Source organism: Rattus norvegicus, chromosome 7 (genome assembly GCF_021556685.1).
Source record: "Rattus norvegicus strain SHRSP/BbbUtx chromosome 7, alternate assembly SHRSP_T2T, whole genome shotgun sequence".
Lineage (NCBI taxonomy): Eukaryota > Metazoa > Chordata > Mammalia > Rodentia > Muridae > Rattus > Rattus norvegicus.
This window is the reverse complement of record NC_141540.1, coordinates 63,818,493-63,962,671: the sequence shown is the minus strand read 5'-3', so window position 1 is coordinate 63,962,671 and position 144,179 is coordinate 63,818,493. Positions and strand designations below refer to the sequence as shown.

Below are 144,179 nucleotides of genomic sequence, written 5' to 3'. Positions count from 1 at the left end.
CTATGCTTAAGCTCTACCCAGAGTGGAACGCAGTGTCCTTCTGCTGCCTGTGAATCATGATGTAGAACTCTCCACTCCATCTTCAGCACCAAGTCTGCCTGGATGCTGCCATGTTTCCTGCCATGATGATAATGGGCTGAACCTCCGAATCTGTCAGCCAGCCCCAACTAAATGTTGTCCTTTATAAGAGTTGTCATGTTCATAGTGTCTCTTTACAGAGATGAAGCCCGGATTAAGGTTCCATCAGTTTATATAAACTATCATACCACTGGTTTAGTTACTGTTGTTTTATAATACAAATTGAAATCATGTATAGAGTTAAGGCCAGCATTGCCCTTTTTGCAAAGAATTATGTGGTGGGTAGTTTATGTCAATTTTAAACAAACTAGAGTCCATTTACAAGAAGGAGCCCTAATTGATCAAATACTACCATGAAATTGGCCCGTGGGAAAGCCTGTGGTACATTTTCTTGATGAGTGGTTGATGCGGAAGAGTCCAGCTGGTGCTGCCCCCAGGTTAGTGGTACAAGGTTCAATAAGAACTCAAGATGAGCAAGACGTAAGGGACAAATCACCAAGCATCACTCCTTGGTGGTCTCTGCATCAGCTCCTGCCTCCAGGTTCCTGTCTGGAATTCTTGCCCTGCTTTTCCTCAGGGATGAACTTATAAGACACAAGGTGAAATAAACCCTTTATTTCCAAAGTTCCTGTTGGTCTTGGTGTTTTATCACAGCAATAGAAACTCTAACTGCTCTGAGTAAAATTGTCTGGTATCCAGAATCTTTTGTGTTCCATAAGAGTTTTAATCTTTTCATGAGGATGGTATTGAATGTGTAGATTGTACTTGATAGTAAACTCATTTTCACAATATTATTTCCTGCAACCCCTGAGCATGGGATGCTTTTTCATTTTCTATTATAGCATCTAATTTATTTTTATGTTTACTGTAGCACTATTTACAGTGAAGCTCAGGTTTGAACCCATCTCAGTGTCCATCAGTAGAAGAATGGCTAAAAAATATGGGACTATACACACAGTAGAATCCGATCAACCATGAAAAAGAATGGTGTTACATTGTATGCAAGAAAATGGGTGTAACTAAAGATAACTTTATTAGGCAAATTGAGACATCCCAAAAAGATAAATATTGGATTCTTTCTCTCATTGGTGGATCCTAGACTTCATAGACCCATAAAATTGCACAAGTTCAACACGGGAGTTGAAATAAAACTATCTAGGGAAGTGGGGGAGGGTAGGAGGTGCCCAGGGTTTCTTAACTATGTGCTATGAACATTCTTTCTTCTGAGAGTGTCTGTGCATTGCAACACATTTAGCCATATTCCTACCCCCAGTTATTAGAAGTCAGCACCCCCATCCAAAGCTATGACAGCCCCAAAAGTCTCTAGACACCGCTGAGTGTTTGTGGGTGAAGATGGTTCAGGAGAGATACAAAGGAGTGAAGAAGAAAGGCTAATGAAGGAAGGATACCTCCAGATGAGGGCTTTCTGCGGGAGGAAGTGTCCACAGCGGGTCCTAAAGATCACTTTGGATTTAGAAATGCAGAAGAGAGAAGGGTTTTTCAAGCAAAGGGAAAAGCAAATACCAAGGAACTGAGTCATACATAGAACAGTTGGAGCTTTGGCAGAAACTCAGGTCAGGTAAGTCATCATGGGCAGATAGCTTTTTCATTTGAAAAAAAATTAAGTGTGTGTGTGTGTGTGTGTGTGTGTGTGTGTGTGTGTGTTCTTACTCATTCCATGGCTTATGTGTAGGAGTCAGAGAAAAGGTTGTTAGAGTCAGTTCTTTCCTTCCCCTTTGAGGTACCACGGCTTGAACCTAGGACATCAGGCTTTGTGGCAAGTGCCTTTGCCCTCTGTGCTATTTTGTTGGCCCTATTGAAACCTGATCCAGAAACCTTCTTCTGAGCCTAGAGGGATGATTTGGTGATTAAGAGAACTTTCTGGGGTTCAGGTCCCAGAACCTACATCAGGTAGCTACAGGGATCCCATAATTTCTTTCGACTTCTGTGGGCACACACACCTATGCATCTACACAGACACACACACACACATACACACCCCTATGCACCTACCCACACACCTATGCACCTACACACACACCTATGCACCTACACACACACACACCTATGCACCTACACAGACACACACACACACACACACCTATGCACCTACACAGACACACACACACACACCTATGCACCTACACACACACACACACACATACACACACACACACCTACCTATGCACCTACACAGACACACACACACACGAATAAAATTAAAATAGGTCTTTTTAAAATGAGTGCACTTCTATTGTGACAGACACATGTCATGATGCTTCTAATTGGGACAGTGCACTGTGGGTAAGTTTCAGGTAAGATGAATGCATGAGTAGGTGGAAATAGCATCGAGAGTCAGGTAGAAAAGATTGATATGAACTATGGGTAATCAGGAGAACTGAGGCAAGAGGGGTCAGAGAATGTGAACCTCAGGAGTGCCCCCACTGCACTCGGCAAGCCTGGGAGGGAGAAAGCAGGCGTAACTCAAGGCCAAGAGCTTAGAGGCACTAACACGTGCACAGTGGTGGGGAAATTCACTTTGGCACACTCAGTGAGATACCAGAAGAATACTATGGTGAGCATATTTGAGAGAGAAAGAGACAGAGACAGAGAGACAGTGACAGAGACACAGGAACAGAGACAGACACAGAGAGACAGAGGTACAGAGAGAGATACAGAGACACAGAGACAGAGACACAGAGTGATGAGAGACAGAGACACAGACAGACAGAGACATAGAGTGACAGAGACAGAGACACAGACAGACACAGAGTGACAGAGACAGAGACACAGACAGAGACATAGAGACAGAGAGTATTCAAAAATTCAAGCGACCAAGTCAGGAGCTTGGGAGATCAGAGGATAATGTTCTGGAATGGTGGGATTTTATAGCTTTTCTTCCTCTCTCCCCCATTACTTGTCCCTCTCCTTTCCTGGCCTCTTCTGTATTTTTGCTTCTGAATCTGTTGTGACATTTGTTCTCTTTCTCTATTCAGCTATTGTCTGAGTGACAACCATCAGAGTAGTGATAACAGACTAATCACTAAGCACCAGTTACGTTCCAAGCAGGCATCAGCTGTTGCCAGCTTTATTTTTTTTTTCATTCTTCTTACCAACATGTTCCTTTGGCACACACTTGTCTGCCAGGCTCTCTAGTCTTCCAGTCAAGCTTCCTTACTCTTGACAAGACAGAAGCTTGTCCCACAAGCTCATTTGGATTCAGAAGCATACAAGTACTTAGATGGTCACACAGTCTGAGAGTGCTTTTTCTTTATAGCAGTGATTCTCAACCTGTGGGCCTGTTGGTTGTGACCCCTTTGGGAATCAAATGACCGTTTGACGGGGGTTGTATATCAGATATCCTACATGTCAGATATTTACATCACAATTCATAACGGTAGCAAAATTGCAGTTATGAAGTAACAATGAAATAATTTTATGGTCACCACATCATGAGGAACTGTATCCAAGGGTAGCAGCACTAGGAAGGTTGAGAACCACTGTTCTATATCATACGAGCTAAGAGTGATTCCAGTGTACTTAGGAAAAGCATCAACAATCTACTATTTGCTGACATGGAAACATTATGCAAAATTTATATCACCTTATGTCTGTAAAACTGTGTATGCCTCAGGGAGAGTGAGGCAGAGCGGTCAAAAGTTTAAGGCTAGCCTAGCCTACAGCAAGATCTTACCTTAAAGAAACTCTCAAAGCCACAGAAAACAAACAAGAAAATTCACTACCACTACTAATAGAATTCACAGTTGTGTAGGAACGGAGTCATAGCAACATCTTTCCACTGCTTACGTCCTACGATAGTGAAGTTTACAAGCTACAACAGGGACTCTGTGACCCTGAACCCCAGAGCAAAAATAATTGCATTGCAGTCCTCACATGTGAAGATGTTTGAGTGTGACCAGCAGAGAACCTCGCTAAGAATTCAGTCCCTAGCATGGGAATTAAGAGGGGAGAAATTTAATCAGTTCTCGATGCCTAGAAGCAGCAGGAAGTGGTTAGGATTAGACAAGGTCATCAGGGCGGAGCACCCAGGATTAAATCCTAGTGACTCCATAAGAAGGGGGAGAGAAACCAGAGAGATAGTCTTATGTAAGAAGGGTGTCCATCTCTTGCTATGTAATGCTCTGTGCCTTGAGACACCATCGGCATCAGTAAGAAGGCCATTATCAGATCTAGCCCATAGCACTGGACTTCCAGGAGGGTGTGAGGTAAAATAACAGTTTTAAAGTAAGGTAGAGGCTGGGGAGGTGGCTCAGTTAACAACACTTGTTGCACAAACATAAAGGCCCACAAAAGAAAACATAACAGAGCAAACAAGTTCCAGGTGCAGAGGGAGAGAGCCAGAGAGGGGAAGGGGGAGGGGGAGAGGGAGGGAGGGAGGGAGGGAGGGAGGGAGGGAGGGAGGGAGGGAGGGAGAGAGAGATCTGACTCAGCAGAATAAGACAGGGAGTAATGGAGTACCTGACCTTCTCAGGCCATGAGCACACAAGTACATACAATGTGCATATATCATAATTCCAGCCTTCCTCCCTCAAACACACGATCTTGCCCTACAAGTTACATGTGTTACAGTTTCGTTACAGTAATAGAGAATGGGCGGATACGTATGATTCTTTCCAACTCTTTGCCTGTCAAAACTATCACTGGCAGATATAAAAGCCCTCAGACTGGGACAGAAAAGTATAAAGAAACAGCACTCCCTCCACTTTAAGTTACAAATAATAGTGTATGTAAGTATATAAATATAAATGTATAATTTATATGTAAATTTACATATAAATATAAATAAATATAAAAATGGATAGTTCCTAACTAACCAGATAGGAACACATTTCACCTGTCCAAAAAGTGACAGACTATGAAACATGTTAGTAAATAAAGTCACGTGCATTTACTGTGACACCCACTTCCCCAGTCTGATTTCTGTCCTCCCAGAGGCATTAAAACAGCCTTGATGGGGTTGGGGATTTAGCTCAGCGGTAGAGTGCTTGCCTAGCGAGCGCAAGGCCCTGGGTTCGGTCCCCAGCTCTGAAAAAAAGAAAAGGAAAAAAAAAAAAAAAACAGCCTTGATTTTCCAATATGTGAATGAAAAACTATAAAATTTATAATAAATAGGAAGAGAAAATAAATCTCATTCCAGTAGCTGTAGGGATGAACATATCTCTGAATGTCTCCGCCATGGAAGCCCAGGTGGGAGCTCAGTATATATCTGTGAGAGGGAGAATGCATGGGTGAATACAGAAGGGGAAGCGATGACGGTGCACAGAGCTATACAGGAGATGAGGGTATAGGATGAGACTGCCTCACACCATACACTTCTAAATGATGGAGGGGCCAGGGAGCTAGAGCTGCGGGACACGAGAGGAAGATGAAGGAGGAAGTTAGCCAGCTCCAGAGGAACAGAGAGGTCGGCGCTGCAGAGGCTGCCTCTGAGGTGCTGTGACTGCTTCTAACTTTTCTGTTTTCCTTCTTTCCTCCTCCTTCCCTGGAGACCGGTTGTTTACCATATCCTGCATCTTTACCCATTTATTCTATCATCTATCGTCTATTTATCGCCAATCTCTCTACTATCTGTTTATGTATCTCTTATCTATTTATCATCTACTATTTATCAGTCTATCATCTATCAATCCATCATCTACTGTGGGGCAGTTGATGGTGCCAGGAATCTTGGTAAGGTTCAGTGGGTTCAGAACCACCAGAGGATGGTAGGTGCTTCCCCTGCTCCTGTCCAGGCCACTGTCACGTGACCACAGCACCCCATGGAGAGCATCGTGACAATCTGTCACATAGGGGCAGTGCCCCAAAGCCCCTCTACGTTCCGACGAGGCATTCCCTAACATCTCAGAGCAAGCCAATAGGAAGCGTCTGATGTCAGACTCGGACCTGCTCCACAATGTGTACAAGACCCTGTGCAGAAGGAATAAAGGTGTGAGCGTTACTCCGTCAAGGATCGTCTGAGGGCTTCTGTCACGTAACAGCTGTAATACCTTTTGGGGAAGAGTTCTCTCCTGAAGCTTTCACTGCTGGAAGCTGCCTGGGCTCACCATGGTCACCACCTGGCCCTGCTGGAGCGGCTAGCCTGGCTCCCCCCCACCCCCACCCCCCTTCATGCTGACTCAGGAGCACCTGCCCGTGCCAGCCCAGCAGTGTCTTGCTGTCTAGAGTAACAGCAGCCAAGGAAGAGAGCAGCAGCTACAACCTGACTGCTCCAGCAGGGCCAGAGCTCACGCAGATCTCCAAGGATAGCGTCTGGTATACAGACCTGCAAACCTATCTATTTATCATTTATTTATAGATCTAATCTATCTATGTAGTTAACTATCAGACATTTATTTATCTATCTATCACCTACATATGTATCTATCATATCTATGTATCTATCAAACATTTTGTCTATCTAATCATCATTTATTCATCTATATCATCTATCTAATAACATCTGTATATCTAATCTATGTCATCTATACCTATCTATAAATCTATTTAATCTATGTATCTATTTATAATCTATCCATCCATTATCTATATATGACTCTATAAATTGATATACCTATGTATCTATCATCTATCTCTCATGCATGTATGTGCCCACGACATGTGTACGGTCACAAGACAACTTGAAAATATTGGTTTTCTATTCCGGTGTGTGTGTCCTGGGTATAGAACTCAGATTATCAAGCTTGGAAGCAAGCACTTTTACCCTCTGAACCATCGTGTGGGGTCCATTAAGCAGATTAAAAAAGAAAGACTTATTCTGTTTTTAATTACCTGTATGTGTATGTGTGTGCCTGTGTGTGAGTATGGGTACATGAGTCTGTGTACCCGTGGAGACCAGCAGGGGGCATCTGATCTCCTAGGACTGGAGTTACAGGCAGTTGTGAACTACTTAACAGGGTTCCTGGCAATCAAACTCTAGCCCTCCACAAGAGCAGCACGAGCCCTTAACCACCACGCCATTTCTCTAGTCCCTGCATTCTTAAAACTATTTGCAAGAACCTCGATGTCATATGTGCTTCAGAAATGCATCATGGGTGTTTTGTGATTGTTCCAAGAAAATCTACTGTAACACCTGGGAATTTCTAATACACTTACATACTATTCAGTCCTTTTCTCAAGCAGGAAGCTAATACTTTGACAGATTCGCTCTTTGTGAATTGGCGAAGGCATCATGATTTTGAAGACCAGACAGCTTCTGTGTGGCAGAGCAGTCTGGGATCTTTCCAACCTGCTCACCTTTACAAGGCTTTGCTCAGAAGTGTCTTCTCTCACCATGTCTAGCCCAGTGTCCTCCTTCCCCCCACTATCTCCCCATTTTGTTCTTTACGCTGCTTCCCTCCTTTCATGATGCCAGGACAGCCGTCTATCTCTGCAGCCCTCACTTCACCGTTTGCTGACTGATGATGTCATCAAAGATGGCTTTTTTCTCTCTTCTTCATCCATCTCCTTCCTTCACAGTTTTCCATTGTGGCTGAGAGGGGATGTATTCACCTCGATGTCACAGCCCTCGACACTTATTCTCCTGATTCTACACAGAAGAGCGTCACCCCCACAGCCTGCCTCCTCAGTGCACTTTTCTGCCACATTTACTTCCTGCCTTCTTAATGTTTTTAGCCTTCAGCCCTAATCTAACATTTCCCAGCACATATTCCATGGAACATAGGAATGGGATAGCAATTATCTGTAGAAAAAAAGGAATCTGCGGTCAAACAACTGGCTTCTGAAAGGCTATATTTAAACCAATTCTTTAGAGTGAGACTTTCTGAGGCTGCCAGTCTGCCATGAATAGCAGAATTTTCAAGAGCTGGAAAAATATTTGGCCAAAGAATTTGCCACTTATTTCCCTGAACATAGAAATAATTCTTCTTCTTCTTCTTCTTCTTCTTCTTCTTCTTCTTCTTCTTCTTCTTCTTCTTCTTCTTCTTCTTCTTCTTCTTCTTCTTCTTCCTCCTCCTCCTCCTCCTCCTCCTCCTCCTCCTCCTCCTCTCTCTCTCTCTCTCTCTCTCTCTCTCTCTCTCTCTCTGTGCGCACGTGCATGTGTGGTGCATGTGTGTGTGGTACACTTTGCAAAAGGGATCTGATGCCCATTAGAAAAACAATTATCAGAGAATGTTCTTCATATAGGAGACAGGTTCTGGACAGCAAGCTTCATTCATCCCCTGCAAGGAGCTGAAACAGAGAAATGACACATGAAAGGATCTCTCCCTCTGCAATGGACACTCAGTGGGATACTTCAGTAGTGTTAACAAGAATTAGAACTGCAAAATGACACGTTTACATTCTGCATCTCATCTGATACATGTACTCCCCTGAACACCAAGAGGATGGTGTTTTCTAGGTGCTAAACACTAGAAAGTTTGGAAGTTCACCTGCTGTAACAGCCAGATAGTTAATAGCAGACCCTGAATTCCTGCTCATGTCTGAAGCGAAAGTCAGACCAATCTCCTTCATATTAACAAGTGCATAACCATTAGCCAACCCACTGTACACACAGCAGAGAGAGTGGCTTTTTTCCTAACACAGAGTTAAGAAAAAAGGCTGAGACCAATTTGGGATGGGGGATGAGTGGATAGAACCAGACAAGAGCCTGAATGTGGCCATACAGATTGTTTATATTCCTATACCAGGGGACAGCATGTGAAGTGCACACCTAGAATAGCTCAGTGTCCAATATCAGCACCCTTATGAGCCCTGGTGGAGGCAAGATTGGGAAATGTTCTCACATACCAGCTCATTTGTTTTCTGTTACAAATGTAAAATTCTCAGAGTTTACAGCAGAATGTCAACCAATTTTAGGAAAAGAGAGACTCTGTAACCTCTTACCACATTGATGTGAGAGAGAGAGAGAGAGAGAGAGAGAGAGAGAGAGAGAGAGAGAGAGCAGATTCTCTCAAATAAAGCATGCTGTGGAGTCACTGGAGTCACGTTACCATCAATTCGATCACGTTCCCAGTAGCGCTGGATTCCCCTCCTCCTGGTTATTTATTTGACCATGTTCTGTTTTCCTAGCTGTTTGAGTTGAACTTTTGTGCTACTGGCTGATAACAGATCCAGGCCCGAGCAGGGTGAGAAGGGCTGTCGGTAGCCTCACATAACTTTAGCTGATAGAGTTTGAGAGTCACGCTTTGAGTCCATATCTAGAGTTCAATAGACCTGGGATTAGCCTCTGAATTACAGCCTTATACTACTGTCATGGTAACCTAGGCACACAAGGGGCTTTCCCCAGGCAGGCCACAAGTTCCTTGTTGTGACAGGCACTCTGTTTTGAAAGGCATTCTCCTCTGAATGCAGACTGTTTATTTTGTTATCCTTAAAGGGCCCTTGCCTTGATTCCGCTTGAGGCTGGAACATGACCTGTGGGCCCGTCCCGACTGGCTGAAATCTGCATTGTGTGTACTGGAAAACACAGACTCTCCCAGGTACAAATTTCAATCTTACCAAGTACTAGCTGTGTCAACTCAGGTGAGTTACTCAAGAGTCCCGGACTTTCTCCCTTTCACCCGTAGAAAGTCGCAGGAGGGAGATTATCTATTAGGAGTGGTCTATTCCCCCTCCCTGGTCTGAGGAGGACTCATAGGCTACACAGATATTGATTATGGTGCTTTTCAGGTGTCCGAGAATGGCTACCCAGCTTGTAGCTAGTTAAACAGCGATATTGATGGCTTCATATGAGATGAAGTCTCAAGTCAGGAGCTCTGTTGCTCCTACCATCGAACGAGGTCTTCAATGGTCCAGGTTCCGTTTTCTGTCTCTGCATAGCAGTGTACCCAGAGGGGTTCATCAACAGTCATACCTCTCCTTGGTAATGGAGTCATGACACCAATGTGCTGTTCACTTCTCTGTGGGTGCTTGGAGAAAGAGTCCTCTCTGATTCTGGGAACACAAGTTCTTTCTGTTCCTTTGTTCAGACCAACTACAATTAAGCCATCCTCTTGCCTGGTAATTTTAATGGAAAGCGCTGGCCATTTTGATGTTTCTGAACCACCACGGTGAACAAAATACCACGACTGCCCCAGACTCGTCAGGGCTATTTCTAACTTTACTGAAGGTATCTAGTAAGGAAGGATTGTCGTGAATGTTAAGAATTAGATTGTTTCATGTGGGCGCTGAGGAGATGGTTTTGTGAAATGTTTGCAATGCGTACACACAGTGAGATGAGCTTGTATCCCCAGCATTATATAAACTCCAGGTATGCCAGTGTGCATCTGGAATCCCAGGCATGCAGATCTGCCTAGCAGAATCAGCATGCCAATGCCAGTGTGGATGGGGGACCAGCAAGGATCCCTACCAGTAGATCAGTGTTTCTCAACCTTCCTAATACTGAAACCTTTTAACACAGTTCCTCATGTTGTAGTGACCCCCAACCATAAAATTGTTTTTGTTGCTACTTCATAATGATGATTTTGCTACTGTTATGAATCGTAACATAAATATCTGATATGCAAGATATGTGGTATTTGACCCCTGTGAAAAGGTTGTACAAAGCCCAAGGGACAGTCAAAGCTGTTAGGTTGAGGATCATTGCCCTAGATGAAGAGTTACAGGTAATTAAAAACTGTTAGAGAGAGAGAGAGAGAGAGAGAGAGAGAGAGAGAGAGAGAGAGAGAGAGAGAGAGAGAATGAGTATTCACCATGAATGAGCCCCCTAAATGGTTATCCAAACCCAAATGTTCAGCCTTAACACACATACACACACACACACACACACACACACACATCATATCAGCTATGTCATCTCTCTAATCTATGTCTATCCTTATATCTTATATCATCTAACTATCTTATTATCTATCATCTATCTATTATCTGTCTATCATATCTTATCTATTTATCAACTATTTATCTATATCCACCTATCATCTATCATTCATCTACCATATCTATCTACTATCTATCTATCCATCTATCACATATCTATCTATTTATCTATCTATCATCTATCTATCACTCATCTATCATATCTATCTTCTATCTCTCTATCATCTCTCTCCATCTATCACCTATCTATCTATCTATCTATCTATCTATCTATCTATCTATCTATCTATCATCTATCTATCATTCATCTATCTATCATTCATCTATCTATCATCTATCTATCTATCATCTATCTATCAATCATCTATCTATCTCTCTATCACCTATCTTCTATCACTCATCTATCATATCTGTCTTCTATCTCTCTATCATCTCCATCACCTATCTATCTATCTATCTATCATCTATCATCTATCTATCTATCTATCATCTATCTATCTCTCTATCTATCATCTCTATCACCTATCTATCACCTATGTATCTTCTATCACTCATCTATCATATCTGTCTTCTATCTCTCTATCATCTCTATCACCTATCTATCTATCTATCTATCATCTATCTATCTATCTATCTATCTATCATCTATCTATCTCTCTATCTATCATCTCTATCACCTATCTATCACCTATGTATCTTCTATCACTCATCTATCATATCTGTCTTCTATCTCTCTATCTATCATCTCTCTCTATCACCTATCTATCAACTATCTATCATCTATCTATCTCTCTATCTATCATCTCTCTCTCTCTATCACCTATCTATCACCTATCTATCTATCTACTATCTATCTCATATGTATCTTTATATCCAATACTAAATGGCTTCAGCAGGTCGCACCCACACCTTTACTTTCATGTGCACATGTACATGTGTAACAATAATAATTAAAAATGAGAGGCCATGACTTTGAAAAGGAGTGGGGGTCATGGAAGGGATTGGAAGGGGGACAGGAAGAAGGGGAAATAATGTGATAATATTTTAATTACATAAAACAAGAAAAAATAGTTACTTGTAGTGCATAGTTTTTGCCTCCCTCTTTGGCTCCTGGGCAGGCCGAGTTACCAGACACCACCCAGGGTCTCTCTGGATCTGCAGATGAAAGACGCATCCACATTAGCTTATCTTTAAGTCTTTCTGGCTCAGTGGCTGGGCACTTTCAATCCTCCCTGGGCTAGCATGCCCTTCCCTCCTGTACTCCTGGCTAAATACCTTCCAAATCTACCTTTAACTTTGTTGCCCTGTTACCTTCTGTGATGCCCATTGGTCTCTGCTGCCCATGATGCTTCTAGGCTGCCCTTCTGCGGGCCTCTTTCCTTTCCTCCTACATTTTGGATGATTTCCCCTGCAGCTCTGAGTCTGTTCCATCTCCCCCACTGCCCCTCCCCCGAAGTATCTCAGCTCCTCTCTCTCCCCGCATCTTAGTCTGCACAGCTCTAAGGGTCCTGCCCCATCTCCCTTTTCCTAGCCATTGGCCGCTGTCATCTTTATTGATAGATCAAAATGGGGACAAAGACCTTCAGCATCAGTCCATGCAGATTCCCGAGTAAATCAAAGCATCAGAACAGCTCCCCTACAGTTACTGACGTATAGAAAAATAAAACATTGTGGAAAGCCACTGACAAAGACACCTGGCATTGACCGCTGGCCTCCATACACATGTGCACACTTGTGCACACATGTGCACAGATACTGGCACACATGTGCACAAGCACCTGCAGGCACACGCACAAGACTGCAGAATGGTTGTTAAAAGTCTAAGCCTTAGTTCCTACTCCTGCTTGATGATTGACAGTGACCTTAGGATCTGTAAGGTTCCGTTTAGCCATCTGAGGATGAGAACCACAAATGTTGCCTGTCGTTTTGCCTGTTTCTCAGGAGCCAGGCAAGGAAAACCTGTGAAGTTCTTAGAGCTGTTTCGTTATATGATTAGAAACGTGGGCTTTCTTTCTCCACAACTTAGCTGTTACCAGATTCTTGGATCCCCACCACGGAACTCTGTGGTGTCTGGCTGGCTGAAACAGATAGGAGTAGTTCACACCCCTTTCATGTTGTACCTCTGTCTAGTGAGCCGTTCATGAGGGAAAAGTTGGATTAGCTCCAGAAACGGTCCCATCAAACTTTGCTGTTGCAGTCCCAGCCTGTTGTTCTGCCAGAGTACGATGTTAATTGGGGATGTCAACCTGACTAAAAAGAGAGACGCCCAGATTAAGCATTCATTGTTCTTGAGTCTCCACAGGTGTGCGGCCCACTCATTTATAGCCGATAGGGGCCCCAGTTGGCCTCTCGTTTGATTGGAACGGTTGGGATTTCTCAGGAGCCTTGCATGTCAGTCTATGGATAGAGTACGAAGATCTATTATCAGTGTGGACAGACGCCTTCTAATCAGCTAGTGGTCCTCCTTCAATACAAAGGCAGAGGAGTGGTGGCCTTTTGCTTTTTTCCTCTGGGGACAAGGTACCTATCTCTCCTGTCCTCAGCCATCTGGACTAGAGGTTCTCCTGGATTTGGACTCCAGGATTTGCATCGGTGGACTGCCCTGTATGGTTTCTAAGCTTCCAGGCCTTCATGTGGTGAAGGTTGGCAGTGTTAGTCAAAGACTAATGTGGTGGTTCTCAATCTTCCTAACACTGCCAACCTTCCAACACACCTCCTCATGTTGTGGTGACCCCCAACCGTACAATCATATCGCTGTTACTTCATAACTGTAATGTTGCTACGGTTAGGAATCACAATGTAAATTCATGATACTCAGGCGACTGAATATGTGGCCCCTGAAGGAGTCAGGGCCCACAGGTTGAGAACCGCTGCACTAGTATCCTGCGTGGCTGTGACGTCTCCAGATTAGTACTGAGCTCTACTGCCAGCTTCCCCAGCCTGCTAACTGTCAGACAGCCAGCCCGGGACTTCTCAGCCTCCAAGACCAAAGAAGCTAATTCCCTCCCTCTACTGACAGTCGTGTCTCTCTGGAGAACACTGGCTAAAGCAAAAGCTAATCTACAGCTTGCTAATTTTCCTGGTACTCAAGAAACAGCAAATAACAAATAAAGGACAACTGGAGGGGGCCACCAGAAGCCTATATCACTAATGATTCTATCAGCTGAGACGCCTACTAGTAAAATGGAATATTTGTGTTAGGTTTCAAAAAGCTAGGCCTGCTTTGCTGCCTCTCCCAAATATTATTATTACCACATTGTTCAGCATCTCGCTCCTTCTCAGAGACCGCGGGTTGGTTTCTATACATCCTCGGATGTGTTTAGTTCCTATGGGCTTCAACGTTTCTTACACAGAGATTGCCTTCTGTCTGCTATAACTGACCTCCAGAAATTATTAAGCAGAAACACTTATACCGCTTCCATCAGGAACATGAAGTTTTCTCTTCCAATCTATCCAGTCATTCTGAAATGTATGATGAATCCTGTGGATTTGTTAAATGCCGATATCTAATTTTCTGATATCCCTCTCCCCCTCTCAATCCCTCTTCCTCTCCCCTACCCTCATCTAGCCTAGGCTAGCCTCAGACTCCCTATGTAGCCGAGGATGACCCTTAACATCTGGTCTTCCAGCACCATTTTATGAGTGTTGAAATTGCAGGTTCACACAAGCATGGCAGGCACATTAGTGCTGGGGACTGGTCCCCGGCACTCAGGAACGTTATCAGGCAAGGGCTCTTCCAATCGAGCTCCATCCACAGCCCCTGGACTTTCTGTTTTATAGTCCTGCCGGCAGAACTCTGCAAGAGACAACAGTAGTGCTTTGAAACTGTGGACTATGCTAATGGCTATGCACAGGCTGGGATCATGGTCGTTGGTAATTCAAACCATTCAAAGAGGAAGCCGGTGTCCTATCTGCCATAAAGGCCAGGGAGACCTGGGGCTATCGTGGCAGTTTCAAACTGGCATATGGATGGTAGTTAAACTTGTGGGCAGATGGCAAAAGCAATTAGATGCAAATATTTTTTATTTCCAAACAGCAACCACAGTACCAGGCCCTGGATGCCTGCAAATCACATTTCAGTGATTCGGTGGCAGACATTTGTCCCCCACACGCAGGAGCAGTGGCCTCCATAAAAGCTGCATTTGGGGGGAGGCCCCTCCTCCTTTTGCTAAGCCATAAGCACAGATGTGTTCTGCTGGCGGTGACCCTGCTGGCCGGGACACAGGTCTGGGGAAGGAAACAGCATTCAAAGGCGAGGCCCTGCGTTTGGCAGGGATGACAGTCAGAGATGAAGCCAGATGAATGTTAAAAAGCCTGCGTCTTTCCAGAATTATTCTTGGAGGGTGACATATATAAATGAAGGAAAACCCCAAAGTCTGGTGATAGATCTTGTTCAGGATCGTCTAACACTAATTTTAATGGATTTGTGTCACTTCCTTGTGCACTCTGCACAGCTATTCTTACGAAGGGAGACAGACAGGGCCTGCAGCCCAGCCCTTGCCAGGATACTCACAGCTGGACACCTGGATAAAGAGGACACAAAGGACCTGAAGGACAGGAGAGATAGGTAGGCCTGTGCACACTCATGAGGCAAATGTGTCCAAAGGAGACGCTGTGGAGAATTCAGTGTTCTTAGGAGGAAAACTTTGTGGCTTTTCTCTTCAGCTTTCTTTGAGGCTGTGCCTAGAGTTGCTTCTCCAAGCTGATTGGAACACTTAAACCTTTGAATAACCCCCGGTCTTTGGTGGCTTTGCCTGGGGGGGGGGGTGGTCATTGCTTAAAGGATTTTGCTTTTTTTTTCCTTACTGGATTCCCACTGCACACAGCCATCCATTCTTCTCCCTCGTGTGCACCAGGGCTGAGCTGCTGTGACTCCTGCCCTCCGGCAACTGCAGAGGTTCTAAGCCCAGGGGAAGGGGCAGAAAGATCAAAGTGCTGAGCCTCTGAAGTTATTTGAATCTGTGCCTTTGGGAGCTAAACTGGATTTACATTAGCGCTTTGCAGACTCATCTATCTCTCACTGACACATTCGGAATGCTCTTGGTGACTTCCACTGCCCTCTTCATTCTCGATGGAGCTATTTCAGAAAGTTAATTAGCCTCTCTATGATATTTCTCTCCTTTGGAGCTTGAGGCCAACCTGGAGCTTGCCATTTAAAAATGACTCTTATCCTGGGGGTTAGGGAAGACAAATTCTGTTCTTTTTCTTTTTATTATTATTTTAGTTAAGTTCACATTTTACCACCATCAATGTAATAGTTAGTAACCAGAATTCCTCTCCTTTATGCTTCTTATAGATTTATTTTTTATTTTCATTTATTTGTGCATGGTGGTAGGGTTGGACACAGGAGTGCAGGTGTCTGCCAAGGTCAGAAGAGGGCATCAGATTCCCTGAAGCCAGAGACTAACTAAGGTGGTTGTGATCTGCCTGACTTGGTTGCCAGCACTAAACCCTGGTCCTCTATGGGAGCAGCAAATGCTCTTAACCACTGAGCTATCTGTCCAGCTCCCTAGATTTCTTCTAAAATGTAAAGAAGGTAGTCTTTGATCTCAGGGGAATTTATAGTCTTAGTGAGATTATGAAAGTTGCAAGGATGACGAGCACAGTTTAGACTACGCAGACTCAGCTGACTGTGTGGGTGGATGCATGGTGAGAATCTCAGTACACGTATCTTTCTGCCACCTTGCTCTTTACAGGTTGGCACTGTGGATTTGCATCCTGTATCCCCGATGCTGGTTGTGTCACCTAGGATACGCCGTTTGCTCTTGGTGAGCATCAGCTTCTTCACCTGCACGAGACAGAGGCAAGTGGACTGGGAGATGGCTCAGAAAGAAAAGTGAACGCTGTGCACGCATGGGGGCCTGAGCTTGAGGCCCAGAAGCTATGTGAAGATGGGGTATGACAGCGTGTGTGTTTATAATCCTAGAGTTGGGGAGGTGGGGACTAGCAGATCCCAGGGCTAACTGGCTAGCCAATCCTGCTGAGTCCATGAGGTGGAACTGAGAGGCCCAGTCTCAAAAACCAAAGTGGATAGTACTTTGAGGAATAATGTCTGAAGTTGACTTCTGGCACACACACACACACACACACTCACTCACACACACACACTGATGCATACACTCACATGCAAACATAGCAAACATAGGCATACACATGCAATGCACACATGCACACACAACACACACACATGCACATACACTCCCCACACATGTATAAATGCACACATATGCACAGGAAGATAGGCTTTTTAGAAATTGTGTGGATGAAATGCATTTATATATGCATATATGTATAATATATATTTATATATGTTTAATAACATTCATGATGCATGCTGAATGTTATAAAAAAAACATTGTCATTATTAAATACCTGTCGGTTTAGCTTTTTCCGCAGTGCTATATGAAGTCAAATGAGTAGCAGCTCGTGGGCACAGGATGTGCAGCTGATGCAGTGGGAATTTTCAGGTTATTTGATAGGTGTTTAAATCTGAATGTCCTTTACTTTCCAGTTCCTCTACTCACTAACCACTGAGAATATACGAGATTAAGGGTAAATGCAGCTTACCCAAGCTTTCCCTAACGAAGTGACCCAGATAGCAAGAATGCTGGCAGAGTGGGAATGAAGATACATCTTCTTTATGTGTGTGTGTTTGTGTGAGTGCAGAGGTCAGAGGTCAACCTCAGGTGTCCTCCTCAAATGCTATCCACTTGCTTTTGTCTCAGGGTCTTCCCTGGCCTATAGTTTGCTAAATAGTCTAGACTGGCTAGTCAGGGAGGTCCCTGGATCTACCTGCCTCTACTTCCTAATAACTGGGTTATAAGTGTGCACGGACATACTCTGCCTTTAGATGTGGTTCCTAGGGATTGAACTCAAGTCCTCATGCTTGTGAGCTATAGTGAGTTGGTTTAATGCTGCTTGGAGTCCCCCAAGGCTGTTTGCCCCAAAGAGAGAAGTTAAGACCCTCCCCCCAATTGATTGTGATTGGTGACTACAGATGCCAGCAGCCAATGGTTGGTTAGAAGAGAAATAGGTGGGGTTGAGTATTGGTGGGTTTAGAGAAAGGGGCAGAGGTGAAGCCGCCATGGGATATATGAAGAATGTGCGGGAGTGGGGGGCAGGGGAGAGAGAGGGGGCTGCCATGGGTTAAGGGCCAAGAGAACATGGTCCAGAGGGCTGCCTGGTTGGAACTGAGAGCAGCCCAGATGGGACGTAGAAATTAGTAAGTGGTAACTAGGAGTTATCGATAGGAAGGTAGATGACAGCAGCATGGAGGGTAGGGAGTTGCCCAGCTATTGTGCTGTAAGGTGTATTTAGGAATATAAGGTTGTGTCTTTCATCCAGGAACATAAATGGTCTAAGGCGGGTGGAAACCCTGCTCTGGGATTTTTTTTTTTAAATAATTTCTCATTACAGTGAGGCAAGCACTTCACCAGCACCGTGGTCTCCCCAGCCAAAGACAAAGATGTCCTGAGAGAGTCCTCTGCTGAGGGAAGAAAAACAGCTCATAGGAATTTTTCAATCCCATTTCTAACCGGTTGCCGTATTCTATTTCCCTCTCGTAGTTTAGTAGAAAACCCTTAAACCGGGGTTGGGGATTTAGCTCAGTGGTAGAGTGCTTGCCTGGGAAGCGCAAGGCCCTGGGTTCGGTCCCCAGCTCCGAAAAAAAGAACCAAAAAAAACCTTAAACCAGGGTTAAATCAATGGTTAAACCCTTAAATCCTTAAATCAGGGTTAAACCCTTAAATCAATGTCCCAGGAACAGGATCTGGGTGGTATCAGTAGCAAATGAAGTATGACGTCAACATTCTGTGTCTGTGCTTGTAAACTAACTGTAAGTATAACCGCTAGCATCTTGTTCCGAGCTGGGCTACCACGGAGGTTTGCAACCTTCCTAATGCTGCGACCCTGAAGGACAATTCCTCACATTGTGGTGAACCCCCCCACCCTAAAATTACTTTTGTTTCTACTTTATAACTGTAGTTTTGCTATGGCTATGAATTATAACGTAAACATCTGACATGCAGGTTATCTGATGTGTGAGCCCCAACAGGGGTCGCGACCCACAGGTTGAGAATCACGGCGCTACATTTTCCTCTCTATTGCTCTCTATTGAGTATTCTTCGAAGGCATTAAGAATTCTTAGGGGCTGGGGATTTAGCTCAGTGGTAGAGCGCTTACCTAGGGAGCGCAAGGCCCTGGGTTCGGTCCCCAGCTCCGAAAAAAAGAACCAAAAAAAAAAAAAAAAAAAAAAAAAAGAATTCTTTCGGTTCCTGTCACATGGGCCAGCCTGCCCTCTGGGTGCCATATGGAAGGCCCGTCAGAAGCAGATGGGGTCACAGAGCTATGGTTGAGGTTCTTCATTCTGCTCCTGTAAAAACTATTGGTAAGGCAGAACTGTTGGAAGCTCCAGCAACCCTGGATCTAGTTAAAAGAAAGTTTTAAGGAGAAAAATTCATAGAAAAAGGTCAACGGGGAAAAATTTTTTCTGGGTCTTCTTAGACTCTGAACCCAAAACCAAGGCCCTAAAACTTGACAGAGTTCTGGCCATTCTGTCTGACTTCTGTGAAGATATCTTCTCGTCTAGACAAGACAGTTGACACTTGGCAGTTGATGGTTGGTTTCTTTCCTGGAAGCAAAGAGGCCATTCAGTCAGCATCACGGGACATCTCTCATTCAAACACGAAAATCTGAGGATGTCTCCAAAGAATTTTACACATCAATTGGGGGGAGGGTCTTAACTTCTCTCTTTGGGGCAAACAGCCTTGGGGGGCTCCAAGCAGCATTAAACCAACTCACTATAGCTCACAAGCATGAGGACTTGAGTTCAATCCCTAGGAACCACATCAGGGCAAAAGGGTTTGGCCACAGAATTCCTTCAATATCTGGTGTAGAGAAAAAAAAAATCATACTAACTACATGGTAATTTGAAAGGGGAAGAAGGTGGCTTTGTTGTAAATATCAGCATGTGACTCCTTTCACACTCCCCGATCTAGCCTTCTTGTTCCTTCATTCCATTTCCCCGTGGCCCCTCTCCTTCTTCACTCTTAGGACCCCAAGAACTGAGTTGGCTAGGACACTTCTATCCCATTTCGGGTTTAAGGGAGCTCACTAGACAGTAGACTGTGAATGAGTTTTACATGTGCTGGCCACAGCAGAATACAGTGTAAAATATGCCAAGTGTGTGAGAACATTTACGGTAACCAAAGGCGAAGTCACCGAAATTGGGAATGCTTTGCAAAACCTGGAAGAAGCACGGTGTTGTTATACCTCTGAAGATGTGTTCTGGAAAGAGCAGCTTGCACTGACTTCCTGGATGAGGACTCCTTGTCATTAGCTGTGCCCTCACCCTCAATATCACTGGGCCACGTGAGCCTCTTGAATTCATTAATTTCTTCTCCCCTTTTCTCATTTTACGGTGCTCGCTTGGAGCTAGACACAGTGGGCACAAAGGCGCATGCGCAGTGTTTGGTGGTACTGAATACTAATTGGCATTCTTTAAAACTCCAAACCAGATCACGACCATCTACACAACCACTGGATGGAGCCTAGTTTGTTTGTAGTTGGTTATCTTAGTGGAGAGCCAAGGCATGGGTCATCTTTTTGTTATTTTGTCTGAGCTGAGGACTGAACCCAGGGCCTTGTGCTTGCTAGGCAAGTGCTTTACCACTGTGCTAAATCTCCATCCCCGGCATAAGTCATCTTAAATAAGCCTCCCCAGACACTCACAGAAAGGGCAGCGTGAGAACGGACTGAGGTGGAAAACTGTAGTGCTTGCCCTGGTCTGCCCCGGGGCTGAGCTTTTGGCTGAGAGAGGTGTTTTGGAAATATTTGAATTGGCCTGAATTCCCACGTGTGAGGCAGAACTGCGCATGTGCCTTTGCTGTGGCCGGTTTGTTGTGGCTGCAGTTGCCAACACTGACTCTGACTTCTGTGGGTGCCAAAGAAAAAAGCTATCCTCAGCCTGTGAGCTCCAAGGGCAGACTCACAGGCCGCTCAGGTAGAGACTCCCCTTCCTAGGAAAGAGATAACTTCCTAAGAGGACACAGAAATACCCTAGCTCAACTTTCAGCTTCACCACGGTGCCTTCCTCTGCAGGAAGAATTTCCCTCCGTTCAATGGAAACGCACTTTGGGAAAAGATCCTAACAGTGCTTGGTGTAGTGGACATATCTTAATCCCAGGACTTTGAGGGCTAAGGCTAGCCTGGGCTACATACACCCTGCCTCAAAAAACAAAAATATCAACATAACTACCTTGGGTCCATAAGCTGTGCCCCACCCCATACTCTGAGAGGAGTATGACAGGCAGCACTGTCACTGCAGGGACATTCTTTCTCTCCCTCCCTTTCTCTCTCTCCCTGCCCCCCTTTTCTTCCCTCCCTCCCTCCCTCCCTTCCCCCTCTCTTTCTCTGAGAAGTCGTGGCTGTCCTGGAACTTGCTCGGTAGACCAGCCTGGCCTCGAACTTAGAGATCCACCTGATTCTGCCTCCCGCGTGCTGGGATTAAAAGGCATGAGTCCAGTTACTATGGCTAGACAATCTCTCTTTTGCCTTTTGGGGGTGGGGCTGGGGGTTCACTTCTCACACTATCAGGAGAAGGTCCTAGGGCCTGTAGGTGAGCAGAATACCCACACAGCTGAAGATTCAAACGGAGGCTACAGATACAACACCTTCCAAACTCTGGTTCCTGTTCTCATTTGATCTGACCTGCCCTTCAAAGGGCTGCTCACCAGACATCGAATTGTGGCATCTGGGGTGGGGCTTTCCTGAAAACTAGAGTTTAGTGTACAATCTAATCACCAGTGTGTTCCCTTAGAAGAAAATGTCTCTCTGACACGGGGCTTGAAGCTGAAGGGTCACAGTTTAGGGGCTCCACCCTGGCTTCCGGTCCCACTAGAGTCTAACTTGGTTTCTAGAATAGTATTCCCTTAAAAAGGACCAGTGAACTAGACTATGGGGGGAGGGCGGCAATGGGGGGAGGGTTGGGAGGGGAACACCCATAAGGAAGGGGAGGGGGGAGGGGGATTTTGCCCGGAAACCGGGAAAGGGAATAACACTTGAAATGTATATAAGAAATACTCAAGTTAATAAAAAAAAAAAAAAAAAAAAAAAAAAAAAGGACCACATAATGGCAATAGCAACCGATGACAATGACTTGGGGCTGAGGAAATTTGAGCATTAGCTTCTTCCTTCTTTTAAAATATTTAGTTTTTTAATTTTTTTTTACATAGTAAACATTTTAAATCAGCCAAAGAACTTCTTGTAGCAGGCGTTTTTTTTTTTTAAAATGGTCTGTGTAATGTACAATTCTGTAACTTGGGAAATCAGACGCTAGGCTGTGTATCCAGTCTCTGCTGCCATCCTGCAGGGAAGCAGACCACTGAATTGCAGGATGGAAGGCACCATTTAGAGTGATCCATCAGTGCTTCAAAGACAGCATCATCTCAGGGGCTGAGGATGCAGCATCTCAAATCACAGCTTACAGGACTCCTGTCTGTTACGTGGGTCACTTGTGGGTCACTCTGTTGTACCTGTCCCTGCTCGTCCTTTTCTTTGTCATGCTCATGGCCTACTGCGTAGGCTTCTCCTCTTCCTCTCTCTCTCTCTCCCTCTCTCTCTCTCTCTCTCTGATAGGGGTAGACCCCAGAATACATGGCCAGCCCAACCCTCAATTTTCCTTTTGCATGTATGGCATACCCACCCAACCCATACCCTCTCTAGGTCTATAAGGACAGGACTGCCACCCACAGCCACATGTACAGCATGTTCTGCCTGGCCTGTTGGATAAAAGGAAACCAGCGCCACCTTTGCCAAGTTGAACACAGCCTGCAAGACATAAGAAAAAGGAGTTGTATTCTTTTCTTTTTGTGAGTGGGAGACTAAGTTAGATTAAGTGGTGACCCGAGGTCTTAGATAAGATGGAAGGCTTTCCAGAGGGGAGGGGAATTTTGTCGTATGTATGATATTAATGAAGAGCTTCCAGAACTCAGAGTACTAGGCAAGATGAGAATACTCACCCCAGGTACGGGCTTGGGAATTTTCAAAATGCCCAGAGAGGATATGGAGCATGGACCCTAAGCAGCAGACATAGCTGTCACTGCCATGGGCCACACAAAATCTACTTTTCCCTTTGCATGTCCACTCCTAGACCCAGGCCTTACCTTCTTTTTTTCTCTCAGGGCAAAAATGTGGCCAGGGAACATGTACACAAACAGTGTACACATTCACTTGGTATGTTTTGCACACTTGCCTCTCATCAGTGTGTGTGTGTGTGCCTGTGTGTGTGTATGTATGTGTATGTGTGCGTGTTTGCATGTGTGTGCATGTGTATGTATGTGTGTATATATTTGTGCATATATGTGTTGTATGTATGCGTGTGCATGTATATATGTATGAGCGTGTATTTATGTACATGTATATATGTATGTGTATTTATGTTCATGTGTGCATGTGTGTATGTATGTATGTGTATATATGTGACTGTATGTATGTATGTGTGTGTATATGTGCCTGTGTCTATGTATGTGTTTACGTGTATGTGTGTATGTGCATATGTGTATGTATGTGCATATGTATATGTATGTGTATATGTGTGTATGTGTTTATGTGTATGTATCTGTGTGCATGTATGTGTATGTGTGCATGTGTCTGTATGTGTATGTGTGTGTGTATGCGTGTATGTGTTTAATTGTATGTGTGTGTGTGCGTGTGTGTGTGTGCATATTTGTGTATGTGTGTTTATGTGTATGTGTATGTGATGTTATATGTGTGTAAAAGATTGTATATGCATGTGTATATGCATATGTGTGCATCTTTGTGTATGTGTATTATGTATGTGTATGCATGTGTGTTCAAATTCTATCATTTTGTTCTAGTGGTTCTGCCTAGGCATCACAGTTTTCAAAAAGTACACGGTTGATCCTAGCATTCCTTAGTGTTGAGAAAGACTGGGGTGAAGCTAGTCAGGACATTGGGTTTGACTCCAGAGGGCAGGCCTGGGACCCCTTTACTATCTCCTCTTTTCACTCTTGCCCACAGTGTCTGGCTAGCACTCTTTCACCCTGATTTACTCTGATTGCGGACCAGATCCACTGGATAATTTTCAGTGGAGCCACCATGGACCAAATGGAGCCACCTTTCAACAAATAGAAAATGTGTGTGTGTGTGTGTGTGTGTGTGTGTGTGTGTGTGTGTCTGTGTGTGTGAATAGATTGCTGCCTAAACAGACTGTCCTCATGAACATGGGCTTTCTGTGGACCAGGCAAGCCAGTCTGCCTTTCTCATGGACTTGCTGTCTCAGTTGGTGCCATCGGGCAGATGCCTGCATTTAGGAATATTGTTGGCTTGTAGCTATTCAAACAGCATCTGAATTGCAATCCAAATGACTTTGTGGAATGCAAGATTCAAATTGTGTTTCAAAGCATGGAGAACTCTTGGCAACTTGGTGCTTGATCCAGATGCTCAGAGATCGGAGTGTACTTATGCTAGCAAGTGGGGCAATTATAGACGTTGCGTGAGGAGGAGTCTGTTCAAGGTTGGGATTTGGGGGTGAGAGTGAGGGTGGGGGTGACTCAGTCATGGGGCTCAGACCTAGCTTGCTTGAGGTCCTGGTTTATATCCCAAGTCCAGCCCCCTAACTAACTTGCTACATAAATAAGATTTGGGACTCCAAGATGTGTCTCTTCTGGCTAGAACGCTAGTGTTTTAATGACTGAGAGTATGTGCATGGCTGTTTTCCAAGTCTTGATTGTATGAGAGATCCCAGAAGATGAGAACGTCTGCCGTAAAACTCCACTGCTCCAAAGCCTCGGCTTCACCTGGGTACCCTGAATGGCCGTCTCTGGCCTCAGCCTGCCCTGTTCCATTTGTGCCTTCCGTCAGAGATAATGAAATCAGACAGGCCCGCCGACACTTCTTTTCCCTCCTCACAGATTTTTAATAAAACTCTTTGAACAACAGAGCTGAGCATCTCTGAGGCTTGAAATTAAAGTGATAAGAAAGGAGATCACTCACTTGTCAGGCTGCACCAAACTGCATCACCCGTACAAATTCCAGGGGAGCCCTTCTAAATCTGCCCAGAATGTAAGGCTCTCTCCATCTGGGATCCTTTCTTCTTCATTTTCTTAAGATGAAAACCCAGCATCAAGGAACTAAAAAGAAAGCTCAACTCATCTTGCCATGAACAACATGAGAATCAAGTCCCAAAACAGGTCTTTCCAAGAAGTAATTTCTGGAGAGAGCTCCCTTCGCATACATAAGTGCTCTCTGATTCAGACTTCCTGAGACAAAATATAATCACAGTTTGAACCATGAGACTCAGCGGTCTGCCTTCCAGGTGGAATCTGTAGGACAAGTTTCCAGCTATGATGGGTTCTCTGGGCTCTCCAAGCTCTTGAGTTTACTGCTTGACACCGGCGAATCCTCATGAGACAAGTCCACTTCCTCCACCCCCCCACCCCTCATGCGCCCACCCTCCATTCAGAGCCACAAAACCAACATGGTACAACCACGTGCACGAGAAAGATAATGCCGAATCCGGGCAGGCTAAGGCGGAAGATGAAACGGCGAGGGAGCAGTTTGGAGGGGGCATCTTATGCCCTTGGTCCTAAGTTGTAACCTGAATATTTATGTAGGTTCTCCCCATGTCGTTTCAAGTTAAAAAATCTTGACAGCATTTCACAAGCAAACCCATTCAGTTTCATTAAAAAAAAATAATGTATGTAAAAGTGGCTGAAATCTTAAAAATAATTAGGTCTCTCCTTTTCACCCTCTTCTTTCTTCCCTTTCTCTCCTCCTGACCTTGTCTGGTCTTGACTGTTTTCTTACAGGCAGGAGAAAAACAAATGAAGCCAATAGAATAGAGTATTTTAAATCTGGGGGAAAATGGCTGAAGAAAACCCCAAATTGTTCATCATGGTTAATTGGTTAACGTGCATGAGAGCATGAGTGTGTGTGTGTGTGTGTGTGTGTGTGTGTGTGTGTGTAAATGGACTCAGGACTGTTTGGGTCAGCCTCCTGTTAAGAAAACTGATCAGAGCAAGAGGTTTAAAGAACTATGCACAGAAGAAGGCATCGCTGAGGTGAGAGTAGGTGCTGGGAGCCTAGAGCAAAGCAGAAAGCCATTAGCACCAGCAAAGCTTAGGCAGGGGCATGGAAAGTTGTGTCCCCAGAGCCCAAGGAGTCCTGTTTCCTAGAGGCAATGACCTGGAAGGATGTCAGTGTGTCAGAGAGAATGATTAGGAATAGTTTCTATGAGGTAGAGCAGAGAAGAAAGACCCAGCAGGTCCCCCACCCACTTATAAATGGGAGACCAGAACTCAGAGAGCCAGAAACTCCAGGATGATTTATAGGGGTCAGCCTGTGGGGACACAGCATAGGACAGTGACAGGCAGAGTGAGGAAGCTGGGGTCCACAGATACAAATCAACAGCACCACAACCTGTCTGCTCATCAGGGACTTTGTCTTCATGAATGCCTCTGGCAGCTTCTGGACAACTGACTGTTCTTTTTTGTGTGTGTGTGCATAACAACCAAATATTGAGCAACTACACACTTGGCCAACAGTCTCCTTGGTAAAAGTGGTGAAGCAACCTAAATAAATCGATGATTTTTTTAATTCAAACTATGTCAGCCATTAGCCCGTGATGGCTTGACCTGCCCATGGGTCCAGTGCTCTTTCCTCCCCAGAGCCCAACACTGTACTTTAAAGGCAAAGACAACGCTGAACAAATTTAATTACCTTTTTCTTTTCTCTACATAAATTTAAAAGGCTTTCCTCAATCTGTTAGTTTATTAGCTCTTATCCATGAGTTTGATTTTGTTGTTGTTTGTTGTTGTTTGTTTTACAAATTACCCAATTTTTTTCATAAAGAAATTTGGGGCTTGAAAGCCATCTCGGGCTCCCTGTGTGGTTGGGTCCCCGAAGATGAGAGCTTTCTTCTCTGAGACCCCTCTCCACAGCTCAGTTGGTTCCCAGGCCTTGCCAATGATGCATGATTCTGGATCTGGCTACAGTTATTATTATTTTTTTTTTTTTTGGTTCTTTTTTTCGGAGCTGGGGACCGAACCCAGGGCCTTGCGCTTCCTAGGTAAGCGCTCTACCACTGAGCTAAATCCCCAGCCCCTGGCTACAGTTATTTAATGGATCACATTACAGACCAGTGCAGTCCCTGCCCCTGCCCTCCTCCCCTGTTGTTTTAACCTAAAATAGTTTCCTTAGCCTTTGCTGACAGGTTTTTTTTTTTTTCTTTTTTACTTGAAAACTTTGCCTCACACATGCATTCGTACAAACACACCCAATAAATCTGTGCTTTCAAAAAGTAACAATTCAGCTAACATTTCCTGTGAAGAATGGTCATGGTCAACATATTCACCCACTTCTGAAGAAACAAATCTCTCAGCTGTTTCCTAGCAAGAATACTTTCCTTTGTCAGGCTCCATATTTGAACAGAGAGAGGAGAAAGAAAAAAAACCAACCTTTGGACTAATATTGATCCCATGGCTTTACTATCTCAAAGCCCTACAAAGGGCATGGCTCACTCATCTGAAAGCTGAATAGCATTGATAAGTAGACTTGAGATTTATGCTTCTGTTCATCATGAGCGTTTTCTAAGAACCTTTGACTAACTCTCTCAGTAGCCCTAGACTAAGGAGGGCACACATGAAAGAAACCTCATGAATATTAAGTGGTGCCTCACAGGACCCTTATGGCAATGCTAGAGCATAAGAATTATGTCACTTTTCATGGGTAGTTCAAGAAGGTCAGGTGTTGAGTCCTGAAGAAATGGTCTTTATCACAAAAATACATCTGTAGCATGTTCCAAATGAAATAGTTATTCCGTTTTCCCTTCCACTCCTATGCCCCAGAAACTGAGTAGACTCAGGCACTGAGAGAATCCAGTGTAAATATCTTTTGCCTACAGGCTAGTGAGCTATGGTCTCAGATGTAACACGACACACCAAGATAACTTACGTCAGAAACAGAGGGAAGAAAGTTCAACCACTGGGCTGCTAATGTAATTAGCGTATTGCCTATGTATGTGCTTTTATTTTCATATAAAGGTTGAATTAGTTTATTGTAAATATTCTGGAAATGTTATATGGGGTATATTTATCTAAATAACTATTTGCATGGTTTTATTATTGATCTGTTTTCAGATCTGATACCTAAAGTAGGAAACTCACTTGTCTTTAATAGTTTTGTTTACTTTGAATAAACTGAACCTGGTGCGTGGTTCCAAGGTCAAGCTCATAGGTTACTGTGGTTTGAATGTAAGATGTCCCCCATGGGTTTGTGCATTTAAACAACTGACCCCCCAATGGGGGCAGCGTTTGGGGAGGTTGTGGAACTTGCATAGGTGGAGCCCTCATAGAGGAAGTGGGTCATTGGGGGTTAAGCCTTGAGATTTTGTAACTTATCCATACTTCCAATTCACTCTTTGACTCCTGACTATAGATACAATGTTACCATCCAGCCTCTTAATCCCACTGCCAGGCTTTCCCAGCCATGATGGAGTGATCTCCTCAGACTGGAAGACTAAATTCTGCAAATTGCTTCTTGTTAAGTATTGGGTTATAATAACAAGAAAAGTAACTAATGTATAGATCTTCTTTCCCTGTGGGTGGGGTTATAGTTCATCCATCTGGGTTGGACAGACACTGCTGCCTTTCTTAAATATAAGCAGAGGGGAAAGCCCTGTCTGGTTCCTGACCCAGAGGAAAAAGGGCACTGTACTTCTATCTAGTATTCTTTGGTTTGGGTCAACTCCAATCAAAGTTCAGATGTTTGGATTGCAGAATTTTCAAATATTGAGAGGCTAGAAATGTAAGAGCCTCTCGGCTGCTAGGGTGACACACAGGCACTGAAAGGTGTCTGGATGTCTGCCTCACCCCACTTTGCTTTTAAGCCGTTATTCATTGTTCTTTCCCTTTGCAATCAGAGTAAGTACTTCGACCTTTGTGTCTTCTCTCATCAGCCCCTCTCCTGACCAATTTCATCATGGTCCTCCTCCTTGCTTGGCTAATGCTAGCCAGTCAGCCCAGACTTATCCAAGAAAGCCAACAGTCTCTGCTGCCAATACAACTGGATGAATTAACCTAAGTTTCAGGGAAGATCTATAACTCTAGCCCTGGAGCCATGCGTGATGTTATAGGTTTGCACAGAGATGGTTGAGTCAACAGAAAAGTCAAGTGAGTTTCACACACTTCAGACATCAGGTCTGGGAAGGGACTGTGAGTGAAAACGGCAAGCGACAGTTCAGAGTTCTATCTCTTAAACATCCTTAGCTAGCTCTTATACCAAGACCCTTGTACTTCTAGGACCATCCAGCACAAAATATATCTATCCCTCATAGACTGGCTTCCCTGGAGCATGCTGTCTAACATCTGTTGCAGGTATTTTCCTACTTATTGTATTACAGGATTTCTTTCCCTTGTACCAGTGCAGAGCAAGCCAGTGAGCACAGCTCCTGCATGACTTCTGTTTTAGTGTCTGCCTCCAGATTCCTGACTTCCTGCCTTGGCTTCTCTCAATGGATTGTGACCTAAGATATGTAAGGCAAATCAACACTTTCCTCCCTGTGGTGGTTTGAATATGCTTGGCCCATGGGACATGATGGCACTATGAGGCATGGCCTTTGTGGAGTAGGTATGGCCTTGCTGGAGTGGGTGTGGTCTTTGAGTGGGTGTGGCCTTGTTAGAGTGGGTGTGGTCTTGTTGGAGCAGGTGTGGCCTACTCCAACACTGCTGGGCAGGCTTCGAGATCCTATGCTCAAGCTCTGCCCAAAGTAGAAGAAACGCTGCAGAAACAGTCTCTTCCCGTTGCCTTCAGATCAAGATGTAGAATTCTCAGCCCCTTCTACAACACCATGTCTGCATGCACACTGCCCTAGTTCCCACCATGATCATAATGGGTTGAACCACTGAAACTGTAAGCCAGTCTCAATTAGATGTTTGCCTTTATAAGAATTGCTGTGGTCATAGAGTCTCCTTACAGTAATAGAAACTAAATGGTTGCTGTAAAATTAAAATAAAATTTGTCTTTTACCCAACACTAGGTCTGGCACCATAGTGCCCCAAGATATCTGGTAGATATCCTCATCTCAGTCAGCAAAGCCTCTCACCTGCTTTGCTCCATTCCCATATCACACTGCCAAAGGCTACTCTCTGAGCCGGGCAACAATCTCTCTACCCATCTGGTTACCAAGGCAGGTTGCCACCATGTCAGAATAGGCATCTCAATTCCGTGTCGGCCCAGTGTCTCCAGCTACCACATACTCTCTTAAACTTAAATCACCACATGAAAGAACACACAACACAATACCCTCTGACCCCATTGATAATATATAATTTGCTCATCTAGACATACAAAGCCCTGTAAACATCCATCCCTTAAGAATATTCATAACAACCTGTAAACGTGCATAGAGGAATCTTAGCATCCGCCTCCATGTTCTCTCTCAGCTGCTTCTCCTCCTCCTGTTCAGTCTCCTCCTCTTCCCTCACACTTTTCTCTCGCCCATCCTTCCTTCTCATCCGATGACAGGCCTCCTTCTATCTTGTACCTGCCTTCATCTGTGTGACATCATCCTACATTTCACCCTTTTTGTCTAATTAAAAAAAGCTTTTCTCGGGGTTGGGGATTTAGCTCAGTGGTAGAGCGCTTGCCTGGGAAGCGCAAGGCCCTGGGTTCGGTCCCCAGCTCCGAAAAAAAGAACCAAAAAAAAAAAAAAAAAAAAAGCTTTTCTCTCAAATATAAGCTGAGCACGACTATTATCATTTTGTAATTAAAAGCATAAAATATGCCTAACACCCAGTCCAACATTTTCTCAGTGAAACAGAACATTTAGTTATCCATTCCAGCTTAAGAAAGGCTTAAAATCTATGTTATAGTCTGGCTAGCTTGTATACTATCTGATAACTATCTAATAAAATATGTATTTCAAAGTTAAACAGCCTGATAGGCTATGAGTTTTTAATCAGTCTTCAACCCCGTCAGAAATCTGAGAATGACCAAATATCTATACCCATAGGAAGCCTAACACGCTTCCAGAACTGAGAGGTTGAAGAGACAAATCACTAGCACAGTCCCCAGTTAGCAACATGTGAGCGGTAGTCTACAGCCTTCTGGCCCAAAATCAACTGACAGACTCTTGAAATGCGGAAATCTTGAAGGGCTGATAATTCTGGCTTGGCAAAATTATCAGTCGACCTTTCTGCATAAGGTGTCCCTTTTTGGACAGTATTAGTCTGTAGATGAAGTAGGCAGTTTCTGCTCAGTGGCTGGCTAGACACAAAGTACTCACTCGGAGGTAGAGATGCTCAATTTCTTCATTAAATCCACCAAAGGGATTTAATCATTAAATCATTAAGTTAGGACTATTAGGAGCAGATATGTCTCAACAAAAGATAAATAACTTTAAATCTCATATTTTGTGGATTTCTGACATTTTTGAAAACCATCTGTCTATATAAGGTAATCTGGACTGTTGTCCATTAGCTGTCTTATTATCTTGAAAGTATTCTAACAAACTCAGAGCCATGAATTTGCTATTTGGCCCTTAACTCACATGTGTAGTCAACTCAGAAGTTTGTAGTCAATATAAGGACCGGCTCTGAATGTCTGCATTCACTCTGCCTGGTTTCCAGACTTTTCTCACAACTCTCTACTTGGAGTCAGTGACTAATTTTCCTTAAGTTCCGAACCATGGGTGAAAATTTCCATGTGATTCAGGTAATCTCTGTGCTCTCTTCTTAAAAACAAACTTAATCACCTTCTAATAATACCTGTCATTAAGAAGTAGCTCTGTTTAACTAGGATTTTAGCTCAAAATTCCCATGCGTCAGAAGGAATATGAGTATCCTGAAAGACTTTCTAAACAACTTTCTTTAAAAAGCAGCCTTTAATCTCTAACTCTCTGAGCTGCCACTACTTATCACACAGCAGGGAACCTACAGCCGGCCAGCCCAGGATGCTTCTGTGTTTCTCTGTTTAAAGTTCCTGCACTTGAGGTATCACATGACCCAACATAGCGCTGGCCTCCTCTAACTTAGAAAATAAAACCTTCTTTCAACTCTTAGGATTACTAGTGGATTCTCGTTCACCACATGAGTTGGTTCAATGTCATACAAGATAGAACAAGGATTTTCATTGGATGAGAAGGAAGGATGGGTGAGAAAAAACTTTGAGGGAAGAGGAGGAGACTGAACAGGAGGAGGAGAAGCAGCTGAGAGAGAACATGGAGGCGGATGCTAAGATTCCTCTATGCACGTTTACAGGTTGTTATGAATATTCTTAAGGGATGGATGTTTACAGGGCTTTGTATGTCTAGATGAGCAAATTATATATTATCAGTGGGGTCAGAGGGTATTGTGTTGTGTGTTCTTTCATGTGGCAATCAAAGTTTAAGAGAGTATGTGGTAGCTGGAGACACTGGGCCACCACGGAATTGGGATGTATATGTTTGACATGGTGGCAACCTGCCTTGGTAACCAGATGGGTAGAGAGATTGTTGCCAGGCTCAGTGAGTAGCCTTTGGCAGTATGATATGGGGATGGAGCAAAGCAGGTGAGAGGCTTTGCTGACTGAGATGAAGACACCTACCAGATATCTTGGGGCACTACGGTGCCAGACCTAGTGTGGGGTAAAAGACAAATTTTATCTTAATTTTACAGCAACACTTCCTAAGTTGCTTTAGGTCAGTATTTTATCACAGAAATGTGAACCCTTAGACAGAGGGAATCTTGGCATATTATTTGAGTTTATATGACATTAAAGATTTACAAAATAAAGGTAGGAGTGTCCCTAGGAGTTCTTGAGTCCGTGTGATGGAAAGAGTGACAGCTCTCTCATCTCACTCTACGGTTTAAAGAGACTTAGACAGGATATGACCTAGAAGGGCCAGACATAGGTTCTCAGCAAGAAGGGAGAAAACAGATGAAGCAAGGGACACAATAAAAAAGGTACTGAAGATACAGGTTGCTGTCCTCTTTTGTTTTTTTTTTTCTTACTCTAGACCTAGACAAAGTCAATGACTGTGGCAGCCAATCAGTGAGTTCCCGTGTGTGGACAGAGGCTGTCCCTGTTTCATCCCTCATCAGAGGATTCCAGGCCACAATCTGAGACTCTACTAACTGTCCCCTGAAACCTTGTGAACACACAGGGTGTGGTCCCTGGCTCCTTAGCAAGGTAGGATAGAATGGGGGCAGACATACCTGGATGGAATCAGACAGAAGGGCCAGACAACAGGGAAAATAATTTCCCAGGCACATCACTCAGGAGGAGACGGTTGCTAGGACAACTTGGTCCTATACTTTTGTCACAAAGAATTTCAGCCTCAGTCTCATCTCTAATTTAGAACGGTTGTCCATGTGCTTGTAGGAGACTGACCTTTGGGGGAAATATGGAAAACAAATTTTTTTAAATAATGAAAGCTTTCAGAAAGTAAACATGCTCAGTACAGTTGGTCTGCTGTGCAGAGCAGTACCAGTCAGTTCCACATTTGACAAGTCCCACACTGAGCCCTTGAGGGAATTCATTCTTGATTCTGAGTCTTTACCTTCCTATCTTCCTTTACCAGTAGGGTGCTCAGAATAGCCAGTGTGTCGAAAGTACCATGCTGAAATGTCACGTTTCACTGTGCATTGTAGAGCATTCTCAGAGAGAAACATGTTGTCCTGAGACCCTTAGTTCCCAGGAACTGCCTGAGAGGCTTTTAGTATGTCATCCTAATGGTACCAAGTTATTAGAGGCATTAACTGCGTAACTACCAGGTGCCTTTTAATATATTAGTCTCAGCCTCTTGGCTTGTGATGGGCTCTTTGAAAAGCAGAGTGGTTTTGGGTTGACGGCAGGGATCACAAGAACACTGGAAGCCCATTGGGCAGCCTGTGCCTGGGTCCATTTTCGGCTCTCCATTTGCTCGGTTGGAGAATACCTGCAAGGACATGCTTTCCTCTGTGTCTTGGACGATGGCTCTTGTCACAAAGCAGACACAAAGCAGAGGGGCACACATTGTCAAGTCCTCTCACTGTTCCTGTCTATGAAAACCTTAATCATGTGTGTTTGCCTGCCCCTTTCTCTTTTTCCATGCTAATGAGACGGGGCTGGGGGGTGTTAGGCAGTCCACCCTGCCCTACCTCCTTGATGGGCAAATTTCCATTTAGAATGTAGACTGGACCCTGTTTAGACCACAGCCATTTGATTTGCTTTCATTTGTAACAGAGTCTGCAGCGACCCCTCAGTCAATCTCGTTGGATTGACCCTTTTGTCCCCCACTGAATGGTTAAGCTTGGGCAGTGTGGAGAGTCATCCCTGGCTCCCAGGCTGCAGGCTGCACAGCTGACCATATTAGGAGTATATGAAGGGAAGATTCAGTTCCCGGTGCAGCGGGAGCCTTCCATCAGGCTGAATTGCAGAAGCTATATTTAGCACCAGACTCTGGGGAACAGCGGCTTAAATGTGGGAGTGGGTTGCTGGAATGCAGATGTGTAGGGGACCTCTACTCCAGTCTCCAGGGATCTTCAGGTTGATGCCTCGGGGTGGGGATGGGGGAGGAGGGAGAGAGAGAGAGAGAGAGAGAGAGAGAGAGAGAGAGAGAGAGAGAGAGAAAGCACCTTTCTCTCCATGCCTTCTTAGTTGTCTGGGTAGTGTTCTTTGCCGGGGGAATATAATTCAGTCCCTTTCTGCTCTGTTGCCTTTTTAGTATGGAGAAAAAGAGCCATGACTGTTGAATGAATCATCTCTCAGAAGGTTGTAAACCATGATTTTTCTCCCCTCAGCCTCCCCTCCCTATCCCATATCCACTCAACATGATTTGTGCAGTCACCTTGTGTGATGTCTTCCCTTAGGAACTAAAAGGACTCAACTCCTTTCTGAAGGACATGAACCTTTAGTAACAGGAGGATAGTCTTCATGTCGCCGTGGCCCTAGGTCTAGCAATGGTATATATTATATAATATTATATATTATATTATATATATATTATATTATATATATATAATTTCTAGAAGAGAAACATAGTATGTATAAATTGATTTCATAGGAGTCCATACACCATATTCACACAGACTTTGATGAGAGCAGAAATTAAGGAAATGTCAAAGTATCTTTTACTTGTTGCCTAGTGTAATTGTCACTCTGGGTGCTCACTGCCCCTCTCTGCTAACTTAGGCCCAGTTTGGAAGCTTCTAGCCTCCATACAATCTTAGCCTAGAATGCTTCAGCCTCTGAGACATACTGCTGGATAAGTTCACCCTTTCTAGCTGTTTCTGAACTCTGGCGAGCTAGATCAACTCAGCTGTTCTGGGTCAAAACTTCTCTCCATGGTGATTGATTCCAACTGGCTTCTTTCTCGGCCTCTCCTTAATTGCTCTGTTTAACCTCAAACTAACTCTAACAATCTGTTCTAATCTTTGGGCTCCTTCTCATCCTCTGGATCATTCTGTCTGTATCTGTGTGTCTAGCTTGTTCGATCTCTGCAACTTCTATCTCTATAAATGTTCAGGTAAAACTGCTCCTCTCTCTCTCTCTCTCTCTCTCTCTCTCTCTCTCTCTCTCCCCCTCTCTCTCTGCATCCTCTCCCTTCCTGTGAGAGTTGGCATATCCTAGTCTGTCAAATCTTTCCCTGACTCATCATTTTTCTGCCACTCATTTAGACACCACTTTCAAACACGGGTGCTTCCCTCTACAAACTAATTTTACCTTCATCGTTTGGGATTAAAGGTGTATACTAAAGACATTTCTCTATTCTAGCCAGAGGGATTAAAGATATGGTAAGACTGAGCCACACCACAACTAAAAATAGGTTTTTTTCACAGTGTGATCAAATATCCTGAAACACAGATAATATGAATACAATAATGAATGATGCTGAAGCAAATGTTCTGAGGGTTGTGGTACCTGTGATCTCAGAGTAATCTGATTATCACAGTCTCTCTCTCTCTCTCTCTCTCTCTCTCTCTCTCTCTCTCTCTCTCTCCCCCCTCCCCATACCACTCCCCAAAACCTTACCACCTCAACTGAATGAGAGTTTACATGAATGGGAGACAAAGGCTGTTTTTAATAACAATTCTTGGGAAACCACTGAACATTTAGAACACTGGACTCTCATATTTGTTTCTCCTACAAAGCCACTTAATTTCTCCAAATTATCTCATATTCATTAATTTCACTCAGGCGAAATACTATATGAGCATGAAGTTTGCCTTGGAAAGTTTGTTCGAATTAAAAGTGTTTCTTGTTGAGCTATTTTCCACTACAGCTGGAATGCTTTCTCTTTAGAGACTCAGCTAGGAGGAAACGGTTGAGCTGTTTGTATGGCTTTGGTTAAAGCTCACAAATTGCAGTCAAGTCTAATGCATATGCATATGTGCACAGTAAAAGAAAAGGCTCTCAAGGAATTCAACCAGGCAACAGACTTCCTCACCAGCTATAGTAAGACCAGAAGTTACCTTCCAGTGAAAAGGTGCAGAGCAAACAATAGGTGGATACTGTGCCCAGAGATAGAAATGGAAGTTAACCACAGTCTATTGAGACAGTCTAAAGGGAATCAGGGAAGCTGGGTGTGGGGGTAGGGATCAGAAATGGCAGCAGATTCAGTGCAAGAGGGAAGAAAGGCTGAGCCTTATGTGGAGACATCAGGAAGAAGCTAGGATTTGGAGGCGATCCACCACAGGCAACAGAGCTCACCTCAGCAGGCAGAGTATGGTGTGGTGGACCTCTATGGCCATTGGCGGCTTAAAGCTGTTGTGTGATAGTATCTTCCGAGATTGAAAGAGCCTGTTCTACAGGAAGCTCCTTATAGGAAGGTAAACAACCCAAAGTAACTTTTAGGAAGTTCCTGAAACTGACCAAAGTGACTAGGACCCATCCCTGCCAGTTAAGCAATAAAAGCTGACACCCTCTCTCACACAAAGCACAGAACCAAGCTGCAAAGAAGACTCCAGGGCAGACAACTGCCTGGAACAAGCAGAACAGGCCAAGCTGCCTGGAAGAGGTTTAGACCAAACTGAGTCACCTGGAAAGAATACTCTTCACCCTGTGGAGCTGCCTGCAGCCCGTGCAGCATGCTATAGGTTCCCAGCCGTGTGAGCTGTCATCTATACTGGGGTGGGCTTTCAGTAATGTCACTGCCTTTAAGTTCCATATGCCTGAAGGGACTCTAGCCAGCCCAAGCAGGGCAAACATGGCTCTGGCAGGCCTTTCCCTTCTCCCCCATTCCCACTACCTTGCTAAAAACAAACAACAGTGGAGGATAGTAGATTACATTCCTAAAGCTAACCCCAAGGTCTAGTTCCTTATTTGGTCACTTCTTCCTGCTGAGGCTGACTACCAAGGTCCACCTATACTGAAGTCTAACAATCAAAGAATCCTTTGGTTCTTAACATACCCAACTAAAATTAAGTACCTCACCCTAACATGGTGTTTCCCCTTTTACCTTTATAAACGTACATTTGCCCACAGCCCACATCTGTCTCTTCTTTATCCAGAGGCATTCCTTTAGGCCCCTCCAGGACAAATATTCCTTCCCCCTCTCTCTTGTTCCTTTCCTGTTTTCCCTCACCCTCTATCACCTATCTTTGTCTCTTATTCCCTTCCCTTTGTCTCTCTGGGGCAAATAAATGACCTTTGTGCTGAGAACTTGGCCTTGAGGGGTCCTGAGCCTACCGGTCCTTTCAGTGCTTCTGTGGGTAACCCCCATAAACTCACTGGTTTGCAAAGCTAGACTCAGGCAGAGTTGTTTCTCTGGCTCCCCGTTGCTCTATCTGGAATGAAATAGAGGCAAACTCATCAGGCAAAGCAACAACACATGGCAAGGGGAAATGGCGAAGTCACGGAATTGCTCTAACGAGGCAGGTGGTGCAGGAGGGTGAGGTTGGCAACAGAAGTGTCATGCTCCTTCCCTTGAAGGGGCAGACATCTAGAGGCGAGCATATGCTGGAAGGTGAAGGAGGATAGCATGAGGTACCCATGGAAGCACTGAGCAGACAAAATGCTCAAGGTTCCCAATCATGTGCGGGACACAAAATAATTGGTGAGGATTTAGCTTGCAGAGAATCGCAGATCACGGTCATGAGGGTTGTAGACAGTCTGTGTCTTCCTCAACGCACACACTGTGCACCCTGATGATCATACCACACTCATAAATCCTCATTCAATCCAAGGAAACTGAGGCAGGAAGAAGCACTTGAGTAAGGCACATCTAGATGTTAAATCTTACCTTCAAACTTAACTGCTCTGCTCTCCTAACACTCACGGTGCTCCAGCTTTGGGGATAATTTGAGATCTGATTTTGAAGGAAAGAAGTATTTTCCATTTAGAGCTGTAATTTTCGCCACACGTTGGATCTGATAGTGGGCCTTATCAAACACCAGTCCTTACCATCCACAAGGTACCATGCTATGTGTTGGACCATAGGGAAAAATTAGATATAGGTCCCCAAGGAATACTGTGGTAGATGACCTCCCAAATTATGATGGCCTCACACTCAGCTCTCTGGGTGTGATGTGCAGATATGGATGCAGATAATCAGAGCGGGCTCAAGTGTTAGCATCTGAGGAAGCTTGAAGGAATAGTGACTTCTGGGTAGACAAGAAAAAGAATGCAATTGCAGGTGAAATTGGGCAAGTTCTCTGGAAACATGAACCATCAGAAACTTTAAGTGACATTTCCCCACAAACTTGAAACCAGAATATTAGGAAACAAACCCCGGAACATATACTGACACCTTCCTACCAGCCCATATGCACTTGCATAGGGGTGTTAGAACCTACTAAATTTCTCAACCAGTGCTCCTACAATGCCCTTGTCAGAGCCAGCAGCGATGACTCTGCAGCCTGTCCAGCAAATTGACAAATTATAACTCTGAGAGCTCCCCAAATAGCAGTGATCAGATCTCGATAAGACCCAGATAAATCGGAAGGCTGTAGGACTGTCCTACAAGGTCATACATGACCTTCAGGATGGCTAGATAAGCCGTCCCCTCCTCTGTAACGCTCATGATGACAATTTGTCTCTGCTCCCACTTGGATTTCCAATTTCCTTCTTAACCTATGAGACGCTGATTAAATTAAGCACTATTGACATCCTGGCTCTTAAAATAGAAAACTCACTTATAAGGATCAGACGCCAGAATAACCCAGTGTCCAGTGTCAATGCTGGCTTCTCATTTGTAGTTGACATTGTTTTATTTTTTTTCCCTGTAGTTGTAAAGATTAGATGTTTTTAGGGAGGTAGTCATAGAATTGTAGGTCTTCTCTGCCTTATACTCTGCAGCTTTTTAGTGCCTGGATGAAGAAGATCATAGAGCCAGAGGGACTAATTATAAGTTAGATTCTAGAGGGAAACCCTAAATGATAGCTAACGATGGCCATATGCCATGCTTCTGTGGTTGAACATTTGCCTCAGCTAGGAGGTTGAGCTCTTCTTAGTCTGTCTGTGTCCCAAATTAACCTAAGCCTCCTCTTCCACCTGGGTGGCAACCACACTTCTTTCATTATTAAGAAAATAGAATCCATCTGATATTTGACTATGTGCCTCTGTATCTGTTTCCATCAGATGGTGAATGAAACCTTTCAGGAGACACTTATGCTAGGCTCCTGTCTGCGTGCAGAGTATCAGTAACATCAGGAATTGGTTCTTGTGTGTAGGCTATGTTGAGATGGACCTGCCATTGGTTGGCGGTTCCCTTAGTCTCTGCTCATTTTTACCCTCATATTTTGTAGGCAGGACAAATTTAGGATTGAAGGTGGGATGATGTCCCCCTCCCTCCTGGAAGTCCTGCCTGGACCGGGGTTGGCCACTTCAGTCTCCATATCATCCTGTGGAAGAGTTGGGGATAGGATCAAGGGAGCCAATGAGGTCAAGAAGACCTACAGAATCAACTAACCTGGGCCCATGGGTGCTCATGGAGTCTGAACCATCATCCAAAGAGGAGCATGCAAGGGTTGGACCTAGGCCCCCTACACATCCCTAACAGATGTGCAGCTTAGTCTTCATGTGGGTCCCCTAATGATTGGAGCAGAGGCTGTTTCTGACTCTGTTGCCTGCCATTGGATCCCTTTCCCTAACTAGTTTGCCTGGTTGGGCCTCAGTGGAAGAGGATGAGCTTAGGCCTACTGGAACTGGATGTCCCAGGGTGGGGTGGTACCAAAGCGGGGTTCCCCTTCTCTGAGAAGAAAGGGAGATGGTAAAGGAGGAAGAACAGTTGCAATCGAGATGTAAAGTGAACAAGTAAATAATTAAAAAAAAATGAAAAAAGAATCCAAAGAAGTCATTTGACTTCTTTCTCTGTACTCCATTGGAATCTTTTCTTCTTTCAAAAATTTTATTTCTATTTGTGTGTGTGTGTGTGTGTGTGTGTGTGTGTTTTCTTCTAAGACAGGGTTTCACTGTATAGCCATGGCTGTTCTGGAACTCATTTTGTACACCAGGCTGGCCTCAAACTCAGACTCTTGCCTGTCTTTGCCTCCTGTGTGATAGTATTAAAAGTGTGCACCCCCATCCTCTACCACTGGAAACCTCTTGGTGTCTCCCTGAATCTGTATTCAGAAAACACACAGGAGGAATTGGCCTTAAATGTGTGATTTCCAACTTGTAAGCAGATTGTTAATACATCCCAGAAGCTCGAGTTTGTTAATCCCTCCTTGACCCCCCTGCTTCTCAGTGTTCTGTGCTTTCTCTCCTTCCCTTGGACCTACATCAACTTCTAGTCTTAATTTTATGGATAGCTCATGTCTTATTTTCCAGTTGTACAGAAGGCTGAGTCAACCTGAAAGGACCTCTACAGGTACCCATGAATGAATGGGTTTGTTACCACCATCTAAGTACAATATCCTGTCCTGTTCACCCTTGTGACTATAGTCTTGAGTGAGGTCAAACTTCTCCGTTGTTGGCTAGATCCTAACTTCCTCCAGATATTCACTGACATGGCCCAGATACCAGCCCACTCATCTGTCACCACCTATGCTTCCCTCTCGATCACACTACTTCCAGCAGCCCACAAATGCGCATCACTTAGAAACAGCAATAACATGGTCCTTTCCCATAACTGCAGGGAAGTGGAGGTAGAACAATTATGAGTCAATGCTGGCATCTGCTCCCCAGAGAGTTGGAAGCTAGCCTACATGAGCTCCTGTCTCAATAAACAAAACAACAAAAAATGAACCTTGACCTCACTTTGCCTGACTAGCCCCCATGGATTCCCCTCCTTTCAGTGTCAAGTTTCTCAGAAGCCATACCTATTCTTGTCACCTCTAATTATATTCTTCATTCTCTCTTTAATCCCTTCTAGTCAGGCATTTCCATCACTAAGCCAAGAAAGTGTCTTATCAAGGTCAATGAACAGTTCCTAAGGCGTTCTGATGGAGGTTCCTGCCTCTCTTCTCTTGAGCATCTGCTCAAGCTTTCCTTGAAGTCCTTGCTCCCATGTTATCCAGGACCTCATCCTTGCCTGCTTTCCCAACTGTCCTTCTGGTAGCTACTTGTCAGATTCCCTTTCTGGTTCTTATTTATCACCCCAGCCTTAGATGCTGGGGACATGCTGAGCTTGGTACATTGACCTCAGCTGTTTCGCTTTTTATACCAGCTTTGTTGGTGGCCTTGCCTGGTCTCAAGACTGTAAGTTTTATGTGATGTACTCTGATTGTTCCCAGCATCCAAAGTGGTTGGTCAAGCTTGATGTTCTCTGATCTCACAGAGCCTGCATCCAAGGCATCAGAGCATTCCGTTGGCTCAAATTCCAGAATGCTTCCAGGATCCAGTCTGTCTTGTCAACTCTCTGCTAATCTCATGCCAAGCCACTGACAGCTACTGCCTAGATTATTGCAGTCGCTTCCTAGATGGCCCGGCTACTGTTCTGGCTTCTCTCGAGTCTGCAGTTATGACGGCAGCTAAATGAGCAGCTTGACACCTAAGTCAGAACATGTGCTTTCCTGGCTCAAAAACTTTGCAACGCTTCTCTGTTGGACATGGGATAAAAGTCACGGTTCACCCTCTGCTGGCCAAACAGACCCCATCTGTTCTGCTCCTACTCTCTCCGCTCTCTCCAGACACTCTTTTCTGACTTTATCTCTTGGACCACTGTTTGGGTTTCTTCCTGTTCCTTCCCAATGCACATACTTGCTCAGAGCCTTTTAAATTAGCTTTGTTTCTGCCTGAAAAGCCCCACCCCCACCCATCTCTAAGACTCCCATGGCTCATCCCTCCCTTGAAGGTTTTTAACTGAGTGTCCCTCTTTCTATTTCTTTCTAAGTGGCCTCTCTAAAGTTACTTCCAGACCACTCTGCACGAGTTTCCTGATCTCTCTACTTTATCACTCGACGTTTACCACTCCTTTCCACTGAAGAGACTCTACGTATCCATCTCACTATTCCTCTCTTGCCAGAAGCTACATTCCACAGGTTATGGATTTCATCATTAGTATTTCAACCACCCCAAAACCTTCGGTGCCTGCAGCCATACTCGCTGTTTGATTGGAAGAATGGGTTCTAACGTCTACAACCCCATGGGTGGCCTATTCAGAGAGTAGGTATAAACGGGGGTCAGGTCAGTCAGTACTTCCTCTCCCCTTCAGCTCTCAGTGATTGTCTGACTTTCCCTGAATTTCTCCAACTGCATATGGGGAATCAAATTCTCAGCCTTCATTTATCAGGTCAAAGGGCTAGGTGTGGATCACTTAGAACAATGCCTCTGGCAATAGAAAATGCTCAGTAGATTCTACCAATCATTGTATAATCATGCTAATCAGGATCATCAAAACGCTCATTTCTGTTTCAATGATGCCATTTTTTTCTTGTTTTCCTCCATGTTAATATCTATGGTTTTCTTCTTATATTTTTGACTTGTTTTCCTTCACCAGACTTTTACTTGAAAATGGGTACCCTAGATCTTAGGGCTGGACCCTCTACTTACTGTCTGACTATCTGTCTATCATCTTATCTATCTATCTATCTTTCCATCCACCCACCCATCTATCCAAACAAACAACCAAGCAGCTATCTGTCTGTCTGTCTGTCTATCTTATCTATCCATCTAATTTGTGTATGTGTCTGTGTGTGTTTCATCCAATGTCCTAACAACTAATACCATTTATGTTTGTGACTTCCCATGTCTGTCTGCAGCACAGGCCCCCTGCCCTTTATTGCGAGCCGCCCCTTCCTTGATCTTGAGGTCACTGCCTGGACATCTTTAGAGACTCACATGGCTGTCATGATTTTAAGTCATGGGTATGGGTTCTTTACTGTGTTTCTTTTCCCCACTCTAAGTGTGAGCTGGACTTAGTGACTTGCTTTTACTGAAAAGAAGCCATCAAAAGCAATGAATGATGTGTAGTTTCTAAGGACTCAGTGTGGCTGTCTCTCTCTCTTAGATTTGTCCAACTTGGGGACCAGTGAGCAGAGTCTGCAGACATCCTGGCAGCTCCCTGATGAGGGGGAAGGTAAGCTCTTGCTGGTGAGGAACTGAGGGTGCGAAAGTGGGAACCCACATACACTGAGACATACCTCTGGTGACAATGGTGACAGTTCCCCTTGCTGTGTGGAAGGCAGTGTACTGGGGACCCTTTGCTAAAGCCACTCAGCTAGCAGCATCTAACTACCCCTATGGAACCCTAGCATAAATGCCTGCTGGTTTAAATCATTAAGTTCTGTGGGAATTTCTTGTTAAGGAGTCTCCAACAAGGTTAAGACCCAACAGTGACCATGGATTTGTCTGTAAAATTTTTTATATATTTTTGAAGTCTTTGTTTCATGTCTCAAGGTGAGCCCTTCTGGTGCCTGAAGTATGTCACGCTGTTTCTACTTAGAGGCCTTTGCTCTTTCCACTTCTAGCCCAGAAACCTCTGTGTCTACCAGTTCATGAGACTGGCATTTACCTCTCTGGATCAGGGTTAGTTCAATTACTGTCTTCCCAGAGATGCCTTCTCTCTGACCATTTGTGTAAGACAGACAGGCACAGACATACACAGGGACTCTCTAGGCTGATTCTCTGCCTGTGTTCTTCATGAGGAAGATTGTAATTTTGTGGGTTTTGTTGATTCCTTCTTACCTTTCTTCTCCAAGGACAAGAAAGTGTCATGGACTCCAGGCTGGGGAAGTTCTTGCTACAGAAAAGAAGCTTCACATGCTGTGTTGACTGAGAGAATGTTAAATAGACGATGAAGTAGACAAGTTGAATTCTGCCCTCTGGATCAAGTCATCTCAGGGGGCCCAAAACTGTCTGATTGTGGAGTGTGGCAAAGAGCAGAGCTGTCACCCAGTAGCCAGCATGACTGAGCTTGAATGGCTGAACACTGCAGTCTGTGTATTCTGACATGTTTTACATGACACTAAAAGGCACATAGCACAAACCATCTAAGCTTAATGTGAGCATATATGTATGTTTAAAGAAAAATACAATTTCTCTCAGTGATAGAAAAAGTTCCAGGTGGGACAGAGGCTCAACTATCCCCAACAGATTGAAGAATGAGTCCTCAGCAGGAGAAGAGCTCCCTCATGATGCATAGCCAGGCCTTGCTCAACACTCCTGAACTTGTACTTAAGAAACTGACTTCTGGGCTAGAGAGATGGCTCAGTGGTTAAGAGCACAAGCTAGAGTCATCTGAAAGGAGGGAACCTCAATGCCTCCATAAGATCCAGCTCTAAGGCATTTTCTTAATTAGTAATTGGTGTGGGATTTCCTAGCCTATTGTGGATGGGGTCATCCCTGGGCTAGTGGTCCTGTGTTCTATAAGAAAGCAAGCTGAGGAAGCCACAGTGAGCAAGCCAGTAAGCAGCACCCCTCCATGGCCTCTGCATCAGCTCCTGTGTCCAGGTTCCTGCCCTGTTATCGTTTCTTTCCTGACTTCCTTCAATGACAACCATGCCATGAAGTGTAAACCAAGCAAACTCTTTCCTCCCATGCTTTTTGGTTACGGTGTTTGTTCAGCAACAATAACCCTAATATATCAGTCATTCCATTGCTGAGTGATTGGGGGCAGAGCTGAGATAGGATCGGGAGTCCAAGGTCCACCTAAGCTACACAGTGAGTTGAAGGCCATCCCGAGTTGCATAGTCAGGATGCCTATGACTATAAAAAGAGAAAGACTATATATAGTTGAGGACAAAGTATGGCTGATACAAAGAAGCAACATTTAGCATTGCAGATAACGACTGCTGTTACAAGGCAGTATTTCAGTTACATTGTAACAAAACTACCCTAAACTTGATAGTATAAAACAATAACCATTTAGTTATGTGCGTTGATTTTTGGGGGTCCAGGAGTTGAGATGGCAGAAAGCTAATATAGCTTGATGTCTGAGTATCATCTGATTTCGGATGGACAACAAGATTGGATAGCTGTTGAGGATTATTTTGAAACATCATTAGCTCACCACTGGACTGGGCTTTTCTCTAATTGTTGCCCACACTACCCTCTGCGGCCTTTCCCATGTTAGGGGATGACATGATATCTTCATTTCTAAAGAAAACAAAGGAAGTGCTATCCTAAAGTACCACCAAAAGGCAGCATGATATTTACCAATTTGCACCAAAAGATGATAGGGTATGGCCCATTGAAAGGGGGCAGACCATTGGGTTGGCCATTCTTCCTTCTGTGACAGATGAAGAAATATTGGGATAAGTGCAAGGAGTGTGCCCAGGTTAGATTAGTGATCTTCTCACATGTCTTACTGAGGACAATTGAACACTATATTTTACCCTATAGTTATTGAAGGGGCTTGAACTTGACTGTATTTAAGAATTTAAGAAGTATGATGATGGAACCACAGAGGAAGGCTATTGAAGAAGGAAAGAAGAGAGGAAAGAAAGAAGTGAAATAGTTAAAGCAAGAAAGACAAAGACCTGAACTAAGACATCGGTGGGGAAGTGCAGCTTTGAGAATTGTCAGGGGCTATGGGTAGTGCTATTTGGAGAAAATGAAAACGTCAGAAATCCAGCTGAGTTTGGAAAAAGATAAAGTGACTTTGGGGCACGTTGAGCTTGAGCTGCTGAAAGGTCACCCAGTGTAAAGTGTCCCATAGACAGCTGGAGTCAAACATTAGGAGCTCAGAAAAGAAGAGGAAAGGTAGTCCTTAGTCTGGTAGTATTGGTTGGTGTCACGAGTAAGTAATTGTTTAGGAAGAACATTCAGAGAAGATGTTATTAACAGTTTGGCAGTTAGCAAAGGTAGAGGTGTTATTAGAACACATGGAGAAATGTTTAGAAAAGCAAAACAAGAATAGGAGGAAACTTGTGTCAGAGAGAGCAAGACGAAAGCCAAAGCCAACAAAGAAGATGTCTGTGTGGTACAGGAGGTAAAACATTGATTGACTTGTGTTCCCTCTCTCGCTAATCTTAAATACCTACTTGATAAATAAGTTCTTTTTTTTACTTTTATTTTTTCAATTAATTAATTAATTAATTTTTACATTAATTTTATTCCCCTCCTGGTCCACCCTCCTACTGTTCCACATCCCATACCTCCCCCCGCCCCATCCCCCGACTCCACTATTATGTCCCCTCCCCACCCACCCCACCAGACCTCTAAACTCCCTGGGGCCTCCAGTCTCTTGAGAGTTAGGTGCATCCTCTCTGACTGAACCCAGACCTGAGAGTCCTCTGCTGTATATGTGTTGGGGACCTCATCTCAGTTGGTGTATGCTGCCTGGTTGGTGATCCAGTGTCTGAGAGATCTTGGGGGTCCAGGTTAATTGAAACTGATGGTCCTCTTACAGGGTTGCTCCCCTCCTCAGCTTCCTCCAGTTTTTCCCTAATTCAACAACAGGGGTCAGCAGCTTCTGTCCATTGGTTGAGTGTAAATAACTGCAACTGACTCAGCTGCTTGTTGGGTCTTTCAGAGGGCAGTTATGATAGGTCCCTTTTTGTGAGCACTCCATAGCCTCAGTAATGGTGTCAGGCCTTGGGTGTCCCCTGCCTCCCCACCTTGAGCTGGATCCCACTTTGGTCCTCTCCCTGGACCTCCTGTTCCTGCAGTTCTTTCAGACAGGAACAATTATTGGTCAGAGTTTTGACTGTGGGATAGCAACCCCATCCCTCCATTTCATGCCCTGTCTTTTTGTTGGAGGTGGGCTCTACAAGTTCCCTCTCCCCACTGTAGGGCATTTCATCTAAGAAAGAGGATCACTTCTCCATTGCTGGTGGGATTGCAAACTGGTACAACTCTCTGGAAATTAATCTGGATGTTTCTCAGAAAATTGGGAATATATCTACCTGAAGACCCAGCTATACCACTCTTGGGCATAGACCCAAAAGATGCCCCACCATGCTATAGGGGCACATGTTCCACTATGTTCATAGCTGCCTTATTTGTGATAGTCAGAAGCTGGAAATAACTCAGATGTCCCGCAGTAGAAGAATGGATACAGAAAATGTGGTCATTTACACAATGGAATACTACTCAGCTATGAAGAATGAGGACATCCTGAGTTTTGCAGGCAAATGAATGAAACTATCATTCTGAGTGAGGCAGGCCCAAAAGGCTAATAAGTGAATATTAGCCAAAAAAGTACAGAATACCCAGGATACAGTCCACAGAACTCAAGAAGGTTAACAAGCTGAAGGGCCCAAGTGAGGATGCCTCAATCCCACTTGGAAAGGAAAAGAAAGCAATCATAGGAGGCAAAGGGAAGGAGGGGCATGGGTGGGAAAGGGGAGAGGGAAGGGAAAAGGGGAACGTGATCTGGTATTGGGTTGGGGGACAGGACTGAAGCCCTAAGGGCCAGCAGAAAGAATGGAAATAGGCAACCTAGGGAGGTAGCAGGTGTGTGTGTGGGGGGGGGGGCTCTAGAATGTACCAGAGATCTGGGAGGTGAGAGACACTCAGGACTCAAAGAGAGAGAGCTTAGATAAATGAGTTCTTATCTCCCATTCTTCAAACAAACAAACAAAAGCAAAATGAGAAGAGAGCCAAAGTTGGGAATTGGATGAAAGAAATTGAGAAGGACGTCTTTTTATATTTAAAACATTTCTTCCCATCTTGAGTTACTAGGGCAGTTTGAATTGGATGACCATATCTGACTGAAGGTAATTGAAGGGAAAAGGAAAAAAAATGTTGGGAGAATATTAATGTGTCTCATGCAATGTGAAGACTTGGTCATCAGATCACAGTACACAGTGAGAAGCACCAGGTAAACTGAAAAAAAGCCAGCCATCGCAGTGTTCTCTCTAATTCATCCTCTGTCTCTCTCTCTCTCTCTCTGTCTCTCTCTCTGTCTCTCTCTGTCTCTCTCTGTCTCTCTCTCTCTCTGTCTCTCTCTCTATATATATATATATATACACACACACACACACACACACACACACACACACACACACACACACACACACACACATCTCCTCTCCTCTCTGTTGGCTTCATCCTCATCAATAGACCATGGTCTTGCAGGTAGCCCCTAAGTCCTACATGGTGAGCTTTTACTACTAAGTTGGCTCATTACAAAAATGCCCCATGAATGAAGAATGAAGAACCATCTCTTGGGGAAGAGGGCTGGAGTCCTGGAATGGAGAAGATGGGACGCAGTATTCTATTAAAAAAATGGAGACAGGAAAGCTAGGCCCACATGGCCCTGTGTGTGGAGCCTCAGCATTCAGTTTCAGAGAGGATTTATTTTTCTCAGAAGCTTAGGTCACCCTCCACCATGGAGTGTGACTCGTTGTCCTTATTTATCTTGGCAGTCCCCTTTCTACACATACTACCTTGGCACAGTTATTAATAGCATCCCTTCCACTTTCAGAAATGTCCTGAGTTGGAAGACAAATTATGAGGACATCTTATTTATTGGTTGTATGGCTCTGAATTGGCCCGAGCACTTGACTTTAAAGGATGGTTGTAATGACAGGCTGTAACCCCTTGAGACAGGCTATTCTTCAAGGGGCACTTTCCTACTCAAAATATAATAGGCATCCAAGACTTGGACTCAAGAATGAAATGTCAGACAAAGCCTTTCTCTCCCAACGTACTTTATAAAGTTATATTTGTCAATGCCTCCAAGTCTGAACAGCTTGGAGTATTGTAGACAGAGCACACAAAGAATGCCATGGAGTCGCAGAGCTAAGTTAAAATCTCTTCAGCCCAACCACCTTTTAATTAAATAGGGAACCTGTGGCTATAACATACAAATATGCTTCATTTCATGACTGCTCTAAGTTTAGAAGCTGACAACCAGCAGACATTCAATACGTGTTTGATTTTATTTTCAAAGATCACTTTTCTTCAGCCGTATTACCATCATAGGTATTGAGCAGTTCTTGAAGACCCTACTCCTGGAAGTTCCACATGCTCAACAGAGCAGCCACAAAGTCTCTGTACTAAAATGTCCTTTCCCAGAGAGTGTGGTTCAGTGCTAAAATTCCTCCTTAGCAAAACAGGATCCTGGCCTTGATCCTCCACACTACACACAGTCATTTCCTAGAGTCTGGAGTCATTTTGTCTCCTGTAGCATAGTCCATATTCTTCTTTGACCGTGATTCTATTCTCACATCTGATGCAGTTCCCTGATCCTCTGGCGGTCTAACCATTTATGGGCAGTTATTCTGTCCAAAGACCTGTAGGGCAGCGTTCTGAGATGCATTTTGATTGTGGTTTATTTTTGTTAAAAAGTGCAAATCTCACAAGATATGGGAAATTAATTGGATTTCTATTATTATCAAGCTTGGATTGTTAAGACATTTTTAGCCACACCACACGACTAACTCCTACATAGTTTCCTACTAATTATTTTTAATTAGGTGTAGCCTCGGACTTGAAGTCTAGCAGAAATCAAAGAGATTTTCTGCATATGTTTCTACAAGGTTAGCTCTCCCATATCACTCCTTATTTAGTTGTTTACTGAGTTGAGCTTGGGGTTTGTAGTTCTGTGTGTTGAATATTAAGGTCTTAGAAGCCACTTGCCTTCCAAGGCATCCAAATGATTCTACAACACTGTTTTGATATCTAGAATCTTTAGCACTCCTTCTTTTCTTTCTCTTGACATCTAGAGGGTGGTGAAGGCCTGAAAGAAAGGCATGGCAGTCAAGGCAGGACATTGTGAGTTTGAGGCAGACCTGCCTTCACCAGACAAACAGAGAAGGGAGGAAGAAGGAAAGAAAGCAATCATTAGATGTAGAGAAGTATCCTTTTCCAGAACAATCCCACAGTTCGAGTACTTTATTAGAGAGCTGATAAAAGGTAAAGAAGGAAGTTTTACAGCAATTGAGGTTGTTCCTCGGTGACTGAGCCACATTCTGAGAGATTTCCTGATCATGGGTAGTGTAGACAGACAGGGTAACCATCTGTGCAGGATGTTTTACTGAAAGTTCCTATGTTGGGTGTGACTTTAGACTACATTATGTCTGAAAATATTTCCAGCTACTGGATTCCATGGACAAAACACAGGCACTATTAATAAGTGTATTGGGATTTTTTAAATCCCATAGCTAAAAGGGTATTACACATTTTCTTCACGGAAGATATAACTAGAAATGCATGTATGTGTTCTAGCTATAATAAAACGACATGTATTATGGTGTCTGCCTAGAGTGTTTCAGGAAAAATTAAACTGTTCTAGGCCCCAGATATTTTTAATTCAAGTAGAGTTGGAATTTTATTTAAAAGAAAGTAAAGGCTTTAGATGCACCTTATGAGTGGTCAGAACCATCCATTAGGGTAACTATTCAAACTACCTTGCTTCTCATAGTTTTTTAAATGTGTTTTTTTTCATTTCCATTGATGAATTCATCTAACTATTCATCCATCTACACTATAGCTCTTCTCATATAGCGGGCAATTGTGAACTAGCTTATGGAATTGTAGCTCCTTTGGAGTAAGAAAGAAAATACAGAGGTTTTAGAGCTCCACTCGGAAGAGTGACACATTCTGTTCTGCTGTGTTCGTGTGCTCTAACGCAGAGCTCTGAATTTCCAGATGAAGACACATTTGACTGAATGTAACACTCAGCTCCCTCATAGATCATTAGGATGGCCCAGCTGTCTCAGAGACACAATAATACATCTCTATGCCATTACTTAGAAAAAGTCATTCAAGCAATTTCAGGTAGGGAAAGAGTTAAGAGGTAGAAGAGTTAAGCATAATATTCAAATCGAAGGATATAGTGAATGGTTGTCCTAAATATCATCACTAGGGGCAATATAAGAAAAGCATTTGCAGATTTACACATTGTTCCCCAATTTTTAAGTTAAGCTTTTCTATTCAGAGAATGCTAATTAGCCAAACTTGAAAAGATGATGGTTTAGTTCGTTTCATGAACTAACACCACTGTACTGATTTCTCTAAACTTTGCAGCTCCATTTTTAAACAACCAGTCTAACTCTGAGTGGTTGTATCACTGAACTTCTGTCTTGAATTGTTTTCAGTGTCATCTTGCTGGCTCAGGCCAGTTTGACGTTGAGAAATAGAATTGGCCTGGTGGAAGCACTTAGGTTCTCACAGGAGCCACCGAGGACACAAGTGGATTCTTCAAGGTGGAGTCTTGATGGCGAGGGTCTCATTTGAACTCTAAGAGTGCTCAGTAGAACGTGTTTACTGGTCGCGATGCTAAACTAGGATGTGTGAGGATCTTTGTATTTAGGGGGTATTTTTTTTCCATAAAAGACTGAAAACTCAAGGAACCACGAAAGGATTATTTGGAGTCTTTTTTTCTTTCCGTTAAACTTTTCCTCACTGGGGCCGCCCTAATTAGCTCACACTCTTGGAAGGAGAATTTTGTGTTCTCACTAGCAATCAGCAGAATTCTACTGTAATGTAGAGGTAAAGCACAATGTGTGTGTGTGTGTGTGTGTGTGTGTGTGTGTATTGGTCTGTGTGTGTGTGTCTGTGTCTGTGTGTGTGTGTGTGTATTGGTCTGTGTGTGTGTGTCTGTGTGTGTGTGTGTCTGTGTCTGTGTTGGTCTGTGTGTGTGTGTTGGTCTGTGTGTGTGTGTTGGTCTGTGTCTGTGTGTGTTGGTCTGTGTGTGTGTCTGTGTGTCTGTGTCTGTGTGTGTCTGTGTGTGTGTGTGTTGGTCTGTGTGTCTGTGTGTGTGTTGGTCTGTGTGTGTGTGTGTGTGTGTGTGCATGTGCATGTGTTGGTCTGTGTGTGTGTGTGTGTGTTGGTCTGTCTGTGTGTGTGTGTTGGTCTGTGTGTGTGTCTGTGTGTGTGTGTGTGTCTGTGTGTGTGTGTGTGTGTGAGTGTACATGTGTTGGTCTGTGTGTGAATTGTGAATATGAGGTCTGTAGATTCTGACTGAAGTTATTCTATAAAAAGCAGCATGTATTTCAGACATTAGCAGGCACACAAACTACCATCTACAAGCCACTTTGATTGTGTGTGCATGTGTGCATGTGTGTACACGCACACATATATATATATATGTTGTGTATCCCCAAGCCCAATAATGAGTGTACCACACTTGTATAACTCTGATGACTTAGAATGGCAATTTCACCACAGACCCCTCCACCAACCCCCCACCCCCCTGTCTCTAAGGTTCACCCTAGCCCTCTTTGAATATCATGGAAGCAAAACAGAGGTGTTTCCCTGTTTCATCTGGCCTTGGGATGGTCCTGAATCCAATCAGTGGACTTTCTCCCACTGATGTGTTAAGGATCAACTAGGCACCTATGTGCTTAGCATAAAGTAGGCAAAAGAAGGACTTGATACCCCACCGGAGAACAGCCAAGCCACGTATAATGACTGAGCGAGAGTGAATCTGTAGTCTTTGCTCTACAAAGTAAAGTAGACTGCAGGTTGATTTAACCTTGGCAGTGTCTTCTGTGTCTAATTTGGAAGAAACAGGCTAGAGGATTTCAGCCTTACATGGTTTCTTAACGGAAGTTTTCTTTCTTGAGCAGAGAAGATTACCGTTTGTGGATCTAAGCTACAAAAGGTTATGAACCATTGCTGCTTAACTTCCTGTAAAGGGTAAGGCCTTTAAACCTGGTTTAGAATCAGCAAACTTGTAAAAAGTGGACAGTCTAGGCCTTGGTACACATTAATTCTTCCCCAGCTGGGGTTCCTGTGGTGGTTTTGAATGAGATGTCTCTCTTCTACAGATGACAGTCTCTCCATGCCTTGTCTGAAAGGGAGCCTGCTTCAGCTCCTGAATCTGCTACTGTGAGACCCACCTACTCTTAAGAGACCAAGCCACTTAGGAGCTCTGTGTGCAGTCCCAGACAGCCCACCCACATCCCCAAGGAGCCTGTCTCTCACTACCCTGTCCTCTCTTCCTTGTCCTCCAAACCCAGGAATTCCAATTTACACTTCAAGTGTAGCACACACATTACCATAGAGATGGAGTAGCCTTTTGATATTGTACTGTGGTTAGCAAATAAATGAGAACACTCGTTCATAAAACATATATCTCTGCTTCTAGTTATATAAGCTCACATATAGTAATAAATTATATATACATATATATAAACAATTGAACAAATCATAAAAAGTAAAATCAAGAATCAATGTTATTTAAAAATCTATTAGTCTGTTCCCAAACACAACCTTTCACCTCCCCCAGAGGAGCGATTCTCAACCTGTGGGTCACAAACCTTTTGGGGGTCTAATGGCTATCACAGGGGTTGCCTAGCCTCTGTGATAGTGATATCACAATTCATAACAGTAGCAACATTACAGATATTAAGTAGCAACAGAAATCATTTTATTGTCGAGGGTCACCACACCATGAGGAACGGTATTAAAGGTTCACAGCATCAGGAAGTCTGAGAAGTCATTGGCCTACAGGGTTTGCCCATCACTGCAGAGGTTTCTGCCCTTGTGAATCCAAGGGTTGAAATCATGGCTTCTAACCAACATGCATTCTACAGAGATCCGGTGTGGGGTGGAAGCTCCATCTTACCTCCACAAAAATCACCATAGTGTTCTGGACGCAGGGAGAAACTGAATGATGCCTATTTAATGCACTGCTGGCCTTCCACCTCGTCACTGCCCTCTTCCATCACAGCTCTTCTGAAATGCCTTCATTTCCTCCCCTTTGCACCCAGCCATCCCATCATTCAAAGCCAAGACGTGGTCCTTTATCTCCCTCAAGTTTCCTGTTCTTTTTTTTTTTCATCTATGGAAACTATCGGCTTTGCTTTTTTTCCTTGACGTCTTCTTCGCCATCTAGCGATATATCTCAGGTGACATATTTTCAAACATATCTCTCCAAAGAAAGTGTGAGTTCTTCTTTACCTCCTTGCTTTTAACACAATCCTTAACTTTTGTTACATTTACATAAATATGATTCTGTAAACACTTAGTGAGTCTCTTGATTCAAAAGCATTGTAAGTGGATGAGTGGATGTGGTGTTTTGTGTTTTTACACACATTCAAAAGGGACTCTTCTTGAATGCCCCAAGATATCCTATTCTCACACCGACCCAGTTTGCAAAATCATTCTCCATAATTTTTTGAAGGATTTGAAAAATGCAATGTGAAGTAAATCTCTTCAACATGCACATAAAATCCCAGAGCTGTGGTTACAGGATTGCTGGTCTTTTGGCTCCCTCAGACAAAATCATGCATATTTTAGACTATCCTGTCAGATCCAATCAACACTGTGGAGTCTGACCAAAGAATAAATGTACCTGGTTTGTTTTAAAGCTATTGCTTATGAATTCAGCATTCTTGGGATCTGGTTAAGATCTACACGTTGAAGTTCTGGGAACCCCATTCTTTCACGGAACTCATGTTTTCTTTGTGTGGTTTCTTGGAGTTCAGACCTCAACATATGTGATATAGAGATTAAGAATTCAAAAGCATAGGTATTGGCAGCCACACATAAGGAGGCAGAGCTCATGTAAATAAGACTTTAGGGAAGTCTTCAACATGATTGAGCACTGATTACATGAGCTTAGGTAATGAGTTCTCTGTTTTATACAGCCGTACTGTTCCAACTCTGCCTCATACTCATCTAGAGCAAAAAGCTAAGCATTTTCCAATTTAGTAAAGAGGATTTTGGCTCCGTGGAGTCCAGAAAGTATTGATATTTGACTTCCTGTTATAAAACTTTATGATTTTTTTCTCATCAAAAACTCAGCAGCATTTTTTGTATCCTATATGAATGGTGCTTAGTAAGTGTTGACTTAGTGACTTGGAACGGAAGATTAATGTGTTTATCAAAGAAAAGAGATTCGTGTTCTACCCAACATCCCATTTTTCCACTCCACATACATCTTAGCAGAGATTGCTAATCTATTCCGTCAATTTTTAAAAGCACCTGAAGACTTAATTATTTGCTTTACCCTTAGAATAACCCTGAAGGTAGGATGAGAGGGTCTTATTCATAAACAGGTAGCTCCAGAGAGGCTCACAGGTTCCTAGCCTTTACCTCAGAGAATCTTTCACTGAGTCAAGTCTGAGGATTTAGAAGCAATGAGGGAAGGAGAAGCCTGGCTGTGATGTCATGCTGGAGGTCTGGCTGTGACGTCATGCTGGAGGTCTGGCTGTGATGTCATGTTGAAGGTCTGGCTGTGGTGTCATGCTGGAGGTCTGGCTGTGATGTCATGCTGAAGGTCTAGCTGTGATGTCATGCTGAAAGTCTAGCTGTGATGTCATGCTGAAGGTCTGGCTGTGTTGTCATGTTGAAGGTCTGGCTGTGATGTCATGCTGAAGGTCTGGCTGTGATGTCATGCTGGAGATCTGGCTGTGATGTCATGCTAGAGGTCTGGCTGTGATTTCATGCTAGAGGTCTGGCTGTGATGTCATGCCGGAGATCTGGCTGTGATGTCATGCTGAAGGTCATTAGATAAGCAGAGTGACAGTAAGGTTTTCCCATGTCCACACTGGTACTTTGGACAAGATGACTGTTGCAATGGTTTGTTGTTCTTTGCACTGAAGCATGGTTACCATCATCCCTGGGCTCTACTAGACAACATTAGCAGACTACATTGCCCCAGTCATAACAACATTGAAAAATGTCCCCTGGGGAGCGACACTCTCCCTTACCCGAAAATCACTGAGTTAAAAGGAAACAAGAATGTGTAACATCTGTCTAATGAAACACAGAGGCAGCTACTGAGGCCCTCATGACTTGACTACTTATTTTGTCCAACAACATTTATTATAACTTTCTGTGTACTAATTATTGGGAGGAACTAAAAGAAGGTAAAGACAAGCAGAGCACAGCCCATCTCAGAAGTGATTATCTACAGTCTGCTGCAAAGGGAGGAAGTAGGCAACAGTGGCAGATGGTCCTTGATGTCCTACTATGTAATTAGTGTAGTTAGTGAGGATCCTTGGAGTTGGTACAGAAGATGCCCAGACACCAAATGCTTAGCACGAAGGAGATTTGCTACTCCAGAGGAAACAAGCAGTGGGGAAGGGACTGTCTTTGAATCTGGCAAAGGCTGCAGCAAGTGTCTATGCAGGAGTGGGATTTTAAGGAGAGAAGAGAAAGGCTCTGCTAGGATGAGTTGGCAAGTCCTGAGTGGACACGTTAGACGGTGTAGCTGGAAAATGAATTTTGATTGCTGGACCCTGGAGCTTTAGCCAGGCATAAGGAAGTGGCCAAATAAGAGAATAGACCCTGGTGTTTAGCTTTAGGAATGCAATCTAATGGGAAAGGGGAGAAGGGTAAGACCTACTAGTGCTGTGTCTGCAGGGCTTGGGCCTGCTAGAGGGCTCTTCAATTAGGCTCCACATTCCGGAGATACTCAAGAGGAAAGGCATACAGGTAAAGGAAAATCATGAAGCTCTTTTTTACATGTACAAGACATTTTCAAACAAGCTGAGGGGTAAGAGATGGGGAAAAGAACTATAAAAAAATCATTAACTGAGAGAATTATGAGTGGATTCCTCTAGAAAAGTGTGTCAGAGCTAGTGAGTTGACACAGGAGATAGAAGTGCTTGCCACCCAGCCTGACCACCCAGGCTCAGTCCCTGGGACTGACATAGTAGAAGGCGTAATGAACAAGTACATTCACTGTACATACATGAATACAAGGTATGGTGCAGTGTTGCCTGGGATTCCAGACACTGCCACAGGAGTCATTTTCAGTAGACAAGTTAAGTAAACACAATAATTCACCCAGAGACATAGAAGGGGCTTTGATGGAGGGAATCACTATCAGAAGGACAAAGTCTTGGGGAGTTTCTCAAACTGAAAACTTTCTCTTTCCAGTTGAGATGAAGTAGACATGCTATCTGGTATTAATGTTGCCTCCTACTGGCCTTGACATTATCTGTCTGTTTATCTGTCTTATCTGTTTGTCTATCTGTCTATCTGTCTATCTGTCTATCTATCTATCTATCTATCTATCTATCTATCTATCTATCTGCATATCTCCTAATTATTTGGTTTGTTTTAGAGGCAAAGTTTCCCTGTGTAGCCCTGGTTGTTCTGGAACTCACTCTGAAGACCAGGCTGGCCTCAAACTCAAAGATCTGCCTGCCTCTGCCTCCTGGGTGCTGGGATTAAAAGCATGCACCACCATTGCCTGACATTTGCTTACTATTTATTTATTCATTCATTCATTTTTAACTCATAGATCCACCTATTTTTCCCTATACTACAAAAGCAGCTCAGGAGAAATCACCACTAATCCAATATGAAATACAGTAATTCAGCAATTGAAAAGGGGACTCGTGTGATTAATCTTGTCAATTCATTGCTTTGTAACTTAATTACTTTATAGCTAGTAATAAATTATGAGCATTCCCCCATCTCCATAAAGTCATATATGCAACACTTTACTTGGTGAATTTACACAAGTTTATAGTCACTCTCCCTTTATTGACCTTTTGTGCCTTTTAATCTGCATCACTGTAAATCCCCCCAGCACTCCCTCAGAGCAATCTCTAAGTAGCTTCAGACACCCTTAATTGTTCCACCTATTACTGTTACCTCTGGCTCTATATTTTGGAAGATACAGTCTACCAAGCTGCATTAATATGAGCAAAAAAACAAACAAATAAAACAAAACAAAAAAAAAACAAAAAAGAACCAAAAACAATAACAACAACAACAACAAAAACAGGTTTGTTTTGTTTTGTTCTTTTTACCAGTTTTTAAATTAGTCATTTCAGATCATTGATAATCAAAACCTAGGGTCAGCTGGAGATGTAAACCATGGGCATTTACTGCATTAAGACAATATAATCCCAGCCTAAAGCAAAGTCCCTTGATGTGAGCTCCAGGCTACACTGCCTTATCTCAGGGAGCCAAGCTCTTCTGGGAGGCTTTCTGAAGTAATTGCAAATTTGCCTGCAGATGCTCTCTCCACCTTTGTGACTGCTCCAAGTCAGGGCTCCAGGGCACAAATCCTTGAAGTTGCTCACTCTAAGGGTGTGGGGCATGAGAAAAGACACAAACATGATTACTTGACTATATCAAATGTTTGCTTTGGATTTGATGGCCCTCAAAGTCGATTTTTACATAACCACTTTTTAAATTTGAAAACACCTTGTGTTAGGGATAATTTGCTGGATGACAGGATTTTAATCTGGTGTGGTTTAAAAAAAAAAAAAAACAAAATAAAAGCAGCCAGAGTAGATCGTTTCCAACAGTCTGCGTGTGAGATCTGCCAAGCTTGGAATCCTGAAGTCTTCCAGACGTGTGTTGATGGACCAAACCTGCTCTTGACGCTTGCCAGTGAGTGGCGGCTGCCTGATTGTCTGTGAGAAGCTGAGAGCGGAGCTCGTTTCCAAAACCAATCCTCCTTCGCCAGAGCTGCTTGTTAGTTAGCCGCATTTCTTTGTTTAATGGTGCAGCGTCCAGAATAGCTCTTTGGACCCAACACCGGGGAACGAACTTCAGTGCTTACTTGGACATTCTAAATTTAGCTCATTTTTCTGGGTTGTTGGATGCCAGTGGGTCAAATGGTTTGGATCCTGAAGTGAGGTTTGGGTTTCAGAAACTCACAGGCAGGCTCTTCTGCACAGCGATTTGACTTCAGACCGAAGGGAATAGAGCCTGTGCCCATAGGTATGGCACATACACATCCAGAATATAGATCCAAGCGTAATATCTTAGGAAGCCCTTGAGGCTGCAGCATGACCTCACTTTTCCTTAGAGAGTAAAATTCAGCTTCCTGTAGGTTCACTCCATTTGAAGGGAGCTCAGTTCTTGAAAGGCCGAGAGAGTGTCACGTGGGCAGTACAGTCATCTGAAAGCGAGCTTACTGATGCGGGCTCTGTCAAGATACCAGAGTCGGACTCCATGTTACAGAACTGCTAAAGGGACAGTAGCTAGAGTCAGTTTGGAGAGTGCTGGAATGCTGCAGCCTGACTTCTGCCAAGATGCAGTGAGGTCTCTTGAAGCGAGTAGCTGGCTAAGACAGTGAGCCTCTGGATACTGCCTTCATCCGGCTTCCACGGAGGGTATCCAATGCCCCCATTTGGGCTCCGCAGTGGACACCTATTGCCTTCATCCGGTTCTACCATGAGCACCTACTGCCTTCTATTTGGTTAAAATACTCGTTGTAAGAAAAAAATGGCAAATAGATGTAAAATAAACAGCAACAACCATAAAACTTTTAAATCGCTGTTGAGAAATAGCATTTAAATACGCAAGGGAAAACTAAAACCTAAGACTCTTGGAAAATCACCCCCACCCCACACAGACCCAGGGTCAAAAACCATAAATCTCAGGACTATGATTGGCTCTAGAACTCACATTGACCTGCTTGTCCACAGCGATTGCTGAACCCTTCATTTCCTCTGTGAGACACACTGCCTTCCCCTTTCGCTGGCCTGAGACTCCCCACCCCCACCACTTCTTTGCTTAGTCTCTCCCTTTCTTTCTTGTCTTCCTGTCCATCCTCACTCTCCTCCACTCTCTGTTCCTTCCCTCATATTGATTATTTTTTCCTTGTCCTAGTCTATTTGTTTCTATTTTTTAATCGGTAAAGTCTATAGATAGATAGATAGATAGATAGATAGATAGATAGATAGACAGACAGACAGACAGACAGACAGACAGACAGACAGACAGACAGACAGACAGATGAAGTCTCATCGTGTAGCTCTGGCTGGATTGGTACTTGCTAAGCAGACCATTATGTGATATTTTTATAAATGAAGAAAGATTTGAGCATTTATCCGGTCTTTGGCGCCAGTTCATCCTATTCATTTTTAAACCAGGGTTTGAACATAGGATATTTGTGCTCAAAGATTTCACAGTGCTTTTGTTTGGAAGCGTCTTTGGAGAGGTGATTGGTTTAATTTATCTTTCTTATAATAAACTTGATTGAGTTTAAGACCTGTCACTTACACACACACACACACACACACACACACACACACACACACACATACACACACACTCCTACCCTTTTGTAAGACTCTGGAAGACTGCCCCCTCAGAACCCCTATTATAATTTCATCTGAAGGGTATTATCTAGAGATTTTTAGCAAACGCAACATGAAAATCTGCCTTTACTAATGATGAATGATCAAGAGAAAAAGACAAGGTAGGCCCACTCAAGGCTATGCTAAACACTGCTCGCCTAAGCCAAGCAGAGCCTTTTAGAGAAATAGTTCCCATGGCATTTCTGGCCTGTGCAGAAACAGTTATATAAGTCATGGGAAAATGCCTCTTCTCATGTAATGTTCTGGCTGAGCTCACAGATCCGAAGCTGTCCCTCTCAAATCTGAGACAGCCAGAGTATTTTCAGAATTGCTTCTGCAACAGTGTCTGTGAGTATCTCAGACATTCTCAATCATTCTGGCCTTTAGCACCATTAACCCTTTAGTTTGTGGCAATAACCCTTTCTCTTCGATTCTCAAGTCTGAAAGTGTTTTCTCCAATTGTCTGTGTGCTTGGTTGGTTTTTTGTTTTTGTTTTTGTTTTTTTGTTTTTGTTTTTGTTTTTGTTTTTTCTTTTTTTTTCCTGCCTTCCCTTGACAACATCTGTGTTTCCCTCAAACCTGTGGGTTGAGGTTGTAGCTCTCGATGAAGCTGTATTTGAAAGCAGGACTTTCAAGGAGGTAAGTCAGGGGATGGAGGAGTGGCTCAGTGGTTCAAACTGCCCTTACAGTTCAGTTCCTAGCATCCACATTGACTGGATCGCAACCGACTGTTACTCCATCTCCAACTGGACCTGACACTTTCTTCTGGCCTGCACAAGCACATGCACACTCATGTGTACGTGTGTGTGCACACACACAATTTAAAGTAGATCATTCATTTAAAAAAAAAGTAGCTAAGCTTAAATAAGGTTAGAAGGCTGGGCCCTTGTCCAGGAGAACCATCACCCTCACGAAAAGAGAAAGATAGGTCAGATTGGTCTCATTCTCTTCACATGTGGAGTAAAATCCACATGAGGATACAGAAGGAAGGGAGGTAGCTGCCAGTAAGCCCAGAGAGAGTGTACTACATACCAACCTGCTGACACCTGGGTCCCATACTTCTGCTTTTAGAAATCTAGCACGGGCTCTTGAAAACTCCCATCAACATGTGCATGTGTACCATCAACACCCAAACAATTCCAGCCACACACCTAGCAAAAGCTACATGTGACTCCTCCTAAGACACCAAGCTGTCATGGAGCTATGAAATCCCAAGCTTTGGGTAAATAAGGAGATTTCAATGTTTCTTTGGACCTCATGCCTACATACCATGTGAGTGTGTGCATACACGGAGAAGCAAACAAGTTGAAACCTGTGTTCTACAATAATAGCAAACGTTGGTGATCGAACTCTTTCTCTATGTGAAGAATGGTAACGCTTCACCTGCTTTGTCTGACAGTCATGCTCCCATGGGCGAGAGTTGGGAATAAGACCTACTGACAGACATCAGACCATAGTGTCTTAGTGCAGTGCATCCTGTCTGCGTGTATACACTTTGCTTCCCTGACTCCTGTGATGGTACAGAAAAGTAGATCTGAGACAACTACCAAAGCAGGAAGGAATAGAAAATAGAAAATATCACATGGAGAGGGACGGAGAGAAGTTAGGACCAGAGTGTAACTTAGATCTAGAAGTAAAGAAGACAAACATTTGTGTTTAGTGTGTAGTTCTCGGCAGTCGACCAGAAAATGTTCATCCCAATACAGATGCAGATACTCACAGCCAACCAACGAACTGAGACCAGGGACCCCCAGTGGAAGAGCTAGGGGAAGGACTGAAGGAGCTGAAGAGGATTGCAACCCTAATCAAAGAAGAACGATATCAACTAACCAGACCACCCAGAGCTCTCAGAGACTCAGTCACTAACCAAGAAGTGTACAGGGAGGGACCCATGGCTCCATCAGCATATGTAGCAGAGAGGATGGCCTTATCTGACATCAATGGGAGGGGAGGCCCTTGGTCCTGTGGAGGTTTGATGTCCCAGTGTAGGGGAATGCTTGAGCAGTAAGGGAGAAGTGGGTGGGTGGGAAGAGGAGCACCCTCATAGAGGCAAAAGGGAGAGGGGACACAAGGGCGTGTGGATGGGATGGGGAGTTGTGGAGGGGTAACCAGAAAGGGGGATATCATTTGAAGTGTAAACAAGTAAAATGATTAATAAAGAAGAAAAGAAAGGAAAGAGAACGCTCATCTTTATGATGCTGTGCGCTTAAGTTAAGAGCATTGTGCTTATTCAGCAGAAGCACAGGTCCTCTCTGTAAGGAAGCCCAGCCAGATTATCTCCCTAAAAGTGAATTTAGGACACAACTGAGTAAAAGTACCAACCTCTTCAATGCCAATGGAGTTACAACTGCCAAGGGCTACCTTGGGATCATATCAAGAGCACACACATCTGACATACACCCATCATTACACTGCAACTTGCCTAGCCATGAATATCACCAGCCTTTCCCCCCTCCTCCTTCCGAAACCTGGTGTCTCCAGACTGAAAAGAAACATACCTCAACAACAAAATTCAGGCCATCATGAGTGTCTAACGGAACACTGATACGGAGGCGGTTAACTTTAAAATTAGCGGAGGAACTTGGGCTTGGAGAATGTGTCTGTGACCCAAGAATAGATTAAGAGATCAAGCTTGTGTCCCACTCTTAGCATTTTAACAAATGAAGGCGTTAAAAATAGATTTGTGGTGGGTTGCAAACAGCAAACACAAGCTTTGTTTTAGATGTTCAGTGACTTGTATGCATATGGGTGTTCCTGTAAGACATTCATAGCTGAAACAATGGTCTCTATTGTGCCAAAAAAGTAACTGGTTTGGTTATATTGACAAAAGTAGGTATCTTTGTTCAATGTGTTCAGAATTAATTGTAGGATGGATAAAGATTAAAAAGCAACATTGTGGCCACATCTGATAAATATTCTTAGAGGAAATAGGACTAAGAATTCCGGGGGGGCGGGGGTGGGTCACTATAGTTGCGGAAGAAAGACTGCGTGAAGGAGCTGTTTTTGGATAGTATGTGGACAGGATGGATAAGAATATAGGCCACATTGCTAGTGCACAGACTAGCACAGAAAGATGATAGTAACCCTCTGTGGTTTCTATGACAACACCACTTAACTTGGTACAGTATGAAGCCCTTGTACTTCAGGATGAAAAACAAAAAATTTTTTTTTCCTGAGACTGTCATATATCATGTTGTTTACTTAGCATGCATTCTCCAGGAGACATGAAATAGTTCTTATCCAGCTAGGCTAACAAAGACGGACTCTACCTGGTACAACACAGCCCTTTCATTATTTTGTGTTTTTAATAGTCACGTTAAGATGGTAATATGTGATACGGGCAGTAGAATTCAAAATGGCATCTCACCCCTGTTTTTATTCATTTTCCTTCATTTTTGAGATCCCTAAAGAGTCCTCATCTTTCTATCTGGGACATTGAAAACATTTCTTATCCCAAGGTATCATAACTCACAGGGTTAATTAGCACCCGTATGCAGGCAGCTCTCAGATTTATAACCTCAGTCTAGACTTCTCCTCTCAGTTACTAGACTTGTGGATTCATTTACCTACTTAGGTATGTCAAAGACAACTCTCCATCTGCACGTCATAAATCAAACTCATGAGACGAGGGCTTCGAGAAGTAGTTCCTCAATGCTGTACTCATCAGAGCACATGACCACAGCTCTCTCGTTTTTCTCCTCTTCCCTCTGAGTTGGACCCGTCACCAGGTTCTGTTGATTTTACACGCAGACAGCTCTAGAGTCCTCCATCATCACCTGTACCAGCATCCTAGTCAAGTTATCATGACGTCTCTCCTGAACCCCTATTAAAAAAAAACCCACAATGATCTATCAACATCTACGCTCTCTCTTTAGTAGGCCGTTCCCTAGACCAAAGCCAGAGCTAGAAGTTTGAAATTTGGGTTTAAAATATTTCAGTGGTTTCCTGATATACTTGGGACAGAAATAAAACTCTTCAGTATGCCAGATCAATCAAGACGCACGCTGCAGAAGGCTTACCGGAAATAACTTCCTGAGGCAACTGTTGCCTACGTGGGAGGAGGTAGAAGAGTATCAACAAGGCACAATGGGACAGCCGCTGGTGACCAACTGTAGTTCCTTTGCCAACCCCAGGCCAGAAGAGGGTAGGAGAGGAGGTGGGAGGTGGGAGAAGACAGTCATTGTAACCACTGTAACCACTGCCACAATCACCTCTTAGGAATAACATTATGGTCTAAGTCCTCTAGATTCACTTTCTTTTAAGATTTATTTATTTACTATGTACAGAGTTCCACCTGCATGTACACTTGCGCACCAAAAGAGGGCATCGGATCTCATTACAGATCACTGTGAGTCATCATGTGGTTGCTGGGAATTGAACTCAGGACCTTGAAGAACGGCCAATGCTCTTAACCTCTGAGCCATCTCTGGCCCTTCTAGATTTATTTTTTAAGACCTTAAATAAACCTTGTTAGTGACAATCTGTAAGTCTCATGACCTCCCTCGGCTGCTTATTGAACAGAGTTACTGAGCTGTTTGGGAGATGAGAGATGCTTCAATGTGTGTGTGTGTGTGTGTGTGTGTGTGTGTGTGTGTGTGTGTGTGTAAATGAACTACATTTATTACTAAGGCAATGGTTTTGATTGGATCGAAAGGTAACTAATTTGGTTACATCTACAGAATTGGGCTTGCAAATCTAGGTAGTATAGGCTTGGAATTGTCAAAACCTACGTTAATTGGAGTTCTTTAGTGCTTCAACCTCCCTTCTAGGCTACCTGCACGAGGTAGGGGAAAAGAAAGGGTAACAGGAAGTGAGGCCTATGGACCTGTTCAGAAGTAGTTCTTTGGGAGATCCCAATCTTCATTGTCAGGATATCAGCAGTTCCACCCAAAACACCAAACACAAATCAGGAGCAGCATTCCTGTCTACTTAGCAAACACCAAACTCGAATCAGTAACTGCAGCTTGATCCAGAAGCAACCACTGGAGTGGTTTCAACGAACTCAGCACAAGTCTGCAGAAAATGCCAAGAAGCAGCTGGCATATCCGGAAACTCTTTGGTGAGTTACTCTCTATGACGTCAGAAGTGAAGATCAGTGATGTGTGCAAGGTGAACCAACGCAGCAGCCTCGTCACTGTCTGTGAGGTCATGTTTATATTCTTTCTAAACATCAAGCATCCTCTCACATGTCTGCTTCAGCAAAATATCACATGACATAACAGAGTCTCCAAAGAGACTGACTTCATGATCATTTGTAAAACAAACAAAACAAACAAACAAACAGATTGAATTTTTCCACAGTGCCTGGAAAGTGCAAGACCAGGAGACCAACAGGAATAATTTTCTGATGATTGCTTTTTTTCTGCTTTTAAAACAGTGCTTACTGGGCTCTTAAATATCACCTAAAACTCCCGTGTTGGAGGATTGGCCCTAATAAGCTGATGGCGTTATCGGGAGGCAGGAGAACCTAGAGGTGGTAGAGATCGGTAGAAGGATGTCAGGCCACTGGGAGTGAGAGTTATAGGGTTATTGGCATCTAGACCCTTTCCCTCCCTCTCTGGCTGGCTATTCTGACATGAGCTGTTTGATCTGTCATGGGCTCTCTGCCCTGCTGTACTGGCTGGTTTTGTGTGTCAACTTGACACAAGCTGGAGTTATCACAGAGAAAGGAACCTCAGTTGAGGAAATGCCTCATGAGATCCAGGTGTAAGGCATTTTCTCAATTAGTGAGCAAGGTGAGAGGACCCAGCCCATTGTGGGTGGTGCCATCCCTGGGCTGGTGGTCTTGGGTTCTATAAGAGAGCAAGCTGAGCAAGCCAGGGGAAGCAAGCCAGTAAGTAACACCCCTCCATGGCCTCTGCATCAGCTCCTGCTTCCTGACCTGCTTGAGTTCCAGTCCTGACTTCCTTTGGTGATGAACAGCAATGTGGAAAGTGTAAACTGAATCAACCCTTTCCTCCCTAACTTGCTTCTTGGTCATGATGTTTGTGCAGGACTAGGAACCCTGACTAAGACGCCTGCTGATCATTTACCTCACCACAGGCCCAAGCAAGGGGACCAAACACCAGGACCATAGATCCTGTAGCCATGTTCCAAGACAAAGTTTAATTCCATTAGGCTGGTTACCCTAGGTATCATGGTACAGCCATGCAACGCTGAGGAGGAAGGGCCCTTGTTGCTTGCTCTCTTGATGGAGGGACAGGATGTCCCCTGGAGTGGAAGGTAGCAGGATGACAGAGGCAGCTTTATAAGGGTCTCTCCCCTCCACCCACAGGAAAAACCTGTTACCCAAATACCTTGAAAACTCACTCCTTCTCACGGCCATCTTATGTTTTCACTAATGTTTAAACTGGGATTTCGAATGGCCATGCTCAAACATGCAGTAGCCTGCTGCAAAAGACTGGTTTTCTCCAGTTACCTTAGTCAGGATCCCGGAGAACAGGCATTGCTTAAAAGCAGAAGGCAGGGATAAATTCTGGTTTGTGAGAAAAACAAACCAGAAAAATGGATGAGAAAGGGTCCTCAGGCTGGCTTCACACCATGGCCCATCAGTCAGTTAATTATCTAGTCACGTGCGGCCATCTCTTATTGCTTCCTGGTGGCTGTTTCCCCTGACTGGGCCCCGCCATTCCAAATATAGCCTGTGGACGTTCGTGCGGGTCTAGCCTTTGTGGTCTGAAAGCTAGACTTTGTTCTTATTTTTAGAAAACCTTGGGAGGCTTCTTCTATCTTTGCTCTCTGTATCTCCCGAACTCTTTTAAAGCGACACGCTCTACAGAAATTGGTCTCACATGTGTTCCAGGCAGCTGTGGCCGATGTGAGGTGACACTGTAGGTGCCTCACAGATGACAGCAGATGCAGTCAGTAGGAAGACGTCGTCTCCGTGACTCCTCCTGCTCACTAACTCTTAGATGTTCACATTTTCCAGGATTAAGTTGGAAATGCTCCCAGTGTTTACTTTTTACTTGCTTTCTCAGACTCCTCTCCCCTCCCCCTCCCCCTCCTTCCCTTCCCCTCTCCCCACACACACCCCCTCCCCGGCAGTAATAAAGTCACCCTGTCTGTGGGTAGATCTGTGGAAAGTAACAACACAGACAGCTGACCTGACTGTCGAAAGTGTCCAGGGCAAGCCTGTGGTTTGGGAGGCGTCTGTGTTTTATGTGGGCTGGAAACAGGCTGTGTATTTCCCATCTGTAGAGACGGGCGTAGCAACAATGGAAATTTATGCCTCTCGAAAGCCTGGCTACACATTAAGTCACTGAGTGCTGAACGCATTGGGTCAGGGTGGGTGATCTCTGGCCAGCCCACCTCTGCTGGCCGGGCTGTGTCTCTTATTTACTTCCAATCTCTCCTCAGAAGGAAGAAAATAAAAAAACATGTCTCATGCAATTGAACCAGATTAAGTAGTTCTGTGTACACATGTCACTGTCTTCGATTTTGATATCATGAAAACAAGTTAGGCTCAATCCTTTCTGCTGGAGTGGACCTTTCCTTCGACGCCCCGTTCCAAATACTTACCTAGCTCTCTGCCCTAAAATACATGGTGGGGGATACAGTTGGATGACTCTGGACTCCACAGTCTAATGGAGAATTAAAAAACAAAACCTGAACAAGAATAACAAATAAGACATATGGTGTGAAAGAAGTTAGTACATGATACAGTGTGGGGTGAGCCATCAGTTCTCTGAAGAGAACGTTTCTAGAAAAGAAGTAGCTTCTCATCAAACCTCACAAGACAGGAAAGTGGGTCACAAAAGACAAGGGTGGGGCTCGTAGACATGGGTACTATAAAAGAAAAACCTGAGGACAAGAGGTAAGAAAGAGAGAGAGAGAGACAGAGACAGAGAGAGAGAGAGACAGACAGAGAGAGACAGACAGAGAGACAAAGAGACAGACAAAGACAGAGACAGAGAGAAAGAGACAGAGAGAGAGACAGAGACAGAGACAGAGACACAGAGACACAGAGACACAGAGACAGAGACAGAGACAAAGAGAGACAGTGAGAGATAGAGAGAGACAAGAGAGGGAAGAGCCTGATCCACCAAGGAGAATGGAATCCTGGAGAATTGAGAATAGTCAGTCCCATTGAATCCTGTTCATGGTGAGTCCTTGGGAAAAGACAGAAATAAACAGCTCTGTTACTGGGACTAAAGAAACTCGGCTTTTGGTTTCCAAGTGTGCATGGCCTGTGTATTAACTGTGTAGTTACGCTGATGCCAGTGCACTCTGAAGTTCCCAAACATAAAAGTAGCATCTGGTGAGTGGTTCACTAGCGCTCTTCACCCACAGGACCATTGGACTGTGGGACCTCTGCTGGGGAGTGCTGTGTGCGCAGAGACCTCACAGAGGAGTGGTCAGTTATTCCTGAGAGAAGGAATAAACCTAGCACCCACGCTCATGGGTAACGCTTGTTTAAAATGAATACCTATGTGACCGAATGATGCAAGAGTGACAAGACATAGATGGTCCTGAGAGAGAAGGGAGACCTCCTCTCCCTCTCTCCCCCTTTCCCTCCCACTCCCTCTTCCTCCCCCCTCTTCCTTCTCTGCCTCCCCCTTCCTCCCCCTTCCTCTTCCTCCCCCTTCCTTTCCCTCCCCTCCCTCCTCCCTCTCTCCCTCCCCCTCTCTCCCTCTCCCTCTCTCTTTACCCCTCTCCCTTCTACTTCTATTCCTCCTTTCTCTCTCCCTCCCCACTCTCCCTACCCCTCTCCCTGCCTTCCTTCCTGAACGTTAGCTACTCGTATTTATATCCCAGTCACAATCTGGATTTAAGCTGCCCCCTTTTAGGAGTCATACATTATTGCTTGTCTTTAAGAAAAATTGATTTCTCTTCCTCCTCCTCCTCCTCCTCCTCCTCCTCCTCCTCCTCCTCCTCCTGCTCCCCCTTCTTGCTTGGTCCTAGCTGTCTTTAGTAGAATATTTAAAGGAGAGACCACGGAGCCCATGACGAAGCAAGAGATGAAGTACTGATAGAACCCTTAAGAAAAGAAGAAATCAGTGGTTCAGAGTAATGTGATTAGCATAAATTAGCTGGCCCATGGAGCACAGACGACCCCCCCCCCCAGAGACTTCCCTGCAAGAGGGCCTTTTAGAATCTCGGACTTCCCAGAAGCATGCAAATGGACAGCAGGTCTTTGGTAATGAGATGTAACACTAGTAGGCAGTATAAACGTTACACACAGACCAGACAAGTCTTAACCTTGCTCCATATCCCCCTTGAAATAAAATATATGTCACTGGGCCTCTGAGGGAAAGGTATTCTTTGCTCTCTGCTGAGTCTGCAGGAAAGAATGTTCCAGACTGTTTGCCATGTTTCCTCTGCTTCCAAAAAAAGATTAAGACTGAAGTAAGTCAGGCCAGAAATAAAAACCATGGCCTCCCTCTCCTTCTGTCAGCAGAGATTAAACAGATGATGACCAATCACTGTTCCCTGCCACATTCCCAGGACAAATGGAAAATATCTAATGCTGAAAAGGAGGGCTCTGGGCCTCCCTTCACAGGACAGACAGTGTCCACATAATAGGTTGCCTCTCAGGCACAGGAATCACAGATTGATTTAGTGTTCAAACACGTTTGTAAACTGTTGCGGGAACCCTTAGGGCCAGACAGATTCTCATATTCAGCTCCGTTTAGACCACGTCCTTTGATAAGAGCTTCCGTGTCTATGAGGGCTCATACTGCTCCTCCCTCCACCCCCACCTAAACCTAGTCAATGGGTTGCTATTCAGTGAGCAGGTTAGAGAAAGGATTTAAGGAACACTTAGAAATACTTTTTGTTAAGTTTCGGAGTCATTCAGAACATCCATGTGGAGAAATGCAAATCTCTCTCAAAAGACTCAGAAGAGATGAGCTGCTCCTAAGTGGCCTTTTGTCAAATGGATGTCTGAGGCAGGTTCTTAAAGCTCTAGAGTTTCCACTCCAGCTGTAGTTCTGGTTCCTAGATTAGCACTGAACGTGAAGTGGGACTCAGAGTCACTTATCCAGAGTGCTCCAGGGAGCCTAGACCATGTAGGAGTGTGTATCTCAGGGACATTTAGAAATACACCACTGCAGGTAGAAGCAAAGGCTGCCTTCGAGATGTCAGACTCATATCTTCTGATTGTGCCTCAGTGGTTAGGATAGTTAGTGTTTGTTAAGTCAGTATTCGATAGTGTGACTCTCTTCCCTAAAATACAGCTAGAAATGACAGCTTTGTTACTTTCTGATCTGTTACTGATCTGATCTGCTCCTTTCTGATCTCCTCCGAGGCACTCAGTGAAGGTCACAAGGTCCTTTTAGAATTCTGGGCACCTTTTTATGTCTGAGTTTTAGGAGCCGATCTGGGACAGATGCCTCCCTATAACTTCTGACTATTAAAATGTCCTTTCCGTGAGTCATATCTTCTTTTCAACTTTACTTTGGGAATTTGAGATTTATGTTTAACTGCCCTGAAACAAACATTCACAATTTAAAAATAAAGCCTCTATGCAGAGGGCAAAACTCAGTACCATAGAAGTGCATCCAAGGGTTGGAAAGGAGCCGGCTAAAGCCTTTGCAGCACCAAAAAAGACATGTCAGCACTCCGGACAGTTTTCTCAATGTAACAGTTTAGAGTTGTAAGTAACGGAAATTTACTGGGGCTGGGTTGGGCAAAACAAAGAGGATGAAGGAAATTAGACCCACATCACACAGTTCTAAAGAGCTAGCTCCAAACAGACTACACCGGGAGAAAATTCTAGAGTCAATGTCGAGCACTAGGACACTCAAAGTCGGTGGACATTTTTATCAATAGGCCCTTAACGGTGTCTGAGCTCCGCAGCTCTGGCCTTCGTATCTCCCTTCCACTTCTCAGGTTTCTGGAGACAAATTTCTGATGTTCCCACTTTGATTAGCTATTATTGTTTGACAGTTATTCTAGAGGACAAACTCATTTCGGAGAACCCTCGGTCCTCTAAAAGATCTACTGGGAGAACTACAAATGGGAGAAGTAAAGGACACCGGGATGCTTGGCTAAAACCCTGCGTGGGAGCAAAGAAAAGGGTGAATGGGCAGAACGTAACATTCCCATAACAACCACATTTTGGCTAAGTCAATGAGAGTCAAAGTCACACATTCTGAAATGCAAGAAACTGTATGAGAGCGAAGCTGCCGTCTCTCTGCTTTTGGAAGTCATTGGCTGCAAGCAGACCGTGGGAAGGGCAGCCTGGTCTATGGACGTTGTTGTGGACTCGTGACTGGATCATCGGGCACCACCCGTGCATCCCATCCTCACAGCCGGACTGCTGGAGGTTGCCATGTCTGCCTTAGTCCTTTTCCTCAGTAAGAGAATGCAACGAGTGGAAAGAGCATCTAAAGCTATCACCTCAGCGTTAGCCTTGCGAGCTGAGCTTGTGAGAACTGTCTATGCATCTGGGACTCTACCAGCACCACAAAGTAAATCTGATCATGCGCTGTGATTCCCTGCTTCCTGAGATATCCCTCTCACTTGTGTTACTGTATTTTGCCACATCTATTTTAAGATCTGTTCAAGCAAAGAGTTGAATCAAATGTCGTCTGCTGTATCACAGGGAGGTCATCCTTTGGGTAATAATAATAGCCAAAGCAACTGGTCTTTAGCCTGGTTTTGTCCCTGTGACTAATCACACCCATTTTCTTGTTTTCTCTGCTGTACTGGCTGGCTCTGTGTGTCAACTTGACACAAGCTGGAGTTATCTCGGAGAAAGGAGTCTCCCTTGAAAAAATGCCTCCTGTGAGACCCAGCTGTAAGGCATTTTCTCAATGAATGATCAAGGGGGATGTGTGGGGTGGGGCTCATTGTGGGCGGTGCCATCCCTGAGCTGATGGTCCAGCTGTTCCATAAGAGAGAAAGCTGAGCAAGTCAGGGGAAGCAAGCCAGTAAGTAACATCCCTCCATGGCCTCTGCATCAGCTCCTGCCTCCTGACCTGCTTGAGTTCCTGTCCTGACTTCCTTTGGTGATGAACAGCAATGTGGAAGTGTAAGCTGGATAAACCCTTTCCTCCCCAGCTTGCTTCTTGGTCATGGTGTTGGTGCAGGAGTAGAAACCCTGACTGACACATCTGCCTTCTTGGTTCCTAGGAGCCCTGTGTGTCGGTTTTCACTTCAGTTGTGATGGCAATGCGTGACTTTCAGTGCAGACTTTTCTTGCTAATTGACTGCAAAAAAAAAAAAAACAAAAAACAAAAAACAAAACAAAAACAAGAGATAGAGGTATGAAGATAAGGAAAGGGGTCGACTAGTCAGAACACGTGGTACCCAGGATTCCAAGAGAAATCACGCTTCCTCACACATGTACTTCTTCCCGCTTCCCACCCAATAAAGCCTCAATATTTCTTTCCATCAAAGTCTTTATTTTCTACCCCGTTTCTCACCAAGCAAGCCAAGAGAGTCTTACTTCTCTGTCTGTGCATTCACAAGCCCTGAGATTAAGGTAGGGGCTGACTATCCTGACTAACTGACTCAATAGCCTTGGATATTATTTATGTATTGATTGATTGAGTGAGTGATTGACTGTTTTTGTTTTGTTTTGTTTTGCTGTTTCAAGACAGGTTTTCTCTGTATGTCCCTGGCTGTCCTGGAACTAGCTCTGTAGACCAGGGTAGTCGAATTCAAGAGATCCTCCTGCCTCTGCCTCTGCCTCTGTGCTGGCATTGAAGTCATGCGTCACCCCTGCCCAGCATCTGGCTCTAGAGCTAACCTCCGACCCTACACACAAACACCGCACATCAGAACTTCTCCAACCGCACCTCTGCTTTATGCTGAAATGCCTTTCTCTGTCTACAGCTTCTGACTCCTTTTCATGAACACATCACACTGAGAATATATAATGGGTGCTACTCAATTCAATGACATTCTCTTATGGCTAAGACGCTTTATTTTTTTTCCCAATTTTTGTAGCATTTTATGTGAAACAGTATGAGTGTAAATAAATTGTTATTTGGCCATATTAATCATGAGAATGGCATCATTTCACATAAAAATAACACTTGGTCTCTAGTGCTTGATACCCGTGTAGATGTTTCTAATTGGGCAATTGTGCCAGGCCTCATCGCCAAGCAGTCACTCACTCACATGGTGATTCAAGCTCCTTCCATCTGTAGCACTCTTAAATTGAGATTTCCGTCACACTGGCATTTTCCGAGAGCAGATATGAGGAGGGCAATGAAAACGGAGGGTTTCTCTCAGCCAGGATGAAAATTAGTTTATATTATTCATACGTGTTTTCTGTTTGCCGTTCATAACTCCTCAAGTAATAGAACTCCAAGCTGCAAGACAGACCAGGGGATGGCATCCGGTAAGCACTACAACCCATACCAGATCCACTCACAGAAACTTCTAGATAAACTCTAGCAGGTACTAGAGAAAATGGTTTCCCCTGAAGAACCCAACTGCAACTGATTATTTCTTACCACGTAAAACAGTGGTCTTTTCTCACTTCCTCTTTATTTGTGTTACCCCCCCAAGAACAACTGATACTCACCAATTCAGACAAGAGCCGTTAAGCTCCAGTTACAGGGACTATTTGTGGCAATGAGTGTACAGAGCGTGTTTATGTGGTGCTTATGCTGAAAATGCCAACTGCCAGGTAGAAGACAATGGAACACAACGTACAGAGAAGGATGAGAAACGAGCTGTACGGAAGGAGCCTCACCTCACGCTGGAGATCCAGGTACAGTTTCACGAAGCAAAGGCTTTAAGTTAGCATTGTGCAATGGAGAACAATGAGCCGTTTGGGGAAATCAGACACTTCATTCAAAAGCTGTAAAATTCATGATGTGCCAGAGCTTTAGGGGACTTGGTGTGACTGACAGGCAGCTAGTCAGATGGGTGGGGCCGGTGCCGAGGCTGTCAGCCAGGTTGTAGAGAGCATTCATAGCTGAGTTGTGGAATTTGATAAGCTTGATGAGTCATTTGAAGTATCAACATGGCTGGACTCAGGGACCTCTAGACGTCAGGTAAGGATTTGAATGAAGGGGCTCTGAGGGTTTTCCAGTGATGATTGGCCATTAAGGGTTGGTAGACCCATGGGTACAAGTCCCACTGTCAACGTGGTCGAGTGCTAACAGAAGAGCATAATGGAAAAAAAGAGATAGGAGCCATGATAATCTGCCAAAGAGTTGGGGCACCTTTGGCCTGCCCTGGGACACCACAATTCCTTGTTCTCAGGCCTTTGGATTCTGATCCTTGTATGGGTGCCTTTTCACTGTGTGCTTTTGAACCGTGACTTTGGCTCCTTGGCTCTCTGAGGAGCTTGGACCCAGTGATGTTCCAGGTTTCTCTGCTTTCCTGGCTACTAGTGGATGCACTTTCAGGATACCCTCATCTTCATGAAAATATGAGCCAAGTGTTCCGAACAACTGCTGTCTAGATATCTCTGTGGATTAATTTCCCAACGCTTCCGTTCTGGAGTTCTATTCTCAGCTAAAGCAACATGTATGACACAATGATTTAAGCAAGGATTGGGGAGATGGCTCGCCTGCTGTTGCAGGAGGCCTGACATCAGTTCCCAGCACTCATGTCAGGTAGTGAACAACTGCCTGTGGCTCCAGCTCTGGTAGAGCCAACACCCTCTCCTGGCCTCTGTGGGCACCGCATGCATGTGTGTATACACTCATACAGACATGCACACACATGAAATTTCTTAAAGTGAAAATAAAGGATCTTAAGCCATGCTCACGCATTCACTCACTAGCAAATTTATATCATGAACATATTTATAAATTAGTTGGCTTAGGTCTTATGTGCTTTGTGTGCACTGACAGTGATGTTCATGGCTACTGTCTCAGCATGGCTTATCTGGCCATTGCCTGCTCTGTACCATGGACATGCTTTCATTTTAAAGATGGCTGCCATTTAAACAATTCTGCTCTGTGATGTAGACACACTCTCAGCCATGAGTCTTGCTTTAGACTGATGTGTGTTAGCTTGGCACATCTTGCCTTTGTTAAATCTGTAAAAACATTTATTAAGAACATATTTCATACCAGGCACTTCCCAGGAACTGAGCTGGTTGGAGTTAGTGTTTGAAGGACAGAGAGAGCATGGTGTGGCAGAGAAACTTTATCTGAAAGTTAATTGAATCGTTTACATAATTCTGAGAAACATAAGCACACTCCGAAACTTGTTTTTCTCTTAGGCAAAAATGAGGAATATAATATCTATTTGGGAATATCATCAGAGTTTAATAATACAATGTTTATAGAACGTCTAACAGTGTTCTGGAGTAGGGGATGTGCAGGATCTCTTAGCCCATGACAGGTATCATTAACCAGACTCAAATCCCTATAGAGTCCAGACACAGCTTGAGTTTATGTATATGTGATAGCAATTGTCTTATAAGACAGTGTCAGAGTCATGCCCTTGGACAGATAATCAGGAATTAAAGGCCTTTTAATGGCTGATAAAGTACTCTGGTTATAATGACAAGAACAGGAAAGCAGAATGTGCAGGAGAGGGAACATAAATGACATTCCTTTAGGTTCATGTCATTTTCATAGCTAGACTTCGTGATGGTTTGAATCTGGTTGGCCCGGGGAGTAGCACTATTAGGGGTGTGGCCTTGTTGGAGTGGATGTGACCTTGTTGGAGTAAGTGTGGCCTTGTTGGAGTGGATGTGACCTTGTTGGAGTAGGTGTGGCTTTGTTGGAGTGGGAGTGGCCTTGTTGGAATAGGAGTGGCCTTGTTGGAGTGGGTGTGGCTTTCCTGGAGGAAGTGTGTCACTGTTGGGGTAGGCTTTGAGAGAACTTTCTCCTAACTGCCTGGAAGCCAGTCTTCTGTTTGCCTTTGGAACAAGATGTAGAACTCTCAGCTCCTCCAGCACCATGCCTACATGAAAGTTGTCATGTTTCCACCTTGACAATGGATTGAATCTCAGAACCTGTAAGGCAGCCTCAACTAAATGTTGTCCTTATAAGAGTTGTCTTGGTCATGGTGCCTCTTTACACCAATGGAAACCCTAACTAAGACAACTTCATTGGCAAAGACTGGCTTCTCTCATCCTCCTGGACTTGCTCTGTGTTAGCTTTCCAAACAGGTGCTGCTAGCTCTTTTCTGTTTTAAGCAACAATAGTCAAGCTATGCCCGGTTCTAAGATTCCTGTTTAGAATCAACATAGAGATTCACTCACTCTCCGTAGTGGAGGCAACAAATAAGCCTCATCTATCATGGCTTAGCGGTTGGTGCAGCTCTCCTGGATGTTCGGTTGACTTGGAGTCTGGGATTCTGGGTCCATAAGGGTTTGATGACAGTCAATTAGGGACACTTGACAAGAGCAGGAAAGGAAGCACATGGGCTAGTTACTTGTCTGCAAGGGACACTAGAGTCCATCTAAAACTGAGATCTAGAGAAACTGTGTCTTAATTGGGGAAATTCCTCAAAGGCAAGATCCGATTAGACTCCCAGTGCACTGTTCGCAGTGATTTGTGTGAACCCTTCATCCGAGGGATGCCTCACTTTGGGAGCATCGCTTGCAGACTCCATGGGCATAAATCATGAGCAAGCCTTAGCGCTGATCCCATGATTTCAATTTTCTTGTCTAAACCATGTAGCTAGCAGCATGGTTTCCTTTTGATAAAGCCCCAAGCTTTAAAGTACACAGTGTAGTGAGTTGAGTAACTGTATCGTTCCATAACCACCTTCATGTGCAAGACAAGGAAACTTTAAAGTCCAAGTGCCCTGTTACATTTGATTCTCTTGTCTGAGCCCATTGTCCATAGAACCAGTTATCTTCTCTCTGTTCTGCATTTTTCTCTGTTTAATATTCCTACCAGGTCATGGACAGAGTCATCTAGAGTATCGCTGTCATTTGACATAAGCCCCTAAATTCACTCACACGAGTATGTTCCAATTAACTACTTATTTCTCTATTTTTTAATGAGCAGTAACTTCAGTTAAATTATTGAGGTCCAAGGTGGTTCAGGCGTGGGGGCTTAACTTCTAGTTGATGTTCTAGAAGTGAGCTTAGTCTAGTAGATGATTCTTCAACCTGTCAATCAGTCATAGCGTTAGCCAGCAAAGAGATGCTGAATTTTAAGAGTTAGCGCCTCCGTAATGACTCACACAGTATCATTTCTGATGCTCTTTCTTGCTGTAAGGGTATCAATTTCCATATGGAATAATTTCTAGCATCCATGAGGCAAGCATCTGTCTGTTGTATACCTTGAGTCATTGGGTCTGAAGTAGCTATCTGGCTCTGGTCTTTATGTGGTTCCATACACTTCTGGTCAAAGGATGGAGGTAACTCGGGTCTACATCCAGGAAGATCTGGAATGGTGTGAAGTGCTGCCTGGATAATGGCTCCCCTGTTCCATTTTGAGAAGTTGTTTCAGTTTGGCATTCACCAATTTTTTTTTCTTTTTCTTTTCCACTATGCTAGAACAGACATCTCAATTTCTTATACATCATTTCCAAATATAGCTCATACATAGTATTGGTCCTCAGCAGAGCTATTCTGAGCCTGCTCTGCACATGCGGGGTTCAAGAGCTACTGAGAATGAGAGCAGAATTCAGACTGCTAGCAGACATCTTCTCCCACCTTCACATACCACATTCTCACACACATATACACACACAAACACACATACTCACACACATATACACACACAAAATACACACTCTCTCACACATATACAAACACACATACTCACACACACATATACACACACTCACATACACAATCTCACACATTCATACATATATACACACAAACACACACACACTCTCTCTCTCTCTCACACACACACACACACACACACACACACACACACACACACACACACTTTCTTTGTCTCCTCCTCTCTCTCCAATGATTGTCTTGGTCTTCGGTGTTTTCAGGGGAAAATGCCCACATTTCTTCCTCCTCAGTTCTTCCCTATCACAGAGCCTACCTGTAACTCTACCTGGTCTCCAGCTAAAATGGAAACTGTATGCAGCTCTTCCCTGTGAACATGGAACCAGCTCTAAGAATCTGTGCTCTGCCTCCCTCTCTGGTGACTTCTGCTACCTTCCTATGACACCATGCCCAGGGAATGCAGTAGTCATCTACAGAAGTCTTTACTTATTTTCATCAAGTAGACATATTTTCTTTACAGTGTGTGTATGTGTACATGTGCATGTGTTAGTATGTGTTTGTGTATATAGTTGTGGGGGGTGTATATGTGTAGAGATATGTGTGTTGTGTATGTGTACATGTGTTCATGGGGTTAGTTGTATGTCTCCAGGTGTGCAAGTGCATGGCACCCGTGCTTATGAGTTGTGTATAGTTATGTGTGTATGTTGTACAAGTGTATATGTTTTCCTATGTGTGGTATGTGTGTATAGGTGCATTGTGTGTGTAAATGTGTGTTTGTGTGGTTATATGTATATGTTGTACATGTGTATATGTGTTCCTGTGTGTACTGTGTCTGTATAGTGGTGTGTGTGTGTGTGTGTGTGTGTGTGTGTGTAGGACAGATGACAACTTTGGGTGTCATAGTCAGGTGCTGTTTACCTGATATGAGACAGATAGTCTTATTGGCCTAGAACTTGCCACATGGGCAAGGCTGACTGACTCGTGAGCCCCGGGGATCTACAGCACTGAGATTCCATGTGCACATCAACATGCTCAGTGTATTTTCTCTGTGGGTTCTGGGGATCGAAGTCACGTCATCATGCCTGGGTGGCAGGCACTTTGCCGACTAAATGACCTCCCCAGCTCCAGCATTTTCTTGAACTATAAATTGCAATTCTACCTGTGTCATCCCCATCCTGATTGCCTTCAGGGCTTCCAGTGTCAGCGCTATGGTGTACTCTGAACTAAGTAACAGTGAGGAATTCCATTCTTACCTTATTAAATTTAGGGCAAATTGATGCAAATTACATGACACATGTAAAATAATGATATACTGGCTCTGAGTTACATTTAGAATGCTACTAAAATTAACTTATAGCTTTTGAAATTAATTGAGCATATGAAATAACCCCAGTTGATGTTATCTACTTAATTTTAATAGAATAATGTTTATTTAAGTAGTACCTAAAAGAACCATTTCATTCCTCTAAGAGTCCAGGAGAGTAATGTTATCATTAGGTACTCCAGTGCCCTGGGCCCACCTTATCCTCTAATTTTAACAATAGCACAAAGGAGCTGCAGGGCACCATCTGGTGCAGGTGGCAGAGAAATCCCAATGGTACAGAAAACTCACCACACGGACACTAACTCCGAACTGTAGCTCGTTGTACCTCCATTTGTAGACAGATCAGTCCAACCTTAATCACTTACTTAAGGTGGAACTCTTCTTGTTAATTTCCTCATCTGTGACAGATGGGTACACTTGGGGGGAGAAAGTAGAGATATGATAAAGAAAGAGTAAAGGAAAGAATAGAAACAAAGAAGAATCAACTGACTCAGAGCTGAGTAACTTCATTTAGTCAGTGACCATGGTGTCAGCCATCACCTAGGCTGAACTACACCTCCCACAATTCTCTTTCCTGCACTCTTCCACTTGGAGCAGCCTACAGAGGAGACTCCAGTCGGGCATTCAGAAGGCAAAGCAAGATAGCAATCATTTTGTAGTTCATGCAGACAGCCACTGGCTAGCTCATCTCGTTGGCGTCAGACAGTCCAGGGGCCTACATCTGCTGGTCTTCTCCAGAGGCCTTCCTCGGCTCATCTGGTTCCCGGGTCGTGTGTTTAGTTCCAGAACAAGAACCCCAACTTCTGCAAGACAGCTGAGTCGTTGAGTTCAGAGATGTGAGTAGCTGCCACACCATGGAGGCTGCTTCACTGTGGCTGCAGCTTTTCTTTGTGGGCTCTAGTCTGCTCTAGATCTCCGTGCTGTAAATCCAGCTTCCCTTTCTGCCAGTCTTCTCTGTAGCTTCAAGCTCCAGAATAAGACAAAAAGACTAGATCCAGACTCAGTATAGATGCTGATCTGGACTCAGTATAGACTTTGATCCAGATTCCACAAGCACTTCAAACCAAAGGGTTTTTTGGGCTTTTTGTTTATTTTTGTTTTTATTTTTAAAAACCCTTCTCAACACCAACACCAGTGCATGCTCACACGTGTGTACACATGAACGCCTGAATGTATACAAAATACAAACCCATGTACATATGAACACACAGGGATGCAATGTATATTCTCACATACACATGCCCAGTGCACTTCTTTCCTGACTGCTAACTACTTCAAGCAATAATTGAAAATAATTCAACTTGCAATACATGAATTAAGTTTAAATCCACCCTTTAATGGCTAGAGAGTAGGGATGACTGTGAACACAGTTCCTTGCTGGTTCTGGAAGCATCATGGTGTTAAAAAAGACCTTGAAAGGAACCATCCATCCCTTCGAATAATAATGACAGTAAAATTAACAGCAGATTCTTGAATAGTTACTCACTCCTATTTTAGAGCAACATCAAATACTTCATGGGAACCACATGAAGCAAATGATAGTTATTCTTGTTTTACCTTAGGAGCTTAGAAGGTCACCCAAGCAACTGCCTGAAGTGACACGATGAACACATGACATGGTCAGGACTTGCATGGTACCGGTCCAGAGCCTGGGTCCCTGAGTGCACTCTACATGGTATCTGATGCCAGGGATTCTGTGAAGTTGAACAATGAGTGAAGCAAATGATCAATGCTGAAAGGGAGATGCATATGGGTGAAGTCCCTTGTCATTCGGCATGTGATCTGATTATCTCCCAGAGAGTCACATGCTGAGGTCTTGGTCCCCAGATTGAGGGAAGTGACTGGATCATAAAGGTCAACTTTATCAGTGAGTGCTGTATTGATGGACCCATCATTTTGTGGGCTGTTAGATGGTGGTACAAACTCTGGAAATGGAATCCAGTAGAAATCAGTGGGCTTTGGGGGTTGTGCTTTGGGGCTCTATCTAGGTCTTGTGTTCTCTTAGCTTCTGGGTTAACATGAGGAGAGCCCTTATTCTCAACAGCATGCATTGCCACCAAGGGGCTCTGCTTTGCCACCATTCTAAAAGCAACAGAGGCAGAAAATGTTAAGTTGATCCCTCTGAAACTGTGAGCCCCACAATCCTTTTCTGCCTCCATTTCTCTCGGGTGGTTTCCACAGTGATGAAGAGCCAGTTAGCACAGACGCACCAGTGAACTTTTGTTTGGCTTTCTTGAAAAGATCAGGTTCTTTCCACAATAATGTGGGCGTCTGCATTCTCGTTCCTCACTTCGGTTCCACACCCCTTTCTTCTCCCATTGTTACTCTCTACCTACAGCTTTCTTCTTTGCTGGGATTCTTTTTTTTCTTGCCAGCATTCCAGGCTGGAAGTGTTTTAGGAGCAGATTGTTACATGCAATTTCACTAAAAATAATCCGAGTCAAGTTGCTGGCAGAAGTGTTAGCCTTGGAGGAGCACCAATTGTTCAAAGTCGGGAAAGTGCTGTGTGGATCTGTCCTGGGTTTTCAAGTGACATGATTCTCTGAGACTGGGCTGGCTGGTGGACGAACACAGACTAATGGGAACAAATGACCGTCTGATTCCTGGGTCTCTGCTGACATCAAAGTGGGAATTATGGCTGGAAAAGTCTTTGAGCAGACAAGTAAGTCTCATGACCCTTAAATGGAACACCCCTCCCTTTGACAACTCATGCTGTTCTACTGCCTTTAAGAGATCAAGTTGCTCAAAGGGCTTTCTCTGCTATTGTTGCTCTGCCATCTCTACTTGGGCAAGTCTACCAACAGTTTGGCAGCCTAGAGTTTAAGAATGTGGGATCTGGGACAGGCCATCTGGGCTTGAGTTTGGCCTTAAGGCTCCTTACTGGGAGACTTTGAACCTTCTGTGCCTAAATGTTCTTATAGATTAAAAAAGATTCAATGATTTTATGCTTGCCTTGTACTTTTATTAGGAAGATTAAATAATTCAGCACTTTGACAGCTCCGGATGGCAGAAAATATAATGTTTTCAGGTATTTACTGGATAAACTTGCAAATATACCTGGTGTTGAATTTGGACTCCACACTCAAGTAACTGTCAACTTACTCTCACTTCAACGTTACACAAACATGTCCAAAATGCAGCTCAACCTTTCTTTTCAAAGCTCCCCTGCTTTTGATTCCCCACCACCACCACCAAGGACCTCAACCCCATCTCATGTAGAAACAGGAGAGTCATGTTCACTTCACTGGACTTGGCCAGATCTCACAGTATCCATTATACCCATGAGTCTGTCTCCTCAGTATCTCGTAGATTCCTCTATTTCTATCAATTTCACTACTACTGATCGGCAACATCACCGCCAATGATGGCAATGTTGGTGCTCCGGATGTCCACTTATGCAGAAATAGACCTTCCAAAATCATGTGATCGCTTTCTGTCTCTCTGACTTTCTGTCTCTCTGTCTGTGTCTGTGTCTGTCTGTCTGTCTGTCTCTGTCTCTCTGTCTCTGTGTGTGTGTGTGTGTGTGTGTGTGTGTGTGTGTGTGTGTGTGTGTGATCTAATCAATGGCATGCACTTCAAGAAAGTTTCTGTGACATAAGCTCTTATTGTGAACCTAACACAAGCAAGAGTCTCCAGGGAAGACAGTCTTAGTGAGGGCTTATCTACATCAGGTTGACCTATGGGCGCGTCTGTGGGACTTTATCTTAATTACAAAGGATATGGGAATTGCATTAAGGCACAGGAAGACCCAGCACATTATGGAAGGCACTGTTTCCTAGTCAGGGAGTCCTGAACAGTGCAAGAGTGGAGAAATTGAACTGAGCCCACGCAAGCATGCGTGTATGTGTTTCCCTGCTCTTGACTGTGGATGTGACTAGCTGCCTCAGGTTCCTGACCACTGTGACTTCCCCACCATGTTGAACTGTCACCTAGACTTTTAAGCCCAATCATCCCCTTCCTGTCCTGAGTTGCTTTTTGTTAGAGTATTTTTATCACAGAGACAGAAATGAAAGGAGGGCAGTCTCCCATGAATGTGTTCTCTTCCCTATCTGTTAAGTTTCATATCCATATGGCTTCAAGGTTTGAGTCTGCCTCTGATTCTCTCTGTACCCCAATCTCAACCACCTTCCTCCTAGAACAAGAGAGATGCTGTGGTCTCCTCTGAGAGCAGTGGTCCTAAACCTTCCTAAGGCTGCTACCCTTTAATGAAGATCCTCATACCGTGCTGACCCCTAACCATGAAGTTATTTTGTTGCTACTTCACAAGGGTAATTCTGCTACTGTTGTGAATCATAATGTAAAATCCGACATGCAGGATATCTGATATGCAACCCCCTACCCACCCCCACCCCCTGGCACCATGACCTGAGGACTACTGTCTTAGTGTGTCGTCCTCTCATCTCTGACCAGCAGCTCTGTCCCCTGTCACCTCCAGATCTTCATTTACATCTTCCTTCCAGATGCTTCTCTGTGTTACTCTTCTCACCCCAAAGCAGCTGTGATCCCAATTAAGCGCAGGGCACACCCTGCTTATTTTATGTTGCTTCTAATAAGCTAAGTTAACACCTTCATTTGCTGCCCTCCTTCCTACCAGACTCTCTGCTGGGCAAAGATCTTATCTAGTTTGCCATTGTCTTCCTGTTATAGGGAAGAAGCCCAATAAGCACCGGTTAAATGGTTGTTTAACGATTGAGCCAATGAGTAGATGTCTTGTTCGCGGTGTCACAAACACCTTTGACGGTAGACTCCACTCTGGTCCTAAACCCAGTTTTGACCAAAAAAAAAAAAAAAAAAAAAAAACTGGATTCATGGGCCCCAAACTTCTGAGACTGTTTATATTTTTAAATAAAAAGTACCTGTATCCAATCATCTTGGCACCATTGGGAGCCATGGTTAAGATTCCAAACAATATTTACTTGTTATAAATGCACTTTTCTAACACTTCTTCATAACTTACAAAGAGGAATTCTGTTCCTAGGCATCTTCTTTCTCAAGGTGTGCCTCTCCTTCTGTCTGACATGGAACAGGAAGGACAACTGAGTTCCCTTTGTGACCTTTTGCTTCATCTTTGTCTCTCGGGGCCTATCGTAAGGCACAAGTTATTGAAGTAGATCATTGTCCTTATTAGTCCTCAGTGGCCCAATTACCTGAAAAGCACAATAAAACCATAAGAAAAAAAAAAAAAGAAAAGCAAAAGAAAGAATGGTCTCCTCAAAGGACACGTGCACATCCTAAGGAATTCTAGTGTTCCTGATCTTGTTTACATTTCAAATGTTATTCCCTTTCCCAGTTTCCAGGGCAACATCCCCCTAAGCACTCCCCCTCCCCTTCACTATGGGTGTTCCCCTTCCCATACTTCCCCCATGACCGCCCTAACCCCAAGAATCCCATTCACTTGGAGTCCAGCCTTCGCAGGACCAAGGGCTTCCCCTTCCACTGGTGCTCTTACTAGGCTATTCACTGCTACCTATGAGGTTGGAGCCCAGGGTCAGTCCATGTATAGTCTTTGGGTAGTGGCTTAGTCCCTGGAAGCTCTGGTTGGTTGACATTGTTGTTCATATGGGGTCTCAATCTCCTTCAAGCTCTTTCAGTCCTTTCTCTGATTCCTTCAACGGGGGTTCTGTTCTCAGTTCAGTGATTTGCTGCAGGCATTCACCTATGTATTTGCTGTATTCTGGTTGTGTCTCTCAGTAGAGATCTACATCCGGTTGCTGTCAGCCTGCACTTTGCTTCATCCATCTTATCTAGTTTGGTGGCTGTATATGTATGGGCCACATGTGGGGCAGGCTCTGAATGGGCATTCCTTCAGGCTCTGTTCCAAACTTTGCCTCCCTATTCCCTCCCAAGGGTATTCTTGTTCTCCTTTTAAAGAAGGAGTGAAGCATTCACATTTTGGTCATCCTTCTTGAGTTTCATGTGTTCTGTGCATCTAGGGTAATTCCAGCATTTGAGCTAATAACCACTTATCAATGAGTGCATACCATGTGTGTTTTTCTGTGATTGGGTTACTAGAGGGACGTCTTAAGGGAACCCGAAACTATTCTCCTTTGTTTCCTGAAAAGCAAGGAGGAAAGGAAGCAAAAATTTCTTTGCTTATCAATTATCAACAAGATCTAACCCAGAGGTTCTCAACCTGAAGGTTACAACCCTTTTAGGGGTCAATGACGCTTTCACAAGGGTGGCCTAGGACCATTGGAAAACACAGGTGTTTACAGTTCATAACAGTAGAAAATTACAGTTATGAAATTACAATGGAATAATTTTACGGTTGGGGGTCGCCACCCCATGAGGAAATGTGTTGAAGGGTCGCAGCATCAGGAAGGCTGAGAACCACTGTGCTAATGTCTACTGCTATCTACCGTATAGTGTGATGGTGCAGCCATAGCTGGTATAATCCATGCATGTTGAAAATATCAAATGAAAGTCGAATATAAATGTCTATCTCAAATACATTGAACTTATTTTCAATTAGTGGAAACTTTTTTTAAAACCTGGTTTCCTTAGCAGAGTATAGCTGTGTTTCCTTGTCTACTGAATGAGGGAATGGGGTGCAGGAAAACATGCTCTTTCTCATGACAGACTGACTGCATCTTGTTTGCCTTAATCCATGAACTCTCCCAAGGCTTTAAAACTGCATGCACGAGCACTCCCTCTTTCAAGCTAAGTTCAACAAGATTCATGGGGTTAGTGGGGCAGCAGCCACAGAAGACCATGGGATGGCTCCGGATGCCTAATTAACTCAGCTTTCAAAGGGGACCCAAGTCAAGCAGATGTCCTCTTGTTTCACTCCTCCTTAGTAGCAATGTTTGCTTTTCCCTCCAAAGCTCCCATTTTCTGTATGGTGTTTCACTTTTTAGCAGATTCCATGGTGCCCCAAGTAAGAAAAAGTATGATTTGTAAGTATCTGCAAATAACTTAATAGTATAATGTAGTTTAACGTTTGGAAAATATGTAATTATTTAAAGTTTATTCCATATTTGAGTACAAATTGAGCAGGTAACCGGGATAAAGCAGCGAGGTGGATGTTTCTGTCCTTCCTTTGATCATTGATCATGTGTATACATGGTACGTCTGCGTGTGTGCATGCACATAGAACCTGCTTTTAGATTAAACATAGAATAAAAACTGAATAGTCACATGTTGAGATTAATTTCTTGATTAAAAACTCTCGGATACAAATTTTCAACTGTATTCAAAGCAGAAACGGAGAAAACAATGCAATTACTAAATACATGAACTTTTACAAAGTACTTAAAAACGAAATGAAAAACTCTGTTGACAGGTTATACTCCTGTTTCACCGACACTAAATGCCTGGTCCATGTTGTTGAGTAACTGAAGTTTCTCTCCATGTTATTAGAAGAGAAAAAGAGTGGATAATTTTTCTTCGTCCATGTAGGAAATCCCAGGGAGAAGCTGGCCAGCGTCTATGCCTTTCAGCTTAGGTTTTCTGCTCCATCAGAAGCCTGGCTTCTCTGGAAAGGTGTTTTCTTCTGCCTAGTTCTGGTGCTTGTTGCTTCGTGGTCGGCATGGTTTTGCATTGAGTCAGTCTTGTCAGAGGCCCCTGGAAACAATGTGCATCTCGGACTCCGCTGCTTTCTTCTTGGTACTGAGAGCGAAATAGCAGCACTGTCATTGTCTGCTGGTTCCACTATTATCTCTCCTCTCTCTCTCTCTCTCTCTCTCTCTCTCTCTCTCTCTCTCTCTCTCTCTCTCTCTCTCTCTCTCATCTTAGAACCCATGGTTTCTAGCAAAAGGCCTGCAGGTTAGCACTTGACTTTTATGAATGACTTCAGTAGAGCTGGCTGATAAATGATACAGAATCAAGCAGACCACCACATTGGGAAGACAGGAAGTCAGCTTTAGTATGAACTTTGGGGGAGGGGGAGGGGAGGAAATATCACTTAAGTAGCATAATAAACCCTAGCCTTTTCTTCTAAACCATCACCCGGTTCTACCGCACATCTAGACTTTTCTCCAGTAGAAATATGAGCTCTTAAGGGCTTGCGGCCTGTAGTGTTGGAGACAGTTCTCATCCTTTCGTCCCTTCGCACCTACATAGGCTTCAGGGTCTCCCCAAATGCATCAGAGATGCCATAAATCTGGTGGTCGTGCAAGCATCTGCTGAGCCCGTTTGATTGCATTGCAGGCATGGACACCAGCATGAGATCTGACTTTGAAGAATTTCTTTTGTAATTTCTTGTACAGTTCTTTATACCCACTGTCCCCCGAGAATCGGTTTCAGACGCTAATTATCAGGGAATCGTGTCTGTGACGGCAACGTTCTCATTTCAAAGGAAGTGCTTTGACTCAGCGACTTTTTTTCTTTTGGGGGGAGGCGTTAGGAGGGAGACGTTCATGGATTCCAGGCTGACCTAGAGCTTCTTATGAAGCTGAGGATGACCTTGAACTTTTGATTTTCCCACTTCTACCTCACAAGAGGAGGAGTTAGAGGTGTTTGAACAATGCTGGTTCCTGGAGTTCTGAGGAAACTCAGGGTTCTGTGATGCTCGACTAGCACTGCACCAGCTCAGCTGCTTCTCCAGCTCTTAAGGAATCTTCACCTTTCCTTTCTTGGATTTTATCTCTACTACCCCTCCTCCCCGTCTTTTGAACGCAATAAAACATTTATAGATAACAGTTTTTATTATACAGACTCCTATAAAGATACAAACTTTTCTACAAAGTAGCAATTCCCACTTCAAAAATCACTCTCAAAATTTCAGAAACAGTAGTCATAAGTGTGCAGATTAGACACTCGTACATGCAAACTATTTAGAGTCCTAAGTATCTTTAAGAAACTATTTTACATTATGCAGTTTCTTAGCCTCCATCTTCTTGGCAAAAGGTTCTAAATTGTTGTCCTGTCCCCCTGTGGCTCACGGGTTGTCCTAGAACATCGGATATTTGTTGGCTGACTAGTAGGCTGCTCAAAACGCAGTCCACTGCTTTGTCAAACAGGCATCCGCCACTTGGCGTTCTCTCTGGAAATGATCCTGATGAGTATCGCTTCCACACTGGCCCAGGGTGGTGTTTAAGTTTGGCTTGGTCACACAGAGCCTCAGAGTCCCCTCTTAATATTGATACAGCCCAAATCAGCCCCCATGGAGATCCTGTGAATCAGCTCTCAGTCTCCGAAGGATGATGTGAATTACTTCATAAAATGTCAGAAGCTGTAGTGATTGAACAGATAGATGCTTAAAAAGCCTCAGGGCTTTGGGGGGGGCGAGGCCCACTGTTGGTTATGCAAATGAATCACCGTTCTGGGGGCAAAGGGAGAACAGCGGATGGGTGCCTGAGCTCAGGTTTCCTAGGGCTGCAGAGGTCAGAGGTTCATTAAATAATTAACTGATTTTCCCCGTGTCCCATTAACAAAATCGATATGGTCTCATGAGCTACTCTGTATCGAGATGAGCCACAGTCAGGCAGAAGGAGCAGGACTCACCCAGTGAAAGAGCAAAACCTACCCATTTCTTCAGCAGCTAGGGAGTCAGGCTTGGTCATTGGTCCCTTGGATTAATTGTTTGTAGAGCTGTAACAGTAGAGAAAGAATGGGACCCCCTGACACGCATGTATTTAGCCTGTGGCTCCAGGCAATCTTGGTATCCCATATCCTTACCCTCAAAACAAAGGGACACGTAAACAGCTTTTGACTCCCCCTTGGTTTCTGTCGGTTTAATTTTTAAACAACGTCTCAAACCATTTTACTTAGCGGAACTATTTAAAAATAGATTTAATTATCAATCATTTAAAGAAATAATGTTCAGAATGGGAGAGAGAGCATAAGGTGGATATTTTTCAAACTCTGGAAGGATTTATATTTTGAGGGAGTATTCACTGATCTCCAGCATTCATACCTTCACCTCCATTTATAATTAACTGTATTAACTCAATAGTTTCCGTCAAGTCAGTAGCTGAGAGTCACTGGGATCTCATAGTGAGTGGCCAAGCACATTGTTGGTAAGTAAGAACCATTAATTCACCCAAAAGGTTCATATATCCATACTGTCTAGCTGGAAAAGCAGGCCGAGAACACTGGGGTAGAGAGATTGCTGTAAGTATGAAATCAGCCTGGGCTACGCGTAGTGAGTTCGAAGCTGGCCTGGACTGCAGTGGGAAACCCTGTCTCACACAACTAAACTAAAGCAAATGCAAACAAACAGCAGAACCAGTAAACAACAACAACAATAAGCTGATAGAAAAATATTTAAATTTGTCTCAGATTGGAAGAGTAGCCTAGTGGATAAATAAGTGTTTAGTAGCAGGCACAAGACCTGAGGTTTAATCTGAGGTGCCCACATGTATGTGTGCGTGTGCATACCACACACACACACACACACACACACACACACACACACACACACACACTATACCACACATCATTGCCCACAGTTGCACAGCTATAAAACAACTGGATTTGAATGCGGGTCTGCTTGGTGACAGAGACCTTCACCCTGCAGACATAGTTCTCTTAAGCTTTCAGAACATCGACTTGGGACCACTATCACCTACAGACCAGTCCTATTTCGAGTGACTTATATCTATTAGCTGACTCATAACTAGAACACAATCCCACGGGGAGTTCGATCACCCTTGTCAAGATGACAAGAAAGAAAATGATCTTCATGTGTTCAGATCATTTTATGCTTTCCCTGTGTTTTCTTACACATTCATGCCATGCACACACGTACACGTGTATGTCTGCTATCAAAAAGAAATAATGGCAGCTTTGGGGTCCTTGCGAAGGAATGGCCCCATCTCCTGAAGAGAGGAGCATGTGGGAATGTATTTACTTTCAAGTGACAAAATTAAATGTTTGGAATGAAATCTTATTATCAGTTCAGTCAAAGTTTTGAAAAAGTTAGGGCTTTCTGGTTCACCAACTACGGACTGTGAGATCATTTTTAAGTAAATTCAAAAGACGGTGTGATGGTATGCCCTGTTTCAGCAGGGTTACATCATTCATAGGATGATATTAATTTTAGTCCTGCCTTCAAAACCATAATTATACTATTGAGTTACTGGGTTTAAGTTTTATAAGCTATTTTTATATATAAAGGAATTCTTCAATAGTATTAGTTTTCCAGAGGTGTCGACTTCTATTCCAAGCCTACCACACTAAGATATCCAACTAGTACTGGGTGCCAGACATGACCCTGCATTCCAAGAATCACCATAGAATAAGACTAGTCACTTTCTGGGTGATCTAAGCAAGAGTCCTGGTTTTAGACAATGCCCACTGGGAGGAAAGATAACTGTTTTCACCTACCGTTCAAGTCAACTGTGAAATAACTTTTAAACTTGATAGCCTTTGGAAGGGTTTAACCTTCATCACACGCTGTGTGTTTCCCTCTGGCTTTGGTGTATATCCAGGGTTATGGAATTCTATAGCTAGGATTCCTGTTGATGTCTAGGCTCTATCTTGCCAGATGGAAAACAAGGCCTGGTGCTTGAGCACCGAATTCTTAAAGGATTTCATTCTTTTTTGTACCTGTGGTGAGGGTTGTGTCTTAACAGCAGGTACATGAAGGGCTGGGTAGCCAGCTCAAATGTATGAAGAGTTATGTTGAAAAAAAGCAAAGATTTGACACTATTGATTTTCAACTGATAGTCCAGCCGATAATAGTAAGTTAAACGTTAGAAAAGAAATAAATAAAGCATGCTTCATTTCAGCAGAAATACAAAATGTGTAAACACACAAGGCTAAGATGTTTGAGGTTTGTGGCTCCAAGGAAGTGGTTTTCAACCTGTGGGTCATGATCCCTTTGGGGATTGAAGGACCCTTTCTCGGAGGTCACCCCTGGAAAACACAGATATTTATACTACAACTCATAACAGTAGCAAAATTACAGTTATGAAGTCACAGCAAAACATAACTTTACGGTTGGGGTGTCACCACAACTTGAGGAACTGCATTAAAGGGTCACAGCGTTAGGAAGGCTGGGAACCATTGCTCTAAAGGAAAAGAAGGACCATCATCTTTTCCAAACCTCACATCTCTGGGGAGTGAGCTGGCATTTCCCTGAAGTCCTTAAGAGGTCAGACTGCACCCGGCACGTGAACACTGACTTATTTTCTTGTGCTATGCTGGCTTTAAAAGAAAGATCACAAACTCAACAATGTGCAGTTGTCCAAGGTCATTCCGTTACCCGAGGCAACTCAAAAATTTCTGCCGCCTCTGCTGATGGCAGCCTGCTCCGTTTCCATGTTATCATCCAATATTCTTTTATGGGACGATTTAGATGCTAACTGGGGATGGAAGAAATGGTTTTTTGGAAATTCTTTCCATCACCTCCAATCTGTTCTCCCTTTCCTGGCCTTAGTACTGAGCATAGAGCTGCTGTTCAGCCATGTTTATATACAACAAGAAAGTGGCACAGGCAGCAGCATAATTCAATGAGCTCATTGTCATTTTGCAATTTCAGTTCCCCTGACTTTTACCAGGCCACACAATCTCCTTGAGAAGGAGCCTTTGAAATGATTGGATATAGGCTGAGGTCACCATCTAATCTCAACTCTGTGCGATTTTTGTTTCTGTGGAGCTCTCTTTATTTTATTTCGGACGACTGGGTCTCAAGCAAAACAGAACGACTGCTGACCACAGATCAGCCCCACTAATCCAAAGCTTTTCCTCAGTGCAGCCACTCTCTGTTATGCTGTGCAAAGCTAGATAGACACCAGGTCACAGAGGGAAGAGAAAAGGCCAATGCACTTCAAAGGCACTCTTGGATAGATTACTCATTCAGAACCCCCTGGAGTAAACTTCACATCCATGGCAGTCACTGGATACATAAAAGTTAAATCTTAGTGCTTTCTCCTCAGTGTGGTCTTATTAATGAGTTTGAATGAATCTTTCCCATGTGGCTCAAAGATGCTCAAAGACCTAGAAGTGCTTTGGGGGTCTTCTGAGAGAACAAAATAGATACCTCCAAGAATAGTAGCTGGTGTGCATAACTCATCCTGAGCTTAATTTGAAGATGGCTCTGGGAGAGAGGGTAGTGCCTTCAGTGAATGTCTAGGGGGTAGGAGAAAGGAGATCACTGTACAGAATGTTCAAGAAACAGCAAATAACTGAAGGCACAGAGTGGAAAGGCCAGACAGTAGGGTGAAAAGCACTTACCCAAAACACTCTACCAAAACAGGAGATATGGGGGTGGGGGGCCAGCCCCCAAACAATCATGGCTGTAGGTTCAGGAGGCATGGGACATTTGGAGTCTTTGCATCCACTTCCCTTGGTTTGGTTCTACTGTGGGTGTGGCCATTGCTGCCCTCTTCTGCTTCCCACAGTGAGGATGAAATGAACCCAACTGAGAGCAAAGAGCCATGAATTCTGGGCGCTGGCATGCTCAACGCTTCCGTTGTGTCTCTTGGATGGAGCGGGTCTCCCAAGTGATGCTGCTGAGGGTAACATTTTGTATGGCAAATGGCCTGCCCTTGGCTGCTACTCTTATTTTTCAGTTATTCTTTGCTTAAATCACTTCTTTTACATTTGAAATTATAATATAATAACATCATTTCCTCCTTCTCTTTCCTTCCTCCAAACCCTCCAATATGCCCCTCCTCGCTCTCTTTCAAATTGATGATCTTTTTTCAGTAATTACTGTTACATATGTATGTGTATGTATATGATGTTATGATATATATGATGTATACATATATGTATATGATGTATATGCATATGATATATATGATGTTATAATATATGGTGTATATGTATGTAATGCACACATATATGCATATGGTGTATATGCATATGATGGATATGCATATGATAGATATGCATATGATATTTATGTTATGATGTATGAGATATATGATATATGTACATGTCATATATGTGAAGTATTGATGCATATGAAGTATGATATATATGTATACTATAATATAGGATGTATATATGTATAGTACTAAATATCACCTGCTCAATCTGTATAGTATACTTGTATGTATGTTTTGAAGGCCAACCACTTAGCATTGGATAACAAATTGATATGCTCTTCCCCAGGGAAGACTGTCTCTACTGATTTCAACACTCCTCAGTGGCCTGTACTTCCTTGTGTAGGGTTGAGGCCTCATGGTCTTTCCTCCGTTCACATTGGCATGTGTGTTGTTGTTCTTGTTCAGCTCAGGCTTAGGCAGTCCTGTTAGTGAGACTCTGTGGGTGTAGCTGCTGACGTTGCTAGGAGACACCACCTTACAGCGAACTCCCAGATTCTCTAGCTCTGTGGCCTTTCTGCCCTTTCTGCAATGACCCCTGAGCATTAGGCACAGGAGGTATTTGTAGCTGTCTATAACTGTGGTTCTGGGGTCAAGTGAGGGAAAAGCATGTGCTGCCGTCTAGCAAGCTCAGCGAGGAAGCAAGCCAGCAGGCTAGGGTACCTCACGCTCATGGAAGGGTAAGGTAAAATTAAAGGACATCAGCAGGTAAATGCAGAGGCCATTCTTGCTGTCTTATTGAGAGCAAAGACCTGATTTGAAGTCGTTTGTTTTCCCCACAACCTCCTCCCTAAGCCTAGTTAGCCCGAGTATTTAAAGCAGAGTAGTGTTGGTGCCTTGGGTCTCTCTGGTTATTCTGAAAAATCCGAGAGCCATCTCACCCAAGCACCCATCTTGGCCCCCATCTGTCAGGATTCACTTCTTTTATAACCAAGAGCCTGCCCAGAGGTCAGCAGCCAGGGGTTCTGGTGAGGCCCGACGGGTGCTGCTCACGCACACGGCTGGGGTGATGGTCTGCAGTCTCCTTCCAGCCCGTTGTCAGCACAGACAACCTCTGAGCCTCAAGGTCCACTGTGCTCTGTGTCCACCACCCCCCTGCCCCCTGTCCCCCGCCCCCCAGGAGATAGTGCTGACATGTGGTCAAAAGCAGATGTTATAAACTCAGAGAAGTCTGCATTAGAATCCTGACTCCACCATCCATGTCTTCTAAACCTCAGTCTCCTTGTCTATATTGTAAAACGTAAGGACTCCTGGGCCGGAGGGATGATCAGTTGGTCAGGAATCAGGGAGAAATCAGTAAGTGCTTATCATGCTGCTTAGCGCTACTGCTGCTTACCAAGGCCGCACTTCCAGGTTGTAAAAATATTTTGCCAAAGCGGCTCTTTAAATACCCCATTCATAGTCCTCGCCACCAAGGGAAGTAAATGGCAAATACTCTGAAGGGTTGCGGGTGTAGCCAAGAGGGCCCCTCTCTCCTACTGTACTCTCAACTGTCACTCCTTTAGCAGATGCTTCTTAGAGACCCCATGGATGTCATACCTACAGATTCTGCATAGCTTCCCACAGAGCCTCGGGCATGAATGATGCTAATATCTCGGAGATAGAAGGAAGGGCATAGCATCTCTGAACCCAACACAAACGAAGCTGATATCTCTTAGATATAAGGACGGGCACAGCAGTGGCTAAACGCTATGTGAGCATTTAAAGGAGATTATGAGAGAAGGTTCAGTCTCCCAAGAAAGACAGAAAGCCAAACATGTGACACAGAGAAGCCTCTGGGAAGTCAGAGGTCATATTTTAATTCATATTTACATGCAGGATTAGCCCGTGGGAGACCAAACCAACCAGACCAACCAACCAACAAACACAGTCCCACTGCATCTGGAATAATATCCTCTAGGAAGTGTTATGTGTTTGGAAACAGTGACAGAAATGCTGGAGAGTGCTTTATGCGCCATCCGATTTGAAATTACCCTCTCTTTTATGCCCTCCAGTAAAAGAGAGGGAAAAAAAAAACCATCTACTCAGTAACGAAGGCATAGCCCATTATAGCGATACTATTCTTTTTTTGGGGGGAAAAATTACATAGCAGCTTCGTTCACTCCATGTGGTAAACCAAATTGCTTCAAGTAAAGTACAAAGAAGACAGACACTAAAATTGAAATCTTCCTGCCTCTGGCACCTAGAGGCACATGCTACAGCCAGAATGCACACGGTGAGAAGAATGAGGGAAAAAGCAAACGCAAGCGTTGAACTCGCTTAGACAACGGAGGCTGAGGGGCGGCAATTTTCATGCTCCATCTGCTTGGAGAAAATCCCATGTTAATCAGGCCTATAAAAGGGTGTGGGCGCGGGGTTTCATTCTGGTAAAGCCATAAAGATTTCTGTACACTGATGCATCCTTTATCTGTTGAGTCTGCCTTTATTTTATTATTATTTCCAAAGAACCGCTTCAGCTCCCCACCCCACCCCCCAGGAAGTCGGCTAACTAAAGCCCCTGGGAGATTAGCGAATAAAAGCAGGCTACTGGGTATGGATAACATACACCGATGAAGAAACAACTCGCTCAAAATGAAATATTCATATTGGGAAATTTGACTTTTTAATTTAGATGTCAATGAAGTACTAACCCTTATCACTCTGCCGAAGAGGCCCAGGAATTAAATTCACAGAAGACTTAAATAGAATCCACGTACCGGATTTTAATAATTTGCTCTGAGGGTCACACACCAAAAGACTCTGTTCCTGCTTAGATGATAGAGATTTCTCCTGCGGGGGCTTTCCTTTCTTTGGCCTTGAAAACAATCGTATTTAGATTTGCTCTGTTTCGTTTTCATTGCCCGTATGTCCCGATGCTTAATGGATCATGTGGCTTAGATTAAAATGCAGTTTGCCGGGAAGCAGAAAACAGTGTAGAAATAGGGGCAAAGTTGCCTCGTCATGATTCATAGCATTGATTTGGAAACGAGAACGAAGGCTTTGGGTTCAGGTTCAGATGATCACATCACAGTGCCCAGTACAGCTCTGCCTAGTGCTTGCCTTGGATCTGTGGGCTAGTTCATCAGTGTCTCAAAAATGGGGTAACCTGCTCAGTACAAGGCAAGGGCTCGCTCATGACCGCTCACAGTGTTTTAGCATCATTAGTAAGCGCATTCGTTTAGTATTCTGTGCTTGGTTCTTCCAAGGAAGAATTGATTGACTTGACGCAAATCTAAACAGAGCAGCCACGGCTTGTTAAGGGAAAACATCATAGTAAATTCCTCGTGTGGTACATATTATCAAGCAGTAACAATGGCTGGAGGCTGAGGACCTTGCACCATGCAGGCAGCGTAAGTTGGTGTCACGGCTGGTTAGAATGGACTTTTGAGGCTAACATGAAACACGGAGCTGACTTTCTCGTTTAGGCCTCATATGTGCCAGGCAGTGTGCTATGCAGGTCCCATAGCTAATGACCAAATGATCATCCTCCGTTTATTTATTAATGTATTTGGTATTTTCACGTGTGTGCATGTGTGTGATGCGTGTGACTGTATGATGTACATGCGTGTGTCTATGTGTTTGCTTGCATGTGGGCCTAAGTGCACACAGGTAGACATGCGTGTGTGTGTGCTTGTGGAAGCTCGATGTTGGTATTGGGTCATGAGAAAAGATCTCTCACTGAAGCTGGAGTTCTATTCTTTTAGCATCTAACCAGCTTATCCTGGGATATTCCCTCTGTCTCTTAAGTGCTAGGAACACACGCAGTGTGCCGAAAAAGTCCAGCTTGCTTGCCTGCTTGCTTTCTGTCTGTCTGTCTGTCTGTCTGTCTGTCTTTCTGTTTTCTTTCATATGGATTTCGAGGGTTCAAACTCTGGACGTCAGGCTGCCATATCAATTGCTTTATTCATGTACCATCTCTCCAGCTCACTTCTTTTTGTTGTTGTTGTTGTTTTTTTGTTTGTTTTGCTTTGAGTTAGAGCTTCGCTTTTGGCCAGCTGAGAACTCAGTGTGTAGCCCAGGCTAGCCCCAAACTCTCAGGGATGCTGAGCTGTGAGCCATCAGAGCTGGCTCTAACCTTGTTGTGGAGATGAGATCGCCAGGGTTCAGACGACTAAAACTTTGTCTCCACTGAGTGGAGAAGTAGCAGTTTAGGAGGCTCACCACCTTTGATAAGGACACATCTTCTTTCTTAGATGGGCAATAGCCTGTCTGGAGTCTACAAAGGCTCACAGAGGAATAGTCAACTACCATCTAAGCGAGGAAATGATATCCAAAATAAAAGACAGGTGCAGGAGGCACGTTCTGGGGATGATCGGGAGGGGGGTACAGAAGGTTTGGGGAACCCCCATGATTCAATGAAGATACAATCAGAGTCTGAAGGGGGAGGGGAGCAGCTATTTAGTGCATATCCTGGAAGATTAAAGTAAAGGGTGGATAGAGGCCCAGCATTGAAAACCAACCCCTGTGGGCTTGACCTCCAGATTGTTCAAGGCTCCATCTTCCTTCTAGAAAGTGAGAATAAAATATTGCCTGGTTAGTGTTCTAGTATGATGACAATGGTGGTGGTGGTGGTGAACATGGTAATGGTAATGATGACGATGGGACAGTGGTTGTGTTGGTGGTGGTGGTGATGATGATGCTGCTGATGTTAATGGTGGTGGTGGTGGTGCTGGTGCTGGTGGTGATGGTGGTGATGGAACAGTGATGATGATAATGTGCATGATGATGATGATGATGATGATGATGATGATGATGATGATGATGATGATGATGATGATGATTGTGGAGAGTCACCGTCTAAGAAGGATTTGCTCAGTAATTCTCCCCAGATAAAACAGTTCTGGTGATTAAATAGTTAACCCATAGAAAGGGCTTAGAGGGAAGCTTGGTATCTGTTATTTGGTGCTATGACTCATCAAGACCATGGAGAAAGCAGTTTGACTTTTCCTTGATAGGATTTTATGTCCTCGCCTTCTTTTTTATTCCTTCTCCACAATATCGGTGGCATTTTCTCTGTTTAGGGATGTTAGGGCAGAGAAGTCAAAAGCAATGAACCCTTCATGGCTTCCAGGCTGAAGAAGCAGTAGAAAAGGAAAGATAGCAAGGTGGATGTGGGCTTCAAAACAGGGCTCTTGGCTAGAATCCCCGGGAGATGAGAGTGAGCAGAGCAATCCAGACCGGTGCAAGGAGTCGGCAAACAGGTTTTCTGTCCATTCAGAGCCCAGGAAAAGAGCGAGTTGGGAGACTTGCCTGGAGGGGTGAGCCACCCATCAAACATAGGGCCTGCGGAGGTGCAGGATCCGACCCACCTCTGAGAGAGCTTCAAGATGCTAGGTATTCAAGAAGCTGCCGGAAAGCTGGATCTGAAGAAAATTTTAGATGGGAGTCAAGAAACATAGCAGTTAACTTTGCTGATGAACAAAAACCCCAGACTTGAACGCATATCTCAGCTGAGGAGAATCAAGGACTAGACAGCCGCTCCCACGACCCTGGGCGGAGCTTAATGCTGCTCCTTGAGAATTTGTCTGTCACCTGGGAAGTATGAGCAGGGCTCTAAATCCACTGATTTTTTTATCACCGCTCAGAATGGGTGCTCAAAGGGGAATGTAAGTGGACTCATAAATCAAGAAAATTAAACTGACGGCTCACTTGAGTAAAATGTCTCCTAAGCTAGTGCAGCTTCGGGGCTGACGGGAATGAAGCCCCAAGCCCTCTAACTGCACAGAGAGTGCGTCTGCTGGTGCTGCGACCTGTGGGATTTTACCCTGGTTCTTACAGTGAAACTCCACAGGATGCCGCGGTACTGTGATAAGGTTTTTGATAGGATTTTGGTCACGCAAACGCCTGAGATAAATACTAGTTTTCTCTCCAGTGTACTGAGGTTAAAACTGGGGCCGAGGGATCAAGGTTACACTAGGAGTCTGCGATAGAACAGGAAGCAAGACCAGGCACTGAACAGCTCTAGCCTGTGCGATTGGTCTCGGTGCCTTTCTGCTCCTTCTGGCCTTGACCAATAGCAAACATCCTAGCACACACTGGTGTGTTTCCTGGAATCCAAAAGGGCACGCAAGGAAAGAGAGTGTGTGGGCTGCCTCTGGTGACCAAGATGACTAATTTTCAGAGCACAGTGGTGTCACTGAAGATAAATTTGAAGAGCGGCTGGGGTTCTGCTCTAAAGTGACGCACTAGAAGAATAAGATTTTTTTGTCATTGCCATAACGGGTCTAGTTCCTGTGTGCATCCTGGTGGCGATTAGCTGTACACACCATGCAATCACATCCTAGCCATTTGTTTACATCCTGGTCACTGCCCCCTCCCAGTCATCCCTTCCCACAATCCTTCCCCCACCTCCTTTCCCTTCTCTGAGTGGGTGGGACCTGTGGGTTTGCATTCAAAAATCTCACCAGTGGGAGTGATGAAATCGTCCTCAGTGCTGAGACTGGCGAAATCACCTCATCCTTGGTAGCAATGAGCCACCCATTTGGGCACGTCTTTTTTTCTATTAGTTTTCCTCATTAATTAGAAAGTTAAGGTTTATTTTTTTCTCTCTCAACTTCCCATCATGATTTATCTCCAGAAATCTCCTTGATGTGTTTTTGCCTTTCAGAGTTCTATTCTTTCTCCTTTTAATATCCAGAAGTAGGGAATTGTACATTGATGTATTTTTAATTTTATGTAACTTTTATTTCTCTTTTGTTCTGTGGATTATATCCAATTCTATAAAATCAGTTTCTGTTGCCAGTTTTATTGATTGCTTCTCTTGTGCTAATTAGATCCTCGTGCAACTATCCACACTTAAAAACCAAGTTCCCAGGTGGCTGGAAGGGGTTAGAGAACCTATTTCCTGATATATTTTCTTTTTTAAAAGGAAATGTTGGGGGAGCAATCAACCATGACCATTGCTCTAGGCTGAGCTAGATACCACACCAGTCCTTCAGATTCCGTAGTTGTAAAGTACAGATGTTCTGTGGTTTGTCTGAGAGTTTGGGGATAATGATGAGGAAAATCGGATGATGCTAGCCATAGTAGTGCTGATGGAATGATTAGAGCCCTCACTGCTACATGTAGACAGATCCTGTCTTGTGCATATTGCCTATATAGAGTCATTCCCCATTCACATGCATCTCTGACCTAGACACAGTTTCTAAGCTGTTTTCAAAGACATTGAATAACATGCCCAAAAAGTTATTGCAACATACAGTGCATAAACATAGCATCACATAGCAACAAAGTGGCTTGCCCAAGTCACATAGAAACAAAGTGGCAGAGGCAGCCTTTGAACAAAGCTAGCTTGGCTCCAGGCTCCATTCTTTTCATTTTTAGGTTGTCTTGACTAGTCGCCTACAAGAGTAGAGATCTAGGAAAAGGTTTCCCAAATAACCCAACGCTTCCCTAGATAGAGCAGGTCAACCTTCAGTGGGCCCTCTGGGCAGTGGATGGTTCTCTGGTTCTCCTCCTGAGATGACTTGAGAAGTCAGCATGTTTTTCTGGATAGTTTTCTTACATTGATGTTACATTCTGTAAAGAAATTAATAAATAAATTTAAGCCTTCATGTTAACTTCCACTTATTGCATTTATATTTCTTCATGATCAAGGAAGATGCGTTACCACTGGAATATAGAGTTTGATAGACATGTAGCCTAAGCTGACAGGTCTCTGGAACTCTGAGAGGCTGTTTAATGGGCCGGAGAAAGAACAGCTCAGCCATAATAAGACTATGGATTTGAAGCTCTCAGAAGCAGTTCTTTAGAGAAACACAAAGGAGACAGACCGCCCTTCAGAATGCATTGACTTCCCGAGGAGCCACCTGAAGTGCCTTCTGGGATTGCTTTACGTTCGTAAATCATTCAGAATGAAAACAGAGGATTTTTTTAAACAAAATGTTCAGTACTCTGCTTCTCTAGCTATTATGAACATCAAGTCACCTAAAATAGACACAAACACGTAAACCGGGTGTAGAGGGCCCTGCTCACAATCGCAATGCAGGCAAGAAGATTGTGTGCTTGAGGCCAGCCCGAGCTACACGGTGAAGTGCTGTCTCAGAAGCAGAATAAATACATAAAAACAAACCCTGGGGTATTGCAGTATTTTTTTAAATGCCATTTTCTCTGACGTTATGGACTTGGGATCCAAGCTGAAACACACATGGTCAAGACAGGAAACTTACTTGATACTCAGAAGAGAAGGTAACACAGAGCTACCGGTGAGCACTGATGCTGGAGTTGTAGAAACCAAAGCCGAAGTCATAACCCCAACTCATAAACATGTATCCTTTTATGACTCAGCTTCCCCATCTTTAAAATGGGAGGTTTCATAATTCTATCTACTTTGTGCAACAGTAGGAAGACGGAGGACCGTGCAAGGAGTCGTGTTCAGGATAAAAGAGAGGGAAAGCACTTAGGACATTACGCAGCACATAGCAGCAAAAACACAGTTACCTTGTGTTATGCAATTGTGGTGACTTCTGTGAGCTTTAGGTGCAGATTTTATTTCCACAAGCATTTTGCAAAGCATGGAACAAAAGAAACTCCAAAGCAGCACGACCTCTACAGCATGTGCAGCGTTAGAAAGCCCCTCCTCTTCTGCCGTTTTGGGAAGAACTTCAGATTCCAGGAATGCTTTGATGCAAACTTTTTATATCCAAAGAAGCTTAGAAAGCATTTCTCATGGGCCGAAAGGATGACTCAGAGGGTAAAGACATTTGCCGCTAAGCTAGACAACCTGAATTTCATGGTCTCTGGGTTCATGGTGAAAGCAGAGAACCGAGTCCCACAAGCTGTCCTGTGACCCCCGTGCACATGTGTGTGTTCACACACAATAAGTTGACATAATAATTAAAGCATATTCCATACCACATGACACATTCATACTTTATTTTAAAGAAATCTCAACTTCATTAATCTTAGAGTTTGCCCCAGAGTCATTGCATACAATATTCATAACCTGACAACATTTGCGAACTTCAACATGTGATGGAAGGTTCTTTGGGAAACTGATTTTTTTAGGTGTTAAACAAATAGCTCTAGTTCATAAATGATGATAATTTGTTTTTGTTAATTAAGTGTAAACTTCAGGGCAGGCCTCTAATTGCCTGAATCATCTGAAACTGTTTTTATGTTTTATAAGAAAATACCTGCATTATTTTTTATTATTTCAGGGAAATAAACGTATGGGTACTAGAAAACAACATTGGTAGATGCTTGAGGGAATCATCAATTTTTTAAAAATTATCTAAATAGATAAAAGCTTGTTCCTACTCAAAGGAATATGGCTTTTATGACCTGTGTGGTAAAAGTGGGACAGCTTGGTCGCTAGTTCCTGGAGAAGGTTCCTAACACAGTGTAACTTCCAGTTTTAGCTAATTTCTGAGCCCCCATGTATTGATTTAGCTAATGAACAGCTTTCTCTCCACGTCTTAAGAACTTCTGGCAGCCAGCCACTGTTGTAGCTTACAGAATTCAAAGCTGAGTCTGACTGATGGCTACTTTTCTCCTCTAGAAATACGTGTAACACTTATTTATATATATGCCCCACCCACCACCTCCCAAGACGCATGGATCAAACACGGAAGAGCTTAAGAAGCAGAGGAGGTGGTAGATTGCTACAAGGGAACATCTGGGCACAGCTGTGGAGCCGCACATATGAACTCATGGCAGCTGTGAGGGCAGCATGGATCTGGGAAGAGCTGGGAGATGATGGATGAGTTTTGCATAAAACTCTAATTTTTTTTAAAAAGTAAAAGACCAAGAAACATAAAGGCAGGGATGGGAGAGGCAGGGCTGACGACCTCTGTTCTTAAGCTGTGGGAACCCTTGAGCTACTGAAGATGCTCTGCTGAAGAAAATAAATGGAGAATGAATAGGAAGAAAGAGAAAATGGTAGCAGTCTAGCTTTCTAAGCACTCTGGCTGTGACAGTGGACTGACTGAAGACTTCAGCCTCCATGCCTCTACTGACAAGGGCCACGATGTGTGCTTGAGCCATCATAGACAACCTAGGTGAACCAAGAGTCCTCAGAAGATCATTGCCACCAGCGAAGTCACACAAGCAGAAGGACCATCCAAGTGAACTCAGTCGTCAGTCCACTGAATCCTCGAGGATGAGAAAGGGTCAGTTTGAATGCACTAAGTCTTTGGTGATTTGTCACACACACCACAGATGACCAAAGCAAGAACAGCATCTGGATAGATCTCCTTCTTTTTGTTTCCCAAATACAACTTGAGTTCATTTACAATGTGTTGTCGAGCTCCTGAAAACTGTGTGCTGACTGGATTTTCAATGCCTTAGAAGGACAGAAAGTAACTCATTAGGAAGGCCAAAGAGTCAACTAGCCTTGGGGCTCTCAGCATCTGAACCACCAACAAAGAGCATACCGGGGCAGGACCTAGGCCTCTCCACACATATGTAGCAGATGTGCAGTTTGACCTTCATGTGGGTCCTGAACAACTAGAACGGGAGGTATCCCAAAAGCTGTTGCTTGTACATGGGATATGTTCTTGTAACTTGGCTGCCTCGTCTGGCCTCAGTGGGAGAGAGTGTGCCTAGCCACACAGAGACATGATGTGCCAGGGTGGGAGGAATACCCACTCAGAGAAGAAGGGGGGAGGGGATGGGTAAAGGATTGTGGGAGGGGTTGACCTGGAGGGGGGGGCAGTAAAAATTAAATTAAATTAAACTAAAAAATACTGCAGAAAATATCTTCTGTAGCCACTCAGATCTTGGGTTATACAATGTTTCTCCACAGAAATCTGTTAAGTTAATCAAAGAGTAGTTTTGTGTTTCATCTGTGATCTTAGGTTTTAAAGCACAGCACAAACAGGCAAACAAATGTGGCTGCATGCATAATGGCAAAGCTCTTCCTGTGTCACCACCACAGACTTATCCCCAGGTCAACTCCTATGCAACTTTTCTCCCAGGTTTCATTTTAAAGCAACCGCAGGGAAAGATGAAACTCTGCTTTGCAGGTGAGAAGTTGGGGGAGGCGGGAGTGAGCAGAGACTGTGCGCTTACAGCCGGATGGGGCAACATTGAGGAGCAAAATGGAAGAGAACCCAGTGAGGGTGTGGAGTGCTTGCTTGCCTTGGTTTTACTACTATGAGAACTGAACTTTGATGGAGAAGAGTGAATGCGAGACACGTGATAGGAGAAGCTTCCAGAGAGCAAATGCATGACATGAAGCTCAGGTGTTTTGAAGGGCAGGCATAGGCATCTTGCACGGTGCCTCTGAAAGCCTTGACCAATAGTTTTTCAGGGTCTCTTGGTTTATATGAGGTAAGTCATTGCCGGACCAACCCAGTGGTGATTGTCTTAGTCCACAGATGGTTTCTATTGCTGTGACAAAACACCATGGCCAAAAGGCAAGTTGGGGAGGAAAGGGTTTAATTGGCTTACACTTAAGGAAGTCAGAACAGGAACTCGCAGGCAGGAGCTGGTGCAGAGGTCATGGAGGAAGGCTGCTTACTGGCTTGCTCCTCATGGCTTGCTCAGCCTGCTTTCTTATAGAACCCAGGACCATCAGCTCAGGGATGGATGAAACCACCCACATTGGGCTGGGCCCTCCCTAATCAATCACTAATTAAGAAAATGCCCTCCTGCTGGATCTGAGGGGGGCATGCTTTTCTATTGAAGCTCCATCCTTTGAGATAACTCTAGTTTGTATGTCACGATGACATGAGATTAGCCATACAGTAGTATAAGAGATATCACATTAGATTCAGTGTGGTGAAGGGGGCCATATAAAGTTGATAGGTTCTTAAGTGACTGATAATATAGTAAGGAAGTTTGGAGAAATATTCAACTCAGCTAACAAAATGCCAGTACTGATAGAGCAGAATATCTAAATCAAACTGGGGTTGGGAGATCAGTTTATTCATGAAGAGGAAGGATTGTAATCTCTCTGTCAGTCAGTCAGTCGGAATGGATGTGCACTGGTGTGCATTTTCTACTAGGTATTCTCCTGCCTGGTCTGCCAGGAAGAGCTCCTGACAGAGCAAAGTGGGATGAGGCCTTGTGAGCTGTGGGATTGTTTAGAACATTGACATGGCTTTTTAGAGTGGTTTAGAGCCCACCTGGTGAGCTGTAAGTCACCATCTTTTAAGATTTAGTTTTTATTTTTAAATTTTATGTATGTGGGGGAGGGGACATGTGCCTGTGAGTTCCAGTGCCCACAGAGGCCAGAGGTATGAGAGAGTGCTGGAGCTAGGGTTGTGGGCAGTTTTTGAACAGTCCGTAATGGGTGGAAACCAAGCTCAGGTCCTCTATAGACCTGCAAGTGCTCTACCAAACTATTTCTCCAGCTCCATGATTTTTAAAAGCTGCTTTCAAACTGACCCCCCACACACACACAAACACACTATTAGGGGCCCAAATAGCAAAGCAGAGCCCCCAGTGTCTGCACAATGTGTGGAAGGCAGAGGTCATTTGGAGATAGCCCAATGGATAAAACTATCCTGGAATATTTGGAGAGATGGGCGTGCACATAGGGTTAGATGCTTCTGGGTGTGATAGGCTCTGTTGACTAGGACAAAAGACAAAGGGGATCTGAGAAAGTAAAGGACAGCACCCACCTTTTGAGGGAGCCAAAGGGGCTAACTGGAGATGCCTGGGAACTGAAAAATAAGATTGGAGAAGAGAGGAGAACAGAACTGGTTCGTGGAACTGGTTTGTGTATACGAGCAGCTATGGGTAGAACGTGCATCATTATTTCATCTCATTCATATTGAAATGGCTTTATTCGTACTCCCTATTGCAAGGACACTTTGGGTCACACAAGGTGCACAGGCGGTGACTAGGAAAGGAAGTGCCAAGGGGAAAGGAACATTTGGGTGCAATTTCCACAGGTGACCTTTCCTGCCAGCAGATCCCACATGTTTGGGAGAATGCTCTTTCCAGGGAGAGGAGTACTGCTTTGCCAGTGCTAAATAGCTGCTGATTTATTGCTTCGACTTAAACACTTGTCAGGGCACCCCTGTGAAAACCTAGGCCAATTAGCTTAAAATGGAGCCCAGCAATGTTCTCGGACCATGTATGTTTGAGAGGTTTTCTTTGGGTAAAAATAGACACAAAGTGAATCCCATTCTCAAAGTAAGCCATCTTTTCCTGCCAAAGTTATGTGGCAGTGACTGTGTCTCACAGTCCTGGACTCTAGAAAGAAACCTACAGCCATGCCATAGCAAAGCCTAGAGAAAGAAGTTGGAAGTCCTCCTCAGAAAACAAGATGAATGAATCTCACTAGGAGAAAGCTAGAGAGACAGCTCAGTGAGAAACAAATAATGTGACGTTCTTGTCCAAAACAGACTTGTGGGAACTCGTGGGAACGCTGGTACGCTGAAGTTCTGTAATAAGGATCTTTAACTACAGAAGGAAGCCACGTGACTGCCTACGGTGACTAGAATTTTGGGTGTGTGCGCGGGGCTATTGTCTGGATGGTTTGTCTTCTCACAGACTTGTCAGGTTCCTTCGCCACAGTTTGCCTCTACACTTCATTTTCCTTTTTATGTTTTCCCAGTATCCATCGGAAGTCCCCAAGCTGTGGTCCTTTGCCTCTGAAGACAAGCAGCTATAAGTACTGTCCGTGCCAGGGCTCAGGTCGGGCCTTCCCTGGGTGGCTGTCCTTGCATCCTCAGAGACCTTTCTTCTTCCTGTTGTTTTGGTTTCTATGCAGTCTCTCTCTCTCTCTCTCTCTCTCTCTCTCTCTCTCTCTCTCTCTCTCTCTCTCTCCCCCCTTCCTCTCTCCCTCCCTCCCAACCACGCTTCTTCGTCTTCATCTTCGTCTTCGTCTTCATCTTCTCTTCCTTTCCTCCCTCCCTCCCTCCCTCCCCTCCCTCCCTCCCCTCCTCTATTTATTATGTCTCCTTCCAATACTGGATCCAGCTAACAGTAGTAGCAGGTACTTTACCACTGAACGCTATCTCCAGCCTGGTTCATTTTACTGCCGTTTTCCAAACAACTTTTCCCCCCAGTTCGGGTACAATAGGTCTCACAGTGTAAAACGCATCCCTGCCACCAGGCCCCTTCGGTCTTGAAGATGTTTATTTGCAGTTACAAGCTATACGGCAGGCAGTCCTTTTCTTCGTGCTTACGTTTGCATGTTTCTATAGGACTGTCTCAAAAACGGATTAACCAAAAAGCTATGGTAGATCCAGACGTAGCCTAATGCATTCACTGATGCTTTTGGACACACAGGGTTCATTTCACGCCCGGATCCGTTTTCCTCTAGCTCCATATCCTTCCGGCTAAGAAGGAAAAGCAGGTATCTTGGTTTAAAATGCTGTTTCTGAACATTCGTTTCTAATAGGCATAGGCAAGCCAAGAGGATGGCATTGTTAAAGGTGCTTAATGAGTGATCTGCTCAGTGTTTATGTTACCCGGCAATGTGCGGCAGCCTGTCTGCATGAGTCAACACTTAGCACGGTGGTGAGTTAGGTCGATGTATTGTTTGGAAAGAGATCTCCTGAATTTTAATGATCATTTTAAAGACCACATAGAATGGAAGTTTAATTTTAACGATGACTCCGGTGTCTCACCAGTGGGCAAGCGAAGCTCTTTATGTAAACCTTAAGGAGAGGGGAGGGGGTGTAGGCAGTTGAGGAAACACAAGAGGTGGGTTCTGTGGTCAGGACTCTGGTTAGATGCTCAGCTCCAGACCATACTGTTTATGGGAGTAGGAAGAGATTCCAACTTTTGTAAACTTCAGTCTCCTCGCTTATAAAGAGAGGACGGTGTGTTACACAGACTACACTAAGGGAAGGATTCCTGAAGAATACTAAGCCCAGTGGAGGTCACCGTAGTAAATGATGGAGTGGTACTTGGTATTTCTTTGGGGACAAGGGACTTTAACTTCATTTTCATTCTATGTTGGAGAAATCCTTTATGGCATGACTTTAATTTGGATACACCGGCACCGTGCTGTTACAGAATTGTCTAGACATTAATGCATGTTTCTTTTCTGGCCATCCCATGTGATTATAAGGATCATGTGGCTAAGGTTAGCTCATCCAAGTCCAGACACAGAATCAAAGTCAAGAGTTATAGCTACAAAGGACCTGGGATAAACAATGCATCCTGGTGGTAACAATAGCGGGGGAGAGTCAGTGTGTTCTGTGAGACAGCAGTTCTGTGGAGGCTTCCAGAGCTGTCTCTGGCACGATCACAGCAAGCTGTGGTAAGCAGGGAGCAGTGTAAGCAGCAGGTCATCCCTGGACTGGATTTATAGCATGGCCTGGCGTTGCTGCCTCCTGCCTTCCCTCATTTGCTCCTGGCCTTTCCAAAAGTCAGAGTCTCCATCGTTCCCAGTGATTCTGTGTGCTAACTGGTGTCAACTAATTTGTTCTATCGTAAGCAGGAAGAATCAGTTTCCACTACATAGCTTTCAGACCTCTGAGGTAGCTGTGAAATCAATGTTAAGATATGTACTTTTAGGTGACTAAGCCTGGAGAAAGGTCTGTGGGCAGAACACTAGTGTATGTGAGTTCATAAACACCATAAAGACTGCAAGTGTGCTTGCCATACTCACCCTGTATTCTCGGTGCCTAAAAAAAATATCTGGGTATTGTTAGGAGAAGGTGAATTACGAGTACAGACCTAGCAATGCCATATTCTCTCCTCCAAACACGTTATAAACACGCAGATCAATCAGAAGCTAATATTCATAAGATTTCTCTCATGACAACTAGCCATTGGCAGGGTGGAACATTTGTAAAAACCTTGACACTGTGGGTGCCTCGACTCTTCATGAAGCAAAAATTCCTAGAGGTGAAGATCACAGTAATAACGTTTTAAAACCTAGGGGACAGGTTTAGAAGCAAATTAAGCACAGCTGAGCAGAAGCTGGATTAGAAGAATCCAGTTGCAGACAAGCATGGAATGACAAAATGTGTACTCTAGGAAGTAAGGGTCTAGGATATGGGAGGGGATTTAACATACTTTAAACCGGAAGAGATAAGGTAGAAAGGTGGTAAAGAAATGACCTTGAACGGCCCAGCATGCATGGAAAATATCAAGAAGTTTGAAGATTTAGTCTGTTAAATCTAAGTGTATGTGTATGTGTGAGGTCATGGCACATGTATGTGCATGCCTGTGGAGGGCAGAAGAGGGTGTTGAATCCCCTGGACCTGGAGTTGCAGGTGGTTGTGAGCTGCCCAAGATGGACGCTAGGAACTGAACCCTGGTCTTCTGAAGAGCAGGAAGAATGATTCACCTGAGTTACTTGACCATCCCTCGAATGAAACTTTTTTTAAAAGAAGTTTTAAAGAAGTAAATTCAAATCTACACAGAAAATGAGAGACAGACAGACAGATGGACAGAGACACACACACACACACAGAGAGAGAGAGAGAGAGAGAGAGAGAGAGAGAGAGAGAGAGAGAGAGAGAGAGAGGAAAGGAGGCTGGATCGTTAGGTGGATTTACTGTCAGAAAGAGAACATCGATAACACGTTTAGATCAGCAGTGCACAGCATCCTTGACAGTGGTCCCTTGGGATTACATTGCCTAATGAAGCCTTAGCCTCTTTAATTTGTTTGAGTATATTTTTGCATAACGACGGAATTAGAGAACTAGGCCATTCTCAGAATGCATTCATTCTGGTTGTTTAGCACATGTTACTATAATTGCCAACTTAGAACATTTTAAACCATTTCCCCAGTTGAGAGTTTCATACATGGGTACAATGTGGTTTTGGTGAAATCTGTTGCTCATCTGCTCCCCTTCCCCCCACCCCCGCTAGTTCTTCCCCTCTTCCCCACCGTTTCCCTCCAAATTTCATATTTTACTGAGTCCTCCTTGTGCTGTCAGATCTCAGCTGTAGAACTAGCAACTGGAACAGGATGATCCCTCAGAGGGGGTAGTGTGTGTGTGTGTGTGTGTGTGTCTGTGCGTGTGTGTGTGTGTGTGTGTGTGTGTCTGTGTGTGTCTGTGTGTGTGTGTGTCTGTGTCTGTGTGTGTGTGTGTGTGTGTCTGTGTCTGTGTGTGTGTGTGTGTGTGTCTGTGTCTGTGTCTGTGTGTGTGTGTGTGTGTCTGTGTGTGTGTGTGTCTGTGTCTGTGTCTGTGTCTGTGTGTGTGTGTGTCTGTGTGTGTGTGTGTCTGTGTCTGTGTCTGTGTGTGTGTGTCTGTGTGTGTCTGTGTGTGTGTGTGTCTGTGTGTGTGTCTGTGAGTGTCTGTGTGTGTGTGTCTGTGAGTGTCTGTGTGTGTGTGTCTGTGCGTGTGTGTGTGTGTCTGTGTGTCTGTGTGTGTGTGTCTGTGTGTGTGCGTGTGTGTGTGTCTGTGTGTGTGTGTCTGTGCGTGTGTGTGTGTGTGTCTGTGTGTGTCTCTGTGTGTGTGTGTCTGTGTGTGTGCATGTGTGTGTGTGTGTGTCTGTGTGTGTGTGTGTCTGTGTGTGTGCGTGTGTGTGTGTCTGTGTGTGTGTGTCTGTGTGTGTGTGTGTGTGTGTGTGTCTGTGTGTGTAATCACAGCTGCTATGAGTTCATTTCTTCAATGGCCCAGAAAATATTGCATTGCTGCAGGTGTCTGCTACCTCTGGTTTCTCTAATCTTTCTGCACCTTTTTTCATGGTGACACCCTTGTCTCAGAGGGAAGGCAGTACGGTACAGGCGTCCCATGTAGCACTGAAGAACTCAATGTCTCTTGTTCTTTGTACAGTTGACCAGTCCTTTGTCTCTGTATAAGTTCCCACCTACTGAACAAGCTTCTATGATGATGGTTGGGAGATGACACACATCTCTTTGTATAGAGATAAGAACTGAGGAGGGAGCTGGGTACTGTAACCATTTAGCAGAGTAATCTATTGGGTTCTCCTCTGGGGACTAGGACCTAGCCAGCCATGGTGTTTAGGTGATATTAGGAATGAACTCTCTCTTATAGAGCAGGAAGGAGTTGGTTACTCTCCATAACGCTCATGCCACTAGAGCAGCAGGATGCATGTTTTACCAGGCCAGTCATTGGTCTAGATCACAGGGTTAATGGTTGGGTAAAGCTTGATTTCTTCCATGGTAACATACAAAGGTGGTTCCAGCAATGTGAAAGTTAGCCAGCATGAACCTTCCAGGTCAGTACCGACCAAATTGATTTCTCTGTGCCATATGACTCAAGTATGTGTTATCTTCTGCTGTAGGTTCTTATCAAGTTTAGGAGGGTAACCAAGAGCAGTGATAACAGTCTGTGATGTTTGGAGGCTCTCTGTGGTCTCCAGTCTCCACTGGAGAATAACTTAAAAAGAGGTAACTCATACCTGGTAATGGGCTTTTTATTTTATAACCTATGTTGTCTGGGGGAGAATTGTCATATCATTATAGGGCCATTTAAACTACATATGCACATGTATGTATACTATGTATGATATTTATATGTGATATATATATATATATTTCAGTGGTCTTTTATATTACTTATCTCTCCATATTCTCTTTCCCTCCATCCTTTACCCCTTTTGTCCCTTCCTATTCCATTGTTAAAAATATTCTACAGAAAAGAAAGTTAAAATAAAATAAAAAATGTTCTGATTAGTCTTTGCAGCTTGATAGAAACTTACACACACACACACACACACACACACACATATATATATATATATATACATATATATATATATATATATATATATATATATATATATATATATATATATATGTTGCTACCCTCAGACTGGCTTGTGGGCATGTTTTGATTGCTGACTGATGTAGTAGGGCCTAGCCCACTAATGGGTCATCCCATCCCCATGTAGATTTTCCTGAGTTGTTTAAAAAAGCAAGCTGAACAAGATAGAAAATAGCTTTGCTCCCTCTATGATGAACTATTAGCTAGAAATGTAAGGCACATTAAACTCATTTCTCTCCAAGTCATTTTTGGTCAGAGTTTTACCACAGCATGAGCTATTGCTGAAGTGGATCTAATCCAGTTCTCCTGGTTGGTTTGTTTATTTGATTGTTGTTGTTATTGTTGTCGTTGAAAGGATTGTGGACGATATGGAGACTTGTAATGGAAAAGTCACTCAGTTCTGGAAGCTTAGCAAGCTATCTCGTGGGAGCTTGGGAGAAAAGAATGCAGAGAAAAGCACAGACTGCGGAGATCTGGCTTGGGAAGTTTCAGTGGGGAACAAAGACTCTAACAGTGGGGACATTCATATGATACATTTGAATCAAAAATCCATGACTCTGATCAGGTGAGGCTGAAGAATTAGCTATGGTTACCAGGTGACCAGCATCATTGAAGGAAAACCTTTACCTTTCTGAGAGTTAGCAAGGGTTTGGAAACCAGTTGCTATTAATAAGGGCCCAGCATTATTGATGCAATCCTGAGCATGCCAGTGCTACAACTCAAATGAAATTGGTAATGTGTAAGAGTTTCCTGTGTGGGCGTCTGAGACACTGCCGGAACCTGAAGGGACGGAGCAGGTAAACAGTTCTCTGCACCCAAATCCCGTGGGAGGGAGAGCTAAACCTTCAGAGAGGCAGACACGCCTGGGAAACCAGAAGAGACTGCACTCTGCCCACATTACTGATTCCAGAGGAAAACACCAAACGCCATCTGGAACCCTGGTGCATGGAAGCTCCCAGAAAAGGAGGCGCAGATCTTCCTGGTTGCGGCCGCCGCGGAGAGCTCATAATCAACACCCCACGAGCAAACTTGAGCCTCAGGACCACAGGTAAGACCAACTTTTCTGCTGCAAGTGACCTGCCTGGTGAACTCAAGACACAGGCCCACAGGAACAGCTGAAGGCCTGTAGATAGGAAAAACTACACGCCCGAAAGCAGAACACTCTGTCCCCATAACTGGCTGAAAGAAAACAGGAAAACAGGTCTACAGCACTCCTGACACACAGGCTTATAGGACAGTCTAGCCACTGTCAGAAATAGCAGAACAAAGTAACACTAGAGATAATCTGATGGCGAGAGGCAAGCGCAGGAACCCAAGCAACAGAAACCGAGACTACATGGCATCATCGGAGCCCAATTCTCCCACCAAAGCAAACACGGAATATCCAAACACACCAGAAAAGCAAGATCTAGTTTCAAAATCATATTTGATCATGATGCTGGAGGACTTCAAGAAAGATGTGAAGAACTCACTTAGAGAAACACAGGAAAACATTAATAAACAAGTAGAAGCCTACAGAGAGGAATCGCAAAAATCCCTGAAAGAATTCCAGGAAAACATAAACAAGTAGAAGCCCATAGAGAGGAGTCACAAAAATCCCCGAAAGAATTCCAGGAAAACACAATCAAACAGTTGAAGGAATTAAAAATGGAAATAGACGCAATCAAGAAAGAACACATGGAAATAACCCTGGATATAGAAAACCAAAAGAAGAGACAAGGAGCTGTAGATACGAGCTTCACCAACAGAATACAAAAGATGGAAGAGAGAATCTCAGGAGCAGAAGATTCCATAGAAATCATCCACTCAACTGTCAAAGATAATGTAAAGCAGAAAAAGCTACTGGTCCAAAACATACAGGAAATCCAGGACTCAATGAGAAGATCAAACCTAAGGATAATAGGTATAGAAGAGAGTGAAGACTCCCAGCTCAAAGGACCAGTAAATATCTTCAACAAAATCATAGAAGAAAACTTCCCTAACCTAAAGAAAGAGATACCCATAAGCATACAAGAAGCCTACAGAACTCCAAATAGATTGGACCAGAAAAGAAACTCCTCCTGTCACATAATAGTCAAAACACCAAACGCACAAAATAAAGAAAGAATATTAAAAGCACTAAGGGAAAAAGGTCAGGTAACATATAAAGGCAGACCTATCAGAATCACACCAGACTTTTCGCCAGAAATTATGAAAGCCAGAAGATCCTGGAGAGATGTCATACAGACCCTAAGAGAACACAAATGCCAGCCCAGGTTATTGTATCCTGCAAAATTCTCAATTAACATAGATGGAGAAACCAAGATATTCCATGACAAAACCAAATTTACACAATATCTTTCTACAAATTCAGCACTACAAAGGATAATAAATGGTAAAGCCCAACATAAGGAAGCAAGCTATACCCTAGAAGAAACAAGAAACTAATCGTCTTGGCAACAAAACAAAGAGAAAAAAGCACACAAACATAACCTCATATCCAAATATGAATATAACAGGAAGCAATACTCACTATTCCTTAATATCTCTCAACATCAATGGCCTCAACTCCCCAATAAAAAGACATAGATTAACAAACTGGATATGCAACTAGGACCCTGCATTCTGCTGCCTACAGGAAACACACCTCAGAGACAAAGACAGACACTACCTCAGAGTGAAAGGCGGGAAAACAACTTTCCAAGCAAATGGTCAGAAGAAGCAAGCTGGAGTAGCCATTCTAATATCAAATAAAATCAATTTGCAACTAAAATTCATCAAAAAAGATAAGGAAGGACACTTCATATTCATCAAAGAAAAAATCCACCAAGATGAACTCTCAATCCTAAATATCTATGCCCCAAATACAAGGGCACCTACATACGTAAAAGAAACCTTAATAAAGCTCAAAACACACATTGCACCTCACACAATAATAGTAGGAGATTTCAACACCCCACTTTCATCAATGGCAGATCATGGAAACAGAAATTAAACAGAGATGTAGACAGACTAAGAGAAGTCATGAGCCAAATGGACTTAACAGATATTTATAGAACATTCTATCCTAAAGCAAAAGGATATACCTTCTTCTCAGCTCCTCATGGTACTTTCTCCAAAATTGACCATATAATTGGTCAAAAAACAGGCCTCAACAGGTACAGAAAGATAGAAATAATCCCATGCGTGCTATCAGACCACCACAGCCTAAAGCTGGTCTTCAATAACAATACGGGAAGAATGCCCACATATACTTGGAAATTGAACAATGCTCTTCTCAATGATAACCTGGTCAAGGAAGAAATAAAGAAAGAAATTAAAGACTTTTTAGAATTTAATGAAAATGAAGGTACAACATACCCAAACTTATGGGACACAATGAAAGCTGTGCTAAGAGGAAAACTCATAGCGCTGAGTGCCTGCAGAAAGAAACAGGAAAGAGCAGATGTCACCAGCTTGACAGCACACCTAAAGCTCTAGAGCAAAAAGAAGCAAATACACCCAGGAGGAGTAGAAGGCAGGAAATAATCAAACTCAGAGCTGAAATCAACCAAGTAGAAACAAAAAGGACCATAGAAAGAATCAACAGAACCAAAAGTTGGTTCTTTGAGAAAATCAACAAGATAGATAAATCCTTAGCCGGACTAACAAGAGGACATAGAGAGTGTGTCCAAATTAACAAAATCAGAAATGAAAAGGGAGACATAACTACAGATTCAGAGGAAATTCAAAAAAATCATCAGATCTTACTATAAAAGCCTATATTCAACAAAACTTGAAAATCTGCAGGAAATGGACAATTTCCTAGACAGATACCAGGTACCGAAGTTAAATCAGGAACAGATAAACTAGTTAAACAACCCCATAACTCCTAAGGAAATAGAAGCAGTCATTAAAGGTCTCCCAACCAAAAAGAGCCCAGGTCCAGAGGGGTTTAGTGCAAAATTCTATCAGACCTTCATAGAAGACCTCATACCAATATTATCCAAACTATTCCACAAAATTGAAAAAGGTGGAGCACTACCGAATTCCTTCTATGAAGCCACAAATACTCTTATACCTAAACCTCACAAAGACCCAACAAAGAAAGAGAACTTCAGACCAATTTCCCTTATGAATATCGACGCAAAATTACTCAATAAAATTCTGGCAAACCGAATCCAAGAGCACATCAAAACAATCATCCACCATGATCAAGTAGGCTTCATCCCAGGCATGCAGGGATGGTTCAATATACGGAAAACCATCAACGTGATCCATTATATAAACAAACTGAAAGAACAAAACCACATGATCATTTCATTAGATGCTGAGAAAGCATTTGACAAAATTCAACACCCCTTCATGATAAAAGTCCTGGAAAGAATAGGAATTCAAGGCTCATACCTGAACATAGTAAAAGCCATATACAGCAAACCAGTTGCTAACATTAAACTAAATGGAGAGAAACTTGAAGCAATCCCACTAAAATCAGGGACTAGACAAGGCTGCCCACTCTCTCTCTACTTATTCAATATAGTTCTTGAAGTTCTAACCAGAGCAATCAGACAACAAAAGGAGGTCAAGGGGATACAGATCGGAAAAGAAGAAGTCAAAATTTCACTATTTGCAGATGATATGATAGTATATTTAAGTGATCCCAAAAGTTCCACCAGAGAACTACTAAAGCTGATAAACAACTTCAGCAAAGCGGCTGGGTATAAAATTAACTCAAATAAATCAGTAACCTTCCTCTACACAAAAGAGAACCAAGCCGAGAAAGAAATTAGGGAAACGACACCCTTCATAATAGACCCAAATAATATAAAGTACCTCGGTGTGACTTTAACCAAGCAAGTAAAAGACTTGTACAATAAAAACTTCAAGAGTCTGAAGAAAGAAATTGAAGAAGACCTCAGAAGATGGGAAGATCTCCCATGCTCATGGATTGGCAGGATTAATATAGTAAAAATGGCCATTTTACCAAAAGCAATCTACAGATTCAATGCAATCCCCATCAAAATACCAATCCAATTCTTCAAAGAGTTAGACAGAACAATTTGCAAATTCATCTGGAATAACAAAAAACCCAGGATAGCTAAAGCTATCCTCAACAATAAAAGGACTTCAGGGGGAATCACTATCCCTGAACTCAAGCAGTATTACAGAGCAATAATGATAAAAACTGCATTGGTACAGAGACAGACAGATAGACCAATGGAACAGAATTGAAGACCCAGAAATGAACCCACACACCTATGGGCACTTGATTTTTGACAAAGGAGCCAAAACCATCAAATGGAAAAAAGATAGCATTTTCAGCAAATGGTGCTGGTTCAACTGGAGGTCAACATGTAGAAGAATGCAGATCGATCCATCCTTATCACCCTGTACAAAGCTTAAGTCCAAGTGGATCAAGGACCTCCACATCAAACCAGATACACTCAAACTAATAGAAGAAAAACTAGGGAAGCATCTGGAACACATGGGCACTGGAAAAAATTTCCTTAACAATACACCACTGGCTTATGCTCTAAGATCAAGAATCGACAAATGGGATCTCATAAAACTGCAAAGCTTCTGTAAGGCAAAGGACACTGTGGTTAGGACAAAACAGCAACCAACAGATTGGGAAAAGATCTTTACCAATCCTACAACAGATAGAGGCCTTATATCCAAAATATACAAAGAACTCAAGAAGTTAGACCGCAGGGAGACAAATAACCCTATTAAAAAATGGGGTTTAGAGCCAAACAAAGAATTCACAGCTGAGGAATGCCGAATGGCTGAGAAACACCTAAAGAAATGTTCAACATCTTTAGTCATAAGGGAAATGCAAATCAAAACAACCCTGAGATTTCACCTCACACCCGTCAGAATGGCTAAGGTCAAAAACTCAGGTGACAGCAGATGCTGACGAGGATGCGGAGAAAGAGGAACACTCCTCCATTGTTGGTGGGATTGCAGACTGGTACAACCATTCTGGAAATCAGTCTGGAGGTTCCTCAAAAAATTGAACATTGAACTGCCTGAGGATCCAGCAATACCTCTCTTGGGCATATACCCAAAAGATGCCCCAACATATAAAAAAGACACGTGCTCCACTATGTTCATAGCAGCCTTATTTATAATAGCCAGAAGCTGGAAAGAACCCAGATGCCCTTCAACAGAGGAATGGATACAGAAAATGTGGTACATCTACACAATGGAATATTACTCAGCTATCAAAAACAACGCCTTTATGAAATTCGTAGGCAAATGGTTGGAACTGGAAAACATCATCCTGAGTGAGCTAACCCAATCACAGAAAGACATACATGGTATGCACTCATTGATAAGTGGCTATTAGCCCAAATGCTTGAATTACCCTAGATGCCTAGAACAAATGAAACTCAAGACGGATGATCAAAATGTGAATGCTTCACTCCTTCTTTAAAAGGGGAACAAGAATACCCTTGGCAGGGAAGAGAGAGGCAATGATTAAAACAGACACAGAAGGAACACCCATTCAGAGCCTGCCCCACATGTGGCCCATACATATACAGCCATCCAATTAGACAAGATGGATGAAGCAAAGAAGTGCAGGCCGACAGGAGCCGGATGTAGATCGGTCCTGAGAGACACAGCCAGAATACAGCAAATACAGAGGCGAATGCCAGCAGCAAACCACTGAACTGAGAATAGGACCCCCGTTGAAGGAATCAGAGAAAGAACTGGAAGAGCTTGAAGGGGCTCGAGTCCCCATATGTACAACAATGCCAAGCAACCAGAGCTTCCAGGGACTAAGCCACTACCTAAAGACTATACATTGGCTGACCCTGGACTCTGACCTCATAGGTAGCAATGAATATCCTAGTAAGAGCACCAGTGGAAGGGGAAGCCCTGGGTCCTGCTAAGACTGAACCCCCAGTGAACGTGATTGTTGGGGGGAGGGCGGCAATGTGGGGAGGACGGGGAGGGGAACACCCCTAAAAAAGGGGATGGGGAGGGATTAGGGGGATGTTTGCCCGGAAACCAGGAAAGGGAATAACACTCGAAATGTAAATAAGAAATACTCAAGTTAATAAAAAAAAGAAAGAAAAAAAAAGTTTCCTGTGTGGTATTGTTTAGGCAGCATGGACTGAAGGAGTTGTGGAGAAAAGCTGAGACGTGGAACCATGTGGCAGGGTCAGAGCCCTGAAGAATCCAGGAGAGGTCACTGGTGAAGAAGAAATAGCCTCCATTGCAGAAGAGACCCCATAATATAGGAGATGCGAGTACCATGGGACGAGCATCAAGGACAGTGGAGTAGAGCTGTTCTGAAGCTAGGAGACAGGCCGAGTGTTGCAGAATGGTCAAGGACAAATGTGTCAGTGGAGAATACCACAGAAGGAAAATCAAATATTGCTGTAAATCATGCAGTCAACCAGAGTTGACGTGAGAATAAACAGAAAATATTTTAAAATGTTTAATACCAATTTGAGAACCAGGTGGGATGGAGAAGAAGGTAAAGAGGAAGAGAAGCCACTGTGCATTAGATGAGTCATGAAAACATGGCCCTGAGGCCTGGCAAATTAGAGTTAAGAGCAGCTCCAATGAAATATAGTAAGCAATAACAGGGTTATCGATAGGAGAGTAGATTCTAATAGCACAGAGGGTAGATATCTGCCCAGCTCTTGTGCTGTTTAATGCTTATTGTAAATATAAAGGTATGTGTGTCTTTTATCCAGGAACTAAATGGTTAAAGGCACAGTAAAAACCCTGGATTGGGATTGAAATTTTCTATAACAGAAAACCTGAGTATAATTATTATTACTACTTGCCTTGGTCCACTTGTGCTATTACATTGAAATACAACAGATTTATTAATTTATAAACAGTAAAAATGTGACTTTTACAGTTCTAGGGGCTAGAAAGATCACATTTAAGGTGCAGGTGGGTGCTGTATGGTGAGGAATGTTTTGCCTGTTACTGTTTTCTCCAGAGGTAAGAACCCCCTGTTCTCACATGAAGGAAGGGCATAAACACATTCCCTCCTGCTGTATAAGCGATTTTTCCATTGTGAAAAAACACCATTATCAAAAGTAATTAAAGGAAGAGAGAATGTATGACTGACCTGTAGTTCTAGAGGGATAAGAGTCCATGATGGAGGTATAGAGGCATGATGGCAAGTGACATTCATGACAGTAAAAGCAGGGAGCTAAAATCACACAGCGTGAGCCATAAGCATGAACCAAAGAGCAAATTGGAAATGGTGTGGAGCTTTTAAAGCCAAAGCCAGCCCCTAGTGACACACTTCCTCCAGCAGGGTTGCTTCACCTAAATCTCCCCTGAAAAATGTCACCACTGGGGACAAGGTGTTCAAATGCCTGCTTGAAGGTCACTTCTTGTTCAAACCATCACATCATCTTTTATGTAATAGCCTAAGTACCACAAAGAGTCTAATTGCCTTTTTGTGGTCCCACCTCTTAATATTACCAGATCAGTGATTAAGCTTCAGTGCAGAAATTATAGGGAACACAGTTATCTTACAGCCTTATTCAGTGAGGTCAGCATCTCTGAAATGCCTACTGTTGATATAAAATAACAGCTCTGCTTTAAAGGAAATTAGACAATTGTTTCTTGTACATTGAATGTGAGTAATGATGTCCTAGGTTCAACTTGTTCTGAATAACATGTTCTACCATTGAATTCACTGCATGAACTTTTACAGTTACAGAATAAAAGAAACCCATAAACTGACACATTTACTGATTTTGTTACTAAAAGCACTGGGTAGGCAAGACTCTATTAGAACAGAGGGAAAGATCCATAAGTTTAAGGTGCTTTCTTAAAGCCTATTACCTTTAGGGTTGATAGAGGCTGGATGTCTGCCAAACTCTGTGGTACATACCAAGAAGATTATCTATTAGCAAGTCTAGAGACTGCCAGGAACACCAGTTAACTGGCTATTAACGGTCCCCAAAATGGCCCAAGGTAATCTGAGCCCAAGACCTAGCAACGTTCTATCTTCAAATCACAATTTCTCACTCAGCCAAGGTTAAGCAGTGTACGGGTTATTTTTTTCTTTTTTTTTTAATTTTACTTCTTTTTTAAACATCATACATGCATAAAATGAACTGTGATTATATCTACCCGCCATTACTGCACTCACTTCCATCCCTGCGGACCTCTCTTTTCCCCTATTTTCCCATTCGACTTCCACCTCTTTCTTGTGGTCTACAGAGTCTTTAACACAGATAAGGCTTCTTCAAAGAGCGTTATGTGCATGGTGCAGTGAGGAGTGTTGCTCTGCTCATGCTCTCCAGTTAAGAACAGTACATAAGTAAGTGATGAGCAGTAGTGTTTCCCTCAACATCGTCTGCAATCTTCAAAGAACTCAAATGCCATTCTCCTTAAACATTACAAGGCCACGACTGGATCGAGAAACACTGGGCATTGGTTCTAAATGTCATTCCTCTAAATAATTATATCAGATATAATTCCTTAATGGCTTCAAGATGAATAAGTTTCTGAGAATATGTAGGAAAGGAGAAGAGGGGACGAGTAGAGACCCTGATGTTTTGTTTTACTCTTTATTTAAGGTGGACCTGTGTGTGTGTGTGTGTGTGTGTGTGTGTGTGTGTGTGTGTGTGTGTGTGTGTGTCACATGCAGTGCCCATGCAGGTCAGAACAAGGTATGGAATCCACTGAAACTAGAATTTCAGGAATTTATGAGTTATCCTATGGGTGCTAAGAACTGAACGCAAGACTTCGTTCTACAAGATTAGCTGGTGCTCTTGATGAAGATGGAACCCTGGATCTTAAGAAGAGAACTTGTCAGGAGACAGAGGGATCAGGAGGCCTGGTCTTCCATTCTTAGGTAGGTTATACCTCTGTCTCCTGGGCTAACACACCCATACCTCCATTTTCTTGGCTGACCAACCCCATCTCTTAAGCAGGCTCACTCTACCCCACTCAGTGCCTAGTCTTACTGACTCAGCAAAGCCCTCCTCTTGGTCTGGAAGGTTTCAGATATACCGTGTCACGACACAACCTGGGAAAGGGAAATAAACATTTGCTTCCTGCAAGAGTCACAAGGCCCCAAACAACTCTGGCTGCCATTACTGGCAATTTTAACACCAGAGCAATTTAGAGACTAATTGATGCTGAGGCTTAATGATGTTTTAAGTTCCAGATTTTACATAACTTGTGATACTGCATCTACTTTTTCTTTCAATTTTTTTTTTTAAATCATAAACAGGTTTTTGGCATAGTCTGCTTTTTCTAATTGATTTATATATAGCTCCTTATAGAGTAAATTCACTAAAACATGATTTATAATAAAGGTTGTAATTAATATTCCTTAGTCTAGCACACTACTTCCTTCCATATACATGATGATATGGCTCATCTATGTCTATTATCTTTCACTCTTAGAGTCCATGTTACTAAGAGTTGAGACTTAATTTAAAAAAAAACAATTTATGTCTCTTTCTGCGTGACTGTTACATGAATGCTGGTGTCCACAAGAGCAGATGAAGGAGTCCGAGTCTCCCAGTCTGAAATGTTGATAGGCTGTAAACTGTCTGACATAGGTGTTGGGAACCAAGCTCGGATCCTCTAGAAGAGCAGGACAAAGGGGTTGGGGGAGAGAAGTCTCTTTCTAGGACAGACCCTTAAGATCCTTGCCTCCTGGGATTCATGCCTATAGGAAATTCTCTCACCCTGAGTGTGATTAGTGATAGCATATAACAAAGAGAACACACCATTTCCGAATTGGGTTACTAGACTGTGGCTTGCCTTGCTCACCCTTACTCTGACTCTCACAGCCTTTGTCCTTGGGGAAACAAACTGCTTTCTGTGCTTCTGGGCCTGCAGAGAGTGTCATGGGAAAGTATGAGGGAGTTGGGTCAGCAAGCAACTGAGAACTTAAGCCAGCAGGTCATAGAGACTGGCTCATGTCATGAACCCCATGACTGAGCACAGAAGTTGCCATCCAGACAGGCCAAGCCTTCAGTTCAGACCACAGCATCCACAGTGTCCTAGCACAGAACTATGGAACGATGGAAGCCAGAGACACCTGCAAAGTCTCCCTCTGGTTCTTAACCTACAGAAACTCCCAGACAATGTACATTGTAGTTTAAGCCTCTAAATTATAAGGTGATTTTGGTATACACGGAAGACACCTGTACATGGACCTAAAGATGTTACGCATTTCCCACAAATTCTGGTAGTAAGGTAAGTGTCACCTAGAATTCCTGTCACTCACCTCTGTCATGCAACATGATTTAAAGGAAATGGGGAAGATGGAAAGTAGTACAACAGGCAAAAGACAAATAGCAATGAAGGTTGTCTTGTTGTCTATACCTCTCTAAGGGCCAGGCACTCTAATGCTAGTACAGTCATGCTAAGCTTTCTGTTTCTAAAAATCTATCTCTACATCTGTCTGTCTATCTATCTATCTATCTATCTATCTGTCTGTCTGTCTGTCTGTCTGTCTGTCTGTCTGTCTGTCTGTCTATCTATCTATCATCTGTCTATCATTTATCCATCATTTGTTTATCATCTATATCATCTATCTATCAATCTCCTATTTACATCTATACCTATCTATCTATCTATCCATCTATCCCTCTACCCTCTATCTATCTATCTATCTATCTATCTATCTATCTATCTATCTATCATCTATCTATATATCATCTCTTTATCTATCTATCTATCTATCATCTGTCTATCATTTATCTATCATGTGTTTATCATCTATATCATCTATCAATCTCCTATTTACATCTCTATCTATCTATCTATCATCTATCACCTATATCTATCATCTATCTATGCATCATCTATCTATCATCTATATTCTAACATCTATCTATATATTTATCATCTATCTTTCATCTATCTATCATCGATCATCTATCTATCTGTAATCTGTCATCTATCATCTGTCTATCTTCTATCTATCATCCATCATCTGTCATCTATGTATCAAACATCTATTATCTATTTATCTGTACTGGCTGGTTTTGGGTGTCAATTTGACACAAGCTGGAGTTATCACAGAGAAAGAAAGGAGCCATCCTTCAGGAAATGCCTCCATGAGATCCAGCTGTAAGGCATTTTCTCAAGTAGTGGTCCAGGGTGGGAGGGCCCAGCCCATTGTGAGTGGTACCATCCCTGGGCTGGTAGTCTTGGGTTCTATAGGAAAGCAAGCTGAGCAAGCCAAGGGAAGCAAGCCAGTAAGTAACATCCCTTCATGGCCTCTGCATTAGCTCCTGCTTCCTGACCTGCTTGAATTCCAGTCCTAACTTCCTTTGGTGATAAACAGCAATGTGGAAGTGTAAGCTGAATCAACCCTTTCCTCCCCAACTTGCTTCTTGGTTATGATGTTTTGTGCAGGAATAGAAACCCCGACTAAGACTCTATCTGTCTGTCATCAATCTATTATCTATCTATTTTTAGTGAATATTGGTGTTTTGCCCACATGCATGTCCATGCATCATATTTGTGTCTTGTGTGAATGAGTTGGATCTCCTGAAACTGGAGTTACAGATGGTTGTGAGCTACCGTGTGGTTGCTGAGGATAAAAGCCAGGTCAAGAGGCCAGTGTTTTCAACGACTGAGCCACCCACCCCACCCCCAGCCCAGCCAGGGTTTCAGATGGAAAGTAAAGGCCTCTTTGTCTCATCAACCAAAACAGTCGTTTTACTAAGCACGATTGTAGCCTTTCCTCTATACACATGTGATCATAGCTGGTTTGTCTGCACCTGTAGCACACCTAACACGTTCTATACACATGTGATCATAGCTGGTTTGTCTGCACCTGTAGCACACCTAACACGTTCCATGCAACACGGACAACAGCTGCAGAAACCTGAAGATAAACTTACCTTACCTTGTGGTTCAGGGACTCACCCACACCCCTAGCCTCACAGTCCTGGAGTTTCAAAATCCTTTTACAGCCAAATGGCACACTGCAACATGTAGACCTTTAAGAATGTGTACTTTTGCTTTTGAGAATTTCATACGTGTGCACCTACACGTGTGCAGTGTATTTGTTTTTGAGAATTTCACACACATATACCATTTATTTCGAGCATATGCAATCTTTACTCCTCCCGCCCCCAATGCTCCTGAGACCTCCCTGCACTGGGTCCCACTGTGTCAGGTCCCTAGATTTTATAGCCTACTGATGCCAATCAGTGCTGCTCGTATGCGCCTGGATGCAGAGCTGTCTACTGAGGTGTGAACAACCTACCAGGGATTCCAGAATCAGTGACTCTCCCTCCCTGCAACGGCCACCAACTGCTGACAGCTCCTCAGCTAGGGCTGGGTAGGACCTCGACAGTCTCCTTATCTAACCATGCTGGAACGTTGAGTGTCTTGATACTGTGTAGGTCTTGTGCAGGCATCCACAGCTGCTGTGGGCATATGAGTAAAACAGCCCTGTAAGATGCAGAAGACACTGTCTTTGCACCTGTCCTCCCCAATCTCTAGATCTTATAATCTTTCTAATTCTTCTTTCACCATGTTCTCTGAGCAGAGAGAGAGAAAGACAGAGAGACAGAGAATGTGTACGTGCAGAAGTAAATACAATAGGTTAGTCCAAGGTCTACTGTTGTCATGAGTTGGACTTGAGCCTACTTGATCCACAGCCATCATGGCTGTGGAGGTTGTTTTAGTTAGGGTGATTTTTGCTGTGGTGAAACATCCTGACTAAAAGCAAGTGGGGGATAAAGGACTGATTTGGTTTACAGTTCCACCTCACTGTTCTTCATCTAAGGAAATCATGGAGGAAGTCAAACAAGGCAGGAGCCGATGCAGCGGCAATAGAAGGTGCTGCTTACTGGCTTGCTCCTTGTGGCTTGCCCAGCCTGTTTTCTGATAGAACCCAGGCCCTTGAGCCAAGGGATGTCACCATCCATAATGGGCTGTGCTCTCCCTCATGGATTAGTAACTAAGAAAATGCCCTACAGGCTTGCCTGCTTACCACCTAATCTTCTGAACACATTTTCTCAGTTTTGTGGTTCTTTCCTCTCATATAACTATAGACTGTGTCATGTTGATATAAAACTAGCCAGGACAGAACACATGCCCTGAAAGGAGAGAGCAAAATCATGAGGCAGCCTTGTGGGGCGAGTGCCCAGAGATTACCCCCCGAAATACAGTCTTTGGCTCCATGTTAGGAAAGACTGCCTCAAAGACTTGTGAGGTGCCTTCAAGCAAACTTTCCAGTTGTGCTGACTTAGCACACTAATCTCCCTCCCCAGCCTCTCTTTACCACCTCCCTCTTTCCCTCCCCTACTCCCTTCCATTCTTCCACTTCCTCCCCTTTTCATTGATATTTAGATAGGATCTCAATCTGTAGTTGACCTCAGATCCAAGCTTCTCCAGTCGAAGCCTCCCAAGAACTTGGATCACAGATGAGTAGAATCACGCCCAGCTCTTCACTCTCTTCTCTCCACCAAGCAGTCGCTTGGCCAAGTCCTTGCATGCCTCTCCTTCCTAGTCAAGCAAACACTTCAGGGAATCTTTCCTGCATTTGTGTCCTGAGGCTCACTGTAATCTATTTAAAATGGATCAGTAATTGTCATGGCACAGGCTGCGTGCTTGCCTCTCCGTTCAGAATATCTTTACTGAGGATCCTAGGGCGTGACCTTTAAAAATTGGCTTTCCTCAAAGATCTAGGCTTGGTCAAGGACAGCGGCCATGTTCTCTGCTGCTTGGAGAGATTGGGGGGAGGGGTGTTCTCCGGCTTCCAGTATGATTGTCAGTTCCACGTGGAGCAAGTTTCCTTGTCTCTCCACTCCCTAAGTCCTTATCAGACTTGCCTCTAACACTCTGATTCCCACATTCCAGGGCGTCCCTAACCTTTATCTTCAAACTCTTCCACCCTCTGCCTGCTATTAGTCTCAATGCTGGCTTCCACGTTTTCAGGTCTTTTATGGCAGCTGCCCAATTTCTTCTTCACCAGTTAGTTGTTCCCTGTTTGTCCATAGTTTGTTGCTACAATGTAATACTTGAGGCAAGAAACTTTGTATAGAGGTTTATCTAACTCGTAGTTTTAGAGGATAAAAGTACAAGATGGGTCTGAGACAAAATAGACGGGAGAACCCAAGGGGCCACGAGATAGGAAAGAAACCCCTCCTCTTGGGATCTAGTTTGTTTCTGCTGTTGAGAGTCAAGTCCAGAATGTTTGTACTCCAAGTTTAGCATATTAGTTTTCCTGTCTCATCTCTAAACCTAAATAGTAGGCCTGGCCTCATTAAAGCACTGTGGTGGTTTGAATATGCTTAGCACAGGGAACAGCACTGTTAAGAGGTGTGGCCTTGTTGAAGTAGGTGTGGCCATGTCCGAAGAAATGTGTCACTGTGAGAGTGGCCTTTGAAACCCTCCTCTTAGCCGCGTGGAAGTCAGTCTTCTCCTGTTTGCCTTTGGAACAAGAGGTAGAGCTCTCAGCTCCTCCAGCACCATTCCTGCCTGGACACTGCCATACTTCCTGCTATGATGATAATGTCCTTTATAACAGCTGCCTTGGTCATGGTGTCTCTTCACAGCAATGAAAACCTTAACTAAGACAACCACCTTACAATCCCTTTTGCTGTGACAAAATGAGCAAAAGCAACCTAGGGGAAGAAAGGATTTACTTGCTTTATATTTTCAGGACAGAGTCAATTACTGAAAGAAGGTGAGGCAAGAAATCAAGCAGGAACTGAAATAAAAACAATAGAGAAATCTGTTTATTGGCTCACTCTCTGGCGCATTTTCTTATACAGTTGGGGACCCCCTGTCTAGGAATGGTAATGCCCATAGTGGGCTGGACCTACCTACATCAATTAATGATCAAGCTATTACTTCACAGACAAGCCCACAGGCCAGTGTCATCTGGACAATCCTTCCCTGGAACTTTCTCCTCTAGTGACCCTAGATTGTATCACATTGCTTCAGTTGAAGCAGGACAATTGGATTTTCCTTTTGGAATGATATAAAATTTCCATGTATCTACCTTCTAGAGCGTTAGTGCTGTTATGATCTTCCCAAATCCCATTTTGGTCATGCCCCTTTGGACCCCTTCAAATCACAAAGGCCCCAATAAATCAGGTATATTTTCTAGTTTTACTCAGATGGACTCCCTTAACCCCAGTGGACTAAGGTGATGCTTTTCTAATGCTTAGCAATTTGGCTTAATAAAAAAGAAACTTGGCTGAACACAGTTATCACGATAGATAAGAGAGTTAATACGAGTGTTAGAGAGTTAGTTAGGGTATAGCCTCGGCCCCATGAAAATTTCACAAGGTTGAAATCAGGGCAAAGCTCAGCATGCAAGATGAGCTGGAAGAGGGCTCTTGGAGCAGTGGTTATTAATATCTGCTGAATAACCTGACCTTTGTTGCTGTAAACAAGAGCAGATAATTACGTGTTCATCCTAAGAGCAAAGCCGAGATCAAAATTGAGGCATTTGTCAAAGGGGGACGGAAAAGTAATTTGTACTAAAATGAAACACAGAGCTTTACTCTTAGTATCTGACAGCTCCAGCCCTTGTCAAGGAAGATTGGTTGCTTTAGGTAATGGTTGTAATTATCATCCTGGTCCACCAGGACACCGCTCCCCCCCCCCCCCCCCCTGTTTTCTGGAGGCAGCGGCCCAGAGCAGTGTGATGCAGAGAAATAGCTTTTAGGAAGGACATGTTCCCCTCCCTTTCCTTGCCTGGGTTGGCTCTCCTCAGAGTCAATGCCAATGTGAAAGACAGTCTCAGACAAATAAGGTGACACCTACCAGACTGAAACCACTTTCCGCCACAGCACCACAGACAGGTGTGAAATCACACAGCCCTCAGAGGAACCATTAACCTAAGGCTGTTTACAGTTACAGTCTCGCTGTGGGCTCTGCACATTATGCTCCATAGGCAAGATATCTTTTTCCAGTGAGACAATGTCTTAGGATTACCAATGTGCAAACAGTGTTGTATATGTGTGTGTGCATATAGATAGATAGATATAGATATACGTGTGTATCTATATTTACATATATACATGTATCTACATTTGTATATATACATGTATATTATATATATTTATAATATATGTGTGTGTATATATACATATATATATATATATATATATGTGTAATTTGTATTAGAGTGGCTTCTAGACCATGGTCCAGCTAGTCTAATAACAGCTGTCTACCAACTAAAGGTCCAAGAATCCAGTAAATCATTATTCACAGGGCAGGATATCTCAACAGCTCTTCAATATAAGCTACAATCCTAAAGAAGCAGACTCTAGTGCTAGTAATGGGAAGAACTGGCTAGCAAGAGCTAAAGCACTCTGGCAAAGAGAGCACACTTCCTTTTTCCCTGTGGTCCATGTCTTTTCTCTACGCTGCCAGCAGAAGGTGTGGTCCAGATGGAATGGGGATCTTCCCACCTCAAAAGATTGGGATTAAAGGTGTATCTTCAGTGAACCTTTGATCTCAGCACTCGGGAGGCAGAGGCAGGTGGATCTCTCTGAGTTTGAGGACAGCCTGGTCTACGAACAGAGATCCAGGACAGCCAGTGCTGTTACACAGAAAATCCTTGTCTCTAAAAACAAACAGACAAAAAAAAGGTGCATCTTCACACCTCAAAAGATCTGGATTAAAAATAGATCTTTCCACTCTAAATGACTTAATGAAGAAACAAATCCCTCGCAGGTGTACACAGTCACTGGGTTTCAGTTAATTCCAAGTATGGTCAAGTTGACAACCAAGAATAGTCATCATGCATGGTTTCATCTACAGGGACACAGTAAGGGTTAATTTTACCTTAATCCTTTGCCATGGATACTAAAAGCAGTGAGCAGGCACCCTGCAGGATCGTGATCTCCTTGTCACTTACCTTATAACAAATACACAGAAAAGCAGAAGGCGTCTCCTGTGAGGGCTTCAAGTTCAGAGTCTGCATCGCACTCTCTGGCAACCCTGGTATGAGCTGCTTAGACTCCGTGAGTCTCCTTTCAAAGACAGGGGATAATATTTTACAACGTTGCTGTGGGGATTAAATGAGCTAGTATGCGGTAGGAAACTGAATTTATTTAAGCTGTCCATGTGTGGCAACAACATTTATTTTCTTGTTCAGTCTTTCTTCCTCCTAACCTCCTTCATTTCTCCTTCAAAAAGACCATAAACCTGTGAGGCCTGTAAGAACCTCATATATACACATATATCCTTTTCAGCCCCTATCCAGTTCTAGGTGTAGTCTGGTGTCTCTACAACAGGTTGGCCTGGAGCTACTAGGATCTGCCTGCCTTTACCTGTCCCAGCTCCTGAATGACAACTGTAGGCCACCACATCCAGCTTTCTTTCCCCCTAGGGGTCTAATTGCTACTTTTAAAGCAAGCCCTTTACCAAGTAAGATGTCTCTTCAGCCCCTAGGGCTATGTTTCAAGCAAGAATATTCTTGTTTTTCTTCAGCTGGAGGATCTTGTGTACTTTCTATTCTGAGAAATAGACCAGCCATATTCGTCTTTCAATTGCTACCAAGAAAGAAGAAACCAGTAGCTACATATTCTAGGGCCCTTGAAACGTAGCTACTCAGGTCAGCTGCTGCATAAACCAGCAGCAATGCCTTTGCTTCCCTTGGTTGTTCAAATACCACTCAGCTCCCCAAGCCTGCTGAGGGATTAGCTATAAGAGAGCAGTGAGCAGGGATAAATGCCTTAATTGGCTACCAATATATGGTCCCTCCTATTCTTAGAAATTCCTCATGTTTGTCTAACTCCCTTAAAAATAGAGCCCAGATTCCGTGGCTGGTTTCCATCATACATAAAACCAGGACAGTTGATAGGTAATAGATTGGAGAGCATTGCCATCTCTGGAAAGCCTCAGTTAGCATTTGTTTTAGTTGTAAAAAGTCATGCTCAGAAAGTTGTCTGGTAACTCAATTTATCTTGAGTATTAATATTCAGAAATAGCCTTGACCAGAACTCAGTGTACAGACTAGGCTCCTCTTTCCCTGAACAGTTTGAACAATTAATGATGGTAGAGGATGTTTTGAACTTGGTCATTGATAAGATCTGATGAATCTCAAACCAAAGGGTCAAATGAACACATAATTTAAAAGGATGTGTTCATTGATAGATACAAAGACAACTTGATGCCCTTCAGTCTTATGAAAAGGTTAAAATATTCATCACACATTAGAGCAGTAGATCGAAAACTCTAGTAGTGCATTTACAACATGAGACCCAAGTTCCCCTCCGTCCCTCAGTCCCTATCCTAAACCAAGTGCCCTGTGTCAGGCCTGTTTTTCAAGTGCCCTTGAAAAAGTTCTTAAACTGTGGAAACGATGTGTCTCTATGGGATTCTACTCGCAGTACACGGTTGCTTCTCCTTCCTGCTGTGGATTTCATCCCTTGGGTATGTCACAGAGGCAGCCAGTCCCAAGGACCATGAGAGACTTGATAATTAAAAGCAAACACCCTGGCTCTCCTCCAGGCACCATAGCCCAAATTCATCTGGGTCTGAAATAGCAGCTGAGCCTCTTGCTTAATTTGGCCCCAACTCAGTCCAGAAGGAGAATCCTATTTCCACTAGGAGATGCCAGGAACAAAACCTCCATCCATCTGAAGGCACTGGGCATAATTTTAGCACTGGGGAAGATGGAAAGGCCTGTGTGGTTTCTGAGCTGTAGATTTATATGTGAGGATGGAAATGGTTTAGGACCATTCTTGTCCTGAGCCACACGGGGAACGAAACACTAAGAAGCAATCCATGCCTTACTCTCAGCCTTCTAATTTCAGGGATAGTTGAGAACTTTCCTCAGAGAGCCTGGTACAGGTGGCTCACATCTGTAATTCTGGCACTAGGAGGCTGAGGCAGGGAAGTCTCAAGTTCAAGGCTAGCCTGTGTTACAGGGATACTGTTTCAAAAAGAATTTTTTAAAAGAGGACTGTGGTGGTTTGAATATGCTTGGCCTATGGGAAGTGCCACTATTTGGAGCTGAGGCCTCATTAGAGGAACTGTGACACTGTAGAAGTGGGGCTTTGAGGTCTCATGAATGTGCTCAAGTCTAGTTAGTGTGACTCAGTCTCTTCCCGGCTGCCTTCAGATCAAGGTGTAGATCTCTTGGATCCACCAACTCCAGGTCTGCCTGGATGCCCTGCCGTGTTTCCCACCATGATGACAATGGTCCAAACTTTTGAAACTGTAAGCTCATTAAATGTTTGCCTTTATAGGAGTTGTCTTGGCCCTGGTGTCTCTTCGCAGCAGAATAAACCCTAACTAAGACAAATACCATCAACTAGTGAAACACTACTGTGGCCCCATATCCTGATGATAACAATGGAACTTTAAATGACAGATTGCTCTGTATTCTTTTTTTAAAGAAGAAGAGCAGTTTCTCCATCCCCTTCTCATCAACAAATAGTGTGCCTTTCAGTCACTGTCTAGGGACCTAAAGTAACCATAGGTGGCCATTTATTATTTGTGTTGTTATGATGCCACATTCAACGTGTGAGATGCTATTGTATCTAGACGGAAATGGAACGATGGGAGAGCTGAGAAAACAAGCAAGCACACCAAGTGACGTGTGAGTCACTAAAATAGATGTCCCTTCATTAACCTTAATCCAAGATGTGATTACGACATAGATGCAGTTGGTTGCAAGCTGCTGACCCCCTCCTCCCCTTTGATGATAGTGATGTTGTGAAGTATCCACCAGAGATCACTTGGATACAGGTTCAAGTCAATAGAAAGTCTTTATTAACTGGCTGGTGAGTAATCCTGGATGTTCAGGATCACAGTGAGCCCAAAGCCTTTCGTGGGGTGAGCTTTTAAGGGCAAAAACATACCCTGTGTTGACACACCTCAGTTAGCAAGAACATTTAGCCAGAAGCTGAACTACAGAAGCCAAAAGGCAAGGTCAGTCCATTTAGGGACTTGCCGAGGACTAGAGATTCTTAAGGGTTAGGCCTTTGTTCTAGTTATGGTAGGTGGTGCTCACAACATGAGGATCCATGGTCTATAGTGCCTCTGCCATGGTGTCAGGTATACTAAGGTCTGGACCCACTGCAGTGAGGACTGGACCAGGGCTTCTCACAGGCTTCATTCCAAGGTGAGAGAGAGAGAGAAAGAGAGAGAGAGAGAGAGAGAAAGAGAGAGAGAGAGAGAGAAAGAGAGAGAGAGAGAGAGAGAGAAAGAGAGAGAGAGAGAGGGGTGGTCCAACCCCAGCAACTAAAAACAGCAGAAAGCGAAAAAATAAAGAAATAGGTAAATCAGACAGGCTGGAAGAAATTGCTTAGTAACACTTCACCAGGGTTGAGCCTTCTGTGTGAAACCTAAGGAGAATAAAGAGTTAAACAAAGCCCAGGAGTTGATGTTTATAGCTCTCTGACACCCCCAAACCCAAGATGTGTGTTAGGAAGGCAAGGGGTGTGTCATAGAGAGGATACTAACAGAAGGGTACTTAAAATATTGGCATCTTAGGAGTACGTGCTATTTTATATTCCCAGATCATTCTACACAAGTAATAAAGAAGCTGTATTAAATCATTGTCGAAAATCCAACTAAGCCACTTACTGTTTTCATGACTCTATACAACTAACTCACTTAACCTCCTGGATCTTTAGCTCCTCAACAACCTACTGCATTTTTTTCCTACTTAAAGACAAAAGATAAGCGACTGATCTTTGACAGTTACATGAGAAGAAAATTGATTCATATATTGATCCTGTTAAAGAGTTTATATTTTCAGCAGTTTTCCACTGAAGGTATGATTAAGACAGCTGGATCTGACAAATTAATAATTTTAGGGGAAAAAATGCTGTTCTTGTTATGGGATGAGTATCCTGGGTGTCATGGAGACCCAGGGATGAAATAGTTAAATCAAAATTGGTAGTTTCGATGTGTTATTTTGTGCCCTTTTGATTCTCCCTGACTGCAAGTTAAAATTGGAAGCAGGCAGAAGCCACCGGTCAGAAGCTGTGAGGAAGACCTTGCCAGAGAAGGAGACACTGAAGGCCTAGGGGGCCATACTCTCCATTCCCTGGGGAAGCATGGCTGACAAAACCCAGGAGACTTCTGACACTCTGGGCACCAAGTCTAACTGACTGTGACTCTCTCTTGTCTGGAGGTAACTGCTAAAGACAAGGTGCTATCTGTTTGCTAGAAAATTCTAGAATAAGAGTAGAGCATCAATAGAGAAATTTAAGACCCCCATAAAGGGCAGTAGTTGGGAAAGTCAGCTGCAGTAGCAAGACAGAGGCAAGGTATTCCCCTCGGGAGAAGGAATGGAAAAGGGACAAACCTGAGAAAAGAGAAAGAGGTTGGGTAAGGAGGTGCTGGGAATGTCAGGAAAGGGAAGGACAGGGAAAGAAAGGCATCCAGATGGACCCGGGTTTCTAAAGATGGGGTTTGGCCATTAACAAAGAGTCATGGAATAGAAGGAGGTGGGGATGATAGTTTGTGGCCTGTGCGGTCATTTTTGAGTGTCCAAGAGAGATTCGTTCCAGAATTCACCCTCTTCAAAGAGCAGACTCCATGAAGCTCAAACCCCATTTATCGAATGGTATAGCATTCACGTACAGACTGTGTGCATCCTTCTACAGACTTTAAACCATCTCAAGATCACTTGTGGAAACACAGACAACACAAATCCTCTGTAAGTCATCTACAACACTGTTCCACATGGTCACCTTGTCCCCCTGGATAGTTTCCCTCTGCAGTTGGAGGAATCGTCAGCTGTAGTGCCAATGCATCTGGAGCGCTGACTGTACCTCAGTGCCCTTAGGTACATCTGTGAGGAAGTGGCTGTCTGGTACACGGCTTTCATTTTATCTCATCTACAATTCGGAGTAAATGGGAGCTTAAAGGCGGTGATTAAGAAAACTTTCTCCATGCCTTACTGGCTGTGTGGTGAAAGGGGCCAATTGCTTGGCCTCTTTAATCTACCCATTTACAACATGAGGGTCACAAGAGCCTTAATAATGTGAGTTAACTCTCGCAGGACGGCTCTGTGAATCAGAGATAACACATTCCAAGAAGTATAATCTGTGACTGGAATAACTCATAATTGGAACAATAGACAGTAATATTCCCAAAGACGTGCAGCTTCAGAAACACGAGCTGGCATTGGATTAAGAACAGCCTCTGCACTTGGCACTGGATTTGAGGAGGGAGCAATACCAAGGTGACTTCGGTCACTTGTGTCTTTGAAAGGAAAAGGACTCCAGGACACCTCACTCTGAATCTTTTCCTTCCCAATCTTTTCCCAGTTGAGCATGGCCTTTATCCAAGGTTCTCAGGAAGATAACACCAAAATTTAGAGCTTGGAAGGTGAGTGGGGGGAGGGGCCTCTACAAGACAAGAGTCGGTTTTAACAGTTTTGAAGGAGGAGACAGGAGTGTGATGCAAATTGAAGATGGCAAAGAAGTTCAGGAAGCAAAGGGAAGGAGCTGGCTCTTTAAGAAGTGCGACTAGCATAGACAAAATAAACAAGACCCTGAAAATAAAATAAACAAGCTCTGAAGGAAGGAGAGGAGGCATAGCAGAAAAGGAGAAAGGGGAGGGGAGGGTCACTAGCCCTGCACCCCATGCTGAGCATGAATTGGGGCATGTACAGGTCACACACCACTTAGAAGGGCTTTGAAGGAAGTCAGTTTGGGCAAACCTCAGTCTAACTGGAGGGAGCGCTCTGTGCTGAGATGTAGGAGAGCAGAGACAGAGTCAACGATGCTAGTGCATTGTTAAAGTCTTAAATAATGGCCAGGAGATGGCAGATGGGATGCTGAGTGAGTGTACAGAAGGGTGTGGAAGTGGAGACTTAAAAGACTGAGATTTTAGATTCTGCAATCTGTGCGGCTGGCGATCCCCAAAGACACAGTCCTGAGCACTGTAATCTGATTGGTGAAATCCCAGGTCACATGATCTAGCGTCCTTAAAGATCACACAGGGTTGCTAGGCCTGGTTGATTTGTGTCCGTGGTGTTGCACACCATCACAGTAGGTGCGTCCTCACCACGGGGCAGACAGGAACAGGAAGGGCTAAGATTCCACAGTCCCCTTCAGTGACATACCCTCAAGTTGTGACCAGGTGCAGCGGGGCAACTAGGACAGTGTGGGGGGCCGAAGGGATACTTATAGTTTGTCCCTCCTCTGTGCATGCATATTGTCACTGCCCACTAGCATGCGGGCTCTCTTCTTGTGATCGCACTAAGAACATTTACAGTGCCCTGCAATCACAAAGCTCCCAAGATCCACCTCTGTTTTGAATGCAAGGGCTCTGTGAAGGAACTCTATCATTGTGCACATGTGTCCGTGCGTGTGTGCGTGCGTGCGTGCGTGTGTGTGTGTGTGTGTGTGTGTGCGCGCGCGCGCGTGTGTGTATGTGCGCATGTGTGGTGTGTGTGTGTATGTGCACGTGTGGGGTGTGTGTGTGTGTGCACGTGTGGGGGAGGTGTGAGTGTGTGTGTGTGTGTGTGTGTGTGTGTGTGTGTGTGTGTGTGTGTGTGTGTCTTTCTCTGGGGGGTCTTTTTCTTTGATTCTGAGCTAGTACCATTTCCACCGCACTGATTCACAGAGCTCTGGGGCTCCAGTCTGTCCTGAGTGCCCAGGCTGTATAAAAGCAGGGAATGTCTCTGAGGCATTTGCATTCCTGTGAGCTGTGCCTAGGCAGGGTTCCCTGCTGCTGATCCTCTGAAGACTGAAGGAAGAGCTAACTGGATCATATCCCTGCTCCTTTAACAAGCCCACTTGGCCGCTAGAAAGGAGTGGACACATTGCGTGCGTGCTATCCTCATTTAATCTTAGCGTGAAAATTCAATTACGTTTTTTCAGGATTAAATTTGGGAGGGGGCAAAACACCCCAAAGACACAAGGTGACCTGTCTCGGTGGTATGACCTAGCCCACAAGCCAGCTAATGATGCCGGTCTGTCTGTCAGCTGGGCCCCAGGAGCTGCAGCCAGGAGGGAGAGGAGCCCAGCCCTGACAGATGGCAGCAGAGGCTTGGCTGAGCCTGAGCCTTTATTGCATTCCCAGCACCAAGGTCCCTTCTGAACACAACACAGGCTGTTTACTTAAAAGACACGCATGCCTGCTTCTGCTCCTCTGATTCACAGCATCAAAATGAACGTGGACAGCCATCGGATGGCATTTTTTCTCTCTCTTTTTTCTACTAACAATTCAATTCTGCTTCTTGTTAAGGAAATTCATAACCCATTTTGCCCCATAATTATTTTGTGTAAGTGGGAAATCAAATCGGAAGTGGCAGGAGAGAATGAATGCCAGGAAAAGAATTTCAAATCAGAGTGGCTCTTGGCTAACACTATTTCTCTGTGAGAGTAATTCAGACTTTTGTATAGCCCCGCTTGGAAAAAAAAAAAAAAAGAAACAGCAACCAAATCGGGCAAGCGGGTGGTTTCCAGAAAAGAAAACAGATCTGACACTGAAGCTCGGTTCTTGGTTTTGCCTTTCTGTGGGAAAAACCTCAGCTCCCCTTCCAGGCGGGATAAATAAGTGACTTTCAGGATATGTCCCCAAAGTGAACTTCACACCCATGCTTATATGGAAACACTTAAGACCAGAGCGGGGCAAATGCCCAGTGGTGCGTGAACCAAGAAGTCCCCAGGAAGAAAAGCAACATTGGAAAATGATCCCAACCTCTGCCACTCAAACCATCAGGGAGGGAAAATGTCACTCCCGGCAGCAGCTGTGAATGACAGCATGCCCCAGATCTCACTCGAGGGCCCCTCCTGGCCAGGTCTTGGGCTGTTTGGAGAAGTGACAGGGGTTATATTTTTCTCACCTGGCTGTTGCTTCTTGTCTTAGTAGGGCAAGACGCTGGGAAGGCTTCTTGGCGACCCAAGGTTGATGGAGGAAGGGCACGCTGAGCAAGTGTTCTGTGTGAGCAGACACACATTCTGGAAAGGGCAAGGGCGTGGGCCAAGGTGCCAAGTGAAATACCATCTCATTAGCCAAGGCAAGGCCCTGACTGCTGGCTGCCTATCCTGGGAGCCTTGTATGGTGGCTCCCCCCAACCCCCTTTTTTAGGCATAATCTAGAAAAACAGCTTTCCCACATTTGAAGGCTTCAGAGGGGAGGGGGAAGGGATGATTAGAAGGAAAGGGTTAATTTTTTCCTTTGTTATTCTCCAGAGTGGATATTGGTGGATCCTATCTGGTCCCAAAAGCAACATGGTTTAGAGAGTCCTGTTAGGTCTGTAATTCTAGCACTCAAAAGGCTGAGGCAGGACGATCACTGGCAGTTTGAAATCAGTGTGGACTGCTACATGGTAAGTTCCAGGCCATACTGTGCTATCCCTCAAAAGCATATATATATATATATATATATATATATATATATATATATATATATATATATGTATATATATATACACACACACACACATACACACACACACACGAGAAACAGGTGGGATAAAGATGGAGGTGAAGATGGGGGGAGGGAGAGGGAGGAGAGGGGGAGGAGGAGAGGGAAGGGGATGAAAGAGAGAAGGAAGAGAGAGAAAGGAGGAGGAAGAGAGGGAAAGGGAGAGAGGAAGAGGGGGAAGGGAGAGGGAGGGAAGAGGGAAAAGGAGAGGGACAGGAAGAGGAAGGGGGTAGAGAGGGAGGGGGAGGGGGACAGTGAGAGGAAGAGGGAGAGAGAGAAGGAGGAGAGGGAGAAGGAGAGGGGGGAAGGAGAGGGAGGGGAGAGGGAGGGGGAGAGGGAGAGGAAGAGAGCTAGAGCCCACGACAGGGAACCCAGAAACTTGATTTTAGCCTTTAACTCTGTCACTAGTGAAATGACTTTGGAAAGGTTATTTATCTCTTTGAATGTCCATTTCTGACAGTATAAAGCAAGTTTCTTGTAATAGAGAATACCTACTATGTCTGGGATGAACAAAACCTTTCTAATCCTATGCCTGTGCATGTATGTGCATGTGCATGTGCATGTGTGTGCATGTGGATGTATGTTCAAAATGTGCACATAAGCAGAAGTCAAAGATAGTTGTCAAATGACTTCTACTTCTCTCCACCTTATTCTTGGAGACAGAGTCTCTTATTGTAGCTGGAAGGCACCATTCTGGCTAAACTGACTGTCAGCGGCCCCAGAGTTCCACCCATTTCCACCACCCCTACCCTCAGTGCTGGGGTTGGGGATATGCATCACCATGCTTCTGCTTTCCTGAAGGCTGGGGATCTGAACTCGGGTTCTCATGCTTACAAGGCAGGCACGTCACTCACTGAGCCAACTTGTCAGTATGAAGATTTATTAATAACAGGGAAAAGATCAGGCATTTTAAATAATCTTGTCCTCAAGCAAATTACTTTCACTCAAGAATGAGTGGGAAATCCTGAGAAGCTGAGGTGGTTCTCTGTACCTCAGATGGACGTTGCGCACTCCCTTCCTAAGACAACTGCTTGTAGAAAACCAAGAAGTGATTCTCAGCGTCAATCAGACAGCAGGAGTCCAGCAACCACCGTCCAACAGTGCTTACATGGAAATGTGCAGTGTCAGCACAGTCTAAAACTATAGCCAATGTTTGATCACTGAAATTGCAGCTGAGGACTGAACTTGAAATGATGTCGATTTTGGTTCAAAGTGTAAGCGGTCATGTCCACTCCTGAAAGGATAGTACCAACCTCATGATATCCATGCCAACAAGTCAACCTGGACTGAGCCGCCATGCAATGAAGAACTGGCCTTTTGTCTGCCCCTCGTTTCAATACTTTTGGGCAGTGACAGAGCTGGGTGGCTCAGATCCTTTCACCGTTGAGGTAATATGGCACTGTCTACTTCACGTTGCTGAGAAGACTGGAGTCAGCATGTGGACTCCTTTGAGAAGAATCAAGACAAAGGTATCATATGGGCTGGAAGACGGTTTCTTTTATACGCAGCACAAACTACGGTGATTCCGGGAACAGACGATGAGGTGGGGTGGAGACTGTGATGTCATATGTGAGAAGTTGTAGCTAAATAAACAAAAAGGCCAGACCACAAGGCCAAGGAAAGTGGAGCAGAAGACAGTAAGGAGTGATGGGAAAATAAGACTCGAGGCGTAAAGCAGGGGAGACTAGAAGCTGGATCTTTCAGGTTGACATATATTTGTCATAAGAGGAATTGGACCCAGGTAAATTTGTAAATACCAGTAAACAGGAGAATCATGTAATCACAATGAACAGGAGAACTGGCAGAGCTGTAATAGTACTGGATGCAGGTTCCCTTTGGAGTAAATAGGTTTATTTTGGCTCCCATACAGGAAGGTCAAATCCAAGACTGATTGGGAAGATGCTATTCGCTTCTAGTGAAGACAGCCTTTCATGCCAGGAGCATCCATCAGCCCGAGTGCTCATATTCCAAGCCAGTAAATAAAGCCCGAGTCCCCCATCCCACTAGAGGGCGTACTCATCATCTGGTTCCACTGGGGTCCAGAATACTCAATACCACCCTGTGGACCAAATCTTCACATGTGCGTTGGAAGGGCACCCGCAAACCATAGAGGTTGCCTTGCGGGAGGCACTTTTCACTTACCCAGCTGCCTTCTAGAAAGATCTCTTCTAGGAGTGAATCTGAAGAGGAACCCAAGTCATCTGAAAGAACAGATGTCCATGGTCATTTGGATTGTTCCGTGCAGACAGGAGGAGAAGCATTGGCTATTTGGAGGGGCCCCCATCGGCCACTGTAAGTTAATTCTGTATGTACACACTAATAGAATTGAAGATAGACTTGATAAAGAGGCACTGGGAATCTGTGGCGGTAAATAATAGAAATATAATGCGAGGGCGCCAGGCAGCATGTCACACTGCCTCCTGCTACTCTCTGGCCCCAGCAGCCTCTTGTAACTCTTTGCTGCAAACTCTGCTCGCATTCCCAGCATCTGCCCCCTGTGGTTACTGTCACAATTCCTAGTATCCTGGTAAAATAAAAAACCTAGAGGCTTGTAATTTATCAATCAGATTTATATCAGCAAATTCTCACTCCTCAACACATCCACACAATAAACTCAGAGCCAATTGACACTGATATAAACTGCCCACCTAGGTAAGACAAATTGTCCTATAAAAATCTATCCTTTATGAAATATTCATAGCTACCTGTGGCCATTTAAAGCCACACAGATCTGGGTTGTCCTTCTCTGCCTCCAGCTTGGTTCTTCTTCTTTTTTTTCTTCTTCTTTCTTAACTCTCCCACCTTACAAAACCTCTACCCCCACCTTTCTTTTTCACTGCCCAATCACAGGCCTTGCCTTATGTTGTGCCTGCCCTCACCTGCATATAGACATCAATCTGCAGAAACCCATCAGAATAAGAGAAGCAGCAAGCTTCTGTAGAGACAGTACATCTGAGGATAGATGGCTTGGGGCCTGGTTTAGTATAAAATCCCTTAGTATATGCAAGAAGAGTCCAAGAGGAAGACAAGAACACCCTGAGACATTCTAATGTCCAAACCGCCAGTGTCCCTGTCCTTTGCTTGTTTTGCTGGGGACCAGAGAAGATTAGCTCTGGGTCTGTCTTGGTTCAAGGTTAACGCCTGCCAATGCTTCATTAAGCAATGAACTCTTTTAACTACATTTTCCATGATGGGTCTAATAACTCAATCCTTGAGGGAGTGTGTATAATAATGTATGTGCAGATTAACATGATCACCAAAGCACAGGAAACACTAAGGATAGAAATAAACTCTTATTAAATATTGTAGGCCATTGAAATCCAATAGAAAAGTCATCCCTAGGTGACATCAGGCACTGCAATAAAAGCATATCTGTCTTTAAATCAGTGTTCCTTAATTTTATTTTTAGAATTATAAAATATATAAATGCTGCTTTGCTCTATTAGTTTACCATTAACTTTCATTTCTCTGAATTTTTTTAAATTATGGTCTTTGAAAAGAAACCATATTGAAGAGCAATTTACACACCACAAAATCACCCATTTTAAGTGCACAAGAGGGTGGTAACAAGATATTCCACTTTAAGTATGGTATCCTGGAAGAGTCACACCGATGAGGATTACCTTGAACGACATTGTGGTGGCCTGAATGAGAAAGATCCTCGTAGGCTCCTATATCTGAGAGCTTCATCCCCAGTTGGAGGAACAGTTTGGAAAGGATTGGGAGGTGTGGCCTCATTAAAGGAAGTGTGTCACTGGAGGTGGGCTTTGAGGTTTCCAAAGTTCACCCTATTCCCTATTCGTTTTCTCTGCCTCAGAGCTTCCTCTCAAGATGTGAGCACTCAGCTACTGTTCCAGCGCCACACATGCCTACTTGCTGCTATGCTTCCTTCCTTGATGGTCATGGACTCAAAACCTCTGGAGCTGTAAAGCCAAACTAAACTCTTTTTTCTCTGTAAGTTGCCTTGGTCATGATATCTTCTCACAGCAATAAAAAATAACCAAAAGAGACATGAGTAGAATTTCAGGGAGAGATTAGAAAGTAAAAGGTCTTAGGGTAGAAGCATGGATATTGCACTCCTGTTTGAGGAAAATCTGAGTGGACAATTGAAAAATAAGAAAACATGACACAAGAAAGCAGTATAGAAAGGAATAGAACAACATCCAAGTTTATAAAAGAAAGCTATGGTGTTATAGTTTGGGTGGCGGTGGCGGTGGTGATGGTTGTTGTTGTTGTTGGTGGTGGTGGTGGTGGTGCCATTGTTGGTGTGTGTGTGAGAGAGAGAGTTATAGAAAATCAGTGTTGGGGGCTTGAGTAGAGCACAAAGCAATGGGGTTTATATTTGTAAATATCAAGTAGTTATGGCATGGTTTCAGTATGAAACTTTCCCCCTAAGTCTCATGTGTTAGAGAATTGGTTCTCAACCAGTCCTATTATTTTGGATGGTTCTAGACATTTTAGTAGGTTGGACATAGTTGGGGAAAATGAATCACTGAGTGTGTGGGCCCTTATTTATCCCTGGATTCTTCTTGGATCATAAAGTGATCTTGCCTATCATGAGTTGAACAGCCTCCTTCACCACAAATTTCTGTCACCACAGGGTTCTACCCAGGCACACAGAACCAAGAAATCATGATTTGAACCTTTTTGAAACCATGAGACCAAAGAAGCTATGTCCTTTAATTTGTTCTCTCAGGAATATTGATCATTGCCATGCCAAAGCAGCTAATGCAGGCTGTCTGGAGAAGGGCTGCCAAAAGGTTAAGACCAGCAGGAATGTGGCACAGTCACAGTGGGGATTCAGACCAGCAAAGAAGTTATGGAGTCAGTGAGAATTAGCTTGGTCATGGGGTTACTTTTCAGTAACTGAAGATGAGGTTTAAAAGAAAAGGGATCAAGGAAGACTCATAGGATACTGGTCTGAGTGACCATCAACTGGTAGGTCTACTTGAGAAGGTACTGGTGGTGGGGCAAAAGTGGAAGCTTCCATTCATTTTAGTAGTTTTATTAGAAGTTCAAGTTCAAATCCAAGAGTGTCCGCTTGTATTACTATATTGGAAAATATTTTGTGATCTAGGAGAGAAATACTGTTTCCCAAGGGTGAAGCATGCATGCACCCCTTTAAGATTCTTCGGACAGTAAAGCGGCAAATCCAAGCCTATTTTGCTGAGAAGTCAGCTAAGGTGAAAGGCAGGAAATACACATCACCACACCCAGCTTGTGATACTTCATGACTGGGAGGATTAGGGAACGGTTCATTAAAACTGTGATGATCTGATTAATTGCTGAGGAAAGAAGGTATCGGGAGCTCAGAGTCAAGAATGAGGGCTGAGGTGGGGAGCTGCTTGAAACCAAATACCTCCCTTCTCTGTGTCATTGGGTGGAAACAATCTGGAAGATTCAGAGCATGTAGGCAGCAGGGTTGTTTACCACCTGACACCGAGAAGCTCTCTTGACGTTTGCAAATCCACCCTTTTACCAGCTCCTAAAATGGACTGACTATAAAGCCAGGTGTCCTTTAAGAGTAACTAGACAGGCTTCAGTGTTTGTGAGCTGTCGTCAAAGCATGAGGTTAATTGTGGGACAGCACAACAGAAGTTCTTGACTATCTTATCAGTATATAAAACACGCCACATCAAACCATGGAGGGAATGCTATCAAATGCAGAATTGCTTTAATGTGCCTCGTGGAGGTGTGGGTGAGATTGAGAGCCTGTCACCGTACTGTAACTGGGGAGATAATCCTGTGTCTTAACTCCGTCAGTCAACAACATTCACCTCCTGCCCTCAGGCACTACACACTTCACACTTCTGAGAACAAAAGAGAATGTGGGTCGTAGCCCATACACTCCTGTGGCTATAGGAACATAAGAATAGCGAATGTCCTCATGAAAGAAGAATGAAATCTAAATGATTATGACAGAGCCATTGATGGATTTTTATAAGGAATAAAATAATTAGTCTTTCTACCCCTGAGATGTTTCTATCTCAAATATTTAACAGACTGTAATATTAAAAAAAATAAGTTAGTGGATTTTAGCTTCTCATAATGTGTGTTATCCACTAGTCCTCAATATATTGATCTGAAGTTCCCAGAGATTTTCCAAAGACAGATAAGATAACCATTAATTACTTTGCCACTGAAGGATCATAATTACCACATACCATATTTCTGAAATTTTACTTGAAACACAAAGGGGAATTCTACCACACAAATGAGTCCACGTCTCAAAGGAAAGCATTGTAGCCAACTTTACAGGCTTGTAACCTTACAGTTATTGCTATTGGCATACGGGAATGCTATTGACCCTCTGCTCTGGAACTGGGGGCTGTGTGGGAGAGGGTTTTGAGACCAGGCCTTGCTAAGTTGCCTAGGCTTCAAATTCACAATCCTCCAGCTTCACACCCTCCTGAGAGCTGACATTCACAGAATTGAAGGTGTGCAATACCACATCTAGCAAGTGACTGATTTTAATGCTTGACATGTGTTGATTATAGACTAGATAAATTAATTCTAACTGATTAAAGATAAGTTGATTACATTAGATTTTCAAAGTAGATAATCAATCATACCACCTAAAACTGTCTTTTTCTTTCCAATAATCAAACCTCTTTTAAAG

At 43.8% G+C, this 144,179-nt stretch overlaps 2 long non-coding RNA genes across 2 annotated transcripts; one reads left to right on the top strand and one right to left on the bottom strand.

Annotated features, from left to right (window-relative positions):
- Positions 1-41,561: 41,561 nt before the first annotated feature.
- On the top strand, positions 41,562-44,200 carry LOC120093851 (uncharacterized). The gene is made up of 3 exons (XR_015624696.1): positions 41,562-42,375; positions 43,220-43,288; positions 43,911-44,200. It is a non-coding gene; the product is annotated as an uncharacterized LOC120093851 (long non-coding RNA).
- A 51,348-nt stretch (positions 44,201-95,548) lies between these two features.
- LOC148004701 (uncharacterized) lies at positions 95,549-129,843 on the bottom strand. The gene is made up of 4 exons (XR_015624695.1): positions 129,584-129,843; positions 129,075-129,189; positions 100,096-100,202; positions 95,549-98,047 (listed from the first exon to the last, which is right to left on the bottom strand). It is a non-coding gene; the product is annotated as an uncharacterized LOC148004701 (long non-coding RNA).
- Between the last annotated feature and the right edge of the window lie 14,336 nt (positions 129,844-144,179).